This window comes from Argentina anserina, chromosome 6 (assembly GCF_933775445.1).
Source record: "Argentina anserina chromosome 6, drPotAnse1.1, whole genome shotgun sequence".
NCBI classification, from domain to species: domain Eukaryota; kingdom Viridiplantae; phylum Streptophyta; class Magnoliopsida; order Rosales; family Rosaceae; genus Argentina; species Argentina anserina.
This window is the reverse complement of record NC_065877.1, coordinates 6,572,513-6,702,657: the sequence shown is the minus strand read 5'-3', so window position 1 is coordinate 6,702,657 and position 130,145 is coordinate 6,572,513. Positions and strand designations below refer to the sequence as shown.

The window sequence follows — 130,145 nt, the reverse complement described above, 5'->3', positions numbered from 1 at the left end:
TATCATTGAAGTACTTCCGTCAGTTTTTTTCAACTTCTCCGTCATCTTGGTGACGTGGCAAGTACGTGAGGCCCACAAAGAGGGTTAAAAGACAAAATTAACCCCATCTGAGAGGAGCAATGTTTTTCCCGCCCTTTACCTTGAGAAAGACACCCAACAATTCCAATTTTGGCGCTAATTTTCCCTCCATACTCCTTAATTTGTGTCTCTTATCTAAACTAAAGAACTACCGCCAACCAGTCGACCACAATCTGATAAAACCTAGATCAATCTCATTTTCTATTTGTACCCTAGCACTTGTTAAACTAACAGAATAAATATAGAAATTTATATGGAACATCTCATTTCCACAATTTCATAAGAATATAGAAACGCATAACTTAACGAAATTCAAATACATGTTTAAGTACCATTAGTTGCCACCTTTTATGTTGATCTGCCATGATTTTTGCTTGTAAGAACCAATGGTACTTAAACATGTATTTGAATTTCGTTAAGTTATGCGTTTCTATATTCTTATGAGATTGTGGAAATGAGATGTTCCATATAAGTTTCTATATTTATTCTGTTAGTTTAACAAGTGCTAGGGTAAAAATAGAAAATGAGATTTATCTAGGTTTTATCAGATTGTAGTCGACTGGTTGACAGTAGTTCTTTAGTTTAGATAAGAGACACAAATTAAGGAATATGGAGGGAAAATTGGCGCCAAAATTGGAATTGTTGGGTGTCTTTCTCAAGGTAAAGGGAGGGAAAAACATTGCTCCTCTCAGATGAGGTTAATTTTGTCTTTTAACCCTCTTTGTGGGCCTCACGTACTTGCCACGTCACCAAGATGACGGAGAAGTTGAAAAAAAACTGACGGAAGTACTTCAATGATAGCAATACTAGAGTCTGGGTATCACATTGGTACGATTAAGAGTTGAGGTATCACATTGGTAGGTACACCAGAGTTGAGGGACTGTTGGTGAAATAAACTCTTCACGATATATATCTGTGTAATTGCTTCCTACCAAATCCACTCTATTTACGTTCATTATGATATTGATGATGGATTGATGGAGATGCTCGATGTGTATTCATACAAGGACGGAGCTAGGATTTCATAATTGGTTGGGCTAGAAAAAATTTACGATTATTTATGAACTATATATAGAATTTTATGGTGGACTAATATTTAAATTTTAAATTTTTACACTAAAATTTAGCTACAAAGACAAATTTTTAATAATTTGAGGTCGGCTACAGCTCACCGTAGCCCGTGTGTAGCTACGTCCTTGTATTCATAATCCATTCTTAGATCGGAGTAATATCGCCCATGTTTGAAGTACAGTCAATGAACATTCAGGGGCGGAACTAAGAATGGAAAATGGGTAGGGCTAGTTTAAGGCATAAAAAAATTGATATAAAATTAAATATCTAAAAAATTTGTAAAGAATGTGTTGTGACTAAAGAAAAATAGTGAGAAAATTGAGGAGATAATAAAAATAAATATAGATTTATTAATAGAAAATAGTAGACAAAATTGTAAAGTAAAAGAATAGAGAAAATTTTGAAAAAGGAAAGAATTGGGAAGGAGAAGAAAAAAAACAGGGATGAAAAAAGAGAAAAACTAAAGGAGAAGAGAATAGAAATAAATATAGATTTACTAAAAAAATAGTAGACATAAATGTAAAGTAAAATAATAGAGAAAAGAAATTGAAAAATAAAAGAATTGGGAAGGAGAAGAACAAATTAGAGATGAAAAAGAGAAAACCGAAAAAAAGATTGAAAAAAAAAGAATTGGGAAAGAGAAGAAAAAATCACGAATAAAAAAAAAAGAAAAACAAAAAGAGAAAGGTGGGAATCAAACCCACAACGAGCCCTATCTAAAGATAATTATACTTGGCCTTTAGCGAACTCCACAAACTGAAACTTTAATGATGGTAACACATATATTTATTAATATTTCAGCACATTTTTCGGCTGGACCTGAGCTATAGCCCTACCAGCCCGCCAAGTGGTTCCGCCCATGCGAACATGAGTCACATCCCCCACTAGTGGCGTAGACATAAATCATAGTTAAGTGGGTCAAAATTTAAACAATAAATAATTAAAACAAACTTATTAAATAAGTAACATTAGCCTTCATGCATGCATGAGTGCAGATGCATGTGTGAGCTAAAGAGTTGCACTCACGCGTGTGCTTGATATCCTTGATAAATAAGAAAACAAATCATAGAATCTTTTAATAAATTGAGATAAATGAAATAATGAAATTGCAATTGAAGAAACCAAAACAAAATATACATAAATATGAACACTATTCTGACACTTTTTGCTTGAGGTTTTTATGTTTAGATTTACTGCGTGTAATTTATCATCATGTCCATTCAACAATAAACCAAGATAAGTAGAGTTTAATAAATCATAGTCAATTTGGGTACTTCAAAAATTTAACAGTCAACATGTCAACTCTCATTCTCGTGCTTTATTAATATAAGATATAAATTATTAATTTGTTACAATATAAAAAAAATCATTAATTCATTATGATACTAACAAATAATAAATTTCTCTAAACTAATTATAATTGTCCACAACGAATGTTCATATTTTGAAATTTTTTCATGAGTATTGAAACATATAGTTTGATTAGGAAAATAATTAAAGTAATGTAGGAATTCTACCCGTATTAGAAAATGAGAGCAATATCAATATTAATTGATAAAATATTAAAACAAGATATCCCATAATGATAAGGAAAATGTGACTCGGCTGTCTGAAATGGACAAAAATCATGAATATAATTATTAATTAAAACAGTTTTACAGTAAGATGAGTCTGTTTCAGGATGAAATAATTGTGTATTATTGAATTATATAGGGGCCTATATATATGCATTACAAAACCACAATCCCGTAGGATTCGGAGTTCTAATCTATTACGGAGATGCTAATCTATCTCCTAACAGAAAACCTATTAGGCTAAGACACACACAAGGGTAGAATAGTAATTCTCCCGGAACACTCCCCCTTGTGTCGCATGCCTAGGTTGCATGGTGCACACATCGTTGCCTCGGTAAAAACCTTGTCAAGCAAAATAAAAACCTCTTGGGTAAAAACAAAAGATTGATCGAAGGGAAAAAGAGCATAACGCACCGTCTACATTTGATAGCATCATGTGAGCTAGACTCCCCCTGAAGTCTACGAAACAACTCCCTCTGATTAGTGCCATAATCATGGAGTACAAAGAACAACGTATACAACGTTCATTACATGCTTCTCAAATGTAGTCTTAGGCCAATGATTAATCAATAATCTAGCCACACATCTTTAGATCATACATGCTATACTTAGCCAAACTTAGATCTTAGAAAACAAGATTGCATAACAACTCAAAACAAGAGTATGCAATGAAAATCAGATTCTCGGATAGAATGACCTTCACTCACTTAAACGGTCTTAACTTATTCGTCAAAATAGGTATCAGTAAACCGTAAAATGTTCTGAAAAGTAGACACCCGTGGCTTTCTAGTGACATAAGGTTCACAACCTCATCCGATCGGAGCAGTTCACAATGCTCTGTCGAAGTTGACTGACTTGCAAATTTCCGGACATGACTGTCATACTTTGCTAAAACGGCCATAACTCACTCAATATGATAGTTATGAACGAAAGGTTGATGTCCCTGGAAAGTAGACACATAGACCTTTCCAAAGGTACCAATTTCACCATATTTCATCGAGCGATATGTCCTGTAGGTCTCGTTGAAATTGACCTACGAAACTGGACAGATTCTGATTTGTCACATTTAATGTGACTTTCGCGAAAAGAATGGGGAATGGACCAATGAATGACTGATTTTTGGTCCAAGATGGAACCGTACGCATCCTCTACACTACCAGTATCGACTGCTACACCAAGGCGTACGTTGATGTTGCTGGAGCTGCTGGCGGCGTTGGTGTGGATAAGATTTGTGTTGGTTCACTAAGTGTAGAACTAAACCCATGTCAAAGAAGCAATGCAAGTCGAATGACAATGCATAGGCGCATAGTTAATCACGTCATAATGAAAGCAATAGTGTCCCAACAACACTAACATGTATGAATGTATAGCTCATTAAATCTCTTCATCATCTATACTTAGGCGGAATAGAGAATCAAGAATTAGCTTCATATGAACACATATGAGTATGAGTTCTTGCAACCGATTGTACTATGTTCTCTCGAACGTCGCAATCTGATTACATAATCTCTCCGTGGTCTAGAGGCATTTAAAGTCCCTCGGGCACTCTGATATCTGCGTCAATATCCCTTTACAGATATTCTATGACCACTATCATATGCTGCAAATCAGTTTTCATGGACACTACTACTGATCAAGTAGTGGAAAGCAATTATGTCCATAACGAGAAAATATAACTCATCGTAGTCAATACTAGGATAATGAGACAATCTTTGCGCCATAAGTCCTGCATATATCGCATGACTTCATCTTTCTCATTACACTTACGAACAACGACCAACATAACAAGTCTAGTTCAACCTGTATTGATTCTTTCCACTTCAGTCAAGTTGCTCATCGTTGATGCTTTACAACGGAATAAGAGCATAAGCGAATACATCATCAATCATGGGAGATCAATCCATTAAACACGCGCGCGCTGTATACGATCAATTCGTGAGAGTTCTATTCTTCTCTAACATCAACAAAATGAGTCTGTAGCGTCCCACAGAAACTTAGTTGATACACATGTTTAGAGGATATCTCTTGATGATGGGCGAAATACTTGTGCCTACGCACTTCTCTTCTTTCTAGATTTGATTCTAGAGAATAATGGTCTCCCCTCATCTAGGCAGAAGCCAAGACCGAAGCTATCACCCTTACTAGTCCATCTTTGCGTTTGCCGCCCTTGTTTTGTGGTACAATACCACGAGCGCCGACAACACCACAACGTACGATGGTGCCATCGTCGGCTTCCTTCCCACTATCAGGGATGGTGCCAACGGTGCTAGGACCAGGTCATATGAAATTCTCCCATATTCTGAGAGTCCCAACCTTACCGGCACATCACAGCATTTATGTGCGATCTCGTCACTTTTGCAATATCGGTAACGTCATTGAGCATTGAATATTTGACTTTCTGGAGGTCGATAATGCGTTGTACATTTGCTCACTTTGAGTAGTGCGGGATCTTAATGAGACATAGTGCCACACCACGTCAATTCCTGGCGTTAAAACCAGAATGGGAGCATTCCATATCTCCCCCTAACGATGGGAAGTATGTCTCATCAAAGTGACCGTCTGCTAATATTGCAGGATAGAGATCAACGGTTGTAGATTGGAAATAGCGGACAAGTGTTGGTGATTCATAAATCATAACCAACCAGAATACTTAATCGTTTCAAGTAGACTCATTGAGATAACTACAATAGAGGCACATAAATAACTTTAACCAAATAGGCGTTAGTGAAAAGAACGTTGGGACCGTATCCAGTGACCATCTGGTACGCACTAAACGCTTGGCAAGTTCTGGGTCTGAAACGAATAAGTGTCGCTGCATGCAACATCATTACATATCCCTATGCAAAAATCAGCAGGTTAGTACCCATAACCAAGTCCGAGCTCTGCTAGATCGTACAGTGAATGAACATGAGGAATAATATGTTCAACGACGATCCCAGTAGATATGCAAAACGAAATCATCAAAGTCGTGGAGGTGAACTCTCCAACGATATCCAATCAAATAGATTTAAGAGGATGGGGAGGGTGGTGAGCCCTTAGTATGATGATCATAGCTAAAAACTTTAGCGAATGCAGCGTTTCTTGTGGAAAGCAAAGCGACGTGTGACCAACGCGTCGATGCTCTTAACCTATATCATAAAAATACCGAAAAATGTCCGCATTCGGTTGGATAGAGTCCACTAATGTCATCTTAAATACTTCGTAAGAATGGAATGTTTTCGGTTGGAGCATTAGCAAATAAGGACTTCCTTGAAATCTAGCAAAAGAACAAGCTTTGCAAAATGAGCGATGGGCATCAAAGATTGTCATGGAGGCATTAGAAGACACGGGAGGCATCACAAGCTCCTGTGAAGGAGGGGATGCCGCCACCGATGGCCTAAATGCCATGGAGCCACCTAAATAGGCAGGCTCGGCCTCACCGTGCATGGCACAGATAGGCTCGACCTCACCCGTGTGGAGCATGGGTGAGGTGGTCCTCCAATCGCTTCGTGAACATGAAAAATAGATGATAATGTGAATTTCAAAGAACTCGAATCATCATATCTTGTTCAAAATGACCAAAAATGATCATGTCAAAACCGAGAAGACAGTAAAACTGAACCCATGATTCATAGAATCTTGAGTTACATAATGCTACTGCTGCAGGCAAACAAAACGATGTCTGCAGGCTAACAAAGCTACTGTCGAAGCTTGAAAAAGATACTGTCAATGAAATCTGACAGATTTATTCCTCTCCATTCTTAACACAAATATCAAGATGAAAATCCATCATTGGCATGTATGGCCTTTAAAACTTAGCAAGGCATGAAGATATAGAACACAATCTCCGCACGAGATCCGTAAAACAACTATCTGCGCCGTAGGACAGTGTGGGTGGTTACGCAATTAGCAAGACACTCGATTTCACGGCGGGACAATCTCAAAATGAAGATTAAGAGAGTCAACGACGCGGTGAACTTCTCTACACAATACGTCGTAGGATATTGTAAGAGAGGGGATTGAAACAAATGGCAATCCCATCGAATGTATCACATGGCAATAGAACTACATTCTTCAACTCAAGAGTTGGAAAAACATGGTATTGGAGCAGTTGAATACCAAACAATTTGGGTGGTAAAAACCATCCAATTGGTGCGGGTGGTCACTAATAATAATAAAATCATTTGAGCTATGAAACGACTTGGAGAAAACCGGAAAATTAACCGGAAAACCATGTCAAATTAACTCAAAACCGGGTGAATTTTGGACTAGGAAAATATGGCAGCAAGAACTGCTGAGATATGCCGGAAAAATGACGAGAAACGACGAAAAAAAAAGTCAGAAAAACTCGTCGGAAGCCGGCGGCACCGATTGCCGGAAATCCGGCTGGCAGTGGCCGGACCTGGCCGGTATGGAGGCCATAACTTCAGGTCCGACAGGGAACGCCGTTCGGAACCGGATGGCGGTGCCGGAAATGCCGGAATATGGCCGGAAGGCAGCGAATACGCCGGAAAACGTCCCGGAAACACGGAACAGTAACCGGTAAAAACGACGTCAATTTTTACGTTCCGAGGTCCGTTTTCCAAATTTGAAGGTCCAAAATCACAATGTAGTGTTATTGGGGTCCCATGTAACCCAAAAGCGGCCAATTTAAAAACCACGTGAGTTGCAACGTTGACCATACATGCTAAGCCAAGGCAAATAAAATTCTCACGAGTCCATCTTGTAAACAAGAAATACGAGAAATTTTATAGAATATGCCAATATTTAATACAACACAACCAAACTTCCAATTCCAATAGACGACTTAAGCTAAAGTCGAGTAATAATCATGGCAATGCCAACGTCATACTTGAAAAATAGTAAGCAGAAGACATAGTCAAAATAGATTGACTAATCAAAAGTCTGTAGCAACAAAATCTTGCATATCTGATTGGGCGGAGCCTTAGCCTGAGGCTCAAAAATGTGCTTACTTGAGAATGGAAGAATGTTACGTTTCCATCTCCAAAATTCCCTCGAGAAATAGATACAGGTGCCAATAAATGACATGTGTTTCTCGGATGTGGAGTATGTTTCAAGGTCAACTCTGGTAATACGTCGTCATAGACGTTCATTAAATCACTTTTAAGTGTGTCACATAGAATTCGTTATTTTTGGGATCTTTTTGTCAGCAAATAGTGCTGCATCAGAGTAATGAATCAACTCAAATAAATGAGTACGTAGACCTTGAGATTATCGTTTATAGACATGAGTTTAAGAAACTCAAACATTCAAATAACAGTCGCGATGGCGACGCATCTAAAAGAAATGAGAGTTGTATAGGTTTCGAATAATCGAAACTATTCAAGTATGTAACCGGAATTAGAAGGGTTGTGATGTATATGGTCACAAAATAATCGATGCATATCGGCGATTCTCATGATCGCACCCAAAACAGCGGTGCACTCAGGCGACCACACGAAATCGATATCTTCCTTTTTAAATAATAACGTGACTCCCCCAGGACCGTCACACGAAAAACGTCAACCAAGAGGGGAATCATATCCTTCTTTAATCTCATCGGCGTTATAAGAAAGGCCGGAAAAGAAGACATGAAAAAGGCTAATAGCGCCCGATAATTTATATATATATGTTCAAAAGCAGCAACTTTAAGAAAAACATACTTGTTGGTCTGCCAAATAGACCGCATATAATTAAATTGCACTGCAAATCGATTGTCATGCATGAAGTTGCTTGATGAATTCCTTTTCGATCTTCGTCCGATGACATAAAAATCTTGGGAGGATACGATCAAAATCATATGTAGATGACAAAAGTATCGTCCATCTCGGCATGAATGTCATCACCATAGTACGACCAGTGATCACTTTTCCTATGCAAGCACGTGAAACATAGTTAGAAAACAAAAACGTGCAAATAAACGATTTAATAAGCAATAGGAAAATAAAAAGGAAAAAAGAGAAATAGTTTAAAGGCCCAAAAGGGTAGAGAAGACGGGAGTAGCTTCTCTTGAGCGAAGAGTTTGCTTGTGCAGTTTGCGTTCATTGCGTATATATGCGGGAGGAGCAATTTTGAATCCTCTGATGCGGGGTTTTTCGGGGCAAAAAGATGTTTTTGCGGAGGAGACCCTGCGGGGCTGCGTGCAGGGGCAGCAGGGGCTGCAGGGGTCGCGAGCGGGGCTGCAGGGTTCGCGAGCGGGGCTGCGTGCGTGCGTGCATGGGCAGCGAGCAGGGCATGCAGGGGTCGCATGCAGGGGCAGCGAGCAGGGGCATCGAGGCTTTTTGCGCGCATGGATGCGGGGGTAGCAGCGGGGGGGGGGGGCTGCAACAATGGCGAGCAGGGGCTGCGCCGACGAGGAGATGCCGGAGGCCGGAGACGACGGCGGCCGGCGGTGGAGAAGAGAAAAAATTTCTAGGGCTCTAAAAGTTCAGGGTTTTAGGGCAACGTGCTGATAACGTGTTTCAGGATGAAATAATTGTGTATTATTGAATTATATGGGGGCCTATATATAGACATTACAAAACCACAATCCCGTAGGATTCGAAGTCCTAATCTATTACGGAGATGATAATCTATCTCTTAACAGGAAACTTATTAGGCTAAGACACACACAATGGTAGAATAGTAATTCTCCGGGAACAGAGTCAATTTTTTTATTAGAGTCAGATATATTCAATTTTGACAAATCAATCAGAGAAAAGTTGAAATAAGTCGATCAAAACAGATATTACAGAAAACTAGCTCATTTGATGAGCTAAATTTGTTTCTCCATTTAGTTGTTACCTTTTTGTTTCAGCATGTTTGTCTTTTCGATATAAATATAGGGCCATAAATATATTCATGTGCATGTATCTTAATTATATGGAAACTAACACATAAATCTTATATTAGCATAAAAAAGAACATTGAAAAGTCAGAACCTAAGACAAATATACGGGTTTACTTTACGTCTTTACCAAATGATAGTAAGAGATAAGAGATCCGAGCATTTTTATTTCACAAAATATTAAATGAGATGCCGATACATATTGGAGAAAGATCAATCCCAAAGAAAAAAAAAATGAAGAAGAAGAAGAAGATAGTCAGCAACTCGGTCTTAATTTACAAGTGCTTGGGTGGCGCCTACACCATGTTTGGATATAACTACTACGAAGCTACTCCAATTTATGAAGTATACAAGATGAACATTAGTGAAGTATATATGAGCCTTGCATTGTTTTGACCAAATTGAGTTTGTAAAAAACAGAAACCTGCAATCTTAGTTAAATTCGTTTCTACACTGGTTGTTACCCTTTCACTGTTTCACAGTTTGTTTCAGGCTTTCAGCATGCATATATGTCATAATTATGAGATAAACAGATTCTTATCCGTACGTGCATCCTTGAATCATTGATGGAACAACTGTTGCACGTACGCTTGCACTTAGCTAACGCAAACGCCCCAAACTTAAAAATTTAAAGGTGATCAATCCAAAAAATTAAAGATTAGGGTTCAACAATTGGAAGGCTAAGAGCACGATTATATACAGATATGGAATCGTTTATTTTCATCCCTAATATAACGCACTTATTGTTACCCGTTGGAAAATGCAATCGAGAAAGGAGAAAATTATTTTATGTATCGTGACACTGTCATGTGGTGTACCCAATTAATCATATTATTTCATGGTGTGGCAAACATTCAAACGGTGAAATGAGAAAAAATTATATAAATATGAGTAACAAATCAGAAACAAATATAGTAAAAAATGGACCAATAACATTATGAAAGTACGTTACATAAACTATGTACCGGTACATATAATAATTTTCAACGGATAACGTAAAGGCAAAAGACATATAAAATTGTATAATGCTATTTACATGGCGAAAGAGTAAATGATAGTACACTGCTGGTATACTTAAGGATCACTCAAACCCTAACTATATGATTGGAATAACATATCCACACTGAACATCCCTTCCTTCTCAAGATTACAACCTTTGCTTTGATCCACTTTCCACCTGCACTCCACTCACTGATTCAATCACCGTCGTCCACCGTCCGCTCTGCTTTCAATTTTTTTCCCCTCAAGTCGTCATGTTTAATTTCTAGCAGAAGTACAATAGAATGACCGGAGCATATGGTTTAGTTCTTAGAATATGGGAAGAATAAACTAACGCAGATGTGAAAATAATTTAGGAGCCACCAAAGCGTGATGCATATGTTTAGAGCATCTCCAACCATTTTGCTATAATTTTTCTATTTTAGAAAAACAAATTACAAAGTCTCTAAAAAAATCATTGTTAAACTCAATCAGCTTCTCTAATTTAAAGATTCGCTATTTATTATTAGAGTTTTTTTCACCAACAGTCCCTCAACTCTGGTGTACCTACCAATGTGATACCTCAACTCTTAATCGTACCAATGTGATACCCAGACTCTAGTATTGCTATCATTGAAGTACTTCCGTCAGTTTTTTTCAACTTTTCCGTCATCTTGGTGACGTGGCAAGTACGTGAGGCCCACAAAGAGGGTTAAAAGACAAAATTAACCCCATCTGAGAGGAGCAATGTTTTTCCCGCCCTTTACCTTGAGAAAGACACCTAACAATTCCAATTTTGGCGCCAATTTTCACTCCCGACTCCTTAATTTGTGTCTCTTATCTAAACTAAAGAACTACCACCAACCAGTCGACCACAATCTGATAAAACCTAGATCAATCTCATTTTCTATTTTTACCCTAGCACTTGTTAAACTAACAGAATAAATATAGAAATTTATATGGAACATCTCATTTCCACAATCTCATAAGAATATAGAAACACATAACTTAACGAAATTCAACTACATGTACCATTAGTTCTTACAAGCAAAAATCATGGCAGATCAACATAAAAGGTGGCAACTAATGATACTTAAACATGTATTTGAATTTCGTTAAGTTATGTGTTTTTATATTCTTATGAGATTGTGGAAATGAGATGTTCCATATAAATTTCTATATTTATTTTGTTAGTTTAACAAGTGCTAGGGTAAAAATAGAAAATGAGATTGATCTAGGTTTTATTAGATTGTGGTCGACTGGTTGGCGGTAGTTCTTTAGTTTAGATAAGAGACACAAATTAAGGAGTAGGGAGTGAAAATTGGCGCCAAAATTGGAATTGTTGGGTGTCTTTCTCAAGGTAAAGGGCGGGAAAAACATTGCTCCTCTCAGATGAGGTTAATTTTGTCTTTTAACCCTCTTTGTGGGCCTCACGTACCTGCCACGTCACCAAGATAACGGAAAAGTTGAAAAAAACTAACGGAAATACTTCAATGATAGCAATACTAGAGTCTGAGTATCACATTGGTACGATTAAGAGTTGAGGTATCACATTGGTAGGTACACCAGAGTTGAGGGACTGTTGGTGAAAAAAACTCTTATTATTATAATACAAAATTAACATATTAATTTATTATCATAATAAAAGAATCTTAATTTAATAGAAATTTAATTGAATATAGAAAAAAGTAGTGGGGGATCTTGAGATTGAGAGAAAAGTGGTGAGAGACATAGAGATTGATAAAATATTTATTGATTGTCATCCCCCAATTTTTTTTTAAAAATATGCAAATTTGGAGAATGATATCACTTTTTCTATTTTAGAGAATAAAATAGAGAAACTATTAAAGTGAAAAAATGCCAAAATTTTGCAAAATCCTCATTTTTCTCTAAAATGCTCTTATAATACATTGTTAGTTCCATAAATGACGATCTGTGTTCTCCAAGCAAATTTGTCGGCTTCACCAAAATAAAACCCAGATTCAACTTGGGGAATTCCTCAAGGCTATGGGCCATATATCACACGTCGAAAGCAAATGGAATGTCCCCGTTATGTGTTACAAGGAAATGTAGTGAAAGATGATATTGTTTGTAATAATAACTTTGTATTGATAAAACTATGATACTGATCATTTAGTTTTGGGGCATGGCACTATTACATATAGCTAAAAAGTACTTTAAGAAAACATTTCAGATCATTTTCATGAAATTAAGGATCTCATGAACAGCCATACCTTTACCAAATTAAAAAGAAAAAGAAAGAGTAAGCGGTTAAGCACAGAAGGATAAAACAATTGGACATGCATACGCAATATAAATTAGACAATATGATCCAAAAATGATATATGACTAAGTGGGTACTATCCCACATTTCCACTATAGAAGATGCCAATTTAATCTAGTATACTTCAAAACACGAGACAGGTCGTGGGCATGTTCCTCGCAATTTGCTAAGCAAGAAAATCACATTTATTAAACTTCAATCAAGGCATGTACTCATTTGAATATACAAAAGTGGTTGGTGTTTTTTGTTTTCATGCTTGTTCGTTCTTTTCATTCTAATTTTGTTACTTTGATCATTTAACCAAAAAAAAGGTACATTACTAATTGACGATTTGAGTTTAGCTATGGCTGATACCGGCTAATTGCATTCACGACTTCACGTACGGTTTCATTTTTTTTTGGGTTAAACGTACGGTTTCATTAAGCACATGCAAAGGTTAGGATTTCGTTTGGACGCTATGAGCCAAATGTGCCAGCGGCGCGAGGCCGCGAGCATGTGATTATCCTCTCCCATTTCTTCCAATCGGAGATTTAATTACCTGATTTAGGTGCGAAATCTCATCTACTTGGTTAAAGTGGTGTCGTTCTTATTGGTGATGTACCTTCTGATCACATGGATGCCCACCATCTTAAGCTTATATGAACATGGTTATGGTGGTCGGTCCAAATTAACTAGGGAATTTTCAGCCATAGCTGGAAAACAATTATATGGACATATTAGTCAATAAGGTGTGAAAAGACTGAGCTTGATTAGTTTTGAGTACTTTCTCTTTCGGCGGGAGAGTTCAAAATTCCCGCTAATGAAGAGCAGAAGAAGCAAAGGTTGCTTTTACACCAGAAGCAATGTGGTGCGAGACTCGATCGGATCGATCTGACAGAAAGGTGTGTGGCATGGCATTGGGCAAGCATGCCCCGTCCGTCTATAAAGATATGAAAGATTAAACAAAAGGAAGCTAAAGTGTTTTTACATTTCGTGATTTAAAGTATGTTCATGATAATATGAGACTGATAGGATTCGATATATGATCCACAACATGCATGCGATCAGCAGAATCGTGATCGATCACAGTTAAAGTGGTAATATATATATTTTTTATTTGATCTTTTTATGTAGATGGTGCAATCCATTGAATAACTTGGACGAAACACGCGAGTTTAACTTATGATGTGTTGAATAAACAACCTTCAAGTTAGGTTGCTCGCAGGCTTCATAAGTTGCGACTTAGAGAAGCTGAGTTACTAGTTTTATACTCACCAAACTCCCAAATTGTTCTAATGGCATGCGTCACGTTAACTAACCAAAAAAAAAAACGTACAGCATCTAATTCACATTTCAAGAAAATTCAGGGTCCAACACTAGTAATAAGTTAATTTACATGTTCATTTGTGGTTTTAATTATCTATAAACATTAACCAGCTTACATTAAAGAGTTAAGAAGGTAAGCTATCAATTTGCCACACGACGAGCTATTCTCATCTGGATTCATATGACACGATACCACACAAAAAACTAAGAATAAATTGACGTGCATATATAGTTTTGCATCCAAATAAATATCTGAATCGATCGGTCACTAATTACCAGTACTTGTTAAGAACTTAAGATGGATTGTGTACACGGATTTCCTTGGATTTCCTTCTTCATATATTTCTCAAGTGATTTTCTTTCGAAGTTTCGTTACTTCGCGTCATGTGATTAGTCCATTTCAATTCTCAGGTCTCGTGAAAAAGAAAGCGAGAGTTAACACTTCTACATACCAAAAAAAAAACAGAGTGAGAGAGAGAATCATATATCCGTCACTAGACATATTTGGGAACGTACGTAGCTCACAGCTTTATCCACTAGTACTTGTGTTGTTTAGTTGTATCTAAGCAGTAAGCACGTCCTTGAGATAATTATTCTCTTCAATCATTCACTTGTGATCAATAATTGGTTTTGTTAAGTTTCGTGACGAAGCTTGTTCGTTGTTGGTAACCCTAAACACTACTATATATAAGGAGTTCATGCTCATCTGAGTCGTCCGATGCCGGCACTACGACTTTGCCAAGTAGAAAACGACGCGCCGTAAGGACTAAGGAATCGCGAACAAACTCATGCCAGTCGTCAAAACAACCAGAAAGGATCGGAGAAAATAAATTGGTTGACCATGGCAACACTAATATAAATGGAGATAGAGTTGATGATGACAGAGCTGCCGAATCATGGATTTTGCATTAGACTGTGTAATCGGAGATTGAGATTCTTGTTCGATCTCATGTCTCCACGTTGCAGGTGTAGCAAGGACTTCATTCAAAATGAGCAAAGACGTAGTTAGGTTGAAATTAGTCATCTCAATGGTGACATTGTTATCGCAAGAATCTTATGATCGATGCAACCATATATGGTTGATCATAACCATGGTTGTTTCCTGGTTTCAATCATAACCGGAAAATTACATTGATGAGTACGTACATGTAGCAACGTAGGAAAGTTTAAAAATTACCATGATAAATTATCAATCAGCATCATAAGAATTATTAAAATCATCTAAAACACTAATTAACCGCTGAACTAATGAGAATAAACAACACCAACGATGCATGCATGAAATTAGCAAATCATTTCCAAGCTAACCTCATACGGTAATTCGTTTGCATGAGTTTTAGTTAGCCAATGATGTCAACTCGATCACTATCATCTAAATTTGATGGCCGTTGATTTAGTCAAAAATCCAACCAAGATTGTAACCAGAAAAAAAAATCCAACCAAGATGCACCAAATCCTACTTTATAATATAATTAAGCTTCAAAACTAAAAAGAAAATGGGATACCACTAATGCGTGTAATGTGTCATACACCTTGGAAAATTCTTGGAATCATGCATGTTTTACTACTACTACACCTTTCGTTCATTTATTCTCTTCCCGTAAATAGTAATACTTTGAACAAGCGGAGGCTTTGTTTTGTGGTATTGGGAACCGGGAGGTTAATTATAATGCATTTGAACACAATATTTTATTGTTTTTGTTTTGCTCGACTTGGCGTATATAGTCAAAGATAGATGCACCGTTCCTACTTTCTAAGATTTAGAAACGTTAACCAAGAACAAGATAAAAAACAGAATTCATATTCCTGTCACCATAACATATATGGTATCTCAGGGTAAGTTTGTTAATACGTTGATTCCAAAACCCAAATGGTTGCACCTCCGATCCGTTCCATCAATCCCTAATTCCCTTTTGTGGATATGGTTCTGTTTCCATTCACGTTAGTTTCAAAGGTTTGGGTTCTGATACGTTCCTCTGATACGAATCATAAGATAGTAGCAAAACATAGACTAAACTTCAGGATAAGTGAGAAGAGTTGGAAAGGTGCCTAGGGTTGTATCAAATGGCACTTTCTGACCGAACGTGGATTGGGTATGCGTATGTCCACCGTCCCAACTCACAAATCACAAATGTGTTCTTTTGAGTGTATGGGGAGGTGATTTGATATTTTGATAATATCATATGGAATATCCAAGTCTGCAGCACAAAACTCTACCTGGATGGTTTCTATTAATGTATTATTACACAACATGCAACACGTATGGTTGGAGTAACTTCGATTTGAAGCAAGTCGATCATCGGAGGGTTGTATAGGGTTATATCGATCATTTGCATGTGCATAAACACACTAAACTAATGCGTTACTATATATTTTGTTTGGTTTTTGAGAATATACCTATGTTTACTTGAGGTCGATGAAATTAGTGAATGACTCATTTCGACTATATAGACGGTAAAAGAGTGTGGTGGAGTATTAATCGATATCTAATACTCTTTTGTCCGATTAACAAATGACTCAGCGAGTTTGTCCCAAACATCACATTTGTACGCGTTGTTTTGACTAAGCAGGTGACCGGTTTGCATGTAACGAGTGTAGCTTCTAATGGCTGAACGCAACCTAATGGTAACTATTTTATTTTAAGTTACCTTCATACACTAAGAAATTTGAATTGATTGTCATATACATTTAACTTGTCATCTTAATGTAAAAAAAAGTGAGAGCCATTGGAGTTCTCTATATTAATTTATGCATATTGCATTTCATAAATGCAATAGAACCGGATAATGATATTTGATAACCAGTATGTTATGTTAAACTCATAAAACAATTTAGCAACCGGACGAGAAATAAAATTAATTTTCTGTAAACAGACATTTATCTTAACAAAGAAGCAACAAAATCTTCGTGGACGAGAGCGAGAAAAATGACTTTTCACTCCCGCGTTTCGAACACCGGCAATTACAAGAAACAAATACTTAGATACAAAGATAGATACCCGAAACAGGTAAATGATCCTTATACCTGAACAGCCAAAATCATGGCCTCCAATATCCAAATACCTGTTCATCTCCATGTCTGATGTCTCCATTCATAATTCACCTAATCCATGTGATTAGCGCTCTTGGTAATTAAATTTTACACGACACAGCCATCCAGAAGCAAAATCATTACCAACCGACCCAGATCGACGATTTGGCTCGTGATTCTAACAAAATTACAACTGAGAAAACCTCACACAAGCCCAAAAAATTCGTCACAATTGAGGGCAATTTTCACCTTAACCCACAGTAAAAACCGTTTATTGGGTCTCTCTCTCTCTCTCTCTCTCTCTCTCTCTCTCTCTCTCTCTCTCTCTCTCTCTCTCTCCGTAAAGATCTACTTCTGCCATAGCTTGATCCTCAGCAGGCTTTAGCTGAAAGTGACCAACTCAGAAGTACACAAAACCTTATCGGTTATCCGAGGGGTATTTTGGTCAGGTAGAGAGGATCCAAAGAACCAGATTGCCTTGTTCTTGGCATTGCATGGAGGGCAATGTGGGGAATTACCAGGCTGGACATATGGCAGTTACTCTCCCCACAGTGAAAACGTAATTCAAGTTTTGACTTTTACCGAGGACAACCTCTCTGTTTCCAATTCTTTAACTACTCGGGGGACTTTCTCTGTAGGCCCCAGCGCAGAATTTCTTTCACATCAACACCCACTCACATGGGGTGGGTCTTGTGCCACCTCCTCCCCCGGGTCCCCTCCTTCCCCCGCTGGGGAGTCTCCGCGTATTGCCACGCGCCTCCATTTCCGCGTGAATGTGTAATCTCTTACTGTTTTCTTAATAATTAATTAATTAATAGAGACGAGAGAGAAAGAGGTGTGCGAGAGAGCGATAAAAAGGGTGCATTCTTCTCTATCGTCCATAGTTGTCTCTCACTCTCTACAAAGCTTCAGCTTCTTCTTTTGAGCTTTTGGGACCCTGAGGCTATTACTATATCTTCACCCAGCCGCAAACCTCCATCACTTTCTTTTGCTTCTTTCCATTTCACTCATGGCTGATGAGTTCGACCACGCTGCGTTTTGGTTACCTCAAGAGATTCTGACTGATTCCGACGATGAAATCAGCCCCACGGTGGACTCTGGCGGCATGAAAATGAGCTTCTTTGGCTCCGAAAGTGATGTTGACTCTAAGACGGCTCTCTTTCCTTTCGAGTTTCCTTACTCTGGCTTCGGTGCTCCGGTGGAGTCCAGCGAGACTGAGAGCGATGAGGAAGAGTATCTCGCTGGTTTGACTCGCCGGCTGGCTCAGTCGACTCTTGACAACTCCAAGGTTCTTAATCGTGAAGTCTTGATTCAGCTAATTTTCCTTTTCTTTCTTCAATTTCAAAACGGTGCTATTTCATGCGGATTCTGATTCTAATTCTGTTGCCGAATTTTCAGCCGTGGGTCTCGCCTAATTCACCGCAATCGACTCTGTGCGCGGCAGGGAGTGGTTGCAGCTGCGGCGGACTAGGATCGAGCAGGGGAAGCCCAAACGTTCAGTCGCCGCCGGCAACTTGGGATCTCCTACATGCAGCTGCAGGGGAGGTTGCCAAGATGCGCATCCAGGAAGAAGCTATGCGTTTCAACCCCAAAAGCAGAGGCATCTTGGGAGCTCCAAGAGAGCCCTCTCCAGCCACTGTCCCTGATTTCGGGTACTTCCTCCAGCACCAACAGCCGTCGCTTTCCCAGAAGCACTTGCAGGTAAAAAAATTTGACTTCTCGAAAAAGCACTTGCGCCATTCCCGGCTCGCGTTACAGTCCCTAAACTTGTGCCTATTTTTTTTCGGGTTACAGCTTGAGCGGTTGAGACAGCAACAGATTCTGAAGAACAACATAGCCGCGGCGCTTGTTCAGTCACAGGCGGCCAGAAGGTTCCAACACCAGCGGACTCAGTCTCTTCCGGTGGTTCAGAACCAGGTTAGGAGCAGCAACAATGGGCCTCTGGCACTCTCGCCGTCGGCTTGGCCGGCACTGCAGCAAGCTCAACTGCAACAATTTCAGCCCAATGGGCCCGGATTCCGAGGTGTTCTCGTTGGAGCCAAAAAGGAGTCTACTGGTACTGGTGTGTTCTTGCCCCGCCAAATTGGAACCACCACCCCATCTGAATACCCTCCTCGCGTCAAGAAGCAACAGCAACTACCCAAACAAGGTTGGTACTCTACCCCACCCACAATTTTGTTTCGTTTCCACCAGAATTTGAAAAATCCAACAAAATCTTTTTGTTTTCTTCTTATTCATTGAAGCCAGTTGGTCAACATCATTACGATTTTTTGCGGGGAAATTTGATTTTTATAGCCTGGGTGCTGAAGTTAATAATTTTCTCTGTAAATTCCAGATCTGGTCTGGTGGACTAATGTTTGCGATTTAAAATTTCTGGTGGGCTCATTTACATTCTGTTATTCACTTATTCTTGGGCGTTTTTTTACAGCTTGCCCAACGGTTTTCGTCCCGGCCAAAGTAGTGCATGCGCTGAAGTTGAACGTTGAGGAAATGCGCGTACAATCGCAGCCACAGCTCCAAGTCCATAACCGTTTCGATGCTAGAAACATTCATGACTATGGTAAGTAACTTGTCCTCATGATTGTACTCCTTCACTGCTCGAAGTTTTTACTGATTTGGTACCGTTGGATTGCAGAACTTGCTCTTAGGGTTCGGAAGAACAACATGGCACAGCAGAATCTCAGCTTGATGAGGCCACATACACCAGTGAACCATGAGCTTAGGCTTCCGCAGGAGTGGACTTACTAGCTTTCTGTGGGTTTGTTTGTGATTTAGGGGGTTGTTTAGGAAAATTGAACAAGGTTTTAGGAAAGAATTAATAGGGAAAGGTAATAGGGTCAAATAGTATTAGGAGTGCAGGACAAAAAAGATAGGGGTTTTGAGAATGACAGGACATGGAGGAAGTGCTTGGAACAAAGAAGATGAAAGAAGGAAATGTTTGTGTTCTGGGTTTAGGTGGAAAAATAAATGCTCGCCTAGTTTGGGGCCAAGCTGCAGCAGTATAGGCACTACCAAACAGGCAGCCTTCTCTGTTCTCTTCTGGCTGGGCTCAAGGAGCGATGGAGTGATGGAGACTGGTCCCTTTTGTGGTTTTTGATTTTGGGATATTAGGTTTGGGAAATTTAGAAATATCGGTGGGAATTTTTTTAAATCCAGAAATTCAAATTGTGTCTTTCTTATTCCCAAATCTGTCCACAGACCATGTCCAGGAGTATTATTATGATATAATAAAAGGATGTATTTGCAAATTCTTTATGTTATTATTGTTTTTAGATTTTCTTGACCGCTGTGCTGTGTTTGTCGAGCAGGTACTGTTGTTGGGGAATGTGCGTAGTTTGTTATAGAGTAATTAAGAAAAAGCAATACGTTAATTAATAATTGGACTAATTAGTATAGTAATTCCTTGTGGCAGTTCAAAGTCCCTTACCGACGTCTCTCGTGGGTCGTTGTTAATCCCTTATTAATTAGTCTTTACTTAATAGTTCGTTAAGGTAAAGCAAACAAGAGGGAAAATCTGGATTTTGCTTAGGAGAGAAGCACCACCGCAAGGATCCGTCGCGATGTGTACATTAGTGGGACCAATGCGTGTACATTTGCGCCCGTTTTTTCTTTAGATCTTTTGCTATGGGAACCCGGCGTTTCAATTTAATCCCTTTTCTTTTAGTGAGGGGGTTTGTTTGGCGTGGGGTGGTGGTGGAGCACGTCCGCGGGGAGTCCAGGGCTGTTTCAATAACTTCACATGGCGCGCACTACTACAATTGGGGTTCACGCGCGAGAGACGCGGCTGTTGATTGTGTTTAGGGTGTTGGAGGGGAAGTCGGGATATGTGTCCTGAGTGGTGGAGGAGGTGCGAGAGTGGGTATGCGTGCGTTACATCTCGCTGGATTGTCAGTTTGACTAGGCCACATTTGAAGTTTTCAGATCTCCAAAATCAAAGTTAAGTGAGATTAACTAGAATTAAAATTTCAGCAAGATTTTAAAGCCGAGAGTTAAGCTTTGTATCGTGTATGAGACGTATTTGTCATTTGCTGTGGAAGCAGTGATACAACAGGTCACATTGCCATTTGTTTTGTCGTAAGTATAACACGGACCTGATATACTGGATCGGACTTGCTATTATCTCTTGGAGGGGTGGGCCAAAATGGATGGATATGCCGAGCAACCTGAAAATCAGTAACGATTAGCCAGGGGAATCAAGGCGTGTTTTATTTGCCATTCTTGTGAAAGGTTTTCGAATTCGACGACGGTGGCCTCGTCCTGACCCGATTAGGACCCGTCAAATTTGGAAACGGATCAATTATCAATGGACATAAGAGTGGCTCCATACCAATCGCTATTTTGTACCAGAAAACAGCTATCTTTGATAGGAATAGCGTGGAGTAATGGTGAAGCATGCTGTGTGGCTAGAGCATACTAGGTCTGCATGCATTCTCAACTTTTATCTTGTGGGTGTTTTTTTGTCTCCTAGAGTAGAACACTGGTTGCCAATATTGACTCGTGGATAATTGGCTGTCGTACTTGTTGGATAGGAGAATGCTACGAAATGGTAAGCTTTGAAGGAGCAGTGACATTACTCAGGAGTTAAACTCCTCCTCCAGCATACATATATGAATTTAAAACTAGGCAAAATCAAAGATAATTCACTCTCAACTCCTCTTATGCTTATATGTTGTAGAAGAGAACTAGAGAGGAGCCACAATCTCAATATGTTTTTGCTTCACCATGCTCTTCATGGCTTCATTATTGGGTACATTATCGGTAAACAACCAATAATCGTGTTAAAGCGTTCAATCGGGTGGTGCCACTTTCACAATTAACGCCAAAATAAGTTGGAAGCCGCCCTAATCTGGACATGGCGCCAAATCGGCCGTAATCTTCCGCCCGAGTCCCCACCATACGATCTCTACGACCCAACGTCCTGAAAAGTAAAACAGTAAAAATAAAGGTACCAATAACCACCGGTCTATCGTGGCTCCACTGCCCCGTCCTCCAATTGTAGTTAAGCGATCCGTTCGTTGAAATTGAAAATCGAATACCAGACTGAAGCTTCCAGAATCGACGACTCTCAGAATCAAATCAGTCAGGTAAGCTCTGTGATTACGAAGCTAAATTGACTGTGACGGAGCTTCCTACTCCGGCTGCCTCAACTAACCGTAACTCTTTGCTTCGTCTACAGAGCTAGGGATTTCGTCGTTCTCGAGCTTCCGCCGAAGTTGATCGGAGATGGCTGTAATTGAAGCCGCGACGCCGCAGAAGCCGAAGAAAGAACCTACCGATGACGAAAAGAGGTATGTAGCTTCAATTCTAGCAAGTTTGGAATTGAATCTGTGGAAATTATGAAGCTAATTTGAGTTTTGATGACTTTGTTTGGTTGTAGGAGGATGAAGATAGTTGGCGGAAGCTTGATGAAAGCGGTGGTCAGACCTGGTGGTGGTGATTTGACACCGTCGGATGGTGATCAGGTTGGTCTTACATTGCGATTGTTGAAGCCTATGTAGCTATTGAACTTTGTATGAAAGCAAAAGGTGGAAGATAAGTTAGGTTTGTTTGATTTGCAGGTCATATATCATTGCACTGTTAGAACATTGGATGGAGTTATTGTTGAATCTTCGAGGTCTGAATATGGAGGTGAGTTGAATTGTGTGTTATGAAGCACATTTTCACAAGTGTGTAGAGATTGATAGAGGAGAATATTTAATATCTTCGCCTTCAAATTTGTGTTCACTGTTGAGGAATTTTATGAATGAGTTTAATTTGAAAATGTTGTATTCCACTGATTGACTCCAATGTTTATTCGACAACAGGCAAGGGAACTCCGGTACGAAGTGTTTTGGGAAAGAGCAAGATGTTAGTTGGATTGCTAGAAGGAATTCCGACAATGCAGAAGGGGGAAATTGCTATGGTAATATCTTCATAGTTTAATGAATTTTATGTCTGCGTATGACTGTGTAGGCAAAATGCTGTAAGTGGTGAATTTGAACCTGATTAGGTTTCTGTTGTCTTGTTGTGCTATTTGAAATGTGCTTTCTAATATAGGGTAGATTATCTTGTATTGAAGAAGATTAAACATATATAAAGACCTTTTGATTTGTGTTGTATCGTTGTGCTATCGAAAATGTCATCTGTTCTTGTGTATTTTTTGTATTGTGAACTCTTTTTTGTTTAATGTCTAATGTCTCAGTTGAAGATGAAACCCCAAGTGCACTACGGTGAGGTTGATTGCCCTCTTTCAGCCCCCAGTGTTTTTCCAAAGGGTGATGAGCTTCATTTTGAGATTGAGATGATAGATTTCTTCAAAGTCAAGGTAAGAAACCACCATTTCAAAGCTGCCCTGTTTACGTATTGTAGAACTTCCACCTAACATACGTTCATTTCGATATAAAATGTGAAAATGCTGATTCTTCTGTTGAAAATTGTGGTTTATATAACTATTGATTAGCTGGTGATTAACTCATTGGTTCCATCTATTTAAATGTTTTCATGACCTCCTATTAGCTCTGATCTTGTTTACTTCTTTCATTTGGTTGTTTTTCAGGTCATTAGTGATGATTTGGGGGTTGTGAAGAAGGTACTGGAAATAATATTGCTGCACTCTCTTTAATTTTCTTATGCACATTCTGATGAACTAAAATGCATTTAAGCAACTGTACTGGGTTGTCATTGGCATCTAGCACTATAATCTGCACTCTTAAAAGTATAGCTCATCTGCTGGGGCCTGGATTTCTTATGTATCATGCCAAATATTGATGGGAGAATGTTTAGAAATCATAAGATCAGTGATCAAAATTAATTAGTCAAATGACATAAATATCAAAAAGAGAGAATCTTATGAAGTGAATTTTGTGCCTTCGTTCCTGTATTTCTAAACTTCTATTTTCAAAATGGACTCCCCATTCACACTTGGCAGGTTATAACTGAAGGTCAGGGTTGGGAATCTCCAAGGGAACCATATGAAGTAAAAGCCTGGTATAAGCTTTTTCTGTCCTTCCTGACTAATATTTCAGCTGCTTTATTGCACTGCAAATTCCAATATGCATAAACATTTAAAGATGGGTACATGACATTTCTTAGGATTTCTGCAAAGACTGCTGATGGGAAAGTGCTAGTACCACGTACTCGAGGAGAACCATTTTTCTTTAATTTTGGAAAGTCAGAGGTTGGTGAATTATTTTTTCGGCTGTTACTTTGTTTGGTGTATGATTTCTGTTAACTGGACATACGTGACGGGTTCAAATTTTACTCTCAACTTTGTGACTTTGTTGTTCCTATTTGTTTATTTAGAAGACGGTAATGCTAAGAAAATAAGACCTGATCAGCTTTCAGGCTGAGTCTGAGAACAGTGCTTTTGCAGTCTACTTTATTTTACTAACTATGGTGTTTTAAATGTATATTAGATACCTAAAGGTCTTGAGATGGGAATCGGTACAATGGCATGGCAAGAGAAGGCATTAATATATGTCAGCAGTCAGTATTTGACTCCATCTCCTATCCTGCCTGTGGTGGATGGTATTGAAGAAGTTCATTTTGAAGTGGAGCTTGTCCACTTTATTCAGGTGTGCAGAGTTCTTATTTCCAATTATAGTCTCCAATAATAGTGTAGCTACCGGAGTTTTATTTGTGTGTTAGGAAATCTGAGATTCTAATTTAAATCTATTGTTGTGAATTAAAAGGTACGGGACATGCTTGGAGATGGGCGTCTGATTAAAAGGCGTATTCGTGATGGAGAAGGTGTGGTTTTTGACTCGAAGAAATGAATTTTTATGAAATTATGGATCATGAAAATAATGAAATGCTACATGATAGGCTATATTGGTTAATGTTAATTTCAAATTCACTCTGATTTATACTGGGTGATACCTTTTGTATATATTCCTTAAATCTAATCTGTGCATATTAAACTTGGGCACAAAATGACTTGAGTGTAATGTATTTACCATATTTTGGAACAATTAGGTGAGTTTCCTATGGATTGTCCTCTTCACGACAGCCTTTTACGAGTCCATTACAAGGGCATCATTCTTAATGAGGAAAAGACGATATTCTTTGATACAAGAGTTAACAACAATGGTCAGCCTTTCGAATTCTGTTCTGGTGAAGGCCTTGTGAGTTTTTCACCATATCTGTGGAGAAATAATTTCTTGATTTCAGACTTCATCTGGTAGTTCTGTATATGTATTTGCACAATGCAATTGGCATAGATTTTTCTGAAACTGTGTTTTAGATATCAGCAGATTTAGGTGGGGAATTTTTGCACTTAAACTTTTATTTGTGTATGAAGGTGCCTGAGGGGTTTGAAATGTGTGTTCGTTTGATGCTGCCTGGAGAGATAGCTCTGGTCACATGTCCTCCTGATTATGCATACGACAAATTTGCGAGGTTACTTTTTTTATTCAAGCTGACCCCTAATTCATGATGATTTGTAGTAAACAATATCCTAAATGAATACCACAGGGAAAAATTGGATGTTTCTTGTCGTTATTTCTTTTGTTCACCCAGTTCAAATGTGTCACTGGTTTTTCCCCCATATCACCAGGCCTGCTAATGTCCCAGAAGGGGCTCATATTCAATGGGAAATCGAGCTTCTTGGGTTTGAGATGCCAAAGGTAATTACAAAAGTTATTTTTTCTTGATGTTTTCTCTTTAGCTAATGTATTTGTATATGAAATCAGGTTGTGTCCAAGTTTTTGCTTCAATATGAGATGAAAATTTCTTGTTTGAGAATGGGTGATAAAAAAATATGCATGATATAATAGAAGTATTAGGTAATCATCCTGGCATACCATCTCTAATGTGAGGCTTCATTATGAGCCTTGTTTGAGAATTAGCTTTTGTTTCAAGTGACCTTCGGAATGGCTGCACAATTCTCCTCGACATTTACTTTTACTCTTTTAGTGGTTCTGAGGAGAGGTAGACTTGATTATTGTAGCTGTGGCCGCTCTAGATTTCTTATTTCACTGCGAATGTTTATCGTATTCATTTCTTGAGAACTCTCTTTCTTATGTCATGTTTTCAAAGTGCACTAAGTGATGTTTTTAATGCCTTTACTGTCGCAGGATTGGACTGGTTTAGACTTTATAAGCATAATGGATGAAGCAGAGAAGATTAGAAACACAGTATGTATGAATAACATTCAATGCTCACCACATTTTGTTTCTTTTATGCATGCGGAGTCATGTTTAGAGGAGGCTAAGTATTTTTAGTGTTTTGAATTTTTTTTGTATTGATGCATCCAAGTAATCCTGTGGGCAACTCAAATTGTAAATCATGGAACTTAGAATTGTGTTGTTATTATCATTTCAGGGGAACAGGCTATTTAAAGAAGGGAAATTTGAACTTGCCAAGGCAAAGTATGACAAGGTACCATATGCATATTATGCATGATTCATTTGGATGTTGAGTATTTTGTAATGCATAATTGCATGAATTGGATATAGTATAAAGTTATATGCTGCCTGTTATATCATCCTAATTTCATTTTCTTGTAACTTGTAATATCCTATCATGGTCAATTCTTTGAGGAGCTGTATTACTGCATGCAAGTGCCATTATCTCAGTTTGATCTTTTTTTTTTTCCAAAACTGATGATCATCTAGTGATGTGATACCATCAACTTTTACAAATAATTCAAATCCTTTCCATTGAGCTTTATTGTCAATCTGCTGGGTTATGTAGGTGCTTCGGGAATTCAATCACGTTAATCCACAAGATGATGATGAAGGGAAAACGTTTTCAAATACGAGGGTAAGCATCTCGCTTTTGCATGTATTACCGTAGCTTGTGTGTCTTACCTATATGTATTTATCTGCTCGAAGCAATTAGTATTCTTCATTGAAATATCTTCGCTTCATCATTCTAACTTAGCATCGGAAGCTTAACAAATACAACAGTGATTGATAATTTCCACTTGTTTCTGGTTTGAAGAATTTGCTAAATCTGAATGTGGCTGCATGCTACACTAAAATGGGAGAATGCAGGAAAGCCATTGAGACATGCAACAAGGTATGTTTAGATCACATAAAGCAGTATAACAGGGATATATTTATTATTGCCGTGCCAAATTAATCTTTTGACTTGGCTTCTGATGTATTTGATCTTTTTAGGTTATAGAGGCAAACCCTGGACATGTTAAAGCTCTCTACCGCCGTGGAATGGCCTTCTTGGCTGCTGGAGATTTTGAGGAAGCCAAGAGTGACTTCAACAAGGTAATGCTTAAACTTGGTATATCTTAGTTCTTCTATGAATATATTTTCTTATCATCCATTTTTTTTTTCTATCCTGGATGCTATTCAGATGATACAACTTGACAAGTCCACGGAGCCAGATGCAACAGCTGCTCTTCTAAAAGTGAAGCAGCAAGAACAGGTTGGTTGGTGCATGAACAAATGTTATATATTGTTTGAGATGTAGTGAGAATTCCTGATCATGCAATATCATTATGTCTTTCAATTGGCATGTCAGGGAGTTGAGAAGAAGCAACGGAAACAATTCAAAGGACTTTTTGACAAGAAGCCAGGGGAAATTTCGGAGGTTGGAACTGAAGAAGATGGAGATAAGACAGCAGATCTAAACCAGATGAATGGTGATCATGAGTATTTAGATGAAGATACTTCGGAGACCTCACGTGAAATTTCAGAAAATGCAGCTCAAACATCAGCTTCCAAAACCTCATTCTGGGCCAGATTTCTTATAGTCCTTGGACGGATAGGATGGACCACCATGCTTTTCAATTTCACATTCGTCTTTGTTCTGGCTTATCTGCTGAACCGGTGGGCTAATTAGACGAGTCCCTTTGATTCCCGTGGAAGACTAACAGAGATATTGTAGACCAACAGAGATCCAACTACCAAGTAAAATCCCACTTCCTAGATTCTATACTCCACAAACAATGGTTATACAGTTTTGGTAAAACAGAAATGACTGTTTTGTAGTTCATGTTAGAATAACAGTGATATATTGTATATATAATTTAACAAACTGAATTATAAATAATTATAAAATAAAAATTAAACATGTAACTCTAATAACGAATAACACGAAAAGAAATTCAACCAAAATACCGAACGATTGGTGATGGAAGAACTAGTCGAGACGTGTGTGATACCACACTGTTCTTAAAACGTTTACGTCTCCTCTACTGGTGTAAGGATGGTTGGCGCTTGTCTCCTAGGATATAACGACTAAACAATTCTAGAAAGTTGCACTACTAGCTAGAACCTTCAACGAATTCGAAATGTACCTCTTTCTATCACCAGAGAAAAGCTAGGAACTTTGAGAGTGGGAGAGGATTGTGTTTCGAATGGATGGATTATAAAGAAAGAATGGTGGCTATTTATACAGTGAGAATTTGCAATCAGCAATGAATAAGATGACTGTTATAGAAATAAAAAAATCATAACATATATGAGTTACATATGTTACAAACACTGATTTCAATTCTGTTATAATTCTCCATAACTAACACAGTTGTTACAAAAGAAGAATTTGAACAGTCAAGAGAATTTGAAAAGTCAAAACCGAATTTTCAGAAATGTAAAAAGAATCTGCGTTCCGACCCTCAATTCGGTGTTGCATTCGTGTCCGCAGGTCGCACGGGCATACACGAGTTTCCCTTGTGACCTGGGATTTGCACCACCCCCTGCGCGTGCGCGAGAGGGTATAATGGGGCTTACACACTTTACAATCCATACACAATGGATTCTATATAAAGTCTTTTCAACATTTCTCTTTTCCAATGTGGGACAAACACCTTTTCCTCATTCTAAGTAGTCATTTTTGAGTGACAATTTCTTATTCACCCACAAACCAAATTACACAACCAAACATATGATCTTGTAGCCCTCATTATGGAGAACTCAAATCTATGTTCATCTTTGATTAATTATAAGTTTAACTTAATTAAATTAATCAATTGAAATTTATTTTTAAATGGTTTTCCTAACCATTTTCCAACAATTTCTCACATGAATGAAATTGGCCACCAAAGGCTCGATAGAATTTGGTGATAGATTTCTACGGTTGAAACCTGCATAGGATATGTAGGTTTCATCCTTTGAACATTCTCTTATGAGAATATGCTTACTTTACTAACTAAGTAGTAAACATGATGTCTTTGAACTATTCGTCATTTATGTAAATGATGACATACTTCACACAGGAGTCTCCCTGGTACACTTCGGTTCTCATTTTTGTGCCCATTTTGGCCATGGAACACACGCCTGGTTATGCAAGTAGTTTGATAAGAGTTATGCCCTCATTAACTCCCCTAGAAGCGGCCCCACTTCTCACTTGCATAGGTGATCTCTTAACTAAGAGTAACCCGCATTACTCTGCTCGTTTTCTCGACGCATAAGAATCATTAAAAGTTTTAGCTTAACCTCATCCTTACGGGAATCACTGTTTTTCATCATAGAAATGGACTTGGGAAACTCCCCACAGTGATCCGAACTCATCTCCACAATTTGGTTTTCCCTTTTGAACCTAGATCTTGGGATCTCCAGTCAGCGAGGTTGGGTATCAACTGTAGTGATTTTTAATTTCCAATGGGCTTTAGTCCCATTTCCTTCGATGATTTTTCAACTAACTCTCTGTTGAACCCTTTGGTTAAATGATCAGCAATATTATCTTTAAACTTTACATAGTCTATAGAGATAATTCAAGTTGAGAGTAGTTGTCTAATGGTATTATGTCTTCGACGAATGTGTCTAGAATTACCATTATACATCTTGCTCTGTGTCCTGCTAATTGCAGATTGACTATCACAATGTATACCAATCGCAGGCACATGTTTTGTCCATCTAGGAATGTCCTCTATGAACTGGCGTAACCATTCTGCTTCCTCCCCACATTTGTCTAGTGCTACAAACTCAGACTCCATTGTGGATCTAGTTATAACTGTTTGTTTTGTGGACTTTCAGGACACGGCTGCACCCCCTAGCGTAAATACATATCCGCTAGTAGACTTTGAGTCTTTCATGTCAGATATCCAATTCGCATCAGTGAACCCTTCTATAACAGCTGAGTATGATGTGTAGTGCAACCCATAGGTACGGGTATACCTTAGGTATTTGAGTACTCTTCCAATCGCTTGCCAATGCATAGCTCCAGGATTACTCGTGTACCTACTTAGCTTATGAACCGCATAAGCTAGATCTGATCTTATACAACTTGTTAAGTACATTAGACTCCCAATTATTCTTGAATACTCTAATTGAGAAACACTTTCACCTTTATTCTTGGACAAATGTAGATTTATATCTAAAGGAGTTCTGACAATTCCATAACCTTCTTTGTCAAATTTCCCAAGAATATTGTCCACATAGTGTGTTTGACTCAACACAAGCCATTTTGATGTTCTCGTAATTTTAATTCCTAAAATGACATCAGCAAGTCCCAAGTCTTTCATGTCAAACTTAGAATTCAACATGTATTTAGTGGACTTGATCATCTTATCGTTGCTCCCAACGATAAGCATATCATCCACATACAAACATAAAATGATATATCCATTTTCAGTGTCTTTGACATATACACACTTATCACCTTCATTGTTTTGGTGATCATGGCATTATCAAATTTCTCATGCCATTGTTTTGGTGCTTGTTTTAAGCCATATAATGACTTAACCAATATGCACACATTCTTACTCTGAGAAGGAGCAGAAAACCTTCTGGCTGTTCCATGTAGATTTCTTCTTCTACATCTCCATTTAGGAAAGCCGTCTTTACATCCATTTGGTGTACTTCAAGTTTGCGCAACGCTGCAATTGCAAGTACCATCCGTATGGAGGTTATTTTCGTCACATGAGAATAAATGTCAAAATAATCCAAACCCTCTTTTTGCCTATAGCCTTTAATAACAAGTCTAGCCTTGTATTTGTCTATTGACCCATCAGTTTTTAATTTCTTTTTGAAAATCCACTTAGAAGTCAAAGACTTACACCCAGGTGGCAAATCCACTAATTCTCAAGTGTGATTTTGCATGATAGAGTCAACCTCACTTTTGATTGCTTCTTTCCACAGAGGACCATCAATAGAGCTTACTGCCTCTCTAAAGGTACATGGATCACCTTCAACCATATATGACAGGAAGTCAGGTCCATAGGATTTTGCGGTCCTTGCCCTTTTACTTCGTCTAGGTTCAACCTCAGCCTCAGACTCAGATTCAGACTCCGACTCAGATTCTTGATCCTGGGCATGATTGCTTCTTTCCACAGAGGACCATCAATAGAGCTTACTGCCTCTCTAAAGGTACATGGATCACCTTCAACCATATATGACAGGAAGTCAGGTCCATAGGATTTTGCGGTCCTTGCCCTTTTACTTCGTCTAGGTTCAACCTCAGCCTCAGACACAGATTCAGACTCCGACTCAGATTCTTGATCCTGGGCATCATCAGTTTCAGCTCGGTTGTTTTCACGGGCCCGTTTAGAAGAATTAAATTCCTCTCTAGATGTCCGTGTAAATACATTTTCAAAGAAAGATGCATTTCTCGATTCCATTATCGTATTCTTATGGATTTCAGGAATATTCGAATCGTGGACTAGGAATCGATAAGCCGAACTGTTATGTGTATATCCAATAAAGATGTAATCAACCGTTTTAGGCTCATTCTTCACATTTTTTAGGTTTAAGAATTTTCACTTTTGCCAAACATCCCCAAATTTTTAAGTATTTGTAGGATGGTTTTCTCCATTTCTATAACTCATATGGATTTTTCTCTTTTTTCTTATTTAAAAGGTAATTTTCCGTGAGAATCGCATCTTCCCACATGTTGGGTGGCATCCCAGAACTGAGTAGCATAGCATTCATCATATTCTTTAGAGTACGATTTTTGCGTTCTGCTACACTATTCGATTGTGTTGAGTATGAAGCAGACCTTTGATGTATAATCCCATTCTGAGCACAAGTCTCAGCAAATGGCGATTCATAGTCACCACCTCGGTCACTTTTTAGTGCCTTAATTTTCTTGTTTAGTTGGTTCTCAACCTTATTTTTATAGAGAATGAACTTCTCTATAGGCTCACTCTTGCATTTTAGCAAATACACATAGTAATTTTTTGTGCTATCATCTATGAAGGTAATAAAATATTTATTATTCCCTCTAGATAACGTTGATTTTAAATAACACACATCTGTATGAATCAGATCAAGGGGTTCAATGTTTCTTTCAACACTTTGGAAAGATGATCTAGTCAGTTTTGTCTCTACACAAGTTCACACTTATGCATGTTAATTGACATATATTATATTCTTCATTACCATAAATTAGGAAGACTCATATAGGTGTAATAACTAGTTTTTGACAATAAACAATCCACCACCCATGGCTCTATATCAATTTCAGACAAAACACATTTGTCAACACTGAGTTTTATACTCATAAAACCCTTAAGAACATACATCAATTTATTCGATAATTTCAGTTCAGTTGTACAGATCAATCAAAAAACTTGACTTGTTTATACCATAGCTCTAAGTCATTTAGTCCCCAGTAATAATCACTGACTTTTTTCATGCTATCCTCTGATATTATACAACAGAGGTTCATGTCAGCAACCTCCTGAGTGACGGCTTCAATCAGGTTTGCCTCCTTCTTTTTGTTCCTCCTCGGTTTGTTACAATCGACAAACTTGTGACCAGTCTTGTCACAGTTGTAAGACTTGCCTTCAAACCTTGGCTTCTTAGAGATGCCTCATTTCGGCCCCAGCTTGGACCCTTGATATTTGCCTTTCTTGTTTTTGGAAACTTGACCATGTTGCATCATGTTTGCCTTGGCAGACACGCCATTGATCCATGCTTTATTTTCGGATCCTCGGTTGTCTTCCTCAATGCGAAGCCTAACCTCTAGATACTCCATGGTCATTTCCTTTCGCTTGTGCTTCAAATAATTCTTGAAGTCCTTCCAAGCAGGTGGTAACTTTTCAATAACACATGTCACTTGAAAACTTTCACCTAGCTGCATTCCTTCAGCGTGAATCTCATGCAGGATTAGCTGAATCTCAAAGAATTGACTCATCACGGTTTTTGAATCCACCATTTTATAATCAAGGAAGCGGCCCACGATAAACTTCTTGGTGCCGGCATCCTCGGTCTTATATTTTTTCTCCAAGGATTCCCATAGCTCCTATGTTGTTCCCATGCTAATGTACACATTGTACAATGAGTCGGCTAGACCGTTCATGATATAATTCCTACATAAGTAGTCAGAATTATTCCATGCATTCCTAACAGCAATCTTTGCTTGATCACCTTGGTCATCTTCCTTGAACTCAGGAGCATTCTCCGTCAGAACTCTTGTCAGATTCAGAGTGATCAGATAAAACATCATCTTTTGTTGCCACCTCTTGAAATGCAAACCGTTGAACTTCTCAGGTTTTTCCACATGGGATACTGAGACAGGTACAACGGGGGCAACATGCACAGCTGGCACCAGTGTTCTAAAAATCGCCGCCTAGGGCCGCCGCCGATTAATCCCTAATTAATCCGATTAATCCCCGATTAATCCTCTGGGCGCTGGTTTTTAGCTGTCCGCCCGATTAATGCCTAGCGTTTTTTAGAACCTTGGTTGGTACCAAAGATCCCTTGCCATTTCCAGAATTTTCTCCGTTAGTCATTTTCGGAAACTGAAACACACACACACACAAGGTGTAAGTTTTCTTGGAAATATGTAGAAAAATATCGAATACAAATTATATAAGCAATATCAAAATAAACGTCTTAAGATTGTTAGAATAACAGTGATATATTGCATATATAATTTAACAAACTGAATTATAAATAATTATAAAACAGAAATTAAACATGTAACTCTAATAACGAATAACACGTAAAGAAATTCAATCAAAATACCGAACGATTGGTGATGAAAGAACTAGTCGAGACGTGTGTGATACCACATTGTCCTTAAGACGTTTACGCCTCCTCTACCGGTGCAAGGATGGTTAGCGCTTGTCTCCCAGGATATAACGACTAAACAATTCTAGAAAGTTGCACTACTAACTAGAACTTTCAACAAACTCGAAATGTACCTCTTTCTATCACCAGAGAAAAGCTAGGAACTTTGAGAGTGGGAGAGGATTGTGTTTCAAATGGATGGATTACAAAGAAATGATGGTGGCTATTTATACAGTGAGGATTTGTAATCAGCAATGAATAAGATGGCTGTTATAGAAATTAAAAAATCATAACATATATGAGTTACATATGTTACAAACACTGATTTCAATTATGTTATAATTCTCCATAACTAACACAGTTGTTACAAAAGAAGAATTTGAACAGTCAAGAGAATTTGAAAAGTCAAAACCGAATTTTCGGAAATGCAATTCGTGTCCGCAGGTCGCACGGGCATACACGAGTTTCCCTTGTGACCTGGGATTTGCACCACCCCCCTGCGCGTGCTTTAGAGGGTATAAGGGGGCTTACACACATTACAATCCATACACAATGGATTATATATATAAAGTCTTTTCAACACTTCTCTTTTCCAATGTGGGACAAACACCTTTCCCTCATTCTAAGTAGTCATCTTTGAGTGACAATTTCTTATTCACCCACAAACCAAATTACACAACCAAACATATGATCTTGTAGCCCTCATTATGGAGAACTCAAATCTATGTTCATCTTTGATTAATTATAAATTTAAATTAATTAAATTAATCAATTGAAATTTGTTTTTAAATAGTTTTCCTAACCATTTTCCAACAGTACAATTACAACTCTAGTGTTAATGAGCCCCAAACAAAATAACTTATACCGACCTATGAGCCCTATTTTTGTTTTTCCATCTTGTTCTACATCAATCGTAATCATCAAAGTCTACACTGACATATGGCCCGGTCAACTATAAGCTGAATTACAGAGTATTATGTAGTAGTATTCATAAAAAAACATCAGGTGGACATTCTCAAAAAACAAACATCAGCTGGAGTAAGGATTAAAAGATAATTGTACAATACAATTTTGAACTTAAGACCCCGCTTGTCTTCTACCTCCAGCCAACTGTAAAATACAGTGCTCTTCCATTTTGTAGGCCCAGCTATGTCTTCGTGACTCTAAGTCATTTGACCACTTTTTTTTTTTGATTGAAAAAGAGAAATTAATAACTTCAATATTCTCAACAAAGAACCCCAGTACATCAATTAACTACTAGCAACTAAATAAGAAGCTAGCTAGGCCCTTATCATTGCAGAACCAACATTCCTTTAAAGGCAGAGTCTTTCAGGCTAATTGATTAGCAATAACATTATAGCGTTTTTTAACAGGCTTCCAAGAAACGAGCTCAAAACTTGATGGAATCTCACGAACTGCATCCAAAACACCACCAATGTCGCTGAGATCCCAACTATTACAGTTCAGCCCATCCAAAACATTTAAAGCATCACCCCTAATAGTAATTCTCCTCAACCCCAAAGATTTGCAAAACTCCACACCATGCCATAAAGCCAAAGCCTCATAAGCTTTTGGGAGAAGGGGATATGGAAGAGGAATTGATAAAACACCCAACAAATTAAAATTTGAACTTAAAACAACAGCTCCAACTCCCACTCTATCATTATTTTTATCCATAGCCCCATCAAAAAACAAGAGGGGATTTCGAACATTACTAACTTGTGTAAAACAACATGCCTTTCATCAATTGTTACAGTCATGATGGAGGGGTGAATATGAGTTTGAATCTGGGACAACTCTTCCCATGAATCATTTCATTCCTTTGTTTCCAAATCCACCAACACAGCAAACTGAAACACTCCAACTCCTTACGTGTACCTTCCTCGGCAACTCTAAATAAGAGGTCCTCAAATGACTACATCTTCCATTGTTTTACCACTCTAGCTAACCAAGTATGTTTTCAAACTTTTACAAAACAACGACATTCCCATAGACTGTGCTAAACAGTTTCACTGGCCCCTCCACATCTTCCACACCTATCCGTTGAGCAAATTTTGTGTTTAAACAAACGCTCAACACATGGCAAGAATGAATGACAAGCAATCCAAAGGAAAAGCTTGAATTTGATAGGGACTGAAAGTTCCCAAATTATACTCCAGATAATTTTGGAGTTTGTTTCACCATTCTCGCTGCAACTGCTTGTGCTTATACTCAACTGTTTAATCTTCATTCCCAGCCAATAACCAGACTTCAGAGTATAGTGTCCATCACTTGTATAATGCCAAATTGCAACATCATTTCCAGTCTTCTCACAAATAGGGATAGATAAAATCTTCTATGCATCACAAGGAAGAAACTTGGTTTTTATTAGATTCATATCCCACACTCATGGCCGCAACATTAGAGTACAAACTCTAGTATTACTCCATGAAACGGGGAGTCACAACTCGGAAAGGCCAAGGTGAAGGAAGCCATTTAACCTCCCAAATTCTTGTAACTATACCATCACCAATCAGCAAACGAAAGTCATTCGACCACTTTAGACACAAAATTACAGGAAAAATAGTATACGTTCAGATAGTGATGTGAACAATGTTTAGTTTTTAACTTTTCGTCTTGCCTTCCAAGACAGTGAGGCATAGTTCGCATAATGAAAGGTTTGTTCCTATAGATAAACGTATATTTTTTCATATAAGTTTTTCTTTTTGAGATGTAATTTTATATATACCCGGTATATAGTCCATGTGACATAACTCTTATACCACGTTTGGTTGTTGAAAAAGAATTCACTTCCCTTGTATTTTCCCTTGGAAAGGGAATTTAGAATTCCTATCATGTTTCTTTTCTTGTGTTTGGTAAAACAAGAAAATGAGTGCTGAAAGGAAAAGAAGGGAAATGAAAGAAAAATTGTCAAATATTCATTTTTACCCTTGTGATTTTTCATAAGCAAAGCAAAAGAGAACTCAAGCCAACATTAATCTCCAGCATCTTTATCTCTAATTGCCAAGAAGAAGAAATAAAATAGTCATTACTCGCCCCAGTCACCCTAAGAAGGCATGGACTACTTGTTTCTTCTTGCGGCACTATTGTGACGGAACTCATGAAAGTGAGGCAAATGCGAATAGTTTAACGGGTAAATTTGGAAATATAATATTTTGGTTGGGGCAGAGTTGTCTAAATATTATGTAATTAATGCTAGGAAAGTGGTTCCCATGAAAACTGAGAGGAACAAATTTCCGCCCAACTTTCCTAGCAGTGATATTCCTTTCCAACTTCCCAGAATCCGTGAAACAAACACAATATTAGGGCAAGTTTGAGATTGCTTTTGAGCCATGCTTTTTGGTCAAAAGTAATTATGGGTGAAAATTGATGGCGTTTGGTAAGACTCACAAAATTAATTTTAGAGAAAGCAATGAGCTAGGAAGCTGGTTTAGAAGAAGCAGCAAGCTGGGTGCTTTGAGAATCGCTTCCGAAAAAACATGGAGCTCATTTAATGAATTTTATTTTAAACCATGTTTTGCCCCTGCTGTTTGACTTAAAATTACAATTAAAATGCCATAAAACCCTATTTCTCTAACCAGCTCGTTTCATTACCTCAATTGGTTTCAGAGAGGAACTTTGCCATCAAGTCCCTCATCTCTAAAAACTCAAGAACAACATTCTCTGATTCCTCCCTCATAATCTTGATAGCATCTCAGAACTGAAAAAGGTAAACCCCAACTTGAATATACCTAACTATTTAGTACAAATATTGTTCTTAATTATTAATGTTTTTGTACTTGATTATGATTATTGTTGTATCTGGGTTTAAGAGTTTGTTGTTCTTCTTGATTATTATTGTTCTTAAGTTGTTGGGTTAGCAAAATTCTGAATTTGATTGCTTTTCCTTTATCTTTTTTAATTAGTATGGATATGGTTGTGTATTACCATATATGCATATTGATGTTATTCTTCTTCTTTGAGATTCTTTTATTTGGAATTACTTCTAAGAACTCCAACACATACAGATCGATTATTGCTTCTTTCATTAAAGATATATGTATGGAGTTTGTTTTAAGATAGTTGTGTCATTCGTGCACTGAAGATTGCTATTTTTAATTATGTTTCCCATATATCATATGGGAAAGAAGAAAGCCACAAACACTAAAACTGAGGGAAAGGCAAAAAAAAAAGACATCATGGTCTGATGATTTAGTACAACAATTTTGTGAGATAGATGTCAAGGAAGTGGCTAAGGGAAATAGATCTGGTACACATTTTGATAAAGTGGAATGGGCAAATGTTATCAAAGCATTTAAGGAGTTAACCGGGAGGGATTATGATAAAACACAATTGAAAAACAAGTGGGATAGCCTTAAAGGTGAGTGGAGATTGTGGACATCTTTAATGCGACATGAAACTGGTATTGGATGGGATCCCATTAAGAAGACTGTCGATGCAACGGCTAAGTGGTGGGAAAGAAAATTTACGGTGTGTTTTCTTAACTTATATTTCTGAAATTATTTTTATATAGTATCAATTATGTTGTTTTATAATTAATTGGTGTTCATTACTGTTTTTAGGAGAATAAAGAATACCATAGATTTCGTGATGTGGGAATTAGTCCTGAAATGATGGAAATGTATGATAAAATGTTCAAGGGCAGCACAACTCTTGGTGATTCAATCATCATTCCCTCGGCTTTTCTCGATGTTGAAGAGATTGTCGAGCATTCTGAGCATGTCAGTTCTATCAACGATGATAAGGAGGATCTAGAGCTTGTCCAAAATCTGCTTTGGATAGGGGAAAAAAGAGAGCAACTATGGCCAAGCAAACTGGTACCAGTGAAGACAAGGCAATATTAGGAGAGGGAAAGAGGAAGAAATAAAAGGTGGGAGGGGCAGTAAAATTAGCTAAGCAAAATGATCATCTTGTTGATGTATTTAAGAGTAGGAGTACAACTACATCAGTCCCTACAAGTGCACAAGGAACTAGCATTCAAGAGGTGATGCGCGTTGTTGCAATTTTACCAAGAGTTGAAATAGTACCAAGTTGTGGTGGCTTGCAACCGAGTTGTTTTGCTCTCAAGAAAAACAAGAGATGTTTTCTATCATGACAAATCCTGATCTCAAGCTCCAATTTTTTATTCTTAATAAAAAAAAGGTTGTTCTTTCTTTTGTAATGTGAACTTGGCGTGTTAGGGTCCTCGTTAGGAATTTATTCCATCTTTGTTAAGAGTTGGTACTTTGTTAAGGGTTTGATGGCCAAGTACTTTGTTTTTCATTTTTTGATGCTACTGGTTGTTTTTTTATGTTTGCTTGCTAATATATTCCAGATTTATGATATTGGACTTAACATTATTTAATCATCATTGATAATGATATTGATGCCAGTGCTAGTTATTTATAATAATGAGTTATATTACTTGATGGTACTAATATATGCAACAATATATAATGGATGAGTTATAGTACTTGATGTTACATATATATGTAACAATTTATAATGGTAATGCTCTTCCTTAATAGTTGTTTTTGTTTGATTTTCTTAATGTTATTGCATATATGAATAATTCTGGAGATGGACAAAATTATATGTGTAACTGGTAGGCTTATACAAGTGTACCTCGAAAAGTATGTAATGAAAACTCCATGCATGACGAGCTCTCACACAAGTCACATTTGGTTGATGGAAGTGTTAAATGACAATGAAACAAGGTGCTATAATGCATTTAGGATGGAAAATGATTGCTTTTATATGCTACTGAATGATATAGAGAGGAAACTGAAGGCTTTAAGGAACATATGCTCTGTTGAAATTTTAACTATGGTTCTATATATTTTGGGAGGAGGTGAGACCAATAGGAATACACAAGAACATTTTCAACGTTCGGGTGAGACGATTAGCATACTTTGATAGAATGCTAGATATTTTATATGATATGGAAAAGGTGCTCATAAAGCCATCCGAAGCACCCCGAAAGAAATCGAAAGAGACTCAAGGTACATGCCTCATTTTAAGGTAAGAATAATGTTTTCAATAATGTTTTAATGTTATATATTAACATTAATCAATATATTTACTTCTTGAAAGTGACAACAAACATAGAATTGTAGGATTTTAGAATTGGTGCATAACTTTTAAAGATTGCATATCATATAAGTATGCTCATATCAGTATTCAATTCTATGTTGAAGGATTGTATTAGTGCAATTGATGGTGTTCATGTTCAAGCTTCAATTTCTCCTTGTGATCAAGTGCCATACATTGGTAGGAAAGGCATCCCCACTCAAAATGTGATGGCGTTATGCGACTTCAACATGCAATTCACATTTGTGTGTGCAGGGAGGGAAGACACTACCCATGATAGTAGAGTCTTCTTATCGGCACTACGCAACCCTTGAGCGAACTTTCCAAAACCTCCAAATGGTATATATTTTTAGTATGAATGAAAAATAGTAATCTAATTATATTATGGTTAATGATTCATTATATTCAATTTATTGTAGGAATGTTATGTAGTTGATGCTGGATATCCCGAAATGAGAGGTTTTTTAGGACCATATAAAGGTTAACGGTATCACCTTCCACATTTTCGTAGAGGTGATGAACCGACTGGTCACAAAGAAATATTTAATCATGCACATTCTTAACTTAGAAGTGTTATTGAGCGCACTTTTGGGGTATGGAAGAAAAATGAAGTATTCTACGTGACATGCCAAGCTTTCCTTATGAAAAACAAGTGAAGATAGTTATTACTACAATGGCTCTTCATAACTACATAAGAATATATGCTCACCAAGATCCTGATTTTGATGATAATGAAGATTACTCATTTGAAGATATTGGTGAAGATGATATTGAGGACAATGAAGATGGAGGAGATGGTTAGGGTAGACGGGAAATAGATATGTTAAGAAACACAATTGCACAAAGCCTAATGGATGCATCTAATTAGCATTTAATTTTCTTTTTTATTAGCTGTAATATATTTTGTGTAATAACTTGTTCTAGTTATGTTGGAAAGTCTTTTTATATATGTATAATGAGTTTTAAGTTCTAACTTTTCCGTTAAAGAACTTAATAGCCAAGTAATTATAAAAAATAATAGTTTTATAACTTATAACATATATGCCCATTATGGTAATTATACCAATTTAAAGCACATTATACTTATAATTTACCAAACACTCAAAAATGATTTTTGTTCTCACTAACACTTTTTAAAACAGTTTACTAAACACCTCATCTACTTCATGTAACAGCAGATTTAAAAGCAATTATGCTCACAAAACAACAATCTCAAACTGGGTTTTAATGTTATTAGTTAATTTTTACTGTGTTTGTTTCTGATTGATTATTTATATTTGAATAATTTTTTTTTACCATGTGCATGTTTACCATATTATTGAATAATATAATTAGTTGGGTATACCACATGACAGTGTTACATGATATTTTTGGTACACAAAATAATTACTCGAAATCCATTTAGATCCCGACAGGTGTCTTATGTGGAAAAGAACTGAATAATAAATATAAATTTACACATCACCAGCAGAAGAATCCAACAATGGCTTTATCACGCACTGCGTACAGCAAGACTTTCAATAAAATTATGCAAATTAATTATACTTTATAAGCTAGCCTCAAGAAAGTGAAGATACTGAGCCAAAATTACAACACTAAGCACAACAAGCACGCATAAATAAGTAGAAAATGATACAGCAACAACAACGAAAAGTTCCACACAAGAAAGCTTACATAAATGAGACAACCAGAACCAGACGAGCTATGAGCAATATGATACAAAAGGTAACAAACAAACCACAACGTACCAAATATAAAACTGGAGCCACTTAATTGAAAAGAAGACACTCTGATTCATCATCGATCATACTTTGAGCGAATCGGTCGGATCGGCTTGGCTGGCGAGGTGGTTAAGCGCACGAACCTTGACGACAAAGAAACCTAGGGCATGGCCAGCCACCACGGCTATGAGGACTCCAACATTGAAAGACATGACAGATAACATGACCAAGTAAGCCAAAACGGTGCGCAGGGCATATATACCCGTCTGAGTAACCCCGGAGACTAGAGGAGTTGCGGTTGGCTTCAGAGTAGGACCCACTGACAGAATCTCGACGGCGATGGCGAGGAGGAAGAGGAAGGCGAGAGATAAGACATACATGCCGGGGTGGTCGTGGCCAGGCCAGCCGGAGAAGAGTATAATGACGTCGTTGCCCCAGTAGAGGCTCTTGTTCATGATCATGGAAGAATCAGATGTGTTGCTCAGGTCGCCCATGGGCTTTGTCGACGGTGGTGTCATCGCCATCGGAGGCATCGGCATACCACCTTCATCGTGTACCTCGTGAGACATTTCAGGTTTCGGGAGCGTGTGAGAGAAAAGAGAGCTTACTAGGATGATCAGGTGGCTATGGACATGGTGAATTAAGGTAGTGCTTGGTTTTGATAGAAATGTGTATAAATGGAGGAGTTGGAAAGCAACGACTTTGTAGTTGTTGATGACAGGGGTAGTGGCCTTCTGATGTAGGTAGCTCAGGTTCTTCTGTTATTTTATTTGACGTGGTCTTTGTTTGTTTCTTCGAACCTTTTTTGATGTGGGAGAAAATAATTATATAAGGAGGTTTATTGGTGTTGAGAAGGGTGATTGAAAGGAATGGGGCAATGGGTAGTATTGTATAGTTGAAATTTTGAAATGAACTATGGAATTAATATAATTAAGTTTTAGGAACAAATAATATATATATATAAAGTTTCAGTTGCCAACATCCGCACGGTGCGGATTTGGAGATTCCGGCGACCGGCAATGCGCAACGACGGGGCGGATGATACCGACCGTGTTCTCCCTCCCGGTGCTCCTATCTGTGCTGGCCAGAGTTGCAGCGCCGAGAGTGGAGGAGCACAGCCGGCACCATCCGCGTTGTAGTTGTGTGTTGCCGGTCGCCAGAATCGCCGAATCGACACGGTGCGGACCGTACGGACATCCACAACAGTCAGAGATGATTAATGGCCTAATAGTTTTTCTTGAAATGAACATAAAAAGACGGAATATAACCGAATTAGAGAACCTAGCCATTATATATGTATAACAGCTCTACTCGTATGTTGAACGTACGAAGCTTAAATGAAGGTATTAGTTACTTAATTGAAATTTTTTATAAAAAAAAAGGTACAGGCCGTAAAGCACTATATATTATATCCACGCATTGAATAGTAAAATTCAAATGCTCGTTGAAGGTTCGAGCTCTGAAGACTTGGCAAGAGCACTAGTCTTGGAGACAAAGAACCCAACGGTGTGGCCAGTAACGGCTGCTATGAAGACTCCAATGTTGTAGGACATAACGGCGAGCATCACAAAGTAACCTAAGCTGACACGAAGGGCGTGAAGAGAAGCCTGAGTTAGCCCTGCCGCTACTGGACTTCTGCTGAGCTGCTTGATAATCGGCCAGACGGAGAGGGCTTCAACGGCAAAGGCCATAGAAAACACAAAATAAGAGCCAATACAGTGGTGATCTAGAAATTCAAAGTTTTCTAGGCTAATTTATATGAGGACACCAAAATTTTTTTTTTGAGGTTTGGAACTCAATGAGAGACTCATCCTCACGCCTTTATTACTTTCAATCAAAACATAGACCGATGGGGACATAAAATTAAACCTTGTGAATTAAAAATTACAAGCATCAAAGCGTTATACGCAACAATAAGCTACCTAAAACGTACCCTACGAGACCCGCTCAATTCAAACTCTGCAATCACATAACCATTATCAATGCTATCGGCAAGTTCTTTTTCAATATAGAGAACCATTAAATCATTAAGAAATTCATCTTCTATTCTGTTTCAAAGTTTATTTTTTATGATGTTCATAAATGAAAATATTCTCTCCGTTGTTGCTTTAGAAACTGACAAAGTCAAAACAAGACAAATCAATCTATAAATCATAGGAAATAATGCTAATTTTCTTGACTCAACTAACCGCCGACACAAATCAGATACAAATGTTGTGTTGGCAAATCTTGGATCCATCTGAATATCTACTAGAAAATACCCGCACTCCATATCTAAAGCAAACAACTCATATGAAGTAAAATCAGCATGATATAATCTCATATGAGGGAATATATATATATATAGTTATAGTTTCTATTCAGAGTGAAGCTTCACTCTGAAATTACAGAGTGAAGTTCCAGTTTTAGCACATTTTTCGGTCAAATATTTTCACCATAAGCGATTCAATATTTAGGTATGTTATTCAAGATCATCTCTACAAAGTTTCATCCAATTTGACAATGGTTTGAGCTTTCAAAATTGAGATTTACACGAACGGTTTACGTTGAACAATTTTAATTCATTCATTGATTTTTTTTCTAATTTCAATACCTTAACGATGTCCGAATTAGATTAAATTTTGTAGAGATGATCTTGAATAGCATACCTAAATATTAAATCACTTATAGTGAAAATATTTGACTGAAAAGTGTGTCAAAATTGGAACTTCACTTGTAATTCCAGAGTGAAGTTTCACTTTGAATAAAAACTATATATATATATATATATATTTGTCTTCCCAAACTTTTTGCACATAAAATTAGACAAATCCTCAGTAATGAAACATGATTTATTAATTATGACTCTTTAACCTATGTAAACATAATTACAGTTATACAGAAAGAAGTCATGAAAATGTGTATTGATATGAAACTAAATTCTCAACTAAAATCAGAAAAGAACATTGCCAAGTATGAGTTAGGAAATTTTTGCGAATAATATAGTTTACCGTCATTACCTCCCTCCAGACGAAGAAAGTCATCCAATAAACTCATTCATCATTCAAGATCTAGTCGTCACAAACCATATTTTCACAAAAGAGAAAATTTTGAACCAGACAAATTTTATTCAAAAAATAAGCCAAAGAAAAATTGGAACAAAAACCGGAAATCTTACTCAAAGAAAAGATATTTTAATAAAAGTAAAACGAAATGTTTTAAATGTCATAAAACCGGTCACTTTACAAATATATATATATATATATATATATATATATATATATATATATATATGAGGTTTTGGGAGCAAATCTTGTCTAGACTTAAGTCTAGATAGCCTACAACTTACATCCGCCCCTAAGCCAATATGTACATGCCTGAGTTGTGTTGGCTGTTTCCAGGCCACTTAGGGAAGAGGACAGTGACGTCTCTGCCCCAGTAGAAACTCATCTGCATGGTCATATCCATCGTCACATTGTTCATCGTCATGTTCATATCCATGTTGATTGATTTCTGTTTGGGCGTACGTAGATAGAATTCTTGTTGATAGTTATATAGTACAGCTCAATAGAAACGAACAAGAGAAGAGAAGAAGCAACGTTACGTATGAAGAAAGGGTGGTGATTACGAGGGCTTAGCTAGCTGCTAAACAATGCCCATGCCATTTGGTGTGGATCGTGGAGCTTATATTTTCAAATATTACTTTGGATCTTACGCGGTACTTATTCATCTACCAAGGATATCAAAAAGAATTGTTGTATCTACTTAGCCTGTACGAGTACGAGCATGCATGCATGTCGTAACTAGTAATTAATAATTTGTCTTTGTCCTAAACAACCTAACATTATCATGTGTTTGGCTAAGCACACACAATTAATAACATAAAAAAAATAAGCGACAGATTTATTCTAAGGAGAAAAGCTTGATAGCCATGGTTTCAGAAAATCTAGGGTTCGAAGATGAAGTTGAGAATTTGAGAGAGAAGAAATAGAGAAAGCTCTTTGTATTAATCTACCAGATTTCGTTACAGAGAAGAAAAGAATAGCAAAACCAATATATACAAGAGCTGCTCTCAATTCAGCTTATAACTAACTACTGACAGCTGTCAATCTATTACAAAAGCAATTAGCACAAACAATAGAATACTAAAGACTTATCAAAGCTAACTTAAACCAGCAAATAAGGATAGAATTAAAAAAAAAAGGATAGAATTAAAAAAAAGGATATAATAACTTGGAACCACACGTACATTAAGCCCTAGCCCTCTCACTTTGTTCTTCCATGCATGTTCTCAATATCTTGGATTAGCATCAACAAGTTGTGGTATGAAGATCCACCTTTAGCAACACTATCACGAGCTACTTTCGAAATTGCATCCATTGAGCTCTGGATCTCTCCCCTCTTAGATTCCATCAACATTCTTATCATGGCATCAATATCCTTTCTGTCACAGTTTTCTTTCAACTGAAGACCAATCTTCCACTTCTCACTAGCAGTTCTGCTAATGATATAATGATCCCCTAAATTAGGCCAACAAATCATTGGAATTCCTACTACAATGCTCTCAAGGGTCGAGTTCCATCCGCTATGAGTCAAGAACCCACCCACTGACTTGTGAGCCAAGACTTCCTCTTGCGAGACCCAGCTCACTATGTACCCTCTCTCTTTGGTCCCAATTTCAAGCTCCATAGGAATCGAGTCTCCATCTAAACCCGAAGTGATGTCGGACCGTATAACCCACAGGAACGGGTGCCCGCTGTTGATCAAACCGTACCAAAATTCTATGATTTGGGTGCGTGTCAAGGTCACTAGGGTTCCAAAGCTGACGTAAAGAACCGATTTGTTTGGCTGAGAGTCGAGCCACTCCATGCAATTTGGATCCCCCTTCCAAAGACCGCCATGAGATGCTAAGGATCGTGAGACGTCACCGATCTGAGAGTTGAGGAGAGAGTGGAGAGGGCCGAGCGTGTAAATTTTGGGGAACATCTTGGCCATATGAGACAGACATGGAGCGTCAAGTTCGTAAATGGTGTCGAGGATTAGCGCCGAAGCTCGTTTTTGTGTCTGAGTTTCGTTAATGGCAAATTGAAGACCAGGATGGCTCGACTGTTTTACTCTGCAAAAACCTGGTAAATCTACTCGTCGCAGGAGGCCTTCCATGCCGGGAACGCCAGTAATTTCCACATTCATGTCGTCATCTGTTCATAATTAAAAAGATATATATTATATGTTTAGAGATCAATGAATTTTTATTTTTTTTTAGAGATCAATGTTAGATTTGTATCCTAAATCTAGCTCTTCATGCATGTTAAACAACACATGCATGTTATATCACTTAAATCTTCAAATTATTTGATGCCGTATGCAAACTTAAACCATTTCTCATTCAAATTTGTTATATAGATGCAGTTCATGTAAGAATAGGTTCGATCTGATTCAAACAGAACATAACAGTAGGTCACCTGGGAAAGGAAGCTGGCCTTGTTCGATGAGGTTGGGAAGACAAAGACAAGTCCACATGTAACGAGCACATGGAACATTATAACTAAGTATAGGTAACCCCAAATCTTCCGCAACATCAAAGGCAAAAGTCACAAGTCCATCTGTTATAATACATGTTGGCGGCGGCAACGCAACACCGTCAGCCTTAAGGGGTGACTGGAGCAGCTGCTTGAAATGAGGCTTAATGGACGTCTTCAATGCAATCAATAACTCGCTGCCCAAAGTACGCGGGTGCTCATGGGGAAGACCATCCGAGATGGACTCGAAATGGAGGGTAGGGAAGTGGGTTGAGAGGGCACGGAGGTTGGCTAAGCGGTTGTGGTTGTGGCGGGTGTTGACGAAGGTGACATGAAGACCTGCATGGCAGAGAAGCTCAGCTAAGCATAGCAAGGGTTTGATATGGCCTTGTAGTGGAAATGGAAAGATCACTACGTGAGATTGAGATTTCTCCATTGAGTTCACAAGCTTTTGAAATCTCCTCTACTTTTGATTCTTATACTTTGCAGATATTAAGTTTGTGGGTACTAATGAGATGGTGGATATGATAGAGTAGCTATATATAAGCTACTCAAAATTTCACGGCGTTGAAAAGGTAGTATTTCAGGCAATTCTTCTCCAAACCCATTGCATGACGTGATTATTTTAAAAACCAATTCTAAACATTACATGCGAATTCATAAGTAAAATAGAAGCAGTACTATTGAGTAATTTGGCTGATAAATATTCCTAAAAGTAGTCAGCTTTGATTAATCTAGAAATTGTTGTCGCTGACTTGAATGCCGTTAGAAGTTGTTTGATGCACAAATATGTTAGAGAAGCAATAGTTAATCTGGTCAAGAACGTGCACCTTACGTAACATATGTGGTGCATGCTGATCAACGGAGACCCTTCCAATCTTGTCAACTCTCAACATTGTCAACAATGTAGAGGGATGATCCATGATGTGCATATATAATACGCTCCACTCGATTTCAAGTCTCAACTTATAGAATGACAGAAACCGTAATTATCAGATCGTAGTATATGTAGCAACTAAGAATTTGCATTGTTACATGTACAGTTCGACAAACATTTGTCAAATGCAACAAATCAAATGGTAACTTTGCAATTAGCACGATGAATGCCATCGGTGTTGGTCATGCAAGATCGATGTAACGTTGTGAACAATACGACATTGTGTTACTCCGTGATTTGAGTCGCACACTACGACAAGGAAGCCAGTTCTGATCTGATCAACTCAATCAACATCCCCATGAACAAGATGTGCGTAAGTTTGTAATTCTGATAGGATGGTCGACCCGAGGTCCCAATCTATCGAACATGGAGATTGGAGAAACGGTCCAATTAAGCTAGAAGGTAGGACTGCTAGATTGAGGACGAAAGACAATTCGAAATATTGACCAAAGACAATTCGAAATATTGACCAAAGACAAAATTAGCAGTCCAAGTTGGGAAAACGGGGGAAAAGTATGGTTCTCCATTCCGCTGCAAGTTCATCTGTTGTACAGTCGTTAGTCGTAAATGTGACGGGGTGCATACATTTATTAATTTATATGTGCTAAGCCCTCAATGTGATTGAATCTGACATTAAGGTATGTAGTGCAAATATGTTGGAGTATATATAAGAAGTATGCAGTGACAGATCGAATTCAACAGTTCACTCGATCGTCTGATCTTTTTTATTGGCCACTAAGTCACTCATCTCGATCTTATAGCCCAGTTGCCCATCAAACTACATTCAAATTATGATTATGAATTTAAGATATGCTTCCGTGCACAAAGTTATTTTCTCTTAAATATATATATATATACACACACGACTTGATTATATATATATATATATACACACGACTTAATTATATATATATATATATATATATATATATATATACACACACACACGACTTAATCAGCTTAATCCATGAATGTGGGAATTCAAAGGTGATTTCAACCTTTATGTGTGACGTGAATGAAGTCTCTAACAATGGCTAATTATAGAAAAAATTAGAGATAAATCCAATAATGGACCCTCCTTTCAAGTTAAATTCACACCAAATTGTTTTTTTTAAGTTTCAAAATACAATCACTACTTCAACTTTTATAGATTATACGAGAGATTCAAACTTCACTACTACACATATGGTCTTTAATGACATTTGAATGATGACGTTTCTTGCGAAACGTCATTAAAAGTACCTTTTAATGGTTTTTTTTTTAAAACGCCATTAATTATTTCAATCAGACTATATGTGAAATGAAGACGGCGTTTGGGAAACGCCACGAATTGTTGGAACGTTAGTGGCGTTTTAAAAAGGTCATAAAATAGTGATGTAACTTTTTGTATGGCGTTTATAAACGATGTAAACAATTTTAAAGACCATGGCGTTTGAAAACGCCATTGAATGGTCTCAACTTCCGAACAAAAGCTAATTCCCTTAGAAGTAAGAACTAAGAACCAAAAGAGATAGAAACAATATTATTGATGACCCAAAAAAGATTAGTGATCATGTGGTAAATTATTTTATTGGCCTCTTCACAACATATTCTTTTGTAAGAAACACTGGTCTAGTTTCTCAGGTAATTCCTAATCTCGTGACTACTGAGGATAATGTTATGTTAACAGTCATTCCCACATCTGAGGAAATATTTTCAGACTATGTGTTTCATGGATCATAATAGTTCTCCTGGTCCAGATGGTTTTGGTGGAATTTTTTTATGAAGTGTTGGTCAGTTGTTGGTGACTTGGTGTAGAGGTAGTCCAAGCTGTTCATAGTTTTTTCAATACTGGATACATTGTTCTCCACTTCAATTCCAATTTAATGATCTTGATTCCTAAAGTCCCTGTAGCAGACATCGTAACGTAGTTGCGTCTTATTGCTATGGCGAATTTTAAGCTTATCACAAAGATTTTAGCTGACCGTTTGGGAAGTATTTGCTACTCGGATTATTTCACTCAACCAAAGTGCTTTCTTAGAGGCACACTATTGCAGACTCCATTATATTGACTTCAGAATGTATTAACCTCCTAGATCATAATTGTAAGGACGGTAACATTGCAATTAAGTTTGATGTGCAAAAGGCATTTGATACGCTTGATTGGGGTTTCTTACTTCGGGTTTTGAAGGGTTTTGGTTTTTCAAATCCTTTTTGTGACTGGATTAAAGCAATTTTGGGGTCTGCACACTTATCAATTTTAGTTAATGGTGTGATGGAAGAGTTTTTTCCTTGTTCTCGTGGTGTTTGTCAATGAGATCATTTATCACATATTCTCTTTTGTCTTGCGGAAGAGGTTTTAAGTAGAGGTCTCACTAAGCTGGTTGAGGATGGACTTACTGATTTACTGTCAGCTCCTCTTGGTATTACTCCACCCTCGCATGTTCTATTTGCATATGACATTATGGTTTTTATGCGGGGTACCAAGAGATCTTTGAAGAATCTAATGAAGTTTATGGAGGAATATGGCTTGAATTCAGGGTAAAGAGTCAATAAATCTAAATCGCTTATGTTCATTGGGAAATATGCTCACCATAGACACTTTGTTATCCGGAAAATTTTGGGTGTCAAGCAGTGGTCTTTTTCATTCACATACATTGGGGTTCCGATTTTCTAGGGACGTCCCAAGAGGGTGTATTTTCAAGCCATTGCAGATAGAGTGAGATGCAAGTTGTCCTCTTGGAAATGTTCTCTTTTGTCGTAAGCGGGTAGGGTACAACTTATTCAGTCAGTGATTCAAGACATTTTGATTTATAGTTTTCAGAATTTATGAGTGACCGGCTTGTTTACTTCATGACCTTCACTCTTAGATCAAGAATTTTTTTTGAACTGGAGACCATTTGAAAATAGGCATGCCTCTTGTTGCTTGGCGTCACTGTTGTAAACCCAAAGAGGATTTAAGGCTAATCGTGCTCTACTAATAAAGAGATGTTGGGAGATGATCTCTTCTTCCTCTCCAGCCTTTATTTTTCTTAGAGCTCGTTTTTTTAAAGATGATCTTCAGTCTGGTTGGGTCTCAAAAAAGTTTGTCCAATGTTTTTAAATTCTTTGCATTTGAGTATTGGTGATGGTAAGAGGATATCTTTTTGGCAAGATAATTGGTTGGGTGAGCCTCTTGCTACTAGTATTGGAGTAAGTGGCTCTATTCCACTTCATGCTAAGGTGAATGATGTTATTGTTCATTCTCATTGGGTTCTCTCAATAGATTTTATTTCTTCATTCCTCAAGCAGCATAAAAATTTGAGCGCATTGCTCTGCCTGATGCAGACACATCTGACTCTTTTATGGCCGCACTCCTCCTCAAGAATTCTGACAACAAAATAAGATTTTGTTTTCTTCTCAAATCATGGTGAGCATAAAGATTTGGGTAAAGTGATATGGAGTAAAGCAATTTAACCCCACAAAACTCTTGTTGTTTGTAAGGCTCTTCATGGACATTTACTAACTGATTATGTTTTACAACGGCGAGGTTTTTCACTTCCAACTCGTTGCTCCTTTTGTGGAAGTTATGTGAAATCGGGTACACATCTTCTTTTGCATTGTTCTGAAATTGTGGCTTTATGGAAATGAGTTTGCCTTCTATTTTCTCATTCATTCTCGCCTTGGGTACCCTTGATGAAGTGTTTAATGGTGTTGGTGTTTCAACGTTCCCAAAACCTAAACATCGACTTTGGTTTCTACTTGCCTGTAATCCAATTTGGTTTATTTGGATCACTAGGAATCTGGTGTGTTTCGAATGTAAAATTTTTAATGTGTTGGAAGCCCAACGTCATCTTTTGGATTTGTTCAGAGAGTCTGCTCTGCATTCTTTTCATCCTTACAAGAAGCATCACGATATATCTATTTTCTCTATTCTTGGTATCTCACAACTGTCTGTTAATGCTACCAGCTTCATCTCATCATTTAATTAAGGGTTTCTTGGCTGAGAGTTTGTTATTTGTTAGGGGTTTTTATATCTATGGTTTTGCATGGGTGGGTATACACATGCCGGATTGAGCTTTTGTTTATCCTCTTTGTTGAAGTTTATCAAACATAGGAGGTCATATTCTTTTATCCCCCTCCTTTGTAAATAAAAAAATTAGAAAATGAATCAGCGCATAATATTGGACATTCGCTGATTCGCCATAAAAAAAAACTAAAAACCAAAAATCCTATACGTCTAATCCTCTCTTCCCTGTCCTCAGAAAACTAAAACCTAAATCCAAAAAACCCAAAACTCAGATCTCTCTTCCCTTTCCTCAAAACTCAGAATCCTATTCGATTCTTGAAGCCTCATCATCCACCCTCTTCCTCTGTCCCTCTCTTGCCTTGGAAATTTCAACCCCGACGTCCCTCACCTTCAAGTTTGAGTGCGACGATAGACTAGAAGAGTTAAAATTGGTGCAGCAGCTCAAGTTTGAAGAAGTAGGAGTCAAATTCTTAAGAACTCAAATCAAATTCCAAGCGGGCATCTGGTTTCGCTTCAATTGGGCATCTGGTTTTGCAGTTGTTGGGTTGTTAAGCTCTGAGAGTTTTGAGGGTTCACTGGGTTGTCTACTTTAGAGGTAAATATTCTATCATTTTCTGGGTTTACAGTGTTTCTAGAATTTTAGGGTTCATTCTTTTCTGGGTTTAATGCAGCTTCATTTTTTATTTATTTTAGACTTATAGGTGATATTGGTGAGTAGCTATTGGTGAGATTAGATGATGGTATGTCTTTATTTTTCTTTGGATTTATATATTTGAGTTTCAGTAGGTGATCAATTAGCTAGTTTACGGTCTGCAATTTCGGGGTTATTGGTGAGTATCTCTTTTTGACTTTTGTTTAATTGTTTTGGGATCTTGGTTTGAAAGTGGGGCGCATAAGCAATGAGGGCCGGGTATAAATTCAAGTTAGGGGTCAAGCTTCTCAGGTGCTTTAATTATTTTCCTCTAACTTTTGTGTTCCCTTTTCTGCTTTCATAATATGTCCTTACATGTCTTATGAACTTGTTTGTTTATCAGTTGAAAAAATGTCTAAATTTTTTTTCTTAAAATTATAAATTGAGTGCTTAGAGACATTGTAAGCAGTTTTCCACACTATTGGATGTTGGTGTCAGTAAATAGGTGGTTAATTTTACAGTGAATTGAACTAGCTCGCCTCTAGGCTATGATGACAAGAATATTGGATAAGGAGAATGTATGAGTTTCACGTTTTGATTGGAAAACTCAGTTGCTTATGTAGTTATGACAAGAATATTCCTTTTTCTAAAACTGATTCACTATAATCAAGATGAGTCTGCACTAACATGCAGGTCCCTGTGGTGTTTGTGTAGTGGGCGGTGAAAGGTTATTTTCATTTTAAGCTTGTTCAAAAGTTTCAAATCATGCCTGCCAATTTACTAGTTGTATGTAATTTATTGTTCATATAAGATATTCTTAAAACTTTCAGTATGCCGACTAATTTTATTGTGATAATGTAAGTTAAGGTAGGTCACATTCTGCCAATTTGGCAGCTGGTAACTGCTAGAAAGTTGAGCATTCGAACAACTAGTTTAGACATCATGTGTTAACTAGTTTTCTCTCTCAACATACATATACTTGAATTTGTAAAGAGCAATATACATTACACTGAAAGTATTGTAGATTGCTTGTTCTAAGGCATTCAGAACATGTATGGTGCTTATTTGGTCATGCTTTATATCTTAGACACACCTCATACTTAGTGTTTATTGCATCTTTTAATACTGTTTTTGTGTTTATACAGACTAAAATTTGGTAAGCTCGAGGCTAAGGTAATTGGAATTAATGTAGTAGTGTTGAAAGAACGAGTTCTAGAGCATAAGCTCATTCAGCAAAGGTAACTGTTGCCCTTCTGCTTGTTACTTCTATCGAATCTATCCTACTATGCAACTAGTGTTAAAATGTCAATGGCATCTGAATTTATTGGCAATTGTATTGTTCATACAACCATACATAAAAGTACAATAATATGCCTATAATATGAAATTGAGTTGTTTATTATTTGATGTTTCTCTATTTGGTAAATATGAGGGTGATAATCTCCACCAAGTTTCAAGGCTGTTGTTGTTTAACTCCACCAGTTTTATTAGTCTGGTTTCGGCAACATGAATTTGTAAAAAGCAATATACATTACACTAAAAATATGTAGATTGATTCTTTGATGTACATGAAAAGTAGTCTTGTTGACTACATATATGTAGTAGTTGGTTTATGTATTTAATCAGAAAATCTATTATAATTTTTTTAAACTGAAAAAAAAAATCCATGGCGTTTTTCAAGCGCCATAAAAAGAAATTCCATGACGTTTAACAAATGCCATTAATTTTATGGCGTTTTAGAAACGCCATGGAATACCTTTTGATGGCGTTTTTCAAACGCCATGGATGTGTCTGGGAAAGGACGGCACCGGTTTCTACAACATCGAAGGATGGTGCCGGAAAACGCCATGAAAGACATTTGATGGCGTTTTTCAAACGTCATTGATGTGTTTGTGTGTAGTAGTGCTTGTTGTGTACTTGTATCATTCATTCATTTTATTTTTAAATCATGAATAAGGTATGTTATCTATGCAATATGTATGCATATATATTTTTTCAAATCTTTTTTTTTTATATCATTGTACAAGAACTTTTGTATGGTAAACTGTTAATCTAGGTTTCAACTTTTTTTTCCTCTCTATTGTTACTTAATAGATATAAACATGCATATTAATATAAATTTCACATTCAACCTATGAAAGAGATTTTTGGCATGATAGAATACATAACAAATAGGTTGATATAAAAATCCCTAGAAGTGATATAAACATCCATAGAGATACATACCTACTCATTAGGTTGTAATTAAAAAAACCTACTAGATAGGGGAAAAAAACTTATATATCTACCTCAAACATAGGTTGTATTGATGAAATATGAACAAAATCTATCTATAAAATAGAAAGTTAAAAATTATTCAAAAAATTAGAAAGTTTATATCACCATGAAGTGATTTCGTTATTAAATTGATTTAAATTTAAAAAAAACTTCTGATTTTTAGATATGTAATAAGGAAGTGTTTCATTATTTTTATTTTAAATTTATGATGAGCAAAAGAAAAAATGAAATTATTTAGGGACTATGAAAATCTATAATTAATGTAATAATAAGAGCATCATTTATTTATTCACTAATCACTGGTGTATCTCAGCATTTAATAGTGACATTTTGTAATTTAAATTTAAGTGGAGAGCAATAATTGATGAATAATGTAAAAAATAATATGTGTGTTTCTTTTAAAAGTGCTTATAAAAAAATTGGGTTTCTCTTAAAAAAAACTACTAAAAATTGAGTTTGTGGTGAAATACCCCTTAATTATGTCCCAGACCCACAAACTTGTAGTAGAATACTAGCATATATGTATAAAAGTGGCCAAGTGAACATGCATTGGTTCATATATACTAGCATGTACCCGTGTATATCCCACATACTTTACACAATCAATTTAAAACAAATAATGTAGTTGGATTATTAACATGATTTAGAATTCTTAACTTCCCACTACCCAGGTAGTTGTTTCTTTTTCACAATTATCTCCCTTTAATTTTATTTCATTTATTCCCACTTGTTTCATTTTTATCATATTAACCATTTTTGGCTTATCATGAACTAAATAAAAAATTTAGTATTATCGGAACTTCAATTTATTGATAAAGCTGTTAACATCAAATGAGATCAGTTATAGTGTTGGAGATAACCTGCTATCTCAAAAGGCCAAAACTATAGTACACAAACCTATTCATGATAAGAATAAACTTAACGTAACCTCATGCATCATATTACAAGGGTTCTTAGATCAGAAATAAGTGTCTCTAAGTTATGGTACGAAGAACCAGCTTCACCAACAGAAGTTCGCGCCGATTTTGCATACTGATCCACCGCCCTTGAAATCACCTCCCTTTCTTCACCATGCATCAAGGCTTTGATCATCGTCTCCACTGTCGCTCTATCACAAGTGTCTTTCATATCAACCCCAATCTTCCAAACTTCTCCAACCCATCTACTATTCACCTGCTGGTCCGCTAGTTGGGGCCAACAAAGCATTGGGACCCCGGCCCAAATTGCCTGAAGTGTCGAATTCCACCCGCTATGGGTCAAAAACCCACCCACAGCTTCATGGGCCAGGACCTCTTCTTGTGGGGCCCAATCCACTATAAACCCTCGTTCTTTTGTACCCATTTCCAACTCTACCGGGGTTACCCGATTCGCGTGCTCCACTTCAGTGCTATGGAGCACATCCGAGCGGATGACCCACAGAAAGGGAGATCCACTATTAACCAACCCGTGCCAAAACTCTAATAGTTGAACTCGTGTTAACTTCACCAAGCTCCCGTAGCTTACGAAGATAACAGATCCAGCCTCTTGGGAATCCAGCCACATCATGCAACGACGATCCTCTCGACGCAAAGACGCGGCCGCGGCTGAGGAGGAAGATAGGTCGTCGTCACCGACACGGGATTGGAGGAGAGCATGCAATGGTCCGATGGCGTAAATCTTTGGAAATTTAGAGGCAATGTGTGAGAGCACTGAGGATTCTAGTTCATCGAACGTGTTGAGTATGAGACCAGAAGCTCTAGTTATGGCTATGTGCTCTTCCACAAAAAACTGCCGAACTGTGTGGTTTGTTGGTGCTCTACAAATACTTGGTAGATCTCTCCGCCGTAAAATGTATTCCATTCCAGGAACACCTAGTACCATCTTATCTGATTCTTCATCTGTTCAGAGTAATTAAAAAGGTAAATTTTCGTATTATATTGCCGGTGTCAACATAGAAGTTTGTAATAAGTAATTAAACATAATCATAATTAACCATTTGTGACAAATTTAGCACTACATATATTTAGTGCAATTATAGATCAATCTTTCAAATTAGTGAAAATACTGTTATAATGATCGAAAATCTAATATCTACATACTACCGTTTATAATTATTGGGGGCTAAAAAAATCATAACTTTACAACCCATTGTCATTTGGTTAGGGACATAGTCTCTCTTTGTAAAGTGGGAGGTTGTGTGATAGAAGCAAATTTGCCGACCACCCAAATTTTGTCAACTTATGCACACCCTCTTAAGTATATACCATGTGTCTTCTTATTCCTCTTATTTAATTATGCTTTAATCATAGTTATCAATATAAATTTATAACACTAAATTATAATTTATTATAATTTATCGTGGCTTGGAGGACGATAGATCGATGGCTAGGCAATCTCAAATTGAGGTTTTCTCCCGTCGGTGGAGGCTTTGGTCATGGATCCGTGCGGTTTCCGGCCTATCTTCCATAGGACGGGTTTTGATCTAGTTTCAGACCTTATTCTCTTTGGCTTGGATCGGATTGGCGCACAACATAGGCTTTGTGGTGGTGGCTTGGCTAGTGCGGAGCAGCGATCGTTGGGGCTCGGATGGCAGTGGTGTCTTCCTTCCCATGGGCCTTTACTTGGGTTTGGGCCGTCTTATTGGGTCAGGCCTCGTGTAAGGAAAATAGCCCATTTAGGGCTTTTATATTTACTATTTTAATTTACTTTATGTTGGTAGATGTTAGTTGTTTGTTCTTCTTAATAAGCAGTGGGCTATATCCCGGTAGTTGCACCATGTGTGCCATGTCTGTTCTAATAAGGCAACGAGTTTCTTGTTAGGGGTGGCACTTAAGACCGAAAAAACGAAAACCGAACCGGAAAAACCGGACCGAAACCGAAAAAAACCGAACCGAACACACGAAAAACCGAACCAAACCGAATTAATCGGTTTAGTTTCAGTTTGGGCACATAAGAAACCGAACCGAACCGAAAAACCGAATTATTTATAAAATAATGTCGTTTTACGTTTATCTTACCGAATATTTGTTTTGATTAATGTGATTTTAGGTTTATATTATATATAATTATATGTTTCTCTTTTGTAGTGTTATATATGTATATATAATCATCTATGTTTATATGTATGCCCATATATGTATGTTTCAAATAAGTTTGCTAAAACAAACACATATATATATATACAAGCGGATGTGTAATTACTAAATCCGCCTCAATATGAAGCAACTATATGAAGGAAACTTCTCAAGATCGATCGACACCAGTCGATATGATTGATATGTATATATAGTCACCTTGTAAAAATTTCATCCAATTCGGACCTCGTTTAACCGTCGGAATTTCCGGTAAACCGAAAACAACACTAATATACCCTAAGGGAGGACGCATTACCAAGATGCGAATGAGAAAAGTTGTTTACATATTTGAAGTCACATAATTTTTGTCATCGATCGTGCGTGGTCAAACCAAGGAAACTCATTTGGCAAAGTCCCGGTCAATGTGGGTTTTATTATGTGAAAACGCATGTTTTTTTGGTTGACCGTTGGTATGGACGGTCAAACCATGTTCAAAATGGACGAAATTTTTACAGGTTCCCTAAATATATATACCGATCATATCTACTGGTGTCAATCGACCATATTTCAAACTGGAGTTGTCGATCGCTGAAGTGTTCACTAATGTACCATAACCTTTATAGTAGGGTTATAATAAAACTATCACATTATGAAGCGACTATATGAAGGAAACTTATCGGAATTGATCGACACCATCTGATGTGATCAGTATATATATTTAGTGACAATTTTAAAATTTCATCCAATTCGGACCTCGTTTGACCGTCGGAATTTCCGGTAAACCAAAAACAACACTAATGTACCATAAGGGAGGACCCATTACCAAGATGTGAATGAGAAAATTTGTTTACATATTTGAAGTCACATAATTTTTGTCATCGATCGTGCGTGGTCGAAACAAGGAAACTCATTTGGCAAAGTCTCGGTCAATGGGGGTTTTATTATGTGAAAACACATGTTTTTTGGTTGACCGTTGGTACGGACGGTCAAACCATGTTCAAAATGGACGAAATTTTTACTGGTTCCCTAAATATATATACCGATCACATCTACTGGTGTCGATCGACCATATTTCAAACTGGAGTTGTCAATCGCCGAAGTGTCCACTAATGTACCATAACCTTTATATTAGGGTTATAATAAAACTATCACATTATGAAGCGACTATATGAAGGAAACTTATCGGAATTGATCGACACCATCCGATGTGATCCGTATATATATTTAGTGACCATTTTAAAATTTCATCCAATTCGGACCTCGTTTGACCGTCAAAATTTCCGGTAAACCAAAAACAACACTAATATACCCTAAGGAATGACCCATTACCAAGATGCAAATGAGAAAAGTTGTTTACATATTTGAAGTCACATAATTTTTGTCATCGATCGTGCGTGGTCGAAATAAGGAAACTCATTTGGCAAAGCCACGGTCAATGAGGTTGTATTATGTGAAAACGCATCTTTTTTGGTTAATGGTTAGTATGGACGATCAAACTATGTTCAAAATGGATGAAATTTTTACATGGTCCCTAAATATATATGTTGATCACATCTATTATTGTCGATCGACAATATTTTGAAACTAGAATTTTTAAAAAAAAATCAAAAAAAAAATTTTTGTTTGAAAAAAAAAATGAAAAAAACCGAATCGAACCGTTCGGTTCGGTTTTCAGTTTACAATATTGAAAAACCGAACAGTAAACCGAACCGAACCGAACCGAAGTTGAATTTCAGTTTGGTTTACGGTTTGACCCCAAAACCGAACCATTTAAACCGAATGCCACCCCTATTTCTTGTTTTGTCAAATTGTCACAGTCTCATAGTGGCAGGATGAAATTTAATGTTACTGGAAATTTTCAGTGACAGCATAGTGGGAAAGCTGATAAACATCGAATTTTATGGCTCAGTTTGAGCATTTTCTTTCCGGTATGTCGCCAAAATTAAAGCAAATGAAGTTGTCAATGTTGCAGTTTTTGCTAGAATGCCTATGTTGTATTGTGTCTCATGATATTATTTTGGGATGTTTATACAATATGAGGTTCAGGTTTTATATCCCCCTTGTATTATGCGGTTTCATTAATAATAACGATGTGAGGGTTACCGTTTTAGTCATTTTTCAAAAAGAAAAAAACAAGAATATAAATTTATTATTATAAATTATTATCACTTAATTATAATTAAATAAGAAGAGACATGTCGTATATTTAAGAAGTTGTGTATAGGTGGACAAAATTTGGATGGTCCGTAAAATTTACTTCCATTGTGTGATGATTAAATTTCAACCCACTAGTGCCGGACAGTAAGGCAAAAATCATATTGTCAGCAGAATATTTTTCTGATATGGCAAAATCATATCATTTTGCCATATTATCTCAACATTAAACCTGAAAGTAATTTTTGTTTTTTTGTCATGGACTTTAGGAGATAATCCCTTGCTGGAAATGAGTCTTGGAGATATTACGAGGACGAGATAAAACTCGACCTTTTAGTACAGGTTCAAGTAATGCAAGTCTAACAATTAAGTACAGGTTCTCAGGATCCAACTCAAAGATGAGAAATTCTTTTAGAAATTAAATTTAAAGGATAATATGGCAGGAATTGAAACAAAATATGTGTTAAACATGGCCACTTGATGATGATGCTTTATATATGTTAAAATAAATAGAACATAGAATTATGATAAACAAGCTCAGTTACTGACCTCCAAAAGGCGCCTGACCTTCTTCAATTAGCTTAGGGACGCACAAGTAACACCAGACGCTGCAGGCGCTGCTGGTGCGGACGGCGATTACCTGAATTCCTACCTTGTCCGCCGCATCAATTGCGAAACACATGAGCCCGTCCGTTATCACACAGCTCAAAGGAGGCAGCTGATCAGCTGCAGAGTCAACGTCGGTCTTGCTCGTGAGGGAAACCAGGAGTTGGTGCAGGAGTGGCCCTGTTTTGGACCTCAAGGATGTAACAATGTCTATGAAATAAGGGTTTAACGATCGTGGATGATCGGAGGGGAGGCCGTCAGAGATGGAGTGGAAGTGGAGAGTAGGGAAGCGGGCGGAGAGGGCTTCGCGTTGGGTGAGGAGGAGGTGGTTGTGCTCGGTGTTGACGAAAGTGACGTGGATGCCGGAGTGGCAGAGCAGCTGCGCTAGGGTTAGCATGGGCTTGATGTGACCTTGTACTGGGAAGGGAAATAGTAGTACGTGTGGCTGTGGCTGGAGATTCATCTCCGTCTCCATCTTTATGAGATAATGAGAAAGCCTAAGCTATGAGCTTTCGAATCAGATGAGGTGCACAGTGTAAAGCTTTTTGTGTTGGGAGAGGCTTAATAATTGATGATGATGATAAGGGTGTACGTGGTGCAAAAGAGTTCGCACAGGACCGTAGTCCTTACCGAATTGTCATCTTCATTGTCCTTTGGGTTTTGATGGTTTTCAGAAAATAATGCGAAACCGAACTTTCTGTGCTGTGTGTGTCATGGACTCATGGTTCTCTTCAATTACGTTTTCTGAAAGCTCGAGATTAATGGATGTGGATAGTTGGAACTTGGAAGAGAAAGAAGTAACATAAAAACTTATCTGATCATCACTTATACATTAAAAGGCTTAAGTTGGAACTTGGAAGCTTATCCCTTTATCCCTTATCTATATCTAAATAGTACACACACATAGTATAGATCTTGTAAACCCCGACGTGTCCATACTTTTGTACGCAGAGGAACTCTGCGATGTTGTACGTGTAAGATATACTGTTAAGGGTTTTCGAAAAGCTAACATAATCACGACAGTCGATCGATTGAATATGTAGACGATATTGAATTTTGTTGACTGTTTGTTGGAGTCACCAATAAAATTTGTTAAGAATCAGCTCGATGTCTAAGTTTATGCATCACATTTTATATGATGGTTGATATTGAAAGTCCTCACCAAGTCCTTAAGAATTTGGTCATCTTTGGAAAATGCTCATTTAATGCAACGGAACTAATCTACAAGATTAGGTTTTCTCAAATCCACGAGAAATTCTGGAACCTATCAGGAAAATTAAAAGAACTCAAAAGTTTTATAATATAAAAATTGGCTCATACGGCCATAAGAGGTGACTTAAATACTAATATGAAACCCTATAGCGCTAACAAAAGCTTAATCAGCCTCATGGTTTAAAATAAAATAAAATCTAAAACAAACAAAATTCAAAATAAATTTAGAAAATATTAAAAGTTGTTTTTAAGAGCATAAACGACGTCAGATGCCCGAAAAAATGCACAACGTAGCGAAGTGACGAGTTTGATTTCTAGTGCCGTTCTTTTCTGAAAATATATCATTCACCCTATTCTGAGCTCTTGACCCAAACATGAATAGTGTCAGCTTTCTCTTTCTTGCGTCAGTCCATTTTCTTTTCAATTCTTCTTGTCATCTATTCTACATCATCCTTCTCGCTAATCCAATTGACAATGATCTTACTGATAAAAAAATAACTTCTAACAAGTAGGAACTGTTGTCGTCAATTGCATCGGCTCTCATAATTTATCATTTGATCATTGCTTTGGGATAGAAACATTGTGGTTAATATGCTAGTGGCCATCTTACTTCTCCTAGCAAACGTGAGTCTATCTCTAACCATAAAACTCAACCCTACCCTCGTCCTGCATAACTTGCAATATCATGCGCAGCTCCATTCCTTTCATTCGGCAGATGTCGAACTCTTGGACTACAAAAAAAAAACATGCATCAGTCTTCTGAATATTTCCCGCGATAAACTCACCGAGTATCAGTCTTTGCTTCGGTTTGAAACCTGGGCCTCATCATTAACAAAATTATACAGAATTTTCTCAGCCCAAGGCTATAATACAAGAAATCAGCCCAAACTCACTTTTTATAGAAAATTTATAAGAATCGGCCTGAATGTTCGTGGAATGATTTTTTTTGTTGATTTTTCTTTTTTCTGATTTTGGTAATGCATAATGTGGCCAAATTTACTAGCTGAAAGCCTGAAAAGCCAGGTCACTGGAAGTTAGAACAAGCTTTTGCAGTCCATATTATTTTCATTTGAGCTTTTTACTTTAACACATGCTCTTCAGTCTTTGCCCTTTAATAAGAGATTTTGTAGAACAAAGAGAAAAAGAAAATGTGGAGAGATCGGCAGATCGCCCACAAACACAATGAAATAGGTTAAAGGCAAGGTCGAATAATGCAAGTCTAGATTGGAATAGGGCCAAAATACCCAGAAAAGAGGGTAGGAATATGAAAAGGACAAGCCACAAAAAACAGAAAGACAACAAAGAGTGGAAAACTAATGAAAGATTCTCAAAAAATTATGCAAGAATCCAAGTAATTCTCAACATTTTGTATCACCATTTTGTTTGAGTACTTTACACCTCCCTTGATATTCGAGTGGGGTTCTCTCTACCTTGTTAATCCTTAATCAAATGACAAAACAAAGAGGTGATAATTCTCCCACAGACAATGAGATGACATTGGGAATAAATGGATTTGGCCAGAAACAAAAGCTTCAGAATCTAATGATTAATGAAAGCTTTGATCATCACCTATTCATTTGGACTATAAGTTTTTAAGAAGAGGCATAAAGAAGCATGCCCAATTTGCTTAGTCTAATTTATTGTGGGACATTTTCTTCTACGCTTCTAATTCAAAGAATGTCCAAGTTCTCTAGATTAAACTGTAAAATTTACATAGTTATCACTTATCATCATTAAAAAATTCCGATGTTACTGTCAAATCTTATCAATCATCTCATGTTATTTTACGAATTATTTGATTACTAATATTTGAAACAATTATTTTTTTTAGAAAAAATTAATTGTCATATAAAAGAAAATGAAAATGTATGAAACAGCATAAACAAACTTCTACTCTCTATCTAGAAGCAACAATAATTAAGAGTTTGTGAAATGAAAAACTCTTAATAAAACTAGAAATTCACATCTCAATGCTCAATCTTTGCAGTCGGCCCAAAATAATCAAATATATCATGTAAACACGGCTAACTTATTTTTAAAACATCACGAGGACCTCAAACGGAGAGGGAATATCCATCGGAGGCCTCCTTCAAAGCCACCACATCCTCTTGAACCTCCATAGTTGCTGGCACAAGAGTCTCCATCACCTGTGACCCACTGGGCTCAACCTCATCCATCTTTAGTATCATGTGCAGCTCAAAATACCTCTTACGAGCTCGCTAAGGCCTAGTATTAGCCGTCCCAGGTTTCCTCAATTCTTACTCGACCCAGTGCTCTCAGCCCCAGTCTTAGGCTTATTCTTCCGCCCGAAGGCCGACCCAGCTTCTCTTCTTCTTCTTCAGTGGGCTCATTGTGAGCAGCCCATCTTGATAAGGGAGGTAAAGATCCGCATGAACCTGCAAATCCAACAACAACTCTGCCTCCGTACCCGACACAGAGCACCATTTCCTCCTCATCACCACCAGATCCATCTCAGCTTGCCTTTTACTGCCACTAAGTCTTGATGGTGGCTTAGGAAGAGCTAGGGTTTCATTTTGCACATGTAAGGGAGCATGAGGAGGAAGCACCGGCGGCACCACCAAATCAACCTTCCCAAACTCAGCGACTAACTCTGCCATTGTGACGCCGAAGAAAATAAACGATGGAGGAGCAGAGGTGCCAAAGGAACTAGCTACTGACCCAAACCCGATATCTAACCCCGGGTTGACCCAAAACGGATTAGGGTTAGGGTTAGGTTTAGAGTAGGTGAACAGGGCAGTGCTCACCACCATCGAGACACTCGCCGAACCATGTGTCGCTCCCACCTATATATCCGCGACCTTAGATCCCACTGGATTGTCACCGATAACATGAGGCTCCAACGTATTAGGTGGAACTCTATAACCAGTAGGCAGTAGCTTTGTGCTCAAACATTCCACAAATCTTGCAAAACCCCGTCATTGTATCATATCAGAACATCAACATGGATGGGATCCAAACTATACCAAACTCATACAACATCGGCATATAAGCTTGCTTCACCGGATCCGACAAAAAATGGGTGATGCGAACCCTAGCACGATGCCCTCGATTCACTTCCTTCTCCACCACTCTTTGCGATTGTCCAATCAACTCAAGCGCCTCCGGAGTAATAAGAGCCAGTGGCAGTCCAAAAACCTCCACCGTGACAAGGAATCTCAAAATCAGTACCTAGTCGGATCACAAAGTTCGTCGAGTGCTGCAGCAACAAGCAAAACCCTGTTATAATACCATGGCCCATTAGCAACCACATAGTCCCTCTCAGCCTCCTCCGTGAACTTCATCACATATCTATCCCCCTTCACACGCATCTGGAGACTATGCTTGTATCTCCAGACAGACAGAGCGCCGAACACCGCTTTTCAGAGCCGGCTTCTTCTTTACAACGAGCAAACATTCCACGACAAAAGGTTGTCGTGAAATCACAGCATCACCAGCAGTCCATGAAAAAGCCACCTTGCCTTTCTCCTTGATGGCGAGAGCGGCAGCAAATCGAGCATTAAAACCCTCCAACATGGTCGATGACAACAAATGATGCTAAACATAAGGAAAACCTAGAGAGAAACCCCATACGCCTTTGGTTCTTTTAGTTGTGACATTACTGAAACAGTTGAGTTATAAATTGCAAATAATTCAAATGGTAGAGTGATAGCATTGCAGGAGTGACTAGACCCAAAAATTATGTTTAATGATATCTGAAATAGTGTATGGCATCAAAAAATCTCTCATCCAATTTGTCTCTCACTATAATGAACTCCATTTCAAATAAATATACGTGTCATATAACATTTAATTACGAGCTGATGTCGGCTCAACCAGCACATATGCTTGGGTTAGTTTTAACACACAAATTCGTATATGGCCAACACTATAATCTTAACTACAGGAAGAGTTTTTAACATCATAAGGAGTCAAAAATTAATACGTTTATATTCGAAAGTTTCTGAAGATAAATTTATAATCTCCGAGTGAAACAGTTTCTTTGTTGAACAATTGTGTGTGCATTTTTAATCACATATAATCAGAAAAGAAAGCTCAGAATTAGGCAAAGTGACAAAGGATGAAGTCAATTTTAGGGAGCTCCAAAATTCCCAATAACATTGTTAAAAAAAAAAAAATTCCCAATAAGAACAAAACGAACGAAAAAAGAATCCTTATCTAAATCCCTAAAATAGCTCACAGCCCACAGGGGCGCCTAAAGCTCACCTCCAATCACAGAGCCAGCTGACGTCACACATGTGGTTCTCCACTCGGGCCCCACATCACCCCCTCGTCGGGATCTGTGACAGAAAAAGAAGGCTTCTTGTAGGGGCCCACCCCCCCTTGATGTGACGGTATCATAGCCCTCGCTTCCCTAATCCCGCAATTTTCTCTCCACCGTCGGATCACAACTGCAAGCGCCATTTTCTCTCTTTCTCTTTGATCTGTCAGTCTGAGCAGTCAGCCAAAAACCAAAAGAGCTCAGTCACAGTTGGCCAGTGTCTCCATTCTCTCTGGACCTCTGACTCGTTCTCCGGCGAGAGCTAAACGACGCAGTTGCGGGCGCGGATTCCGAGGCCGGTGGTTAAGAAGCGCTGGCGGTTTTTGTCGGTAAATAAAAAATAAAGAACAAGAAATTCCTTGCTTTGCTTATAATTTACGTTTTGCTTCGACGAGGTACAGTGCCACCAAATCACCACGCTTGGATTGTTACGTTTCGGATCTATTAGAGAGAATGCGATACCTCCATTGTTGATAGAGAGCTCTCTCTCGGTTCCAGAAGCTTCGAGGTGAGCTTCGAATCCCTTAGCGCATCTGCTTTTTCTTATTTAGCTTATTTGTGCTTCGTTTTGGTTGCTTTGAATGGAAGAGGAGAATTGATTTTCTTGATAAAATGTATGGTGTGTTGTTTGTGTGAGGTTGATGATTGGAAACTGTGAGGCCTTAGGTTTGATTCTTATGCATTTAGAGTTCTGTGATTTCTGTTGTGCCAAACAGAGATTAAAGATTGGGGATTTTGTGTTTTTATGGTGTGTGATTGCTTCTTTTGTATGAGTTTTGCTTAGATCCATGAGTTTCTTTCATTTGAATTGATATCTGTGGTTGATTTTGTGTTTAAATTCGGATTCTTGGTTTAACGTGAAGCGAGATGACATGAACTTCATCAGCTAGTTAGCATTTTGTATGAGTAATTGGTAATCGGAATGTTGCATTATGTTACTCTTATCCGCATTGGGATTCTTCTGCTTTGAATCGCATATTCTCACGGGTCATGTTATATTTGTTTGCCAGAATTTGAGGTTGTTGTAAGAGTGCGAATCGATAGAATGGATTGTGATTGTGGGATGACTTTTTGTGGAACTAGGTACAATGCAAGCTGATGTGTGTCGACGAGCTCACTTTGTAGAACCTGCTGAGGATATGGGGTATGGTTTGGAGCATAAGAATAGCTCAAGACAGCAGAACAAGTTTACGGCAGAGGGCAGTGTTCTGCACGCCCAAGGGCATCGGAGGACAAAGCACTCGGAAAAGGTCAGAGTCAGAGCTGGTGTTGGTTCTGCAGGAAATGATCCTCAACTTAAAGCAAGGCAAGAAGGTGGTTGTAATGCCGTGGGTGAAGAAAAATCTTTGGGAAACATGAATAGGCAGAGTAGGAAGGAGAAAGGTGCCAAAGTGGATGAGCTTGTAAAGCACATGTCGAACTTGCCTGGTTATCTTCAGCATCCTGAGAGAGGAGAAAAAATCCAAGAAAAGGTTTTGAATTTTGGAGTTCTAGATTGGTCACGGCTTGAAAAATGGAAGCAGAAGCATTCCCCGAGCAAAGTTAGCCATAATACACCTTTGGAAAATATTGCTGCAGCATCTACATCGTCTGGTCTAGTTCGATGTCCTGACCAACAGTCCTCGCGTTGTTCTAGTCTCAAGTCTTCTAAAAAAAATGTCCATTCTCAGGGTGCCAAACCTTCTGCTCCGAGTGTTGTCCGCTTCCAAGACTGTGAGACCCCTTCGAAGAATGGTGTTTATGGGCAGAAGAAGATACCCTTCCCCTACAGGCCTTTTGGTAGAAACCACTCGGATAGAATGGTTGATAAGGGAAAAGGAAAATGTTCAGCTCAGAGGATCAGTTCAGAAAGGGTATCTGCACCAGTTTTGAAAAGTTATGGAGTCTCATCCACTCAAAAGGAAAATGTAAGCAGTTGCGACAGCCAGGTCAAGAAGGCAAAGGAGTTTCAAGAGTCGGATATCAAGAGAGAGAATATTGATGAAATGATCATTTCAGAAAAGGGATCTCATTCTTCAAAATCTCAAAGTTCAGATGTCTTACTCAGTTCTAAGGGAAAGGTGATCGTTTGCAAGGACAAAACTGAGAAAAGTGTGGAGGAGTTGCCAAAGTTAGATACAAATCTAGCTGATCAACCTAATCCAGTTGAAGAGAATAACACGGTTCCCCTTCCACAGAAGGCATTGCCCCAAAGTGGCTCGCAAAAAGTATGCCAGTTTTCAAAACCAAGAGCACCCTGTGATGTGCATCTGGCAGAAGCCAATAAGATTAGATTCTCAGGTGACTTATTTAGCAGCGAGATGAACTTTGAAGAACAGTATTATGAAGTTCCACATTCATGCCCACTCCCTTCTGCACCGAAAAGGCCTACCAGTTCAAGTTTTGATTTTTCGAAAATATTGGATCAAGACGTTGAACTGTCAACTAGAAGGAGCAGAAATTCTTCACCCAATCACCGATTTAGCTTCAGCTTGGGGAGGCTTGGTAGAAGTTTCAGTTTCAAAGAAAATGCAGCTGTACCACAGTCAGGTTCCACATATATGACTGTCAAATCAGGACCTTTGAGATCCGAAACTTCTGATTGGTCAGATAATCCAAAGGGAGAAAAATATAGTCATAATAGAGGTAGGTCTAGTCCATTGAGAAGGTTGCTGGATCCAATAATGAAGCACAAGGAGGCAAAACCAGTCCATTCTGCTGAAGCTATTAAGCCTATGAAAGCAAGTCTGAATGCCTATGTCTCTAGGCCACTTAGTGTTGGTGAGTCGTTACAAAAAGAGAAGGGTGAGGCATCATCTGTCCAGGCATTGCTGCAGTTAACAATGAAGAATGGAGTCCCGTTGTATAAGTTTTTGGTTGACAGGAACAGCCACTGTTTTGTGGCAACCATGAAAAATCCATCTGAGAAGGATGATTTTGGCCAGAACTTTACATTTTACTGTGTGAATGAAATCAAGAAAAAAGGTGGTGGCTGGATGAATCAAGGAAGTAAAGGCAAAAGTTGTGGCTATGCATACAATGTTGTTGGTCAAATGAAGGTTACGACCTCTTATTTGTCTGATGTTAATGGACAGAACTTCAAGCATATGATAAGAGAGTCTGTTCTGTTTAGTGTTGAGCTAAGACAGCAGGCAAATGAAGAAGCACCAAAATTTATGCTAAATAGGGAGCTTGCTGCCGCTGTTGTCAAGATACCTAGAAAAGATCTGAGCCATGTTGGACAGGAGAGCAATGAGGACGCTATGGAGGACTGCACCAAATGTGCACCAGAGGACAGATTGTCTTACAATTATGAAGACAGTAGTATAGTCATACTTCCAGGTGGTGTCCATAGCTCACCAAACAAAGGAGGCCCTTCACCACTAATTGCCCGTTGGAAATCTGGTGGATCTTGTGATTGTGGGGGTTGGGATGTTGGTTGTAAATTGCGTGTTCTCTCCAACAAGAACAGGTGCTGTCAGATTTCCGAGACATTCACAACTTCTCCTAGTTCAGATCATTTTGAACTTTTCGCTGAGGTACTACTTTTTTGTTTTCAGCTAAGCTCTGTTTACCTGCACAAGAACTACTGCTATTATAGCCAATTTACATGTTGGTCATTCTACTTTGTTTCAGGGGGAAGCTCAGGAAAACAGGGCAGTCTTCAGATTGGTGCCAGGGAAGGATGGAACATACTCGATTGAGTTCAATACTTCAATTTCTTTGTTACAAGCATTCTTCATCTGTGTTGTCGTAGTTAACAGCCAGAAGCGAGATATGTCCGAAGCAAAAATTTATGAGGAACCAACTTTGAATGGAATTACTGCTCTATGCAGATGACAGGGCCATCAAAGTATGCACCAAATCCACCTCACTCCCCTGTTGGTAGAGTCTAGTTTTGTGCAAGTGAAGCCGTTTTGTTTTCAAGTCTAAACATCGATGGGCTGTAGAACTCCTAGTTCTCATAGTGAACACAAGTTATTGTGAATCGACTGAACTTTAGTAGGGAAACTTTAACCAGAGTACCTGTTGTTGCAGAAATGAAGTATGGCCACCACTGTAATTCTGTTCTGGTTGTACTATACTGTACCGACATTACCACTTGTAAAGGAAAATTTGCCATTTAATAGAAAACTTGGACACTAAGCTTCAGCATTTCGCTCCTTATAGCATAATTCTCCATCCTTGTTAGTGACGCAGACACATCTTGTTTCCTGTAAATTTTGCACCTACTATATGCACCTAAAGCGATGAACTTTTCACTTTCATGCATCTATGTAAGTTCATATTCAGAGGCTCAGAGCTATAACATAGGTTATCATTAAAGCTGCAGTAGAATGGTAAAGAAATATAATTTGACAAATCTGCATTTCATTTGTGGTAAAGAATAGTGCATAACGGTTAAAAGATCGCCAAGCAAACGGACAAAAATGGCAATGAGAGGGAACTCATACATCAAATACGTACCAAGTCGATCTGCATCTTCACAAGTCTATCGGCGAAGCATGATGTACAGATATAAACCATTGATCATCAATTCTCTCGAAAATATTTGTTACAAACTGTCCTCCCCAACTGCTACCTCTTGTCTTAACCAATTCCACACAAGAAACAAACCCCATATCCCCTCTAACATTAGCATTAACATCCTTCACCTCGATCTGCAGTGGAAATTCATAGTTCGCCCATACGTAGTCCCAACTAGTCATAACATCTTCATAACCATATATCCCACGTGCACCAGGGTGTACACAGCATACTTCATCCCGTTTAGCCCAAAGAGATTGCATTGTAGCCAGATCCCCTATTCTAAATGACTCGTAAAATCTAGCATTTGCTGCTAAAACAGAAGTCATACTATCTTTGCGAAGAAGTCTGAGTCTATCCCTAATTTCTGCTGCTTTAGCATAGTTCTCTTCTGCTACGGCAATATCTAAATCCCGTTTTAAGGTTTCTGCATCCAAAATGATATTTTCGGCATCAGAGCTATCCTCTGAGTCATCACATTTTGCACTGCATGGTTTTAATGATCGCAAACCAAAGGCGGGACAAGAGGACGCTGTGCAGGAAAAAGTCAGGATTAGAATGATTCAATTGGAAACTACATTGGACTAAAGGTCACTGAACTTGAAGCTACGATAACACCATGGTGAACCATAACGAGTCAATCCTAAAGAACGACTATAAACATACAGATTACAGTGGGAAGGCTAAGACAAACTTACTGGATTGTGCACTTCGTAAATGACCACCTCCAGGCAAAAGTTCAAATCTATGCCCCCTTTCATGAGTATTTGCTACAACCAAATTGTATTTCCTTGATGGTAAAGACAGATGATGTAGCATCCCAGAACTATAACAGGCACATGGCAAGCTTTTTAACTCCCTAAACGAAAGATTTCCCTACAAAATAAGGTCAACATCAGTCTCAATAACCTCAACTGAGAGTGAACGATGAGTAAATTGAACCCAAAAGAAATAAAAGAAAATCTTGGGATCCTAAAACAACCCAAACATTACATATGAAAATCTCTTTAGGATAGCCTCACAAATTCTATAGTGCCTTCACTGTCGAATTCCAACAATCTTGGGTCATTGATATTATAGTCAATTCCAAAATAATTACGCAGTTTGCTACCGTTCCATTCAATTTTGATTAACCATTCTATACATTAGACTTGAAACAATCAATTTTGACATGGGAACGCAGAAACAAAGTGAGCTGCTTTGAAACTTAAAAACATTATCACATAAAACCTTAATTTATTCCCGAAACCTCATCCTGCTTGATCAAATTGAAGCTAAAGAACACTTTTTGCGATAAAGAGAACTTAAATTAACATTCTTGCATCAACCATAAGCCATTCTACAGCTAGATATACATGAATTGATTTAAATGGCAGCTTAAATCAAACAAGATAAACCCAGCTTTTCCAAACTAAGGAATCATACAGATCAACAAAAAGTATACAATATAAAAGAGAAAAAGCAAAAGCACAATTCACATTTAAGCAGAAACTGGATCCATGAAGAGCCATGATGAATATGTAATCTTGCAATAAAACCCAGAATTGTATAATAGGGGAGCTATGGATAGGGTTAGGCTACAAAGGCCTCTGCCTCTCTGAGAGAGAGAACATGAAGAATGAAAGTCAAGAAGGGCAATTGAAACAGTAGAAGATATCATTTGGGTATGTGAACTGGCCCAAAACAAAAATATGGGCCTCATTTTGGGCTCAAGAAAAGAGGTCATTTTCATTCTGGAAACAAGAAGGTGTTCCAAGAAACTTCTGGGGACAGCTGCATGTTACCTCCAATGGTGTTGATGGCTCCAAAACGTTCCAAGATTAGGAATTAAGGTTATCTTAGGGGAGTTGGGGATAAAAATAACAATAATCTGAATGCCCCATTTTTCCTCGTTGTACTTGGAAGAAGAATAGCATTAGATATTGCTCCTTTGCTTTGTTTTTTGTTTGGAAATTTCAATAGCTTGAGTCATGTTTACATCTTTGACAACCCATTTTCTTGTTATTTTACACAGAACTGGGAGGGGTTGAGGAGTAATACAAAATTCACATGCCAAGTTTGATCAAGGCCCTCAAGAGTAGGGTTGTGTAATCAACTCTATCGTCTTCTCTTTTTCTACGCATTTTTAGACCCAGCTTTACTCAACTTGCTTGAATTGTACAAGTCAATAAAATGGGGTCAAAGATTATTAGAAACATAGTTTGTTTTTTTAAGTAGCAATCTTCCGTACACCCACACTAGTCAACATTGTATGGCCCTTGAAGAGTTGAAGGTTCATGAAGCTTATGAAGCATGAACGAAAGGGCGTCTTGTAGATAACTAGATTTTGTAGAAATTCGGTTGAATTTTTATGCGGGTAATTTTGTTCTGAAACTTTTCAGTTTAATCCTCAACTCGTTAAATTCTACATTGTGTGTGGTTTCACAACCCTAAATGTAAAGAACGCCTCCCAACAATGCTGTAGTGCAGCCTTGAACATTCATGCATGCACAGCTTTTTGAAGGACCATCAAGATCCATGGGGTACTTGAGAGGTCTACCATGGAAGAAGCTTTCTTAATTTCTTTCTTTCTTTCTCCCCAACTGTGGATTTGCAGAGCGTACATGCATAGATCAGATATTTGTTTTTGGTGGTGATAGAATTCGACTGGTCATGTTGAATGATTAGCTAGTACGTGGCTTCTTCCGTGGTCCTAATTAGGTCGAGCTGATCCTTCAACTTTGTTGGCTTGGTGGTTTCAGACATATAAAAGTACCCTTGCATTCAAGTAACAAATATATGGAGTCAAGTCAAGAACCTCATTCATCCCAGTTATTTGGGACCCCTTCAAACCATTCCTAAGTTTCCAACAGCATTCCAAACCTTCTATTCTAAGAAGCCTAGACATTCCTAAGCATTTGTGGCCATTTAATCTGAATTAGCGAGTTGTTCATTGATCGCTCTTTAAGCACTTATATGAGCTATCATATCAACTATTACGATTAGTTGACAGTCGAATGATCCATCATCCACTATATGTTAATATATGATTCGTTAGTTCGGTTTAAGTCCGAATTGCAACTTGGCATTAGTCGATCTTGATTTAGAAAACGACTAGATGCTACATGCATGTACTATTAGCGTCATTATCATTTAGATGGATCAATCACATACTCAATGGACGCGTAGTGAAGTAGGAATCTGTATATGAAGAAAAACTACGAGCAAGGATTGGAAATATATTAAGATCGATGTTTAGCTTTTGTCATCTACAGCACCAAGGAAGATGCAGTAGTAGCAGGACAGCGACGAGTCGTTGTCAAATGGAAGAAGCCACCTTAGTGCCCGTTGGTTATTATCGTTGGCCTCTGCATTTGACCTCCCCACCACCGTTCACTTTCTCTCCTCTTTCATTATTTCTAGTCCATTTTGTTGCACCATTACCCCGAGTTGAACAAGTCATTGACGTTAACTTTAGCTCTATATCAACATGTATTGTAATCAACAGGGAAATGTAGTGTACAATGTGTTCCGATGTAGCCTACTCGATTGTCAAGCACAAACTCTTTTTTATCGTGGTTATGTCACTCGCAGTTTCAACTTAGTTTTTCACCAATTCGATATTCGATCACTTTAACGTATACAAACCATATTTAAGTGTGGCTGAGCCTCTCAGTCATGCTGGATATCATCAAAGTCTATCAAAACAACGGTCTTAAGCAAATGAAGCCCAATTTTAACTTTATTACAATCGCATCTTTGATGTTTAGGTGGATGACATTAGTAGCTACTATTTAATTAACCAAAGAGCAACCATTCTCATCCATGATTACTCACCTACTATCTTCATTTTCCAATTATTACTTGCACTACTAGAGATACAATTACGAATAATACGATGATCCCGTAACAGGAGAATCTACCATGTCTGATCAAATACAAAGAGGTACGGAAATTTACACCGAAATGGTAGCAAGAAGTGGTTGGAAAATTACCCCCAACATGAATCAGGCAAATCATCAAACCCAAACCCTGCTCGCACGTACGTCCCATGTGCTTTTGTTCGTCCTTCCTCCATTATTAACCCTACCAAGTAATAATTCTTCCACATTCATCCAAAATCTGCATATCTTTTTAGTTCCCCCAAATTGATTACTTCTTATAAAACTACAAAGAATTTTATGAAGAAGTTGCTCTGCATTTTCTCGAGTTCATGTTCTTTTTTAGAAAGTGACACAACTTCTTCAAAGGATAATGCATTTCACAAGTAAAAATAATAGTTTCAAATGAGAGAAATGATCAAACCATGCCATCATGTCATAAAATGCAGAGAAACAAAGTTATTGTGTCCAAGACAAATGTACTTCTAAAACATGCTAACCAAAGCCTATTGAGGGTCTCCAATCATGAGAAAACGCCAAAATCGACAACTTAATGAAGACGCTAAATCCAATTACACACGACACATATTGAGTTACCATTTTACGCCGATAGTACAATAAAGTGAAAAAAAAATAGAGGGCACTGTGCTAGAATTATACTTACATAATTTATCAACTTTTACCTGTTAATTTATCAACAATTTTTAGTGTTGTTTCATTCACCCTTATAAGGTTAGTAAACCGAAGAGGATCAGCTATAGCCCAAACGCCCCGGATCAAACGTAATTAAACCCCACCAAACTCATTCGTGGCAGTAGTCTTTTATTAATCAACTTCTTAAACCAGATTTAACCCCAACGTTAATAATTAATCAAGTAAACTAAAAAAAAAAAAAAAGCAGGCCGTGGCCGGAGGAAGGCTCACGATTTACCACCTCCTCCGCGTCCGCGCACTCTGTAAAACTGTAATACAAACATTGCCGCCCAGAATATCTGCCTTTTCCACCCTCGTCTCTCTTTTTTTAATTAACCACTTAATTAATCACGCGCTCGCGGCGATTTTTCTCACAACACAAGCGCAAAAAACTAAGAAGTCCTTTCGGAAAAAGGACTTTTCCTCTCTCTCTGATTCCTCTCCAAAACCGTGTTTATTAATAAGTAGAGAAGAAGGGGAGAGTTTTTGGTGTTTGAATTTGCATCGTTTTCTTCATTCCTTCTTCGTCTTTCTCTCTCTTAACTGTCGCCTCCGTGTTCAACTCGCGTGCTGCTCCAGCACGACAGAACTTCCGAGAGACAGAGAAAACCCATTCCCATTCCCATTCCCATTTTTCCATTCATAGAATTTTCATAACGAATCCAATCTCAGAATCTTAAAAGCCGTCTTTTCTCTTTTCCGATTTCTCAAACGCAAATTTGAAACGAATCCAATCTCAGAATCTCACCAGCTTCCTTCCTGGTTCGTTATTTCCGGTTTTAGATCTTTGAATATCGGCGGCGGCACAAACGACGACGTTTTGGTGATCGAGGGAGGATCGGGATGGTGAGGTTGACTTTGTGAAGTGATATGGAAGTGGTGCTTGAACGTATCATAGTAATAACCGCCTCAAGATTTCTACTACTTGTCAGAACAAGATGACACTTTACATTGGCCGCGAGGCCTCCAAGGTTTTTCGAAACTGAATTTGCTTTTGTACTGATTTTGAATAAAGTTAGAATCCATTTCTGCTTTTGTACTGATTTTTGTCCATGTTTTTTTGAAGCTTTGGAAGAGAATTTGCGCCGAGGTAGTTACTGAGATCAATCTACTTGCAGCTAACTGGAAGTATCTTCTTGCTGGTCTTGTTGGTCAGGTGAAACTTCGAACTCAGTTGATGTTTTCGACTCGAATTTTGAAGCTCCTTGCTGGATGATAACTGGTTCTACTCTGTTGTTTTTCGAATTGGAAATGATGTCGAAAGTGGGAAAGTTAGACAGTCATGATTTGGAGCATTTTTTGAACTTTTGAGGAAGATGCGTGCTTCTTTTAGCAGTAGAAAAAGTTCAATTCAGTTTAGATACCTGGATACGGTTAAGGCTTGCGAGGTTTTTAGATTTCGGGGTTGAATTCTATTGGTTTCGTAGCATTAGCCAACGAAAGTATGCTTAAAATGTCTTTATGTTAGTGCATCTGTGCTTTTTTTAGGATTTTATGTTTGATATGTCTTGTTCGTGTTGTTTCTTTGCAGTACATACATGGTCTAGCAGCTCGAGGAGTTCATTATATACATCGTCCGGGGCCAACACTGCAGGATGCTGGTTTTTATTTTCTTCCGGTTCGTATTTTGTGAATCTTATAGATGGAAACGCTGTCTTGCATTCAATATGTGTTTTAAGTTGTAATTGACTTTTTTTTTGTTGGTGTTTGTTCAGGAGCTTGGAGAGGAGAGAGCCTACATCAGTGAATCCCTGTTCAACTTCATCTTCTTATCCTTTGTCTTGGTAAGGTTCATTTTGTCATCTTTGTGATGCTTGTTACTATAGCCTAGTGTCATGTATATGCATTACGTTCTGTGTCTGGGGGGTGTAGTTGAAGATGGGCTTAAAAATCCATTTGTATGTTCAGATGACAATTATGTTAGTTAATGTAAGTTTTTCTTTTATTGAGCTGGCCTAAACATAAGTTGATTACACTATGCAAATGGACGACTAAATATCGCACTTCTCTTTCGAAAAGCTCCCTCTGTGAGAAAAGCTGTTCTATAACCCTGAATTAATTTCAACAGGTAACATGAATAATCTTCAAATTCACAGCAGTTCTTCCTCCTTTTCTAAGTTTAGGTGTGTTCCACACAAGACTCTTTTGGAGAGTGAAGGGCATGGACTTGGATCATGACCCGCTTTCCATGATTTTTTTTCAGTATTTCTTTTTAATTGTTTTTTGAAAAAATTAGTTTAGGGTCGTTCTTCCTTTTCAATGATCTCGCTGTCTTTCTCTTTGATCGATTAATTTAAGCATTCACCTGATTTGTTCTCTTTTGTTATGGTCATGCTAGTTCCACTTGTGCTTGTTCTGTTTACATTATTTAATTTCTCCTAATGTGGTGCATGTTCTGTTGCAGTGGACTTTCCATCCTTTTATTTTCAAGAGCAAGAAAATATACACAGTTCTAATATGGTGTAGGGTTCTAGCATTCTTAGTGGTAAGTGATGGTTATTGCATTTCTGGCTACTCTATATCATGTTTTTCTTTTAAAACTTTCTTTTCCCATAGTGATTAATGAGAATCTAAAAATGGCAACTCACCTTATTTGATAGAAGATTAGCTCACTCTAGTACCTAATTTGACAATTAGGTATAAATCTTGTTGACATGATGTAGCTCTTTTGGTTAATTTTATCATTGAAATCCTATTGTATATGTATTTTTTCTATATGTAATTCTTTAGGGCGTGCCTTTTCAAAGTGTCAACTGATGAATATAAGTTGAGCATTGTTATTGTTTACTGTTTGTATATCTTATCTTCTGTTTGAAATCGAAAAAATGAGACATCATATTTTTTGTATTTGCGTGGCACACATTGATATTCAATTCTATTATCCACTTTTGGTTGTAGGCATTGGCAGTCCCAACTTTTTTTCCCTGATACATAGTTGCTATTGTTTGTTGCAGACGTGTCAATTTCTACGAATCCTCACATTCTACTCCACACAGCTTCCTGGTCCAAATTACCATTGTCGTGAGGTAGCTCGATTGTTTAATGGCTAAGGTCTTGATGAAATGTAGCATATTGTATGATGTGAATTAAGTTAAGTGACGGGCTATCTTAATTTGCAGGGCTCTAAACTTGCCATATTGCCGCCTCCAGAGACTGTATTTGAGGCCCTTGTGATCGGTAACTTAATTTTCTTTGGGGCATTTGTTGCATTGGGTCTCATCCTTTGTCCTGATTTGAATTTCGTATTTGTGCAGTTCCAAAGGGTGTTCTATATGGCTGTGGTGATTTGATTTTCTCATCGCACATGATATTTAGTCTAACCTTTGTGCGCACTTATCAGAAATATGGCACACAAAGGTAAGATTTGGCTTATGATTTACTTTTCTGTTTTGAATGGAGCATACTAGATTTTGCATAGTTTCTCATTCGGTTACTCAATGTGATCACTGCAGATTTATAAAGCAGTTGGCTTGGTTGCTCGTTGTGATCCAGAGTTTGTTGATTGTAGCATCTCGCAAACATTACACAGTTGACGTTGTTGTTGCATGGTAACAAGAGATTTCCATTCTTCTATCTACATTTTTACACGTGAAATGATTGTTCCTGAATTGAATACTCTTCTTTACTGAACTATATGATTTCTCAGGTACACCGTTAATTTGGTTGTATTCTTTATCGACAAGAAATTAGCAGGTTAGGAAGACAACTCTGTTTTCGTTTTCTTGATATTTTTGGTTACACACATCTGCATCTGTGGTACTGACTGGGTTGTTGATGCAGAATTGCCTGACCGGACAGCTGCATCATTGTTGTTACCACTTAGCGCAAAAGACAAGGACAGCAAGACTAAAGAAGAGACCCACAAGCTATTGAATGGAATATCTGGAGACCCTGCTGATCGGGTATAGTGATCTCGTTATATTTACCAACTCTATATAAATCATCATTTTACTGGTATTTACAATTTTACTGCCATATGTCCCCAGAGGCAAAGAACTCAAGTTAATGGCAAGAATCTGGAAGATGGAAACACCATTGTGCATACCGATGCTACAATGAACGGTGCATAGAATGGAACGATGATTTCTGCAAAACAGGAGTGCTCTGCTAAAATGGCTATGGTCAGAAGGCTTTAGAAACCTTGGCTAGGCCGCATGATTTGTTGTATCTTTAGTGGAACTAGGGCTATAGTTTTTCTCATTTTTGCAGTCCTCTTCTTCTGTTCTATTTAAGATCATGATCAGCATGTACCATGGACTCACATTGTTCATAGAAAATGAAAATCTTCTGTGCTTTTAGGAAAAGAGGAATAACTATGTAAAAGGAAAGGCCATCATCCTCATGTCACAGGCTATGGGCATTATTGCTTCCATGATTCTTTTACCTTTAATTTTCACCTTGTTTTTTTTTAACTCAGAGTAGTCATTTCACAGTTTTCACTCCCTATGACGTTGTAGATTCAAGTAGTCTAATTTGGAACATGGTTTGCTTTGTGTACCCGACAGGGACTCGGATCCTTGCCCTGCAAAACTGAGTCAGCACCTCACATGCCCTCTATCCCCTCTTATGATCTTATCACGTGGACAGATAACGTGCCGTGCCTTCCCACCTCTTGTGCATCATCGCCATCTCATTTCATGCTACAAACTTTGGGGTTTTCTTGGTCTTCTATTTTGGCGAAAAAAAATTCCAGTGTTAAATTGTTTCCTAAATCTAAATTAGTGATGAATCTCCTTTTTATTTCTTTTCAAAGAGGGCCGGGTGCGGCTGCTCTCAAGTTACGGTTAATTCTTAGTTCAAAACAAGCCTATTACGAAGAAAGAAAACAAGTTTCTAGATTAAAATCTATTTTGTTTATAAAGATAAAGTGTAAACTTGTATTCTTATAATGTAATGCAATATCACAATTTGTTTCAAGTTGGAAACTTCTTGGACATCAATCGTCGGTGTTGCGTAAGCATACACAGACGCACAGATACACCTAGGCTAAAGGTGAAATTCAATCATACTAAATATGATTCAGTAACTATTTTTCAAGGATATTTTATCTAGATAGGTCTGAAATGATTTTTTTTTCTGATCACAAACTATTACATAATAGCATAAAAGTCTCCAAAGTTGAAAATGTGAATACCAACTCTTCAAATAGCTTCAGATTTATGATATTTTTGTATTAGGTAAGCACCTTTTAAGTGGATAAGCCACTTTACAACACAAACACAAACCAATTTCATACCTCAAAGTGGATTACATCACACACACACACACTGCGAATCTAATTAGCTATTTGACACCTGCAACTGTACGAAATATAATTAGAACCAACAAACAGAACTATACATATTTATAATTTGGATTTAATCCAATCTAAATCAAGCTTTAGCACCAAAACCATCATTGCAAAGTAGATCTTTATCTTTATCGTAATTGCTAATTATCATATAGTTTCTTTCCTTCATAATTTTGCCGCGTCACAGGATTCATAGCGAATTGCTTGTGCTTCTTCCATGTGAGCTTCTTTTTCCGGTGACATATCCTTGACAGCATAGAGACCCCCACAGCCCCACCTGTGCTGTTATCAGAAAGCACGCCGGCGCAAATTAAGCGCCAAAAGCTGGTCAAAAAAGAGAACCAGAAGCTGTTGTAGCATCGTTAAGTATGATCATGAAGAAGGGATGCAAATATCATCATGAGCTCTGTAGTTTTATGCAAGGGGGGTCATTCTGGTCCTATATAGACACCCATATGGTTGCATGTGACATTTGGGCTCACACGGTGTCTCCGAAGATGCATTGCTCATTTTCCGGTGGTTTAGGTCTAGATGTTTGATTGGGAGTCTTGGATACAAGTAACATGCAGGTTTGTGTGGCTGGGTTTTGCAAAGCTAGCTAGGGTTAGATAGATGGGACTTGTGATGCTGTAGGATGGGAACCTAGGGTGTGGAAAGTTGGAGACGATTTTGGTCTTTCTATAATATGGAATTGTCACTCTCTTGATGCTAAAGAAAGTGACTTTGTCGACCTATTTTGGTTGCCTTTTGTACAATTAACTTATTTGTACCGTTGATTGTTGAAGTTTTGTATTGGTGGTTCCTCATTTTATGACAGTAATGGAGGAGAGAAGAAGTTGCAGAGTTTAGATGTGTAATAGTAGTTCGTTTCTCTTGTGTTATCTTAACATACAAGGTAGTTCTTCAATGTTGAAGAGTTTTACTGAAAATGCAAACCACTCTTACAAGTGTATGGTTAATTAATTAACATGTTTTCAAAGTGATCAGACAATAGTAATCAAATTTAAGCTCATTTTGAAATAATGTATGATCTACCGTTAGTTATCATTTCACTGTCATTATTGATTAAGATTCTAAAGTTCATTATCTTCAAAAAAAAATATGAAGAAAAATGATAAAATTCGCTTCCTCAAAGGAATTTGAAGTGAGAAAGAGTGATCACCAACATCTCCCCGCGATTATGTAAACTTCTTAAATTGTTTGCCTGATCGAAATATGTTTTAGCAACATGATCGACTGCTTTTGGTTCAAAGACTCATTCCTGTAAACATGCTTATCAAACTAGACCACAACACAAACCGATGATGAGTAAGTTATTGATTCAGTGACAACTGATAAACAACTGTTAGGGATACAATTGGCCCATTCGCAAGAAGGCCTATTATATGGAATCATGTTAGCAGCTCCACCCCTTGTGACAGGCCTAATTCAAACTCCTTTGGCTGCCAACTAATACATACTTTACAACTTAAATCAAATAGAAGAAGAAACCATAATCGGGTCAAACTTGTCACACTAATGAAGTAAGGAGCTAAGGATCATCTTTAACTAGGTAAGAATCAGTCGCTTCAGGGACATCCGATAAAAAAGTAGTTAAGAATCAACTACCAACTTAGATTAGAGTCAGTAGAGTGTAATTTTATTTCATCATTCTCTTCTTAGTGTCTGGTGAATAAATAGAATTAGTATATGATAATGAATAAGTTACTAAACAGAATAATATGATAAGGATATGACAATTCTAATTAGAAGGACAAATCCTCCATTCCAACCTTATTAATGGAATCCACCTCTCCATGTCTATTCCTTCTTTGACTTTCTTGACTAGTACAAGAAAAAAGAAACATCATCGATTTGACCCCCTAGATCGAGAAACTCTAAACAATGGTGGTTTTCTCTTCCTTGAAGAAATGATGGCATTGCAGACAAATCACCAGAAAGCAGAAAGTGTGTAGGAGAAAAATTAAAGGACCCTCCCTTTTGCTTCCCCCCTCTACAATTTTTGCTTCACACACAGTCTCTCTTTCTCTCTGACACTCACACTGTGAAAGCCTCGTACCCAACACATGAAAACGTGAGGGACACACCGAGTCTGATCATAATAATGGCTTCCCCAAAATCCCAAATAGTATTATCACTAATAATACACATTAAACAATCTCATTATTTATTTTTCTTTGTTCTTTTATATTCCCTCTCTTCCCCTCTTTACTGAACTCACTGAACCAGATCATAGATATTTGTAGCAGCAGAGACATCAGAGCTCCGACGCAAACACCAAACTGAATCATCTTTGGATCCACACCTCACTCTCTCTCAGACTCTTTAAGACTCTGAGCTATTATGATATCCACCGTCTGATCATTCCCCTACTCCAGCTTCACTCACTCTCCACCGCTTGATCAATGGGAGCCCGCTGCTCTAGATTCTCCCTCTGCTGGTTTAACTCCCACCTTAAACCCTCCGTCCTCGAATCCACCGACCTCGGTAAGCAACCATTCAAAGCTCTTTTGTTCTGTTTTTGGTTTTTGAGGAAATAAAAAGGGCAAAGCTTCGATTGTGTTCGTCGTTGTTTGCAGAGAATGGGGGCGGCAAAAGTGACAAGAACTTGTGCCCGAGCTTCACCGAGTTCAGCTTCGACCAACTAAAAGCCGCCACGTGCGGGTTCTCGTCCGACAACATAGTCTCCGAGCACGGCGAGAAGGCCCCCAACGTTGTCTACAAAGGCAAGCTCGACAACAACACCGACCGTTGGATCGCCGTCAAGCGTTTCAACAAGCTTGCCTGGCCCGATTCTCGTCAGTTCCTCGTATGTAATTAAGCTATCTCTGTTTCATATTATAAAGTTTGCTCCTTTTTTAATCTTCGAGTTTGGTAATGCTACAAAGATTGTTCCTTTTTAATCGTTTTTTGAGGTAAGAATGTGATGAAGTTTGGTTTATTGCAATTTATAGGAGGAGGCTAGATCAGTAGGGACTTTGAGAAGTGAGAGATTGGCGAATCTGATTGGGTGTTGCTGTGAAGGAGATGAGAGGTTGTTGGTGGCTGAGTTCATGCCACATGAGACTTTGGCAAAGCATTTGTTTCATTGGGAGAGCCAGCCAATGAGATGGGCTATGAGGTTGAGGGTGGCTTTGTATTTGGCTCAGGCTCTTGAGTATTGTAGTGGTAAAGGGCGTGCATTGTATCATGATCTCAATGCTTACAGGGTTTTGTTTGATAAGGTAAAGTTAGTAGGTTCATGATACGTTCTGTGAATCAGTTTGTTTTTGGTGCTGCGGATTTTTGACTTGGATTGATTCACATTGGGTTGAGCAGGATGCGAATCCGAGGCTGTCCTGCTTTGGACTGATGAAGAATAGCAGGGATGGGAAGAGCTACAGTACAAACTTGGCTTTCACTCCTCCAGAGTACCTCAGAACAGGTAGATAATCGCACATTGTTGAACTATACTTTGCTAGAAGAATTTCTGGATGCTCCGATACCTGTTAGTAGCAACTTATGGTTTACTTACAGTTACATATACCAAAGGTCCAAAGTTTAAAAGAAAACCTTTTGCTAGAACTAAAACTGGGATGGCTTCAGTGAATTGGGTTTTGGATACGAGAGATGGGAGTACATGAATTTGATATGCTTTGGTTGCTAGCATGCGTAGAAACTGGCCTGGCAGACCTCATATGTTTACTATGTATTCCATTTGATTCCAGTATGATGTGATTGTGATACATTGTTTGGCTGTGTCTTTGGTTGGCAGGTAGGGTGACACAAGAAAGTGTAATCTACAGCTTTGGAACCTTGTTGCTAGATCTTCTAAGTGGCAAACATATTCCCCCCAGCCATGTGAGTTCAATGATGTTTGTCTTTTGTGAATGATATGAACTTGAATGAGTACCAATGTGTTAATATCTTTGGAGAGAAAAATAAGGGTTATTGTTTTATTGGGAATATGACTCAATTTTGAGAAATGGGGAAGTCTAACTGTCTAAGCATGAGGTTTCAACTGGTTTACCATGTTATATTTATTTTCACATGGATGCCAGAAAGTTCCTCCAATGTTTATTTTCATTTCTTTCGTTTGCTTTTTCTTTAGTAGTTGATTATTTTGATAATAACCTTGTAGTATTATTTGTATGTGAAGCTTGTAATAGAGCTTCTAAATAGTTTCATGCTCCTACTAGGGAAGCTTCCTTAAATCAAAGTTAGCTCTTAGAGATTGCAGAAGTTACAATCTGGGGTTACCATTTTTATCTCCGTCACAGTCAAAGTTATGATTTGACATATTGGTTTGAGTTGTTCTAACAAAAACTTGGGGCTCTACCATGTTTGCATGTCTTTTCTGAAGGCACTAGATCTCATTCGTGGCAAGAATTTCCTGATGCTGATGGATTCTGCTCTGGAGGGTAATTTCTCAAATGACGATGGAACGGAGTTAGTACGCTTGGCTTCCCGTTGTCTGCAGTATGAAGCTCGTGAGAGGCCTAATGCGAAATCCCTTGCCACTGCTCTTTTGTCACTTCAAAAAGAAACAGAGGTGCGGTGTTGTATATGATTGGATATATCTTTGAATCAGTTATATTAGATTCGTTGAGCTCACATATAGGTTTTTACCTTGTGTGTTATTACTCAGAGCCTAGTGGCTCGTACTAGTTAGCCAGTCACCCAGTGTCATTGAGAACCACTACCTCTCACCATCACTGTTCTCTCGTCATTTAAAATCTTGAGGGTCAAAGCAGTACAGCATTTGGCTCATATTACTCAATTTTAGCATGGATTGAACAATTGTAGCTTCATATAAAGTTTTGAACAACTTTATATCTAGATAAAGTATACACGTGCAATGTGCAATGTGCAATGTGCAATACATTCTCCTCAAACTGAAGGTCTTACACAGCTAACCAACTTGTCATGTATAAAACTTCACATAAATCTAGCTGTCCTGAATAAAATTATAATTTTTCTGATATAAAGTTGCTGAGCAGGTTGCATCATATGTTTTGATGGGTATCACACAAGAGACTGCATCCTCAACGCAGCCACTGTCGTTAACACCTTTTGGTGAAGCTTGTTTGAGAATGGATCTGACAGCCATACATGAAATACTGGAGAAGAATGGATACAAGGATGATGAGGGAATTGCTAATGAGGTCTTTTGTCATGGCCCTAAACTTTACTTAAAAAAAATTTCTTAATTCTTTTGGTAAATCAATTTGGTGTTAATTCTGCTTTTGGTCTACAGCTTTCTTTCCAGTTGTGGACTAATCAGATGCAGGAGACCTTGGATTCTAAGAAGAGTGCAGACTCTGCTTTTAGAGCAAAAGACTACGCAACTGCAATTGATTCCTATACACAAGTGAGTCCTGTCTCATAATAATCTTAGAATGGCGTGTAATAATCATGCTTTCATATAAAAGGGACTGAGCCTTCAGTGGGTACATAGACCTACTTTTAAGTTCCGACTTGCTGTGGCTAATCTGTTTTCGTATTCCTCTGTGGAAGTTCATTGATTGTGGGACAATGGTATCACCAACGGTGTATGCGCGGCGATGTCTATCATACTTGATGAATGATATGGCACAAGAAGCCCTAGGAGATGCAATGCAAGCACAGGTGATTTCTCCCGAGTGGCCCTGTGCTTTATATCTTCAAGCAGCCTGCCTTTTCAAGCTTGGCATGGACAATGATGCACAAGAAACACTCAAAGACGGCACAAACTTGGAAGCCAAAAAGAACAGAACTTGATGTATATAAGCTTTTTCTCGTTCTTATTTTCTTCAATATGCAGGGCATTACTATGTATGTAGTCTTGTTTAGTCTTTTGTATCTATTCTTTTGATGTTATGATCTCAGTATATTAAGCTTTGCTTATATCACCTGAGGACTCTTGGTAAAATTAATCTTTGCTTCGGGAATTGTTGTTCTAGCCTAAATTTTTCCTGCCTCCATGGTGATATGCGGAAGCACCTGCCGGAAATCATTTTAGCCATATACATTTTATTCAATGATGCAGCAGTAAATTTTAATTTTACACTTGAGAACAGAAAATTAAGAACCATATACTAATTGGTGTTAGAATTGGGCTCTATTATCTGGCATTCCGGATCCTAATTTGATCAAAATCAATAATCTTTAGTAAAGCTCTTCAGCTCACCCAGTTTTTAGTAGGGCTGCAAATGGTTTTGACGTCGTGCTTATCTTGTAGCTATTAATCTATTTTATGAAGCACGCTCTTCAATCAGGAATACGACAAGAGGTTGCGAACGAAATCTGGCCCCAAAGCAGCTGGAAAAGCTATCCTCCATTCTTAGCCGCATCATACTCCAACAACCCTTTGATTTATTTGCCCCTCTTCGACTTTCTTTCTTGGTTTATCCATTCTGCTCTCTTATCACCAAGATAATTAAAAAAAAAAAAACAGCATTCTGGTCTCTGTCTCAACTCTTTTGGCTCTCTTTAGTAGAGATCCATGGCTGAATTTCTTACTTTTGCTACCGAGGAATTGCTGATGAGAGTGGCTTCACTTGCCGCTCAAGAGTTCACTCTTGTATGGGGATTTGAAGAAGAGTTGACAAAGCTGCGTGTTTCTCTAAACATGCTTGAAGCAGTGCTACGAGATGCCGAACATCCACGACAAGATCACGGCCAGGCTCTGAAGCTGTGGTTGGAGAAGCTTGAACAAGTAGCTCATCTTGCCGATCATGTCTTGGATGACTACGGGTATGAGCTTCTTCGGCGTAAGGTGGAACTGCGGAACCAAATGAAGAGAAAGGTGCTAAACTGCTTCTCTCCATCCAATCCCATTGTTTTTCGTGTTAAAATGGCACATAAGATTAAGAAGATCAACACTTCTCTAGATGAGCTGAGAAAAGATGCGAGTACTATTGGGTTAGTTGCCAAGTCTTCATCAGAGTCAACACTCTCCCATGAAAGAAGAATTGGTAGGGAAACCTACTCTGATTTCAAAAAAGATGAAAGCAATATCATTGGAAGGAAGAAGGTTGTGGAAGATATGGTGAAAGCCCTCACCAACTCAAACAACAATCAGAGAAATGATCTTTCAGTTCTGGCCATTGTGGGAATGGGAGGACTTGGGAAGACCACTGTGGCTAAATCTGTATATCATGATACAACAACACTTCCAAGAAAAGATGTGGGTTTGTGTGTCAACCCCTTTTGAAGTCAACTCAATTTTGAGGGGGATATTGGAGTCTCTTAAACCTGAACATGCTGCAGTACAAGCTATAGATGCAATTTGTAGAATCCTCAAAACAGAGTTGAAAGAGAAGAGGTACTTTCTTGTGCTCGATGATGTTTGGAACGAAGATAAACAAAGTTGGGAAGACCTGATCGGTTGTTTGGAAAAAGTGAGTGGTACACTAGGAAGCAGTATCCTTGTCACTACTCGTAGGGAGACGGTTGCAAAAATAGTGGAGACTCTTCCTAGGCATAATTTAGACAAACTATCAGATGATGAATGCTGGCTAATTTTGAAGGAGAGAGCATTACCAGTTGGGAGTGCTCCTTTAATTGAGGATCAAGAGAAAATTGGAAGAGAGATTGCTAAAAAATGTGGCGGTGTACCACTAGTAGCAAAGGTATGTAACTCGCGGTTTCAGTTTCATGCTTTCTGTTCATTATTATTATATAGATTGTTGCAGAAACTTCCATATTTGTGTTAAGGTCGTCTTCCACACTACTAGTTACTGTATATTCAATCATAACACTGTTTTTGTTATAAATCTAACTATTATGATTAACCAATTTTATTATAGGTGTTGGGAAATATGATGAGATCCAAAAATTGTGATGGATGGAGATCAATTGCGGAAAATGTTATGTGGGAGTTATTGGATGAAGAAAATAGAATATTTGCCATTTTTGAAATTGAGCTTTGACGAACTAGGGTCTCCAGCATTGAAGCAATGTTTTGCATATTGCTCACTGTTCGTCAAAGATTTTAAATTCGAAAAGGATGACTTGATCCAACATTGGATGGCTCAAGGATGGCTTCATCCTTCTCCCAACAAAAAAGATCGAGAGATGGAGGATACCGGTAATGAATATTTTAATATTCTATTAGAAAACTCCTTTTTTCAAGACAAGGAAACAGATTTTATTAGTAACATAATCACATGCAAGATGCATGATCTTGTCCATGATCTTGCTATACATGTTTCAAAGTCGAATTACTAGCGCTCCTTATTTTTCAATGGATCAGTCCTTGAAAGCAACTCACCTGGATTCAAAGGTCTACATGTTTTAAATTTATACAAGGCAGACATTCAAGAGTTGCCGTATTCCATTGGAAAGTTGAAACACTTGAGGTATTTGAATGTTATGAAAACAAGATTGAGAGTTTTTCCAAAATCCTTGGGACAGCTTTACCACCTCCAGACACTGAAAATGCCTGATAACCTTATAGAGTTTCCCATGGAAATTGCAAATTTGATCAACTTGAGACATGTTTATTTTGGTGCAAGGGCCAAAGTTCCGGCTGGAGTATTGGAAAGATTGAATAGTCTCCGATCATTACCTTTTGTGAAGATTGGCAAGGAGACAGGTCCTCAGATCACGGAATTAAGGGACTTAAACCATTTGAGGGGCACATTATCTATACGTAATCTAGAACATGTGAGAGATGGAGAAGAAGCAGTGAAAGCAAATTTAGTGGAGAAAGAATTTGTACGCAAGGTAGTGCTCAAATGGGAGGATAGCCGGCCTAGCAACAGTGCTGACAGTGACCAAGTCGTACTTGAAGCCCTGCGACCACATTCTGATCTTGAAATTTTGGAGATTCATGCCTTCAGGGGTGTTAAACTTCCATCATGGGTATCGCAATCCAACAACTTGAAAGAGATTGAATTAGTGGGATGCATCAAATGTGAACAAGTTCCACTACTTGGCCGTTTGCCCAATCTTGTACGTGTGAAGATGGTGGGTATGGAGAAGCTCAGGTGTTTGGGATATGAGTTTTATGGTTATGATAACCTTTCTGATGGTAGGAAGGTTTTGTTTCCAGCATTGAAAACACTATCAATTTGGCAGGCTACAAACCTTACGGAATGGAAGGAAGTGCCAACGGAAAGAGTGACGGTGTTTCCTTGCCTTGAGGAGTTGACCCTGTGGAATTGCGATCAACTGCAAAGTGCTCCCGGTCATTTTCCTTCTCTAAAAAGGTTGGAGATTGATGGCATGAACAGCGGAGGCATTCCATTAGCAAGTATTCTGAGCAGTAGTCTGACCACTCTCACTTCTCTATGGGTATGGAATGTGAGGGGACTTGCTTGTCTGCCGGAAAGCTTGTTAGAAAACAATCAGAATCTTGAGTATTTGAGGATATCCAGTTGTCCGGAGTTAACTGGTATTGTTACTCCCCAATCACGCTGCAGCGCATCTCTTCGGTTCCTGGAAATTAGTGGGTGTCCTAAGCTGAGGTGTATACCTGATAATGGGCTATTACATCCACTCTCTCTCAAGAATTTGGACATATATCATTGCTCCAGTCTAGAGTCCATTCCAATCCCTGAGCAAGGTGGCCTCCCATCTCTCGAAAAATTGGCGATCGGCGCATGTCCGGAGTTATGCCGTCTACCTGATGGGATACAGAAGTGCACATCTCTTCAACAATTGCGAATACAGAGCTGCCCGAAGATAAAGTCCATTCCAATTTCATCAGGCGGCCTCCCATCCCTTGCTCACCTGCTGCTTTCGGAGTGTGCTGGATTATCAAGCTTGCCGAGTGGGCTAGGCGGCTGCACCTCTCTTGAGGATTTGTCCGTAACAGAGTGCCCTAAGGTGACTTCCGTTCCATTTGACAGTCTCAATACAACTCTCCGATACTTGAGGGTAGATAATTTGGAGTATCTTCCTAATCTACTCTGTCGCTTCACATCCCTCCGTCAATTGGGAATCATCAAATGTCAAAGTACAGGAATTGATCTTCAAATCCCCGTCTCTCTTGAGGAGTTGAAGATACGAGATTGTCCTAATCTAGAGACTGTTCCAAGTTTAGACAAGCTCACATCCCTACGTACACTGCAAATCCGCAATTGTTCCCGATTAACATGTCTTCCCAGTGGGTTTGCATTCACCCGTCTCAAGGAATTGAAAATTGGTCCGTTCTGCCATGAGCTGGATTCATTCCCTACTCTCCAGGTTCTACCACAACTTGAATCATTATTGATCTACGGGTGGCCTAAGCTCAAGTCTCTGCCTGAACAAATTCAACACTTGACGTCTTTGACCTTTTTGTGGATATTTGACTTTGAGGGAGTGGAGGCTATACCAGAATGGTTCGGAAACCTTGCATCTCTTGAAAACCTATATATCGAACGCTGCGAGAGTCTGAAGTATCTACCATCCGTCCAAGCTATGCACAGCCTCACCAAATTAGAGGAGCTAACTATCGTGGAGTGTTCCCTTCTAAAAGAAAGATGCAGAGAGGAGAGCGGCCCAGAGTGGCCTAAGATCTCTCATATTCCACGCATTCAAGTGAGCAACTCCTTTTCTTTTCTCTTTCGCAAGTATTCTCTCAAGTTGTATATAATGCTCTATTTACAAACTCAATGTTGATGCATTACTCTAGTCTGTCACTTCTAAAGCCACTCTTTTATACAAGCATCTCTTAAGAAATTTAGAACTTGTATGTATCTTTTATCCCTATTTGGTGTGTCCCTGACTTCTTACTTGTTAGTTTATTGAGGCAGGGGTTTGCTTGTTTGTGACACATGAAGAATAAGAGCTGTTTGCTGGTATGAATCAAGTTGAAATTGCTCCATGTCTTGCAGTAATGTGCAACTGTGTAAGTTATACGACACCTTCTAGTCTCTTATGATGTTTCCACGTAGCCTCTTACAACCTACATTATATCCGCAGGAGCATCTAAAGCTCAATATCATCTCTCTATTGGCATTGCAGGATTGTATTTGTACAGTAATACATGAATACTATTTACGTAAACAGTAATTTAGTAAAAATCAGAAATTGATGAACAGTAAAACAGTAAAAGATTCTAGTTTGGAATCGTGGAAATTACGCTCAGGAGTATAAGGTGAGTAAAATGTCACAATGACGAATCTACCATTGCGGAGATTCAGGAACACGCTAAATTTAAAGAATGAACTATGATATGTATATGATATAGTAGATTGTGTATGTGTATAAATGGTAAAATATGTACATATATATGGTTTGTTATATTATATACTGTCGTAATTTCCGTTGCGAATAAGTTCATTTTAGGGTTGATGTTTATTTATTGAGCATGTTGATTTATTTGTACAATATCATGTGATGATTATTTGTACGTGGTTTTAACGTGAGTGATGTTAAAACATTTTTGTGGTCTGTGGACCTATCTTCGGACGTGTTGGCATGTCGAAACCTAGCCTTGGCCGGGCGACAGTTACGATTCAGTTAGAGCTCTAGTATGTCTGTCGGGTACTAACATGAGGGGTAACAGTGGCGTACCAACGCTTATGAGTACCTATATTTTTGGATATTGGGTAGCAAGTGGTTGCCCAATGCCGGGCGGCGTACTAACATGAGGGGTAACAGAGGTGTACTAGCGCTCATGAGTACCCGTATTATAAATGCATTTGGGTAAACAGAGGGGTTGCCCGATTTCTCATGAGCATATATATTTTCTGTCAATATTGGACAACCAGATGGGTCGTCCAATGACTCATGAGTGCATTTATGATTGATGCTTTGTGGATTTGCGTATATATATATATATATTTTTTTATATGCGAGTTATATTGTTGTTTTACTCATACGAGCTACAAAACTTACCGGGTTTGTGTTTACAATCCCGGTGCACCTATTCGATGGTGTATGGGATAATTCCGCAGGTGTTGATTAGCGGAAATCGACAGACAACTCAGAAGACTTAAAGTTGTTTTATTCTATCTTGTGGTGAGGATTTGAGAGGATTTTTACATTTCCATTTGATATAATGTTGAATTATAAATTTAGTTTGTAATAATCAATTTGACTGAGTTGTACTATGAACTCAGTAATGATCCGCTGTGACATTAAAACGATTTCGATTTATTGAGATGGTTTTTGAGTTTTTCATGACTTGGATATTTGAGTTTCATACTTAAAATTTTGGGGTCGTGACACTACTACCATGGAATTATAAAACTACTACTGTCGAATTATAAAGCTACTACATATTTCTTACACTTGTAACCTTATGAAGCGACTATATGATGGAAATGCCTCGTGCTCAATCGACACCACACGATGTGATCGTTACATATAATTATGTATATGGTAAAAGGATTATCGAATTTCAGGCTTGTTTGACAGTCGGTTTGTACGGTCAACCTAAAACACTAATAATATGCCCTATAAGTAAACCTATCACCGGGGGCGATGGCCGAATGTAGCTTACATGTTCACAACCACATAATATTACCAGACGAGTGTGTGCAGTCGAATCCAAAAAAGGAATTTTGGAAGGCTCTAGTCAAAGGGTTTCTGTTTAGTAAAACTGCGCGTTTTTGTATTGACTTGTGAAATTAACGGTTAAATGAGGTTTAAAATCGATGAAATTTTGACAGGGAACCCTAATAAATATGATGATCACATCGGCCGGTGTCGATCGACCGTATTCACTACTTAGGTTGTCAATCACCGAAGTGGCCACTAATATAATAGAACTTTTATACTACACTTGGGTTACACTTGTAACATTATGAAGAGACTATATGATGAAAACGCTATGTGCTCAATCAACACCACACGATGTGATCGTTATATATAATTATGCATATGGAAAAAACATTATCGATTTTGGGGCTTGTTTGACCGTCGGTTTGTCCGGTCAACCTAAAACGCTAATAATATGCCCTATAGGTAGAGCTATCACTGGGGGCCGATGGCCGAATGTGGCTTACATGTTCACAACCATATTATTGGATGAGTGTGTGCGGTCGAATTCAAAAAAGGAATTTCGGAAGGCTCCAGTCAAAGGGTTTTCGTTTAGTAAGAACGCAAGTTTTTGTGTTGACTCGTGAAATTAACTGTTAAACGAAGTCTAAAGTCGATGAAATTTTGACAGGGAACCCTAATAAATATGATGATTACATCGGCCGGTGTCGATCGACCGTATTCACTTCAGGTTGTCAATCACCAAATTGGCCACTAATATAGTATAACTTTTATACTACACTCGGGTTACACTTGTAACATTATGAAGAGACTATATGATTAAAACGCCTTGTGCTCAATCGAAACCACACGATGTGATCGTTACATATAATTATGCATATGGTAAAAAAATTATCGAATTTTGGTTGTTTGACCGTCGGTTTGTCTGGTCAACCTAAAACGCTAATAATATGCCATGTGGGTAGACCTATCACCGGGGACCGATGGCCCAATGTGGCTTACATTTTCAGAACCACGTAATATTACCAGACTAGTTTGTGCGGTCGAATCAAGAAACGAAATTTCGGAAGGCTCCGATCAAAGGGTTTTTGTTTAGTAAAAACGCGTGTTTTGTATTGACTTGTGAAATTAACGGTTAAACGATGTCTAAAATCGACAAAATTTGGACAGGGAACCCTAATAAATATGATGATCACATCGGGCGGTGTCGATTAACCGTATTCAATACTTAGGTTGTCGATCAACGAAGTGGCCACTAATATAGTATAACTTTTATACTACACTTGGGTTACACTTGTAACATTATGAAGAGACTATATAATGAAAACACCTTGTGCTCAATCGACACCGCACGATGTGATCGTTATATATAATTATGCATATGGTAAAAAAAATTATCAATTTTTGGGCTTGTTTAACCGTTTGTTTGTCTGGTCAACCCTCAAACGCTAATAATATGCCATGTGGGTCTATCACCAAGGGCCGATGGCTGAGTGTGGCTTACATTTTCAAAACCACGTAATATTACCGGACAAGTGTGTACGGTCGAATCCAAAAAGGGAATTTCGGAAGGCTCCGGTCAAAGAGTTTATGTTTAGTAAAAACGCAAGTTTTTGTGTTGACTCGTGAAATTAATGGTTAAACGATGTCTAAAAATCAACAAAATTTGGATAGGAAACCCTAATAAATATATTTATCACATCAGCCAATATCAATCGACCGTATTCAAATGTAAGTCGATTATCGAACTCCCCTAATGTAAGTTTTATTTATTTAAAAAAATGTTTTTTAGATTTGGGTATTGGTTTCACTTTTAGGCTTTAAAGAAAGCCCTAACCCCTTTTTTAAAACCCAAAAACTTGAGCCCAATATGTTAGCCCAAGACATTTCGTATTTAACAGAGGAGTTTCTCTCTCTCTCTCTCTCTCTCTCTCTCTCTCTCTCTCTCTCTCTCTCTTCGTGAACAACCTCTTGCACCAACACCGAGACTGTACTCCGCCATGCCGCGACGCACCGCCTCGATGTCCGACCAAATTGGACTGGCGCACCATCTTCTTCTTCTTCCTTTCTTTCTTCTCTTCAATATTCATACCTTGCATAAGGTATTTGAGCCGTGTTTTCCCCAAATCAAATTTGAGGTAATGTTGAAGAATCAAAGGATTTTCATCGAAACTGGGTCTCCGGCGAGCTTCTCTGAATTCCTTTCAGTAAGCTTGGCTTTGTATTTTGATACCCTAGTCAGCCAAGTCTTCCATTTCACCGTAATCATAGAAGAGTATAGGAGGGAGTTTTCATGAGGAGTATGAGGATGACATTGACAGTGGCTACGGTGGTGGGAGTGGGAGTGGGAGTGGGAGGAAGAGGAACATGCGCGGATTTAAGACAAATGTTGGGTGGGCTGGAGCCTATCCGATAATTTTTGGCCAAAAAAAAAACTAGATATAATCATTTTTTTAGTAATACACTAATACTCTCACTGTCACAGTCTCTCTATCCTTCTCTCATTCCCTCCTTCCCGATCTATTACCCTCGGGATTTCACTCTCTCTATCAAGTTCAACTGCTTACTACTACGCATCCTCCCATTCCTCCATCAAAGTCTCTCCTCCCTCGTTTAATAGATTGTAAGCTTATACAATAAATTATTTTCAATTGGGTTTTCTTATTTGATTTGATTCCGTTTAATTTGTTTCTAATCTTGTTGGGTTTTTGCCTAGTCCCTAGAGGATGGGCAAAGGCAAGCATAGAGTGACTAATTAAACAATGATGTATTGGTTTCAAATACTAAATTAGGAATTTGATTATGCTTTCTAGTATAAACTCTAAGGTTTGTCAGATGATTATTGCTAAAATTTATACTTCTCATTGATTTACATAAGTTTAATTTTAGTCTTTTATGGTTTATGACTTCTATCACAAATTCACAATTAATATGGATTTTTGTATTTGGTAATTGCCTAATTGGTATGATTATTGCTACTGTGTTTGCCTACATTTTGTCCAATATAAGCATTGTTTCTTAATCTATAGGTAGTCTCTAATAAATTGTCTGATTCAATGCCGAAGTCAAAGCGATTTAAAAAACTCACTAGATGGTATTCAATAACTAATGCCTCATCTTCAAGTTCAAATCTGATTTCTACTCCTTCCGTAGCTTCTCCAAATTTTGATGATGCACCATTGACTTTAGAGTTTTCATTCAGCCCAGTGGATGATTCTCATCGTCCAATCAATCAAGTGGATGATTCTCATCCTTTAGAGCCACCAAATAGGATCAATGCTCTTGAACGCGATCCGGGATTCCGTCGTCCTATATGGGAATATCCAGTGAATGAGCATGATAGTGTTAGGAAATCCTACATGTTGTTGGGGCTATTTCAACCGCAATTGTCATTTCCTTTCTCAAATCATGGGGGTCAACAACAAAGATTCCAATATTCTTGGTTCAAGGATAATCCATGGTTTGAGTATTCAATTGCTCTTGATAGAGCATATTGTCACCTCCCTTGTTATCTTTTTGATATTTCAGATTCTCAACATCATACATTTACCGTGGAATGATATTTTCTTGAAGTTTTAAATTCCTTTACAAGAATGAGTGTCGATGTTGAGAGAGTTGTGTTAAATGCTCATGGTAATGCTAAGTATATTAGTCCAACAATTCAGAAGAAAATCTTAAATATCATTGGTCATAGAGCAAGGACCAAGATACGTGATGAAGTTGGCATTTTCCAAGTATTGTATTCTTGTTGATGAAGCAAAGATGTTTCTGGTCAAGACCAGATGACAATTATTCTGCGATTTGTTGATTCTCAAAGATTGATTCGAGAACGATTTTTTGAGATTGTGAGTGTTCCTAACACTATCTCACAAACTCTTAAAAATGAAATCTCAAAGGTACTTACAATGTATAATCTTCAAGTGAAGAACATGAGAGGTCAAGGGTATGACAGTACTAGTAATATGAGAGGCATTTATGATGGGTTGTAAGCATTATTTCTTGAAAAATGTCCCTATGCATATTTTGTACATTGTTATGCTCACCATTTACAATTGACATTGAATGCTACAGCTCATGGGGTACATGAGATTTGACAATTTTTTATAACCTTGAGTTTAATTGTGAATTTTGTTGATGCTTCTGCTAAGCGGCATTCGGAATTGAGAGCTATGAGAAAGGAGGAAATTGTAGAATTGGTAGCTTGTGGGGAGCTTCAAACAGGCAATGGTGCTAATCAGATTTGTACTTTACAACGAGCAGGTACTACTCGGTGAAGTTCTCATTTCTGTTCGATTAAGAGTTTAATTGAAATGTTTAGTTCAGTTAAAAAGACTCTTAATGTGATGATTGATCAAAGAGTAGAAGGAGAAGCTGAAGCTATTCTTAAAGCTTTAAGGTCTTTTGATTTTGTGTTCTGTTTGCTTCTTATGAACAAAGTAATGAGAATTACAAAACTACTTTGTCAAACATTGCAGCGGAAAACTCTTGACTTTGTGCAGGCTATGAACTTTGTTAGAATAACAAAGTCACTCCTTCAAGAGATGATAGATGAAGGATGGGATGGTTTGCTAAAATATTCGACATCTTTTTGTGAAATACATGAGCTTGATATGCCTGATTTGAGTTCTCGTTAAAAATCTGAAACTGGTCGTAATTGTCAACAAAAGGATTTGATTTCAGTTGAGTATCATTACCGTGTAAGTTTATTCAATGTTTTGATTGATTATCAGTTAAGTGAGTTGAACAGAAGATACTTAGATCATGCATTAGAACTACTTACACTTAGTTCAACCTTGGATCCTCGTGATGACTTCAGGAGCTTCAAAACTGAAGATGTTTGCAATCTTGCAAAGAAGTTTTATCCTACTGATTTTGATGATGGGGAAATGTGTAATCAACAATTAGAGTGTGCATATTATGAGACAAATGCGTAGTGGTTTGAAATTCAGGAAGTTGGAATCCATTTCTGAGTTGTCCCACGCCTTGGTTCAAACAAGGAAATCCGAATTATACCCTATGCTTTACAAATTGATTGGTATAGTTTTGACTATTCTTGTGTCTACGGCAACCACTGAAATGACATTCTCAGCTATGAATATCATTAAGAATAGACTTAGAAATAAGATGGAGGATGAGTTTCTTGATGATTGTATGGTGCTCCACATTGAGAAGGAGTATGGTGATTCTATTGACAATGAGATGGTGATCCATGACTTTGAAAATTTATCAAACCATAGGGTTAGATTTAGCTAGTCTATTCTTATATTGTATTTGATGTGTAATGATCCCTTAAGTGTTGTTTTTCCCATTTAATATAAGTCTCTGGCACCGCTGAGATTTTTCATTATTATTATTTTTTTATTTCATAGAATACTCAAGTCCACCCGAACTCCAATTCTTGGATCCGCCACTGAAGAGGAAGGAAAGGTTTGAGGGTTATGGTGGGTACAGTGGTGAGCTGGAGTAGTTAGCGATGGTGAGAATAAGGAGAAAAAGTTGGATTTTTTTTGCGGGTTTGAGGTTTACTGAGAATGGATGAATGGTGGCCTTCGCGGAAGGCAACAATCCAAATCCCACGCGCATAAATTAATTATTGAATTTTTACTGATATAACTGGACCAACCACCTGCAGACACGTGTTCTCTTACCTGCTATTAATTTTCGCAAGACGCACAAGGCCTCATCATTTAGCCTGCGGATCCAAAAAGCCCGCAGAGGCCCGCAAGCCCGACGAGCTTTTACCCGGCCTGGCCCGCGGGAAAGCCCGCTTCCATGGGTAGAGGGTCAGGCTTAAATTAGAGATGTGAAACATGGCCTGGCCTGGCCTGTAAAAGCCCGCCAAATAATAAAATATTATACATACATATTTTATTAGGTTTAGAATAAAATTATCGCATTATGAAGAAACTATATGAAGGAAACTTCTCGGGATCGATCGACATCAGGCGATATGATCGGTATATATATTTAGTGACCCTATAAAAATTTCATCCAATTCGGACCTTGTTTGACCGTCGGAATTCCGGTAAACTGAAAACAACACTAATATGTCATAAGGAAAGACCCATTACCAAAATGCAAACACCGAAAGTCGTTTACATATTTGAAATCATCTAATTTTTGTCCCGATTGTGTCTGGTCGTACCAAGGATACCCATTTGGCAAATCCTCGATTAATGAGGATTTTAATATGTCAAAACGCCTTTTTTTGTTGACCGTAGATACAGACGGTTAAACAATATCCAAAACGGATGAAACTTTTACGGGTTCCTAAATGTATACACTGATCATATCTGCTGGTGTCGATAGACCATATTTGAAACTTGAGTTATTGATTGCCGAAGTGTCAACTAATGTATCATAACCTTTATATTAGGTTTATAATAAAACTATCGCATTATGAAGCAACTATATGAAGGAAATTTCTCGGGATTGATCAGCACCGACCGATGTGATCGGTATATATATTTAGTAACCATGTACAAATTTAATCCAATTCGAAATTCGTTTGACAGTCGAAATTTTCGGTAAATCGAAAATACCACTAAGATAATCTAAGGGAGGACCTATTACAAATATGTGAATGCCGAAAGCCGCTTGCATATCTAAAATCACCTAATTTTTTGTTACTTATCGTGCGCGGTCGAACTGAAGAAATCTATTTGTTAAAGTCCCGGTCAATAGGGTTTCAATATGTCAAAACGCCTCTGTTTTAGTTGACCATCTAATGTGATCAGTATATATATTTAGTGATCATTTTAAAATTTCATCGAATTTGGACCTCGTTTGACCGTCAGAATTATTGGTAAATCGAAAACACTACTAATATGCCATAAGGGATGACCTATTACAAATATGCGAACGCCGAAAGCCGTTTGCATATATGAAATCACCTAATTTTTGTTACTTCTCATGCGCGGTCGCACTGAAAAAAATCTATTTGGCAAAGCCCCGGTCAATGGGGTTTCAATATGTCAAAACGCCTCTTTTTTAGTTAACCGTTAGTACGAACGGTTAAACCATGTCAAAAAAAGACGATTTTTTTACGGGTTCCTCCTAAATATATATACCAGACCATTAACGAGCCCTAGACGCACTAATGTTTGCTCACTTTTATAACGTAATCTCGCGTCCACTCTACTCTTTTTTATCAGTCCTTTAAAACCTCACCCATACTTGGATCTCAATATCCCTCACCCTATTTCCCAGTGGTGAAGTATATACCAGGGCCATACATCATCTTACAGTAAGCAGTGCAAGTCTAAGGGCTAGTTTAGTATTGTTGCGACTTAAAAAAAAACGGCTTACATTGTATTATAAAAAAATCAGTTGTAAATTAAAATAGATTTGTTTTGGTAAATATTCCTTTCATAATTCACGTTGATGAACAAATTGTTTAAGTAAATTTTAAACAAAACTGTTGTAGATATGGTAAATGACAAAAAATGACATGATTTTGTTTTAACATATTGAGAATAACTATAGATAAGGGTATTTTTTGGAGGTTCTATTCATACCTCCAAAAATGGTATTTGGACTTCCTTACTTAATACCCCTCTATTTTACTTTTACGATTGTCTGAAATGTTATTTAGACCTCCTTAATTTTCCTAAAGTACTCTTAATCCGTATATCATTATTAGATATATCCAATCAAACTAACATCTATCAATTTCTTTCCAATTACACTTTCATTCAATATTTATAAACAACTCAAAAAATTGATAATAGTTACACAATCCATCTCTTCAAATCAATTTCGTCTCACTCATTCGTTAAATTCATAATAAAATTATTATTTTTTCATTCATTGATATGCAATTCACCTAACAGTAGAATCAACATGAAAATTCTAACATCTATCAAACATATTTTTCTCTCATACCCTAACCAAAGTTTATGAACAATTCTATTGTGTTTTCAATTGATACATCTTCAATTAATACATGAAGATTACTATTACTAATAAATAAATAGATAAACTAATTATTTAACAATGAAAAAAGAAAATAAATATGAATCATAATATTTAATTTTGTTATTCTAAAATGGGGGTATCCTGGAAGGCTGGAATAAATAAATGATTCATGAAAAACGAAACCAAAACTATTTATATTTGTACTTAATAGGTAAGTTGATAATTCTTTTTTCTTTCCTTTGTTTTTCTCTTATTTGTTTATTTTTTTGGTAATTTTTACATGTGTTGAAAAAGTCAATACTAAGTTGGGAAAAATGGAGGTCCAAATGCTATTTTGAGAGGTATGAATAGAAGCTCTATTTAAAAAAAAAGATTTTACAGAAAAAATTAACATTTATTGAATTTTGAGTAAAAACAGCTTTTAAAAATAACATTTGAGTTGTTTCTAAAAACTGTTTTGGGTGACCTATAAAATCTAAAGAAAGCTGATTTTTCTAAAAATTACCAAACACTATAAATTTTAAAAATCAACCTAGAAGCTGATTTGTTTAGAAGTGAAGTTGTACCATATTAGGCCTAAGAAATACTTCGAGCATTGTAAAAAGGGATGAGGAGTCCATTGGAACTCTTCTCTCTGGAAGTCAACAAAAATGATGTGGTATGTTCCTTCACTTCCCTTCATTGTGAAATCCCCAATATCACATACTCCCTCTGTGACGCTACATACCAAAATTACTTGAAAATAATCTAGATACAAGGTGATTTCAAATGGAATCAAGCAAACCACAATCTATTTTCTTAAAGAAGAACTAAACAAAGTACTCGTACACCTCAGAGCCCTCTCGTGCTTCTCAAGTCTCTTGAGTGCTAAGAACTCACAGGGGATGTATTGTATATAGATTTGTGTGGATTTATTTTAATTGACAGACTTATTAGAAAACTCCACAGACTCTTTAAAAAGTACTCAGACTTTCATAGAATTATTAATTACTGATTTCAACCACAGACTTTAGCTTGATTTTTACATATTTTTATTGACTCGTGAAATCCAGATAACTAATATTGATAGACTTTCATAGATTTCTTAGTACTCATAAAAAAATAAAACTACTTTTTTATTATGAAAATAATGCATGGTAACTGAATAATAAGCAAACCATGTCTCTCAACAACAAGTCCACGGTTCTGTAATAATTTGTTTTATTCCCGAGTGACCGGGTGCGTCCTAAGTATCTAGGTTGACCTTATGGGTTCCCAGACGCCTCGTGGGTGCTATTTGACAGAAATTAATGCATCCTAAGAAACTTTTATACGGAATAATTTTTTTATAAGCAAATTTATTGCGTGTGTCTATTACAAAAATACAAAGTCATTAGAGAATCTCAATTATTTAAGAAAATTTAAAATAAACCCTTTAAAATTAATCTATCGACAAATAGATACTGAAGAAATGGAAGTAAATAAATTGTTCAAAAAGTTTTAAGTTAAAGAAGTCGGTGTTCATGAGACATTGATATGATTAGTATTCTCTTTTCTTCTTACGTACTTCTTTATCATCATTGTTATTATTGTTAGCATTGATTATGTGTTCACATATGAGAATGAGGTTTTAATAAGGGTAAAGATACAAGATAAGAACATAACATAAAGAATAAAAAAACAATCATGGGATCATATAAATAAATATGTTAGGTTGTAGGAAAAAAAATTGGTAAAGAAAAAACAAAAAGAAAATAAAGAAAAATGGTGGAGAATGAATGTTTTTTTTTAAAATTTCACGGTGAGGAACCATACCCTACTAACATGGGGTCCCCTAGTCTCATGTTGCTCTTACGAGCGTGAGCAGAGGCAGTCCACAACCGGAACATCAGGGTATCCTCACAACCGAAGGTAATTGCTCCAATATGAGACTAATCCCTGATGGGGCCCATGTGAAATGGTTCCAGCCCATGCCATTACAACATGGGCACCCTGGCCACAGTAATGCCTCCAGTGGCCTAATACGACCGAGCTTTTCGCTACAATAGGCCCATCAGACACACTGTAGTATGTAATGCTTCCGCCAATGATCGAACCCACTGACCAATGCCACATTTAAGCCATGGTCAAAGAGTTGCTACGGTCAGAAACCACTACACCACACCCCGTGATTAGAATGAAATGTCTTTAAATATAATGATAAAGTCCATGAGAAAGTTTATGAAAATCTTTGGTTTAGAGGCTAGACATTTTTTAGATTGTGGTGTGTATAGTTAACACTACAAAATCCATGGGATTTCATGAGTTTATAATTCTCTAAGTATGAATGATATTTTGAATACCTACAGAATCCTATTCATTTTAAAAAGTCTGGATTGAATACTCACAGACTTTCATTGATTTCTTTAAAACTCTCACTAATTTCATATACAACCCCGTACAAAAGATCAGGTTGATCGCGAGAAAGCACAGTCCGATTGACAATCAGATATATGTGAGGAGAGAAGAAGAAAGCTTTTCAGGGAAATCTCATGGTCTGAGTTCGCCAGAAGACAACGCCACCAGTTGGCGGTGGTGATTGGCGATACCATTCTTAGATGGTGAGAAGCAGAGAGAGAAAGGGACGAGCCTGCTCCCCTTCTTCCCAATCCTTCTGTTTTTATTTTTTTCCCCAATGTTGGTTGAAACCAAAAGCAACCTCTCTCTCTCTCTCTCTCTCTCTCTCTCTTTCAAAATAAATAAATTATTATTTACCATAAATTCATTAAACAAAAAGAACTAGGTTTAAAACCCTTTCCATTTAATTCGTCAGTGGCAATGGTCTAAATAGCGGTTATCGGTATCGTATCGGTTTTGTAAAATAAGGATATAACAGGGATATATCAAGATATATCAGATTTATCGTTTTTCTAATTTTTTATTAAATTTAATATATATTTATAAACATATACTTCAAAATTTACTATATCAAAATATATCGGATTTATCATTTTTCATCATTTGCTCTTCCATGAAAGATCAATGTTTTTTCTTTTTTAATTTCCAACATATTTGAGAATTGGGCAATAAGGCTTATTATAATTATAGATATGAAAATAATTATAGATATAGCCGATGAAATAACAAGATCAAAATATGATTGTATGAAACTGAGAAAAATTAACTAGAACTCGCAGAGCGCAACCGCAAAGGAAAACCTAGAAAACATAAAACTCTCTACTTCACTTTAATCTTATATATATATATATATATATATATATATAAGGTTTTTCACATAAGGGGGTCATTCTCTTAGCTTAAGATACTGATTTTCATTTTTGACCAACTTTTCGATCGAGCTTTCACATCTCCACTGTATAATATCTAGATTAAAACGTATAGATAATCTCCACAAAATTTCAGCCGATTTCATGATCGTTAAGGTATCGAACTAATCAAAACCAATTGACGTATTGAATTTGCCGAACCTGAATCGTTCATATTTTGAGTAGAAAATCAAAGTTATGAGTACCTTAACGGTTATGAAATCGGCTGAAAATTTGTGGAGATGATTCATACATTATTACCTATATATTTGATGGCGGAGATGTGAAAACGTGATCTAAAATGGTCAAAATTGAAAATTCGTACTTTAAATTAAGATAAAGATCTCCTTATATGAAAAGCCTTATAAATATATATAATACTCCCTCTATTTTTTAATACAAGTCGTTTTATATTTTGATTTTCGTTTCAATATATAAATCGTTTTAACTTTTATTCTATAGTATTTCTTAATTTATCCATGAGCCACAATAACGATAAGAATTTCATTGTGAGAATTTGTATCAATTCTCATTAATTTTATTGTGGAAATTTGTATCAATGAAGCCTTTAAATATGAGTTAAATTGTCATTATAATTGTTTATTAATCCATGTGAAACCCCAAAAACGATTTATATTTAAAAACGGAGAAAAAAATTATTTTTAACTAAAAAATATACGAGACTTTTTTTTGAGAGCCTACTTGAGTACTTGAGTTGGGAGAGTAGGCAGCCGTCTGCTAGGCCTATCCCCAGGCCAGCTCTGTGGTCAGAGTTGTATATTTTCCTTGCTGTGACACTAATCTCATGTTGGCCTTTTGTCAAGGACCTGGGACCATCGTATTTGACTAATTGCAGGGATGCTAAAACTTCAATCCCGCCATTCCTGCACTAGTGATTGAAAAGCATACTCAACATGCGCCTCGTGTAGTCTAGCAAAACACGGGCGGATGATTTAAGGGGCGGGAAGGCAAGTGAAAAGTTTCCCTTTAATTATAATCAATTATTGCACCTAATTATAGTATATTTATTAATAATTATGGTGTAATTACATATAATTATGGTTTAATTACTATAATTATGATATAACTATATATAATTATGATATATTTGGTTTCTAAATATGGTATGATCGTATAATTTTTAGTATTTAAAAATCAAAATTTCATATTAAATTAGCCTCTCTGGAAATTTTTACTCTTCCGAAATTTTGTTTCAAATTCCGTCACTATAGCAATAGAAGGGTCATCAATCATGTTTAACAAGGCCTTGCACACGCTTCGGATGCGGAAAAGTGATTCGGCGGGCACTCTCGAGAGAATGTTAGTGACAATCCAAGGGGAATTCTAATAGGTATATCCCTTCAGCTCTGCATTGTTGCTGCTCTTCATTCTCTTTGCCCTCGCAATCGCCAAGTTTCACAGGCTAGCTACTATTGATAGTTTGTCTGCCTTTTGTCTGCCTTCTTTTTGAAGAAGAGGAAAACAAATTTGCATTAGCGATAAGGCCATAACGATCACGAGGGTGAAGCAATAGAGTAAAAAACCACCCTAAACTACAATACTACAAAGTAACTACGCGCACCCCTGGTGCTTTACCTTCTTAATACCAATGCAATCTTCTTTTTACTGATTAGGAGATGAAGCCCACGTAAATACATATTCAGGTTGAGAAAGCCTACTGGGACTCAATTTCTCTACTATATTCAGGTTAGGAGCCGCTCTACTTAACCCGTTCACGCAATTATATCAAAACGTTTGGTTGTTCAATTTTTCTTTAGATAACACAACGGAGAGAATCACGGAACATATCAAATTTGTACGAGTTCAGATACCCTATAAAAATCAAGCTCTACAAAATAATGAGATAATTAAACTCTTGTAGGAAATAATGTTCAACAATTCTGTTCTAGTCTGATGCGTCACACCTATGTGTCAAACCAGCATCTTTCCTTAAGTATATGTATCACTTCAAAATCAAATTGTTGTGAGTTGTGACACATTATTATGTGTCCTGGTAAACTAGAAAGCTACGGATTTCAGGATTTCAGTTAACAATCGGATTGAACCGCAGGATTTCAGGATAGAATGCTCCGGAGCTCAATGGTCAAACTCCTTCAAAACCAGTGTGCCAAAACCTAGAGCCTCATTATATTACCGTTATTTGAGAGTAGAATTCCTTTCTGGTGTAGTAACTGACGTCAGAACTCTTAAGCTAAAATCTGCATTACATTGTTAACTGTCTCAGCCTCAGAAGTAGTTATACTAGTATTATACACCGAAGGAAGCAATGCCGTAATACAATATGGTTTAGCAGTTTTGTAATGTTCAATTTGGACTCAAAAGTAGAGAGAAATATTATATATATAAAAGACCTCATGATTAAATAAACGATCTAAACTTATCATAAGAGGCGGATTTTGATACAACACAATCTAGAGGCAGATGTCTATGTGACCTCTGCAAGGCATGAAACTATACAAATTAATCTGCAGCTTCTGTTACACTTCTTTTGTTGGTTCTTTCCAGTTCTCTCTCACGATGGAACATTGAAGTGAAAGAGCCATGATATGACGAAAGCAAAGACCATACAAGCAAGAAGGAAATTGAGGAAGCGATGACCATGCCAGAAGCTTCGAGTCTCTGTTGAAGGCCCTGGTGCTAAGACTGCTGCAGTAGCCGAGGCACTAGTTGCTTCATTATTCAGCTGCTCAATCATCTCAATGTCATTAGCCCCGACAATGTTGCGAGCAATTGAATGACAAATCTCACAGATCCTAAAGAAAGACCATGTAGACTCAAGTCAGTACAAAACTACTGATTCTTTGATTTAAAACACATATTAAGGGTTTGTTTGCTGCACGGTATAGTATACACACTTGTGTGTGTGTGGTGAAGAAAAAAGGGTTTGATAAAATGGGGCACAAAATTCTCCATAAAACCCAGAAATCTACAATTACGAACCAAAGTCAAGGCCCTACACCCCTACTTCTGACTGTAGGATGAGTAGGAGAACAAGTAGCTAGAAAAGTAGCAACTCTCCTTTTGATCACGAGATTTTTTTTTTAAATGAACACCAAACTGTTATAAGTTTGATATACCAATAGCAAAGACATCAAACAATATCAAAGTTTCAACTTGAAGCATTTCAGATTGAAACAGAACATATTGCTTTTAAAGGAACTAGCTCCCATCCTCTGTGGATAAGGATTTGGATAACTATGTAATAGCTTTAAGGATTTTCCTTAATCCCTAGGACAAGTAAAATCAATGCGACAATGGCCCAGTTTGGGTTTGAAGTACAAAAACTTGAAGTACAAAAACTCAAAAATAGAAAAACTCAAGTTTTAAATAAGTAGGGTCTTACATGCTTTTTAAAATCGTGGTTATTAAGATTAAATTTTACAAATAAACCGATGGTAAAAAACTTACCAAACAGAAAATATCATTATGAATTAAATATAAACGTTTATTTTCCTCAAAATTCAATACCAAACTCGACCATAACAAAGTGAAAGGCAATTGGTACTAGGAGTGACACAATAGCAAACCTTCCGAAAGCTTTACTAATCTGGATAGATACTTCAGGCCAAATATGCAACTATAATGTATACAAAGTTACAAACTATGGATATGACATGAACAGCGAAAGCTATATAACCTCTATACAAGATTATAAGTTTATAACTATGCGTCGGCAGCCAAGCAACAATCTTAAGATCTTTTCCCAAAATATAAACAGTATTGGGAACACCAATCAACGTATAAAGAGGAATCCCTAAAGAAGCAGTGGAGAGATTCCTACATTTCGAGGAAAAGACAGGGCAGCAAGTATTACCCTCTGCTTTCTTTCTCCATTCCCTCTCCCTATTCAAAATAAATAATCATCTCCTTACTTTCCCTGTTGTCAGTCAAAAGCTCTGCAGCATCTTCTATCAAATAAGTCCTCTAATCATTCAACAATGGAATCCTTCAACTTTAAGATTTATGTAAATCGATTTTTGGTTAACCACAAAACATGAACTATATCAGCTAAATTTAAGAACTTGCTAGATGGGTAGCCATAAGGAGTTTACCAAAAAGAAATGAAATTTAATTCATGACGTGTAAACTGAAACATCATAGTAGTAGTTAAGTAAGAGTTGCCAAAAAGACTTGAACTTTACTTACTTGTTGCCCTTGATCTTGAACCAGGCATCAGCACAGTTCCGGTGGGCCGAACCCAGGTCATCTTTGCAAGAACAGCCCAAGTCAATCGGAGCTCCGGATTCATGGCTGTTACTCTCCAACCCCAGATGACAAATCCGGCAATCTCTCTCTACTCTATCCAAATGCACCTTAATTTCCGGCGCCCCAACCTCAATTTCCACGACATCGACCGAACACTCCAAAGCCGACGAGTCTCTCCTGGACTCCGAGGACGACGAAGTAGACGACTCCCGGACCACTCCGGCCTCCGCAGGAATAGACGCAAAAGCGGCAAAGTTGTACTCGTCGTACGACCCGCCGTTGGTCGAAAAGAACTGCGAGTAGCACGACCCGTCGTCCGCGTCGGAGAAGCAGACGCTCCCGTCGCCGCTGACATCACTCCTGGAGAAGGAATTGCGGCGGGTATGAGAAGCTCCGCCTTGCTCTAAATCGACGCCGGACATTTCCTGAGGACAAAACGAAAACACCCGGGAGCTGAAAGAAGGAGGAAAACAAAGAGTTGGAGCATTAAAGCTCGAAGCTTCTGGGGTCTTTAAAGTAGTTGGGGTTGGATTAGGGGCAGCGCTAACTCCATTAGTGACTCAAATTCGATACCGGAAAATGAATGCAGAGAGAGAAAGGTTTGATCAGATTAAGAAGAAGGGTTTAGAGGGTTGCAGAGCCCAACAGGTCATGGTTAGGGAGAGAGTTGGGGACAGTTGAAGGTGGGAAGAGAAACGTGCAGTGGGTGTACTGATGTATCTGAGAAGAGAGATTTCATTGATAAAGACAACTGAAATTTCCATTGTTTTTTCTTTTCTGGAAGAGAGAAAATGAAATTAATAAAGAAAAAGGTTTAGAATGGAATATTTGGTGCCATACTAGAATACCAACTACTGTCACAAGGGAGATTCTGCACTGTGATTGTAGTTTTGAGCTACTTGTGTGAGAAACTTGTCCATGAAAAACAATTATGGTGTTGAGTGAATGAAGATAACTAGATAAGTGGTCTTTCTATGCCTGTGTTAACATAATTTATGTTTGTGTTTTACTTTAATTTTTCGAATGATCCCAAGTCATTTTTTGAAATTAACATCGTAGAACATACAAACCATTACTTCACGTTACTCACAGCATAGCAAACTTGTGTTGGAAAACTAAAAAACTATTACTTATGGATAGACAGCTGAATAATTATCAAATTAGAGGAATTAGATGGTAATGAGGACACTATTTTTAGGTTGAGAAAAGAGTTTTTGGCGCCATTATTGGAAAAGAGTATCTTTTTAAGGACATAGATTTGGACAACATTGCATTGTAAGGAAAGAATATACGGAGTAGATGTTTTTAGTAGAAGAGGCAAGGTGTCAGAAAGGAATTAGGAAATGAATATATAAGCTAATATTGCTTGTACTCTATCTACTTGATAGCTTCCGGTTAACGAATACTTCAATTGTACTTTTAATTATACAAACTAGTAGTTGCAGCACTGTGTGTCCGTACATGTCAGTCTCTACCTTAATTGTCACACATAAATAAGCTTTTCAAAAAGAATATATATCCATGAAATTAAAGCCTTTATTTAAACATCAGAAGTAGATAACCAGAAGATAACAGTTCAGAGTCATCATGGTTGACTGGAGGTGGACCAACTGTTTTCTAGGTCAGTGTGGCTTATGTGATCAGCCTTTGCGTGAAGAACACAAAAGTTGAGTCTTCGCTATAATAAACTAGTGTAAAGATAGATAAATGTGTCGCAACAATGAAAAGGAGCTAAAATCCAAATCTGGTTGGTGCCAAGATCCACCTCTATTCTAGATTGGAAATGACCGAAGTGGATAAATGTGGTAATATTTGAGCCATAGGAGAAGTTAAATATTTAGGGATATAAAGTCTAATGGCGTATATTATTTCTGTTAGTATGCTGGGGCTCCAGATTACTCGGAGCAACCACACTTGAAAACCTAGGGTTCCATGGCGGCAATACTTTTCTATTTTGAAGAGTGTCGATCGTGCATGCGAATGAGCGGCGGCGTCAAGTTGTCTTGGCGCAGATTGTGAGGTGATGGCAAGAACCACCTTCGGTGGCGGCTTGCAGCAATTGAAGAAGATTGGATCTCCGACCTATTATGATTTGTCAAGGCACTCCTTGGATGCTGGGCTATGTTGTAAGGCTTGGCCGCCAAATCTAAGGGTGCTGGGATTGGTTTCAAGGAGGCTCTGATCGGTGGGTCAACATTGAGTTTTGAATATGTTGCTGGGTTTTGGGTGATTCATCCTTGGTAGCCATGGTCATGGTCATGGCTGGAAAGCTTCAATCTTGGAGGCTAATCCAAGGGGATCTCGACCTTCAATGGACTCAGCGGGGATGAGGATCTGGATGGTTGTCCGCCGATAAGGAAGCTCCGATTCAGGTCTACTCGGGTCAGGATTTGGGCTTGGGCGGTAGTGGTTTAGCTTGGTCTGATTGGGCCTTTGGCCTTTTTTGGGATGTGGGGCTACTAGGCCCAATGCTGGTGATATGGAGGCTCGCCCGAGGGTTAGAGGTGGCAAACATACTCGTACTGTGCTCGGACTAACCTATTTATTTATTGTGTCGGGAGCCGGCCCAGTTACTTAAACATTAAGCCCAGCCTGACCCCATGGCACAAGCATATGTTGGGTTGGGCTCGGGTCCTTGCAAAGCCAAGAAGCGGCCTGGCCCGGTCCGTTAGTATTATAAGACAATTATAATAAAAAAATATTATGTAATTAGAATATTTGTTTTATATAACTATTAAAAATGGTAAAATAAATAAATACTACAACATATTTCATAATTTTATTTCTAAAACGTTGCTTATGTCAAAACAATGACGTTTTTTTTCACTACTTTGATAATATTATGATTAAAATAATGAAATAATCAATAGATTTTAATTTAAAAGTTCTAATATTCAAGTCTAATAATGGTAATTGTTTAAATATTTATATAAATAATATAAAATTATGTGTTTAACGGGTCAGCCCATAAATTTATCTTGTTGGGGCCATGTCGGGCTCAAAAACGGGCTCAGGCCAGACCGCTAACAGGCTCGGAATTTTCGGCCCATTTGCCATCTCTACCGAGGGCCAAGCATAGTTTAGTTTAGTTTCTTAGCCTATTGCTATGTTTCAATAAGTCGTAGAATAAGCATTTTTCTGCTATAATTCAGTGATAGTTCTTTAAAAAATAGTCATATGCTATGTACTAAACTAGAGTTTCGGCTCTAAGCCTCTTATTTGCTGCATGATAACAACGGTGAATTATGTAATGTTTATTCAAGCCTTTTTTTTTAATCAACTGATTTGCTTGTCATAAAAAAATATTTAGGGATATAATAAATATCGAGTTTATCGTCGTTCTATTAAATAAAGTTAAATTTTAGAAGACACCTAAAGACGGTAAGAGATCAAAGTGCACTTGTCATAATTATCACGATTTTAAGAAAATAAATTGCACTCTTTATAATAATATATCAAATCACAATGTTATACTAATATTACAATAACATTTTCTCTATACAACACGCGCCTTGAGCCTCATCATAATATTACCAATGGTAGTATAGCTTCTTTGAGTTCTTTCACAAAGTTAGCTTCTATTATTGAGTTTTACTTGGATCAAAATTGGCTTCATGCCTTCATCACTCAACTCATTATCCCTCAGTTTCTTCCTACTTTGGTTTCTAAATTCTTTTGGCTTCATCCAAGTAATCTTGTGCTAAATTGCACCAGATACATAATTACTTAATTAGCAATGGAGTAGGAATCATATTCTCCTGCTTTTCTTCTTTAGCTTTAATCTCCTCTCCTCATTTTTTTTTCTTTTGGATATAAAAATAGTGGTTGAGTGTGGTAGCTCTCCGGGCTGTTGAGTAGTATAGGTTTGACCCTTCGTTAATCATAAACCACATACTACTAACAATATTCATGCAGCGTCCACCCCACTCGCAATATAACATGGTTCTAAATCCAATAGACCAACTCTGTTGGGTATCTCCTGATCATCCAGGATTCCAAATATCGGAGCTTTTCTTCCATAACAACATAATTTGAAGCTCCAAAAGTAACAAAAACCAAATCCATAAAACCCGGTTTGAGCCGCTTTAATTTCTTTCGCAAGTGTAGGTGCGTGGAAGTGTGGAACCGACCCACTTTCCCATCAAGGTGGGGGCTCTTCTGCCAAATCTATCTTCTTCCATTTGGGTTTTTTTTTTTGATGAATCTTCTTCCATTTGGGTTATTCTTTGGCTTTTTCTTCTTTATCGGTCAGACAGCCACTGCCCCAAAACGAAGCTTTCTTTAAATATCTGACCGGAGCAGTTTGGCGACAGCTACCTGCCTACCTTGCACAAAAAGCAACAGCTCCGGTCTGGACTCTGGACCATTTCAACATAAAACATATAATCCTTCTTCTGCGGTCCTACATTGCATGAGTTGAGGCATGACATGCTTTGGAGCCAAACTTGAGCTTCAATAGAAATGAGATAATGTCTCGGGTGATCACTCATCACCCTTTTGAGATTTTGCTTTGTTTATGTGGAAAAGTTTCATGAAGTATTTGAGTGTGTTTCTGAAGTGCTTCTCCAGAGTCCAGCCTAAAGGCAGCAAAGGTGCTTCTGCTTATTTCTGCCGAACTTTGGAAATGCATTTGCTACTTCTGGAAGCACTGTGAAACAGCCCTTTAACTTCTCTGGTGGTAGCAGGTAGCGTTTCACATGTTAGGACTTAGGAAGCTGGAAATGCAGGTTGCCTGGGGCCTATGATTCTCCGAAGGAATTAATGAGGAAAAATACAGTAACTTTGATGATATGTATAAATATATGGAGTTTTATTCATATATTCTAAATTGACACATAGACTTTCTTGATGTGTGAAACCTTCAATTTGCTTTTACAATATATTGAAATGTTAAAATACTCATAATCTAATTGAATTAATAAAATATTTTTCATATCTCTAAAATTATTGATTAGACATCCTTTAATTTTGAACATTCGACAATGATATATTTTTATTCAATAAGTTTTTAACTTTTGTCAAGATTCAAAGTTTGTTTGTTTAGATTATTTATTTGTTCACGTGACATGTAACGTGACATAGTAGGACAGATGGGCCGCGCATGCGTTGATCCATAGAATTACCGCAACCATAATATGTTACTGCGGCCATAACTATTCTACGATCACCATGTACAGAAAGACGATTTGTATTGTCAACTTTGACAATTTGGCCACCTTAATGTTGGAGCAATCAATGCTACCATTTTTTTCTTATTGATTTGTAATTAATTTTAGTAATTATTGCTAAGATTTCATTCCTTTCATTTTCTTAGTTTCAGTATAAATAGGGCCTTAGGTTTCATTGTTAGAGGTCCTCGAACAAATGCTCAACGTGGCTACACTATTTTCTTATCAATATAATTTTACATTTCACAACGCACCAGTCTCCTTTCAATTTCTAAGTTTACTTCATCGTTTTCTTTACCGGTATTTTTCTTTCTGCACTTTTCTATATCGTTCTTTACTATATTGTTCTTTACGTTCTTGCTTTATATTTCCATGTCTTTTCTTTATATTGCTTACATTAAGTATTAAGAAAATCACAAAGAACCAAAATCAACATCACATTCACAACATTCACCCGTACCACACAACACTAAGATCGCGGCTAGCTAGCCGATCTGTGTTAAAGTCCTTGTATCAAGGCATTGAGAACCCGCGGCCGAGAGTGATCATTCCTCGGCCCACAGTCATTTGATAGTTATATCCGCGCAAACAACAACTTTGAAACCTCGCTTGGCCTCTTGGTCGCGAGTTGGCACGCCTTAGCATACGTCACAAGCCAGAAGGACACGTGGAAGCCAAAGAGGACCCGACCTATTGACACGTGGCCGGGATGATTTTTGAGTCAACATCTTTTGTACGCCCAGTGGGACATGTATTGGTGAATGATATAATATCATTTTATGAGACATTACATATTATCTATTTTCACAAATGAGTTACTATGAGCCCAACTTAAACGACTATTATGAATACAATGACCCACATGTCCAAGATCAATTATATGACTATAATAAAAGATACAACTATTCCACATACTAAAGTTTTATTGATTTGAATAGTCATGCATCTTGGGATAACCAAAAGCCCACCATTCAATCTCAATGTGGCCACGATCCTCAAATTTCTGACCATGTTTGATCTTCTTAGTATGCATGGAGACAATGAGAGTTCAGCTCACAAGAAAGCCGAAAAGAAATCAAGTCACAATGATCCCCTTGAGTCAATAAGGATCGGCCTAGAAAAATTCAAAATTTATGCCGGGAATGCAAAAGATTCAAAACTTGGGGTAAAACATCGCTGGTCACCTCCTTGTACTTGTAGTTGGCCGTGATAATTTGTTTGTTGTTTTTTCAAATTTATTTTGTTTGATTTATATTCTATATGTAGTTTTTCTGTATTTGTAGATTAATGAAATTCTTTCAGTGCCATTATTCCAAAGTATAATGCAACATAAAACATGAAATTCCAAAGTATTTTGTGAATGATTTTGGATATATAATTCTTGAACTCTTTTTATTTTATTTCTTTTAACTTATATTTGTACTCTTAATGTATTTTTTGTCATTTCACATGCGTTAACTTTTTCAACGTTGATATGAAGATAAAAAAGGTTAGGTGTTAATTTGAGAAGGATGAATAGAAACTCCATAAATATATATTTTAGAAGATACCTAGAAGATTTATATTGTTACACAACAAACAGGAACAATGAAACAGGTTTCTGAAGCCTACAGCCGTTACAAGTGAAAGCATCTCTTTCGTGAATCGGAATATCGGATAAAACTATAAAACCCAGATTGACAAGTGTCATCGTCACCACAACATGGAGCTGTGAATTTTCAGCAGCGGATCATTCATTTGTATCAGAATCTGACCTTCAACCTCTAGATGAAGGTAATCTATCATGAAATCATCAGCTATTATGAGTAAAACATTCAGGAAATCAGGCCAAAGGTTGCTGGGTAGTGTAGAACTAGTAGAGTCCTTCCCTTCTAAATCTCTGAACTGAAACAACAAGGACAGGGAAGCAAGCACATCATCTTCTTGGTTTATAGAAAATGCAATTAAGAAGCAACCTCAGCCTCAGTTTCCAGGTTCAGATTGTACGAAAATCAATAGCGTACCGGTCTTAGGTTGATAGCATATTAGTCTTCATACCCAACACCTATCTTTCCTCTCTTCACGATGAAACAGATGATTTGTTCGACTCTCCTCAAATTGCCCTTTAGACCCATGAGACTGATGAGAGAGTATAGTGCCTGCTGCATCACCTGTGATCATTGCATTACCATTCTCCAAACCACTTTTAAGCCAAGCAAGGTTACTTATATCTGTGGCAATTGCAGCCTGTTCAGAACTCGGAAAACAAGGAGGATCAGAGAATTCCACAAAATCTGGCCCCAACAAAGAGTTTTCAGTATTCTTGCCAGTCTGCGTGTAAAAACAACCATGGCCACACTGATCAGGCACCGACTGCTCAGCAGAAATCCCATCCACCAATTTACAAATGCCAACATCCAGATTTGCTACTTGAACCACAGGTCCTTGAACTGGAACTGGCCTATGGAATGATGATGAAGAATCCTGGTCACCTAAATGGTTATATACGCTAAAACCACTTACATGTGCCACCGGCCTAAAAAGAGTACGTGGTTCTCTGGCTCCATTACTATTTTGATTATCCATTGATACCTTGTCTTCATATTGATCATCTGTACAATCTAGAGAACTGACTTCTTTTCCCTCATTAGATCTAGATGAATTAGCATCGCCATTTGAGAGTGTTTCTTCACATGATGCTTTCGTTTTATCAAAGTTAACATCTTCAACCTTATTACCTGATTCTGACTTCATTCTGTCTGCATCCCGACGCCGTAGTGTGGAGTTCCAATGGTTTTTTATGGCATTATCTGTTCTGCCTGGTAAAAGCTTTGCAATTGCAGACCATTTGTTTCCATGGATTGCGTGAGCTGCAATTATCATCTGATCTTCCTCCTCTAAAACATTTCACAATGATCAGCTTTGTCACAGGGGAGAATTATGCAACATATATTCACAATAAAGAACAGAACAACATCATGCGTTAGAGTCAACTCATAATTGATATGCTAGTAGGTTTCAGTAAATTACATATTTCAAGTAACCATACATGCATAACAACTCAGATGTGCCTTTTGTATAAGTAATAAGAAAAATAGAAAACAAAACAGCAATATCTTCACATAACAAAGTGGAGTAGAAAGTTTTCACATATTAGCTTTTTTCTCTTCGGCTAGTCTGACATGATCCAAATCAAGTCATTAGTAAAAATGGTAGTAAATTCATAAAACAAATGCAACAAACACACACTCCAAATCTCAGCAGTAATACATGCTCGTAACCATAAAACATTTCTCACACAGCAAGTTATTATGTCATGATCAAATCTACAAAATTGAAATTAGCCTCTTAAAAACGTGGTACAGCTTAGATTATTGCATAAGTTTTGCTGGACTCCAAATTGACGGCACATCTTGCACCAAGCACTGTTGATAGATTTTGCTAACAAAAGCAGCCCACAATTCCGTTGAATATGATATCTGAATATAAGACTAAACCCATTCTTTTCCAATAATGGGACGTTAGAAATAGATTCAGCAAAAGTTTGAGTTGTATTCATAAACCACATGTCTAATACAAATTGGCAACCACTCCACTTTTATGAAGGAAAGGTAGAGTACTTGTTGAGCATGACCACTGATCTAAAGTGTAAATCCATTCACTCTGTAGACATTGGTCCAACAGACTGATATACCCCAACATTTCAATATGTAGAGCATTTTTGTCTAATTTTTCTAGGCATTGCAGCATACTTACTTAGCCAATGAGTCCTATGACAAGAATTCAATCGCATTAAGGCAATGCTACATTGCTACATAGTAGAGATATTATCAGGCTGAGGTTGTTTCTTATTATGAGAAAAGTAATAATCTTGGAGCTAATGATAAAAGACTTCAAGGTTGTTTACTGTGGAATTGAAAACAAACATAACACATGTATTTTGGTCGAAGAAATTATTATTCTCTTATTATTATGCTTAAAGAGTTAAAAGGTTATTACAATCTTTGTTGTCTATGCTTTTATTACAATAACACTATTTGTTTTCTAGGCCGAAAACCTCTATTTATAAAATCTAAAACTCTATAAATCCTAATCCAACTAGATGACTACTCATTATCCTAGTCACTATCTATTCCTTTTTCAACTATAAAATAAATCTTAATTCCTAAAAGCTAAAGAATACACTCATATAAGCTAATTTCAGTGTTCCTAAAAACTTAAAAAACCCAAAAATGCTTCTTACTTAAGAAAAAACCTGAAAGACGATACATTAATTCAAGAACTGGAAAAAGGTTCCGGGTAAGTGTAATTACCAGAAAAGGGCTTGCGCTTAAGGATTGGGTCGAGCTGGTTACACCACCGGAGCCGGCAAGATTTGCCAGTACGTCCAGGAATTCCGCGAGATATCACAGTCCAATTCCGGGGCCCGAACTTACTCACTAGCCGACTCAGCACTCGGTCTTCTTCCGAAGACCAAGCCCCTCCCACTTTGCTCTTCACCAGCTTAACCATTCCACCTTTGGATGCTGCATCTTTACCGCTTCCGGCTTCGTCTTCGGATGCGTCGATTTGGATGACGGTAGCGGCGGAGTCCTGGGTCGGTTCGGGTTCCATTTGTAGTGAAGTGAGAGAAAAGACAGTGTTGGCTGTTGACAAGACAAAGGACTGGTCCCTGCATGTGTGTTTCGGGTTACTTAAATGAGTTAAATCACTTCAATGTCTTCTTCCAATCTCATGGGGTCTACGTATTACACCGGGTAATTATGGTTCGGGATAACCTGAGTATTTTTGTATTTTATTTTATGAATTGATACAGTAGTTTGATATGAAGCAATCAGCCAATCACATCACAATTATCGCCCATATATTGTTTTGACCTTACAAGGAGAAGGGTGAAAAATTAAATTAACAGAGAACAGATAGTGAACCAAGTTTAGGACGTGTGAATCAATAAAATGATCCGAACAACTATATGATATCATAACGTGAAGTTTTTAACAAGATATCATCAAAATTATTCAAGATGGGTCACGTATAATGAAACGTGGATAAAAAAAAAAAGAGGGTGTAGAGAATGCGTTATCACACGGCCGTCCAAATTCTAGATTTGTGCTTCCTGTCCGGCGGCGAGCCCTCTTGCCGACGTCGGACAGGCCTTGTCGACCCCTCGTGGTTGTGGTGTTCCCATCTCCTCCTTGAGGTTGGATCAGGATTGTGGCGGTTGTATGGGAGAGGGGGATCAAATCAGTGGTCGGTTTTTTGGGGGGTTGCTCTTTGGATTGGTCGACGGGAAGGATGGGTGCGACAGTGGACTAGTGATTGCGACTTCGTTCCGGCATTGCCTGGGGTGGATCAGGTTGGTCCAATTTGGGTTGCTACTTCATTGTTTGGTCCAGATCCAAAATCATAGGTGTGGCAATTCCGGCATGACGACGTTAGTGGTGATCCAACAAGCGTGGAGTGGTGGCGCACTGCACGATCTGGTGGCGACATGCCTGGTTGGGACGGCGGCTTCCGATCTCTATGTATCCTTTAATAAGAGTTAGGTTTTGGCCCTATTCTTGGGCCTGTCCCTAGGTTTTTCTTTTGCTATTTGTTGTTATTTTTTGTTTTTGTTTGTTTCCAAGTCGTGCGTCTTTTGGCGCATAATAAGTTCCTACATTAGTTATGTAGGCGTAGTCGGGCCTTGTATTTGTGTGTGCACCTTTTGTGCCTTGTCTGTCTTAGGTATGTAGCGAGTTCTTTACTTCGTCAAATGGTCGTTGCCGCCTAGTGACAAGGTGAGACTAAGTGTCGTTGGATTTATTTTCCTACGGCAATATAGTTGGAGAACTGTTTTATTAGACATTATGATTTGTAATTGTTGCTTCATAGTTGATTGAGTTACATATCTAGTGATCTCTCCACCATGTTATTGTTGTTTGAAAGCAAATAGAGTCATCGTTAGTGTAATATTTTTTACTAGTTAGTGCTTTGTTGAGTACTTATTTGTAGGGATATTTGATATTATGTCAGATTTTTATAATCAATGGTTTGGGGTTCAGGCTTCACGTCCCTCTTGTATTTGACGGTTTCATTAATGAAGATTTAAGAGCGGCCGCACTAGTCCTTACATAAAAAAAAAAGTTTTACTACATTGCTCATATTCTTATACATTTAAAATGTTATTTATACTGTTTACACAAAATGGGACTCCAGTGTCCTAGTTTGATCGGTGTTCGATTTTGTATGATAAAGTTTTATCCTATTTGTCTCATTGTAGTGTCTCATTTCGACCAATTTACTCTTCAAGTTTCTTGCCTTTTTTAGATAAAGAAAACACTTAACTCTCTACTATAAGCATTAAGTGGGAGTTTTTGGGTATTTGATACGGACATATGGCAGATAAAATTTATAATTCACACCTCATCTTTCGTCATTTGTTAATAATGTCTTATCAAAAGAAGTTGACTACTTGAGTTAGTAGAGACAAAATTCAATTAGTTACTTAAAAAGAAACAATAGTGTGAATTATAAAATTGAGAGTGTAACTTTCAACTCTCTAAAATAATTTTATGTTGGAAATCGAAAAAAAAAATCTCCCTCTTATTGATTGAAAAATAAATTATCAAACACTCCTAAACCGAGTGAAATCTTGAAACTCTGCCTATCTGCCATTTACTGTATAATTTGGTTACTTCCGGCCAGAAAGGTGATGATGCTAGAAATATGGTAGTGAAGATCATGCATGAAAAGCTAGTCAAGCTGCACCTGCAAATCTTGATGATAATCACATCCAGACATCTCTTTGTTAATAATTGCGTTCTTTTACAGTGTTTATTTTTCAGTCATGTATAAGCTGATTAAGTTCGTGTATTATAATTGTTTGAAACTTCGAATATTATGAAAGTGAAAAACATTTCGAGAAAGAGTTAACGGTTTACAAAACTTTCAATTTGAAAGTCGATGGAGAGGTTTAGAATTATAGTTCGGAGCAGTGCTTGTGTGTAGATTGGCGGGATTATCCCCGCCTCGTTGAGAAAAGTGCTGCCATTCTGGCGGGAAATTTGCTGCTGTCATCACTCGTCACTCACGTTCTCTAAAATGAAGTTGCGCATCATTAACCTGACCAGGCCAAGCCCACATTCTAACAACTTTGGGCCATGCTTTGCCCCAAATTGCCTAAACCATATTCTAAAGCTCAAAAACTTTTGGTTTTTATGAATCAGAATATCAGATTACTCTCAGTTTTTAAATGAACAAGCAATTCATTTAAATTTGAAACACGAGCAATTAAAAAAATGAAAAATAAGAACGAACAATAGATGACAAAAAGGATCGTTGAATTGACCCGGTGTCTTCAAGTTTATTGGTATGGTGTTCTTTTCAAATACAATGTTACAATAAGCAAACAAGTAAAAGAAAATACATTCCAAGTACAGAGCTTAATGATCATACTACTATCCAATTATCCAAATCACAATGCTTCATGAGTCATTTTTTTAGGGAGAGAGATGACCTCATTATCAATGCCAGAAGATACGTATATTATATGAGGTTTCAAACTAACAAGATAAGTTATGTCAGAAGCGCCAAACATATAAGTGACACATACATTGTAAAATGCACGCATAGAAAAATCTACAACTACTCACTTTCAAACCAAGCAACCTTTTTAATCTCTATATAAGTATTATTCGTTGTCTAATGACTTTAATTAGTGTGCAACAAAACAATACATAATCAAATAAGAGAGTTATCAGTAAATAGTCTAGGTAAGAACAAAGAAATTCAAGCAATTCATTTGCCCTTGTTGGTAGGGGCTAACCTTCATTCCGCAAGGAATCGGGTTAGAGGCGGACCAAGTTTCTTGGTCGATTTGGAGTTCTTGTTCCTACTTCCTTTTCGACAACTTTTCTTCTTCATCAAAGAAATGAGTGGCTCGTCGTCGCCGAGCTCCAAAAACTTTTCCAAGTTGGACTTTACTTTTTTTGACGACAGAGACATCTCAATATCCACCTCACCTCTGTATTTCCTCACCCTAGACGTTATACACATGAGGCATTGGCACCAATAACCTCAGCTATACACATTAATATGCATAAGTTGAGAAGCAGTCACTAGTCGTCTATATAGACATTAAAATGCATTTTGGATTATCAACTTGAGTTGTTTATACTCCATCTTGAAACACATCACAATTACCACGTACATAGATGCAACAAGTCGTTAGTCTAAAGATAAATAATGTGAATAAAAACAAGATAATGTTTGAATTGGTCATACATTTGATATAGAGTAACATATGCAATGGGAAGAGGTAGCTTGAGCTACGCGCAAAACCACCAAGGGAATAAGCTCCATGTATATCGAAAGTGTGAAGGAAAACCAACCAAATGTGGAAAATTTTGAATAGATCGATGTCGACTATATCAGTAGTATACATCGATTAATATTTCACAACAAGATTAGCTTGAAAATTCAGGAGATGGACTTTCCACCTACTAGCTTGCAGACTTAATCAAAGGTCGTTTGCGTAAGTGGATTTTGAGATCCTTTTACTTTTTTTTTTCACCAAATTATCATCTAGAATAAAGCTTCTAGGATCTGGACATACACCCTAGTTTCACCAGTCGACTGATTTTTTTAATAAAGATCATTTTGTTGAAAACTAATTGATAACTTTTTACTTAATTGTTAATTAGACATATTTTTCGATTATATTTTTTCATTTTCACCGTTTAGATTTTAGGTATATATAAATAGATTACTTATACAAAATTTCAGCTAATTTAGTAATAATTAAAATATCAAAGTAGATTAAACTAGTGAACGGATAAAAATTATCAGTGTACATTCCAGGTTCCTATATTAATTTGACAAATGGATGATATATTGGTATATACGTATACAATTAAAGATTTACACCATGTTTTCTCTTATTTGGTGCGTTGTAAGTGATCGTTATATGAATCACTAATCATTTTTTTGATATTCGTTAAAAATTTGTTCTTTTATAATTACTGAATATCGAAATTAGAAACCATAGTCCTTAGCTATAGTTTTATAATGCCCTGGCTATATATTCCTATATATCGCGAGGTATACATGGACGGGCATGACTTCGACATGCAAACGAATATATTATGTTTCTTGAAGAGGAGATCTGCTTTGACCTATTTATTTAATGCTCTTTCGTTTCTTATGTGCCAAGGAAGTAATATAACCAAACTCTAGTCAGAAATTTATTTGTCAACAGCTGCCCATATCACATGATTCACATCTACCGGCCGAGAAAACTTCAAAACGTGACATTTTTTATATTCAGAAACGAAATATACAATAAACGTACATGGAATCATGTAAGGTTCAATTATCTGTAAACTGCGTCACCAGATACGTGTATGGTTATATCACCACAAGATCGATGTAGCAAGAGCCCTGGAAATGCATGACACAAGTCTTTTTAAACAATCAGAAATCAGAATGTATGGACTTGTTTTAATATGGTTTCCCACAAACAATTGGTCAAAAAAGGAACTGTTTTTATATTGATAATGGAGCAGCTAGCTGTGATGGGTTGGAAGCAACAGCGTGAAAAATGAGCATAAGATCTAGTCAAATCCAGAAAGTCTTCTCCCTCCAGAAGCATAAATTTGTAGATATAAAACAACTGTCCAAATAATTATTGAATTTTAAACATAGAAGATTCGTCCAAACGGTATCACGTTTCCGATCTTATAAACTTTGTACCTCATGTTTTACAAACTTCACATAGGTGCTTCATGTCGGGATTCCAACAGACTTTTGGTACTTTTAGTCAACAGATCCGTCACAGAGATTATTATCTGACAATTTGACAAGAATAATTTCGTCCATCAAGTCTGTGGCGCAAGTGTTCGAATTTTTCCCGCCAGATTTGTTTGCTTGGGAATTACGCCAATTTCATCGCCAATGGTCCATTCCCCCTCTTTCACATTTACCGCCAAATCTATTGTAGTTAATCCACCAAAAAAGGCCGCCAAATCCATCATACTAGATGCTCAATTTTTAATTTGGTATCTTAAGTTTGAGGCATGACACAAAACTAGTTCCTACATAACATCCCCTTTTCAACAAATGTTCCCATATAACATCCCCTGTTCAACAAATGTTCCCATATAACATCCCTTGTTCCCAATTTACACAATGATACAACACAAAAAATCAAACAAAACTCACATTTCCATTAATATCAAAATACCGTCATTCAATATTCAAAAGACCCATTGTCATATAGGCAACTGAACATGAGAGCACACCAAACCACAAAAACATTGTCTAGAAATCTCTAAATTAAACATCATCTCATTAAACCAACCATTGTCTTAACTACAAATATATTAAAGAGTTCATCTACTCCGCACAACTAAGTAGAATGTTAAAGTGCTTCATGATCATTTTGAGGTGGTTGCTGCACATTTTGAGACAGTTGTTCCATATTTGGAGCTTCTTGATGCTGCTACACCATTCAAACATACACAAAATAATTCTAAAAATCCACAAATCATTCACTAAACCACAAACTTCATTAGCAAAGGAAGTTTCAAATTAGATCTACATTTTATTTATCCAAAATCAGAGAATCATATCACACTAACAGAGCTATTGACCAAAAGTACCAAAAGTTTGTTAGAGTCCAAACATGAGGCACCAATGTGCAGTTTGTAAAACATGAGGTACCAAAATTTAAAAGATGGGAAATGTCAGGTACCGTTTGGACAAATCTTCAGCTAATTATTTAATTAAGAGAATTGACTAATTAAGTATGTATGTTTCCTTTAAACATATACAACTACATGGTATATACATACAGTCGTTATAATCTGCAGCTAATTATTTAATTAAGAGAATTGACTAATTAAGTATGTATGCAAGTTTTGAACGTAAGAGAATTGCAAATCTGCAATATTAGCCGATCAGGTACTTTACAATTAGTTAACTAATGCACATATATTGATGAATTAATTAGCTAGGTGCAAGTAGATATGAAGCTAGTTAGACTCAATCGATCATTAGAAACCTTAAAAAGAGCAGGCATTAATTATATTCCTCAATTCCTTTTCCTTTGCACTGGGGGCAAGAATAAGTGTTCTACTTATTCGTTAACAATTTAGCCGGCGAGAACGACTAGAATCACCTACAAAATATGCTATTGTATAAAACATATATAAGGCCAACATTCATTTAGACTTGGGTGGATGGATATACATGCATAGTACATCAGAAGTAGTTGTTCAAAGGGGGATTTAGATATAGACCAAAAAATGCATACATGTTTAAGATTACGCCCACCTCTTATATTTACCCCCAAACCTATTTATGAGGTTAATTATTTATTAAAATAATATATATTATTCTTAAATTACAAAACCTTATGTTGTAGATATTTACTAAACATGCCACCCAACCGATACAAAATCAAGATCCATGATTCATCTTGATTGAAGTTTATGTGTTTGGAAACTCATTCATTAATCAATTGATATAAAATTGGATCATTTATTGTGGTATCTAATATTGATGCAAATCTCATCCATGATCAAAGCAATATAAATCATACATGGAGATTTAGAGTTTTTCAATTTCGAAATCATCAGCTTTTATCATGATATATATATATATATATATATTTCATTTTTTTATTGACGTAAATTTATTAGTTTATTAGAGAGTGATTTGCATTGCATCGTCGACACAACTTCTACTTCTTCTTATTTTCGGTATGTATTACTTTTGACCTAATCGTTAGGTATTAAAAAAAATTATTCATATTGTGGTTTGGACTTGTGGTGTGTCTTCTGAGCCATAGGTATGCCTCCTATTTATATTCTGGTGCATATGTACTTATATACTATTTATCATGTTGGTATTACCTATGAATTCAAAATATTTTACCTTTGTGGTAGGATGCTAGGTTTATCTGATAGGTAATTTATGCACTTGTAGTGGCTTCTTTCCTGCGGAATAGGTAATGTATGTGCAGTAATGTATGTTCATCAGGTTGTTAATGAGTGTAGTGTTCCTCTCATATAGGTGGGGGTGTGTGGTTTTCGTCCTACTCTATAGGAAGGATATACATGTGAGGTGAAATATGTCTAATGTTTATACATGTTGGCTCTATAGGAAGGATATACTTGTGTAGGAAATGTGTCGACTGTTGTTGTTGAGGAATGTGCATCTCATGTTTATTATTGTGGTAAGTATTTATTATAGTTCTCAAATGTAGACATTACATGAACATTATCAATGATGGTAGAGAACTAATAAGACTTTATGAAAAATTTAGGATATTATTTAACTCACCTGCCAAAAACACACATTTTCTATTATAGAAGATGGATATATTTGGACGAATTATACACCTATATCCTAGAATATAAACCCAAAAAATAATTTCATATATACCTTGTGAAGATTATTGGTCAACATTTGATATAAAAAAAACAAAATCTAACATACCTAAGGAAGAAGAGAGTTATATAAGATTTTCTCTAGTAAGAATATACTGAATAACATGATTTAATAGACTTAGAGGTGGAGAAAAATATGACTCTCAATTGCATTAATTTAGACAAATAAAAGTTGCATTTTTCATTCGTTTGACTATTCCATTACAAACAATTGAAATATGTTAACTATTTTAGAAAACTCCATTAAGAAAGTTGCAATAAGGATCGGGTGTGAATTGAAAAAGAAATTGAGTGTGAGTTTAACTCAAAAAAGTACTTGAAAAATGAGTGTATCACTAATTTTCTCTGGTTGCATCAAAATCTAAATTTACCAATGCAAACGCGCGCCTATACAGTAATACAGAGTTGAATTTTAATTACCAAATGGTCGGTTTACGGTCAAAATGATCATATTCAAAAAGTTTAAAGTAGTTCACTAGCTGTTTTGTTGAAAACCAAGTCTCTGACACGTACGTATTAATTGCTCATCATCATCTCTATCTTAAAGCTAAATACCAACAACGTTTGATGAAGTTTCAGCGCGCTAGATGTATATGTGACGAAAATGCCAAATTCAATTCAATATATATTGTACCCTATAATCAAACTGATTGGAAATTTTAATAACAGCAATCTATACGTCCACGCAATTGTGCAAGAAAAAGGTGCAAGGCACTAAGTATTTGCCAACATGCCTATATATAAGACATACATGTCTTAGTTTCGATATCACAAGAGCAATAGAAATATATGCTTCATTTTCGATCTTTATAGTGTACAACTATCATCTCGTTATCCATATATACTCTGACTTGAACATAAGCTGATATCCTTCATTCCCCAGTTCCTCCTTCCCAGCAGAATGGCGCGCATCGCCTTTGCGCTAGCATGTGCCCTAGTTCTGTTAGCTTCTTCAGTAGCCTCTGCTGCCACAGTCGAGCATTCTTTCCTTGTAAGTTGATATTCGCCCAAGTTAATCCCTAACTACTCTATATCAGAGCGCGTAAAGCCAGTTCTTGCCCCTTGTGTATATGCTTTCCGAAAACGATCAAAGCTTTTTTCTTGCAGTCTCTCAATTACGTACTAAATTTCATTCCTTCGTACAGGTGAATAACTTGACTGTTACGCGGCTGTGCCAGAATCAACTGATAACTGCAGTTAATGGGAAGTATCCAGGTCCAACAATTAGGGCAAGAGAGGGTGACACTCTTGTCGTTCACGTCTTGAACCAGTCTCCCTACAACCTTACAATTCATTGGTGATTACTCCAAATACGTACTCGTTAAGATTAACCAAATTAAGATAAAAGGCTAGTTTGACTTCATGCATGATATATATCAGAGTCAGGCTCTTATTTTCCTCGCACAATATTATACATGTAAAAGGTCTGATCATTTTACCTTATTGTCAAACATACTAGCTAGATAGATTAAGGTAATATAACCACTTTCTGTCAATATGCAGGCATGGCATCTTTCAGCTTCTAAGTGCATGGGCGGATGGACCTGTATATGTAACCCAATGTCCTATACTTCCTGGAAAAAGCTTTACATACAGATTTAACATCACCGGACAGGAGGGTACTCTCTGGTGGCATGCACATGTTTCATGGCTCCGGGCAACCGTCTATGGCGCCCTCATAATCCACCCAAGATCCACTCAATCCTACCCCTTCCCTAAACCCTACCTGGACGTACCAATTATGTTAGGTACGTCCTTACGTAGTCATCAAATTAATACTTGTTAATTAAGACACTAAACTTAATTTCCTTTAAGCACTTCATATTAATTAACATCAATCGTGCATGAAATTGCAGGAGAGTGGTGGAATGGTAATGTCGTTGACATTGAGAATCAAGGACTCGCCACCGGAGGTGCTCCCAACGATTCCAATGCTTACACGATCAATGGACTACCCGGCGACTTTTATAATTGCTCTCAAAACCGTACGTGTTCAATCTAGCTGTTTATAGGAAGAAATTACATCTGTAGAAACTAGCAAGCATGCCTATACAATAATTTCAACAAAGTAACCATAACGAATAACATTAACATCTATTTTTCAGAGATGTATAAGCTGAATGTGGTGAGGGGAAAGACCTACATGCTGCGCATAATCAACGCTGCACTCAATAACCAACTCTTCTTTGGCATAGCCAAACACAACATGACAGTGGTAGCCGTCGACGCCTCCTACACCACACCCTACGTCACAGAAGTCGTCGTAGTCGCGCCGGGGCAGACCACCGACGTTCTCATTACCACCAACCAGCCTGTCGGATCTTACTACATGGCCGCCACTCCATACGCAAGTTCAACCATACCATTTCCTAACACAACCACACGCGGAGTCCTCACGTACAACGGCTACACGTCCTCGAGCGCCCCTCTCATGCCTGCCCTTCCCAACCCTCGTGACACGTCAACGGCGCATAAATTCTCTAGCAATCTGACGGGGCTAGCCGGCGGACCTCAGTGGGTTCCTGTTCCGCTTCAGGTGGACGAGCACATGTTCGTGACAATGGGTGTGAATCTGGATGTATGTGCAGAAGGTATGACATGTCAAGGTCCACTTAACAACAGACTGTCCGCGAGTATGAACAACGAGTCCTTCGTACACCCTACAACACTCTCAATGCTAGAAGCATCATTTTCCAACGTGAGCGGAATTTACACCACCGATTTCCCCGATAATCCTCCGGTGAAGTTTGACTACACGAACGCGAACATCAGCCTGGACTTGGACCTGATCTTCGCCCCAAAATCTACCAAAGTCAAGAAGTTGAAGTACAACTCGACTGTGGAGATCGTGCTGCAGAACACGGCCTTTTTAGCGATCGAAAATCACCCTATTCATCTTCATGGTTTCAACTTCCACGTATTAGCTCAAGGGTTTGGAAACTATGATCCCACTAACGATAGCAAGAAATTCAATCTTGTCAATCCACAGTTACGTAACACAATTGGTGTTCCAGTCGGAGGATGGGCGGTAATCAGATTTCAAGCTAATAATCCAGGTTAATCCCTAATCAAAAGCTCTAGCATGTTATTTGTTTATAATGTTTTGTAGCACAAGTGCATAGCTATAGGTAAACTGATTCAATCACTTTTTGTGTGGAATTGTATAGGTGTATGGATGATGCATTGTCATCTGGACGTGCACTTGCCCTGGGGTCTAGCCATGGCGTTTGAGGTGGAAAATGGACCAACTCTTTCATCTACTTTGCCTCCACCACCACTTGATCTACCGAAATGTTAAAATCCTCAACTCGATTCCAGCAGAAGAAGCTAGCTAGTGTCACTACTATTATAATATATTAATTGAACATTTCTCTGTTTTTTGTTTGTTATGATATGGTTTAATTTGGTTATCAATTTCATTCAGTTATGATTGAATTGAAAATAATTGATTTGTAATAAAGTTAATATATGATTGTCAATTGTACTGTAAACAAAGCGTCAACAATAATTTTACTGTAGTAGCATTGTTGTCTTCGTATATACTAGTATACTACCTACTTGTTAGTTACGTTTCATGTTGAAAGATGACAATTAGCAGTGCCATAACTCGAATATTCCCTCATGTCACGGTGAGGTTCCGATCTCTCACATAGGTAAGGCAAGAACACTCCTGGAAAACGCATAAAACATACCCCAAAAGAAACATCATTTCCATGCTATACCACTTTAACGTGAATAAATAGAGCGCATACATGCGCTAACACCAACATGGATCTTACCCCCCCCCCCCCCCCCCCCCCCCCCCCCCCACTTCGGCCAAGTTGGCGTAAAGTTCGACTAGGCCAGTTCAGACACTTCTCATAGCAGTCGGGGACTCCGGGGTGCATAAGTTGTTGAGGAAATGAGGCTCAAGGAAGGCATTAGAGGAAATACCAACAACATCCCTTGTTAA

At 37.6% G+C, this 130,145-nt stretch overlaps 14 protein-coding genes across 18 annotated transcripts; 7 read left to right on the top strand and 7 right to left on the bottom strand.

Annotated features, from left to right (window-relative positions):
• Window positions 1-18,013: 18,013 nt before the first annotated feature.
• LOC126799775 (uncharacterized) lies at window positions 18,014-20,372 on the top strand. Its single transcript, XM_050527039.1, has 5 exons — window positions 18,014-18,413; window positions 18,524-18,826; window positions 18,920-19,274; window positions 19,554-19,685; window positions 19,761-20,372. The coding sequence occupies exons 1-5, from the start codon at window positions 18,135-18,137 to the stop codon at window positions 19,871-19,873; spliced, it is 1,182 nt and encodes a 393-aa protein (XP_050382996.1). The 5' UTR covers window positions 18,014-18,134; the 3' UTR covers window positions 19,874-20,372.
• A 1,720-nt stretch (window positions 20,373-22,092) lies between these two features.
• On the top strand, window positions 22,093-28,129 carry LOC126799771 (peptidyl-prolyl cis-trans isomerase PASTICCINO1). The gene is made up of 21 exons (XM_050527037.1): window positions 22,093-22,209; window positions 22,302-22,413; window positions 22,503-22,587; window positions 22,684-22,753; window positions 22,930-23,027; window positions 23,307-23,429; window positions 23,661-23,693; window positions 24,033-24,091; window positions 24,197-24,281; window positions 24,520-24,678; window positions 24,796-24,853; window positions 25,079-25,227; window positions 25,404-25,501; window positions 25,659-25,728; window positions 26,179-26,238; window positions 26,426-26,482; window positions 26,798-26,866; window positions 27,047-27,124; window positions 27,226-27,327; window positions 27,416-27,487; window positions 27,584-28,129. The coding sequence occupies exons 2-21, from the start codon at window positions 22,349-22,351 to the stop codon at window positions 27,902-27,904; spliced, it is 1,911 nt and encodes a 636-aa protein (XP_050382994.1). The 5' UTR covers window positions 22,093-22,209; window positions 22,302-22,348; the 3' UTR covers window positions 27,905-28,129.
• A 13,554-nt stretch (window positions 28,130-41,683) lies between these two features.
• LOC126799953 (copper transporter 6-like) lies at window positions 41,684-42,464 on the bottom strand. The gene has a single exon (XM_050527216.1). It carries the CDS (start codon window positions 42,374-42,376, stop codon window positions 41,891-41,893), a length of 486 nt encoding a protein of 161 aa, XP_050383173.1. The 5' UTR covers window positions 42,377-42,464; the 3' UTR covers window positions 41,684-41,890.
• A 776-nt stretch (window positions 42,465-43,240) lies between these two features.
• LOC126796752 (copper transporter 2-like) lies at window positions 43,241-45,292 on the bottom strand. The gene is made up of 3 exons (XM_050523489.1): window positions 45,150-45,292; window positions 44,069-44,081; window positions 43,241-43,479 (listed from the first exon to the last, which is right to left on the bottom strand). Exons 1-3 carry the CDS (start codon window positions 45,285-45,287, stop codon window positions 43,241-43,243), a joined length of 390 nt encoding a protein of 129 aa, XP_050379446.1. The 5' UTR covers window positions 45,288-45,292.
• A 760-nt stretch (window positions 45,293-46,052) lies between these two features.
• On the bottom strand, window positions 46,053-47,747 carry LOC126800070 (7-deoxyloganetic acid glucosyltransferase-like). The gene is made up of 2 exons (XM_050527353.1): window positions 47,249-47,747; window positions 46,053-46,984 (listed from the first exon to the last, which is right to left on the bottom strand). Exons 1-2 carry the CDS (start codon window positions 47,739-47,741, stop codon window positions 46,053-46,055), a joined length of 1,425 nt encoding a protein of 474 aa, XP_050383310.1. The 5' UTR covers window positions 47,742-47,747.
• Window positions 47,748-55,981: 8,234 nt separating this feature from the next.
• On the bottom strand, window positions 55,982-61,713 carry LOC126799083 (7-deoxyloganetic acid glucosyltransferase-like). Its single transcript, XM_050526199.1, has 2 exons — window positions 60,895-61,713; window positions 55,982-57,015 (listed from the first exon to the last, which is right to left on the bottom strand). Exons 1-2 carry the CDS (start codon window positions 61,424-61,426, stop codon window positions 56,075-56,077), a joined length of 1,473 nt encoding a protein of 490 aa, XP_050382156.1. The 5' UTR covers window positions 61,427-61,713; the 3' UTR covers window positions 55,982-56,074.
• A 4,851-nt stretch (window positions 61,714-66,564) lies between these two features.
• Window positions 66,565-70,596, top strand: LOC126799135 (uncharacterized). Of its 2 annotated transcripts, none has more exons than XM_050526258.1 (3): window positions 66,565-66,950; window positions 67,526-69,960; window positions 70,058-70,596. In XM_050526258.1, exons 2-3 carry the CDS (start codon window positions 67,531-67,533, stop codon window positions 70,259-70,261), a joined length of 2,634 nt encoding a protein of 877 aa, XP_050382215.1. In that variant the 5' UTR covers window positions 66,565-66,950; window positions 67,526-67,530; the 3' UTR covers window positions 70,262-70,596. The 2 variants fall into 2 exon arrangements, with proteins under 2 accessions (XP_050382215.1, XP_050382216.1); XM_050526259.1 differs by having other exon boundaries at window positions 67,453-69,960.
• A 149-nt stretch (window positions 70,597-70,745) lies between these two features.
• LOC126799136 (uncharacterized) lies at window positions 70,746-72,559 on the bottom strand. Of its 2 annotated transcripts, none has more exons than XM_050526260.1 (3): window positions 72,427-72,559; window positions 71,647-71,824; window positions 70,746-71,480 (listed from the first exon to the last, which is right to left on the bottom strand). In XM_050526260.1, the coding sequence occupies exons 1-3, from the start codon at window positions 72,457-72,459 to the stop codon at window positions 70,906-70,908; spliced, it is 786 nt and encodes a 261-aa protein (XP_050382217.1). In that variant the 5' UTR covers window positions 72,460-72,559; the 3' UTR covers window positions 70,746-70,905. The 2 variants fall into 2 exon arrangements, with proteins under 2 accessions (XP_050382217.1, XP_050382218.1); XM_050526261.1 differs by having other exon boundaries at window positions 71,647-71,774; window positions 72,427-72,550.
• A 3,356-nt stretch (window positions 72,560-75,915) lies between these two features.
• LOC126798745 (phosphatidylinositol:ceramide inositolphosphotransferase 1) lies at window positions 75,916-79,850 on the top strand. The gene is made up of 12 exons (XM_050525788.1): window positions 75,916-76,472; window positions 76,568-76,657; window positions 77,033-77,119; window positions 77,217-77,285; window positions 77,906-77,986; window positions 78,456-78,527; window positions 78,621-78,678; window positions 78,756-78,858; window positions 78,954-79,049; window positions 79,148-79,194; window positions 79,282-79,403; window positions 79,488-79,850. The coding sequence occupies exons 1-12, from the start codon at window positions 76,440-76,442 to the stop codon at window positions 79,569-79,571; spliced, it is 942 nt and encodes a 313-aa protein (XP_050381745.1). The 5' UTR covers window positions 75,916-76,439; the 3' UTR covers window positions 79,572-79,850.
• A 2,866-nt stretch (window positions 79,851-82,716) lies between these two features.
• On the top strand, window positions 82,717-86,700 carry LOC126800775 (serine/threonine-protein kinase BSK6). Of its 3 annotated transcripts, none has more exons than XM_050528186.1 (10): window positions 82,718-82,865; window positions 83,038-83,278; window positions 83,371-83,600; window positions 83,746-84,015; window positions 84,110-84,215; window positions 84,546-84,631; window positions 85,134-85,322; window positions 85,771-85,935; window positions 86,028-86,141; window positions 86,288-86,700. In XM_050528186.1, the coding sequence occupies exons 2-10, from the start codon at window positions 83,197-83,199 to the stop codon at window positions 86,528-86,530; spliced, it is 1,485 nt and encodes a 494-aa protein (XP_050384143.1). In that variant the 5' UTR covers window positions 82,718-82,865; window positions 83,038-83,196; the 3' UTR covers window positions 86,531-86,700. The 3 variants fall into 3 exon arrangements, with proteins under 3 accessions (XP_050384141.1, XP_050384143.1, XP_050384142.1); XM_050528185.1 differs by having other exon boundaries at window positions 82,737-82,865; window positions 83,028-83,278; XM_050528184.1 differs by having other exon boundaries at window positions 82,717-83,278.
• A 304-nt stretch (window positions 86,701-87,004) lies between these two features.
• LOC126796751 (putative disease resistance protein RGA3) lies at window positions 87,005-92,625 on the top strand. Its single transcript, XM_050523488.1, is given in 5 exon segments — window positions 87,005-87,913; window positions 87,915-88,383; window positions 88,561-88,665; window positions 88,667-91,279; window positions 91,482-92,625. Coding segments are annotated over 5 exon segments (3,891 nt in total). The 5' UTR covers window positions 87,005-87,254; the 3' UTR covers window positions 91,527-92,625.
• Window positions 92,626-106,827: 14,202 nt separating this feature from the next.
• LOC126798018 (uncharacterized) lies at window positions 106,828-109,313 on the bottom strand. The gene is made up of 2 exons (XM_050524832.1): window positions 108,556-109,313; window positions 106,828-107,162 (listed from the first exon to the last, which is right to left on the bottom strand). Exons 1-2 carry the CDS (start codon window positions 109,035-109,037, stop codon window positions 106,922-106,924), a joined length of 723 nt encoding a protein of 240 aa, XP_050380789.1. The 5' UTR covers window positions 109,038-109,313; the 3' UTR covers window positions 106,828-106,921.
• A 6,389-nt stretch (window positions 109,314-115,702) lies between these two features.
• Window positions 115,703-118,423, bottom strand: LOC126798011 (transcription factor MYB1). The gene is given in 3 exon segments (XM_050524826.1): window positions 115,703-115,826; window positions 115,829-116,659; window positions 118,076-118,423. Coding segments are annotated over 3 exon segments (1,167 nt in total). The 5' UTR covers window positions 118,377-118,423; the 3' UTR covers window positions 115,703-115,791.
• Window positions 118,424-126,956: 8,533 nt separating this feature from the next.
• On the top strand, window positions 126,957-129,711 carry LOC126798004 (laccase-7). The gene is made up of 6 exons (XM_050524819.1): window positions 126,957-127,184; window positions 127,339-127,490; window positions 127,697-127,941; window positions 128,050-128,178; window positions 128,299-129,249; window positions 129,361-129,711. The coding sequence occupies exons 1-6, from the start codon at window positions 127,095-127,097 to the stop codon at window positions 129,489-129,491; spliced, it is 1,698 nt and encodes a 565-aa protein (XP_050380776.1). The 5' UTR covers window positions 126,957-127,094; the 3' UTR covers window positions 129,492-129,711.
• The last annotated feature ends 434 nt before the right edge of the window (window positions 129,712-130,145 follow it).

Coding starts and splice junctions, on each gene's coding strand:
- LOC126799771 (XM_050527037.1), top strand. CDS start 22,349: ATGGCTGTAATTGAAGCCGCGACGCCGCAGAAGCCGAAGAAAGAACCT. Junction 22,754..22,929: donor TTCGAGGTCTGAATATGGAG/GTGAGTTGAATT, acceptor ATTCGACAACAG/GCAAGGGAACTCCGGTACGA. Junction 24,092..24,196: donor CCATATGAAGTAAAAGCCTG/GTATAAGCTTTT, acceptor GACATTTCTTAG/GATTTCTGCAAAGACTGCTG.
- LOC126799083 (XM_050526199.1), bottom strand. CDS start 61,426: ATGGAGACGGAGATGAATCTCCAGCCACAGCCACACGTACTACTATTT. Junction 57,016..60,894: donor AGGTCAGGCGCCTTTTGGAG/GTCAGTAACTGA, acceptor TACTCTGAACAG/ATGAAGAATCAGATAAGATG.
- LOC126799953 (XM_050527216.1), bottom strand. CDS start 42,376: ATGTCTCACGAGGTACACGATGAAGGTGGTATGCCGATGCCTCCGATG.
- LOC126800775 (XM_050528184.1), top strand. CDS start 83,197: ATGGGAGCCCGCTGCTCTAGATTCTCCCTCTGCTGGTTTAACTCCCAC. Junction 84,016..84,109: donor ACAGGGTTTTGTTTGATAAG/GTAAAGTTAGTA, acceptor TGGGTTGAGCAG/GATGCGAATCCGAGGCTGTC. Junction 85,323..85,770: donor CACTTCAAAAAGAAACAGAG/GTGCGGTGTTGT, acceptor GTTGCTGAGCAG/GTTGCATCATATGTTTTGAT.
- LOC126796752 (XM_050523489.1), bottom strand. CDS start 45,287: ATGGATATGAACATGACGATGAACAATGTGACGATGGATATGACCATG.
- LOC126798004 (XM_050524819.1), top strand. CDS start 127,095: ATGGCGCGCATCGCCTTTGCGCTAGCATGTGCCCTAGTTCTGTTAGCT. Junction 127,491..127,696: donor TACAACCTTACAATTCATTG/GTGATTACTCCA, acceptor GTCAATATGCAG/GCATGGCATCTTTCAGCTTC. Junction 128,179..128,298: donor TTATAATTGCTCTCAAAACC/GTACGTGTTCAA, acceptor TCTATTTTTCAG/AGATGTATAAGCTGAATGTG.
- LOC126798745 (XM_050525788.1), top strand. CDS start 76,440: ATGACACTTTACATTGGCCGCGAGGCCTCCAAG. Junction 77,120..77,216: donor CTGGTTTTTATTTTCTTCCG/GTTCGTATTTTG, acceptor GTGTTTGTTCAG/GAGCTTGGAGAGGAGAGAGC. Junction 79,404..79,487: donor CTGGAGACCCTGCTGATCGG/GTATAGTGATCT, acceptor ATATGTCCCCAG/AGGCAAAGAACTCAAGTTAA.
- LOC126800070 (XM_050527353.1), bottom strand. CDS start 47,741: ATGGAGAAATCTCAATCTCACGTAGTGATCTTTCCATTTCCACTACAA. Junction 46,985..47,248: donor AGGCCAGCTTCCTTTCCCAG/GTGACCTACTGT, acceptor AATTATGAACAG/ATGACGACATGAATGTGGAA.
- LOC126799135 (XM_050526258.1), top strand. CDS start 67,531: ATGCAAGCTGATGTGTGTCGACGAGCTCACTTTGTAGAACCTGCTGAG. Junction 69,961..70,057: donor ATTTTGAACTTTTCGCTGAG/GTACTACTTTTT, acceptor ACTTTGTTTCAG/GGGGAAGCTCAGGAAAACAG.
- LOC126799775 (XM_050527039.1), top strand. CDS start 18,135: ATGGCTGATGAGTTCGACCACGCTGCGTTTTGGTTACCTCAAGAGATT. Junction 18,414..18,523: donor CGACTCTTGACAACTCCAAG/GTTCTTAATCGT, acceptor CCGAATTTTCAG/CCGTGGGTCTCGCCTAATTC. Junction 18,827..18,919: donor TTTCCCAGAAGCACTTGCAG/GTAAAAAAATTT, acceptor TTCGGGTTACAG/CTTGAGCGGTTGAGACAGCA.
- LOC126798018 (XM_050524832.1), bottom strand. CDS start 109,037: ATGTCCGGCGTCGATTTAGAGCAAGGCGGAGCTTCTCATACCCGCCGC. Junction 107,163..108,555: donor TTCAAGATCAAGGGCAACAA/GTAAGTAAAGTT, acceptor GTCTTTCTTTAG/GATCTGTGAGATTTGTCATT.
- LOC126799136 (XM_050526260.1), bottom strand. CDS start 72,459: ATGGCTCTTCATGGATCCAGTTTCTGCTTAAAT. Junction 71,825..72,426: donor GATCCAGTTTCTGCTTAAAT/GTGAATTGTGCT, acceptor CTTATTTTGTAG/GGAAATCTTTCGTTTAGGGA. Junction 71,481..71,646: donor TTTACGAAGTGCACAATCCA/GTAAGTTTGTCT, acceptor TTTCCTGCACAG/CGTCCTCTTGTCCCGCCTTT.